This window comes from Homarus americanus, unplaced genomic scaffold (assembly GCF_018991925.1).
Source record: "Homarus americanus isolate GMGI-L3 unplaced genomic scaffold, GMGI_Hamer_2.0 scaffold40995, whole genome shotgun sequence".
Taxonomy (NCBI): Eukaryota; Metazoa; Arthropoda; class Malacostraca; order Decapoda; family Nephropidae; genus Homarus; species Homarus americanus.
The window spans coordinates 376531-498426 of NW_024745778.1; the positions used below are offsets into that span (position 1 = coordinate 376531).

The window sequence follows — 121896 nt, forward strand, 5'->3', positions numbered from 1 at the left end:
TTACTGCATGGTCTACAAAAATGACAATAAAAAATGTCACAACCATTGACAAAATAGAAAGGGCAGGAAATCAACTCTTAACTTTATCTATTATTTTTAATGAATCTTTATTAATGTCATATCCTGCCATAGAGTCAGGTGGGCCATGCAGAACCTCCATACATCTCAGAGTAATTATCAACACTTCCTTCTTTATCTCATGAATCCCTTAGTCAGTCAACCTTTATTTTGTTTGCCCCTTGTACTTGACTCCAAATTATGTCATTAAAATAGACTCAAGATTCATTTGGGCCTTGAAAAGACTTGCAATCTTGATAATGTTTAAATATTCCCAAGACCTGGAAATGAAAATGTTTCAAACATCCCTGTAAGACCATGAAAAGTCTACAGTACCAGGTACTGTATATGATTAATATGATATGACATCTATCAAACAATTTGCATAAAATTCCCTGTAGTTTAGAAAATATAAAACAAAGGGTTGAATTATATGGCAGAGGAAAGATAAAGATATACTAACCCGGGACACTTGTCATAGCCTCACCATCCCCATGTCTCTGTTACCATCATACATCTTCAAGCTTGTTAATGATGCCCATTTTGTTAGGTGTTAATGTGTTGATACTACCCAATAAAACTACTGTACTTGTGAAATATTTGTCAAGAAAAAGAGCTGCTGCATTATTAATGTAAAAATATATTCCAATTACCAATAAAGTAAATTGTCAATTGATTATCTAGAATAAAGAGCATTCACCTGAATACTGTACAGTAAGTTTAGCTCATTATTCTATGTCCATGGATTCATACAGGTTAGCAAGTCTAAGCTTCAGTAATGGATTGTTCCGTAACATCTTACTAAAAATTTGTTGTTGCTGTTCAATAAAGTCTTCAATATGGCCATCTGTGGCAACAGTAAAATCTGGGATTTCATGGCTCTGTGCTACAAGAATAGGAATAAGAAATGATGACATTATCCAGCCATATACAGACTTATTGTGGAACTCTTTTGTAATATCTAACAGAGTGAAGGGCATGACTGTGCCTCCTCCTTCTATAACTGCTTTAAAGGAAGCATGGTACTGACCAAGGAATTCCTCTAGTTTACCAGTTCTCTCTGGTTCATCAATGCTTGAGAAAAGTAAATAACTTAAGTCAGTGCCAAGGGATGACTTGCGGCATATCTGCAGGTCCAACAGTACCACCTCCACTGGTTGGCTCTCCTCATTGTATCTGTGGCATAAAACAATACAGGTCATTAATACCTGTACTGTAAAATAAAAAGATTTTTCTGCTGCCTAAATACAAGGGATATACTGTATGCCTACTTAAGATACTAAAATTATAAGATCATGCATACCCTATATCTTTTCCTATGCAGTACAATAACCAATCTCATAAAATTCCTACCTCATACTGTACTATATTACTACAGATAAACAAAATTCTATAGAGTTAGAAGCATCACATGATGTACTTCCTCATTCTAGTTTTACACATAATTCTTGGTCTTTCTCTGTCCTATCTCCCTTATTTATGCATTCTTTCTGCCTCCAATATCGCTTTAGGCTTTATCTTCTCAAAATGTCATCCTCTCACTGCATTTTTAATTATCACTACCGTGTTCACTTATATTCCCCGTGTCTTACTTCCGTAGTTACCAACACCTAATGTACAGTATCTGTCCACACACCACTGTGTGAAACATTATGGGACTACGGGTGATAGATATGGGACATGCAGTAGTGTTCCTGTACTGTCTATGTATGTACAATACAGTCAAAGAAAAAAGACACATTACACTTACTGTGCCTAATGTTCTGAAACTCAAGACAAAGAAATTTTGGTAAAGTTCCCATTCAGATTCGAATCTCGAAGCTTCACTGTCTCTCTGCCCAAATTCTTCGTCATGGATTTCGGAATACTGTACTGTATAACACTAATGGGGTGCAACTTTTTTCTTTGACTCTACATAATGAACTAATGTGAACCTGCATAGCAATTTTACTGGATAAATATATACTGTATACAGTATCTATGTATGGATATTATTGCTATACTACTGTATATATAAACAAGTATTTACATACAGTATACAGTAAAGTACATATATATTTCTGCAAATAAAAATAAAAATGAGAATTGATCACAAAACTGTTCTGCACTACTGATTAGAATATATTGTAGGGGACACCTTACAAAATCTAAAGATCAAGCACTCTTTTCTGATCCATACATTGATTGGCATCAGCAGTTAGCCAACCATGGGCGAGATCACGGTCAAGCACTCTCTCCTGATCATTACGCTGATTGGCTATCGGACCAGCCGGGCACAATGCCATTAGACCAATCACAGACCACCACTCGGCTATATAAATTGCACGGCAGCAGCTAACTTTACATCATTCCTCTCTAGCCTCAGCAAGCAACACCTCTCTCCCAGCACCAGATTTAACTGCAGCTTCCAGCACTTCACTGTAATTCCATAAACTTTATTTTTGTACAATGAGAGTTTATCTTTTCCCATCTGCTAGTACTTGAGCATCACCATACCGTAGTGTGTATTTATAAAGAACTAAAGAGAAAAGTCAAACACACTACAATATCAACTTGCTAATACCTGTACTGGTAATTTTAAGTACAGTATAGTAATGTACTCTCAACACTAACCTGAACATCATGTTGTTTGTGAAACAGTCTCCATGGCATACTACATCAAACTGACTACTTGCAATCTGCTCTTCTACTACACCCATAGCCCGAGGAGCGACATCCTTGTACCACTTTGCTATTTTTTCGTACCCTATAGCCTTTGCCAGACCTGAGGCAACCGTCAAGGAACCTGTAATCAGGGCATCAAACTCTTTTCTTGTTCTTTCTGAATAATTAAACCATTCCCATGTAAGGAATTTAAATTTCTGGGTCAAATCCTGTTTTGGTGCTTTAGCTTGTAGCTGATGAGAAGCAGCATGCAATCTTCCCAACTCTTGCAGAACAAGAATTGCATGGTGGACATCCAAACCCTTAGTACGATCATACATTTTAAACCCCCTGGGTCTTAAATCTTCCAGAAATAGCTGATTTTGACCTTCTTCCCACCTTGAATGGTAACAAGAAGGTAGTAGTAGAGGCTTTTGTCCAGCAGCTGAGAGTTCTGCATTTATTTCTGACAGTAATTCAGTGTAAAATAGCCCTTCCTTGTTAAATACCAAATTGTCAAACTCAGAGGGTAATCCATTTTCTCTTTGTGGTTTCAGCTTTACAACGTAGGTCACTTCCTGGTTAACTGTAGCTTTACAATACTTGACTGTGACACTACTGATAAAACTGGTATAGTTATTACCCTTCTTGTTGATGTCTTCTGTTGTCCAAGATAACAACTGAGCTTCATCTCCTTTGTCCAGTCTCAAAGCTTCTTCCACAAAGGATTCCCTTATGACCTTATGAGAAGACATGACTAGACAACTTACTGATAATATGTCATCAGCTAAAAGGTTAGGCCATACGATCTGCCACTGAAACGAGAATATTGTACAGTAAATTACAAATGACAGTCAACTGAATAACCAAGTTGTGAAGAAGATACATTAAGTACAGTACAAAAACTTAGGATAAATGAGTAGGTTAGGTGTCCAACCCTTAGTACGTATTTTGAATTTCAACAAGAAACTTTCCGTGATCATTGATTTTTAGTGTTCTTACGGTAGGTAATCATTGTGAGATGGTGACCATACTACAACCACCATACTCAAACATATAACTACCAAACTGTGTAAAAAAAAATGTTAGTGGGGAAGGTTATAAAGTATGGGGATAAAAAAACAATTAACTCTTACCTAACATAGAAACTTTTTTTTATCTTACTCATTATTTCTGTCATTCTACCCACAGTTAGGGTAAGGGAGTACAGTACTGTATCCGATTTATAGCCTAAAATATCCACCACTGAATTATGAATACTGTACTGTAAAAATTCGAAAATTAATAATCCTGGCAATTTCCCTAAGTTCACAGTACTAAGGATTGGCTCCATTTCTATAAAAATTACCAAACTTACTGCACTTATCTTACAGCTATACTCTATATATTCTTAGCTTTAATGTGTATCCAAGTAGTGTACAATACATACATTACTGTACTTACATTTAAAACAAAAGTAAGATTGTCATCCAATTTTCAAGCAAAGAAAATTTTTAGAAACAAAGCATTCTCGTACTGTAACTTCTTTCAGCGGCAATCTGTTGTTAATTTAATAATCAACAGGAGGATGGTAACGCTGTGTACTGTACTGTACATGTATATTGTACTGTACTGAAGACTTGGTACTTTGTCTTAACATATTTAGTAATGTTCCTAATTTTTCCTTGCACAATTACAAGACCTAAATTCTGAAATAGTATTGAACATTAGAAATAATAATTTGAACTTACTTAAAAGCTTTTTAATTATGCACACAAATAACAAAGTTAGCTGTGGTATTGCATTATATTATTTATGAAGGATGTCATTTACTAAAGCAACCTAACCTGGGCTCCGTTGTAGGTCGTTCGACCTTGTGCCCAGGTGGGTTAATTCCCATAAAAAAAGATTAAGATTGTTTGGTTAGATTGATAGGGTTAGGTTAGTTTAATGTGTAGCAATCATCTTTTATAAATAATTTATTGACAGTCTCATGCAACTTCTGGCAAGATTGATGGACGCTGCTTCCTTTGAGTAGTGTTCATGGGAGAGTGGTTAATATGATTGCCTTTCATCACTGCATCCCAGGGAATGATACAAGAATGGTGAAACCCAATGGTACTCTACCAAACATCACAGGTTAACTCCAGGTAAATACTGTCGTTCCCTCCTGTACAAATAGCCTACCAGAGGGTAATGAAGAAACTCATCAGGAACAATGGGGGGAAATAACCAATGTTTTCCCTCCTGTGAAGAAAGTAATGGTCACAGATGATTTTTTAAGGGTTTAATTCTACTGGGATTAATTTAAACCTGTTTAGTGCTGAACCAGTCATCTGTCATTGACTGGTAAGATTGTGGGGTACGAGATGTTGGTTCACACTCAGGATGGGATGGCGAAAGGAAACTCATAATGTGCTCTCTGTATACATATTGTATTGGATGTACAGTGCAGCTTGGTGCTGGGAAGTGGCAGCATGGTTACAAGCGTGATGTAGAGAGAGCTGGTTGGTGAGGGTGTAGTGGATTTCTCCCCTACAAACGCCATTTGTCGCCGAGTAGCCAACCCCGCCAATTCCCCAGTGTATGCCTCGTGGTCTAGGTCAACCAGCGCCGCCATACATCACAGAGTGGGGGTCAACTACTAAGCCACGCCTACCCCCCGCTATTTAAGACCTGACCTCGTGGTGACCTGTCTCTTTCTACCTACAGCCGCAGCCAGCAACACCTCCTCCTCCTTCGCCTGCCTGGCGGTCCTCTCTCCCGCTGGCGAGCATGGCGACCCACAAGCTGTCCTTCTCTGAGCGTCCTCACCAACCAGCTCTCTCTACATCACGCTTGTAACCATGCTGCCTTCCCAGCACCAAGCTGCATTGTACATCCAATACAACATGTATATAGAAAGCACATCGTGAGTTTCCTTTCTCCATTCCATCCTGAGTGAACACCAACAATCCCATACCCCACAAGGGTGCTCAGAGGAGGACCAGCTTGTGGGTCGCCATGGTCGCCCGCCAGGCAGGAGGAGGAGGTGTTGGTTGGTGTAGGTAGAAAGAGAGGGGTCACCACGAGGTCAGGTCTTATATAGCGGAGGTAGGCGTGGCTTAATAGTTGACCCCCGTCATGTAAGGCGGCGCTGGTTGACCTAGACCACGAGACATACACTGGGGAATTCGCGCGGTCCGACTAATTACCCAAATGTAGCCGCAATGAAGTCAAATAATGGTCCTACATGAATAAATCGGACTGCCAATCACTTCTCGACTAGTATTTGGTGTCACAGTCACAAAAAATTGGAAAACTTACTTTAATCTGAGTTAATAGATCGCGTGCATGTACCGAGGGAGCGAGTAATTACCCAAATGTAGTCGCAATGAAGTCAAATGATGATCCTACAAGCGTAAATTGGGCTGTGAATCACTTCTCGATTATTATTTGGTGTCATAAAGTCACCAATTTTTTGTGACTTCGTGACACCAAATACCAGTCGAGAAGTGATTGGCAGTCCGATTTATTCATGTAGGACCATTATTTGACTTCATTACGGCTACATTTGGGTAATTAGTCGGACCGGGATCGGCTACTCAGCGACAAACAGGGGAGGAATCCACTACAAGATAAATCAAGGGGTAAAACGCCCACTTCTTGTTTTATATCTACGGCACGAAGGTCATGGCTCCATTAGAAAATTTAGAGTATTAGGCATAAAAATAAACTCTTCAGTGCCATTTCCCGTTGGATCACTGATAGACGATAATCCTGCCGGGAACATCCAGAACATCACCGAAGACCCCACATGCCTCTGTGCTGGAGACGTTTGTTTCCACTTACCACAGTTGACATGACATAACCTGCGGGTTGTTCTGTCTGATTTTTACATCACAACAATCTTATCTCACAATATATAACTAAACACACTCGCACAACTTACTGTGATGACCTACGATGCTACTCTTACCACATACTCCAGTCCTCGAGTGAGTGCCACTGTCTGCACACTGCCAGTCACCTCACCAATGCCCAAGCAGCCCAGTCAGTGTGACCAGCAAGTTCTTGCCTACGATGATAATCACGGTGAATTGGTGATAATATGATAAGACGGTATTCAGTTATTCATCCAGCACACAATGTGTATATCAGTAATACATTTGTTTCAAACAAATTGTTTGGCACTATCATAAGAACATAAGAATGGAGGAACTGCAGCGGGCCTATTGACCCATACTGGGCAGTCCCGTTTATACCCAACCCCTATTACTCATATATCCATCCAACCTATGTTTGAAGCTACCCAGCGTATTCCAGTTAATAATGATATTTGGTAACTTGTTCCATTCATCCACCACTCTGTTCCCAAACCAGTGATGACCTATTTCCCGCCTAAATCTAAATTTGTCTAATTTAAAACCATTGTTACGAGTTCACTCCTGATATATGAATTATTTACATAATATCCACATTGTCAAGGTACGAGTACATGCATACCTGTTAATATACAGTACATACTGATCTAATGTAAAAGTGTATGATGATGAAAATAAAATGAATGCATGAATATTTATGTTTATGTATACTGTATTATGTATACTGTATTATGTATACTGTATTATGTATACTGTTCTATGTAGCCCCGTACAACACAGCTGCTGGTTGTTGTTGTTAGTGGTCATATACGCGCCAAGAAGGAACCTCAGTGTATGTGGTGATAATATACTCATCCTTTTATTGACATTTAGTGTACATTTAATTGTTACATGATGATTCTTGAAGGTTTTGATCATAGTGTAAAGTCTGAGGTGCTGTTGAGTATCCCGACGGAGGAAGAGGGAGGGCGGGCAGATAGGTGTGGTGTGAGCTACAAGAACCTGTCCAAGAAGTACTCCTTATGGTGTAGTAAGGATGTCACTCGCCAGTACTGCATGATGTACACCGCCAGGCTGGAGAAGATGAGACCCAAGGTGGAGGCCAGGGCTAGCAACAAGTGGAGTAAGTTGTATAACCATTAATTTTGGTAGAGGTTTTTTTTATCTTATATTTCATAGTGTATATTACTACAGTAGCCGTATTGATGGATTGTTGTTAATGGTTAGGTTAGGGTAGGGAAGGTTCTGTATGGCTATGTTATGTTATGCTGGGTTAGGTGTGGTTAGGTTAGGTTAGTCAGAATCAGATACTACAGTGAGTTTTTCCCAGCTGAGAGGAGATGCCCCGCGGATTGGCTGTTGCAAACCTGTCCGATTTTGTCCTGAAGTAATGATGCATTTCTAAATGAGTTTATTCATAATCGTTGGGATGACCGTTTCTGACGAGAAAGATATTTAGCTAAATTATATACGGAACAGATACATACATTTATTATTTCAAACATGAGCGCGTAGGAAAATTTTCAGAAATCTTATACTGTACATGAATTAACTGTTAAACTCTGGTAGCAAATTCACACTTTTGGAGGATGCATTTAATATATATTTAGTTTTACCCACAATAAGGCATACTAAAACAAATTATGTATCAATAATACAGAGGCAAGGAATATGACTGCGGACAACTTCCAATAGATTATATAATGTAACAGCAGTTGGCAAGATTTTGGAAGTGTATCTATAAAATGTCAAGTCAACAGTGAAGATCATTTTGCCAGGTCGACATACAGTATATGTGTTCAAGATGGAAAAAATCACAACTTTGATAAAACTGTACAACAATTGCAAATCCTCATCATGTTATGTGATTTTGTTGACTTAAGAAAGAATTTATCTAATAAGGAAATATTTTGTAAAGTTCCTGATTATCTTATGATGTTTCAGAGTGCTGTATTAACATATGAATGTTTACAGTGACTGCTACATTATATGATTTGTCCAAGAGATGATGATCCAACCTATCCTAACTGAACTAAAATATATTACATCATTAATAGGCAAGGACAAAATTTATTATGTATTGAAGCAGTACTGCACTCTCGTTCTAAATTGTAATACAGTACTGTACTGGGTTCATTTATTATTGCTTGTAAAGTTTTGCATGAGATATTTAAGAGAAATGTATTTTCAGAAAATGTTTGTTTTAAGCGACTGCATGAGCTGAATGAATACTGTGGAAGATGCATTATTATTGGAACATTATTTAAGCGCCAGGAACTCAAACCATCTATACTCAAGGAAATTTCTGAGGAAGTGAGTATATTTTTAGTTATGCATGAGACAACTACATTTCAATTTCTGTTAATTTTAGAAATTTGCCCAGAAGCCAGGCACCTTTCATTATACTATACTGTACAGTGCTATTAACTGGTGGTTTCTATATCACATTACAGAACTATACATACACTGTACCTCCAAAATATCAGTGCAGGTTGATCTGTAAATTCATTTGGATATACCTTACCCTTATCCACATCATCCTCATAAATAAGGGTACCTTTGGGCTATAGTTACCTCCAGAATCTAGAGAAGCTTGGAGGTCTTCCACTAAACCTACAGCTTTATGCACAGTTATATCCTTAAAGGGGTATGGCTACTGAGTGGATATGTAGCTCATCACCCATCCTAAGGGTTATTGTAAATCTGTACTTAACTTTACAGTTGGAGAAGTAAAGGCAAGGCAATGCAGTGCTGGCCATGCTGCCTCCTTGTGTACCTTAGGCTTGGTAGCTTATTACGTGTGGTGTATCCATACCGTCCCTTATAGTCAGTCATGTCTATGGGACTCCCTTTACTCATTTGTAAAGGGTTTGTGAAATTGTCCAGTTTTAAATACATTATGCACTGCAAAAATAAGGGCAGGCCATTCATTACTGCAATTATATTCCCCTTAGCAAAGTAGGCTCTAGTTAGGAAACCTTACCTGCTTTGGTTCTTGATTAATCATCTGGAACTTATGTATGTAGAAAGTTATGAGCTAATTATGCAGGTTTAGTTGAAATAAAGTTTCCTAGTATTTAGAGGACAACTATTGTCCCAATTCTCCCTCATATATTGGGGCACTGTGATGGAGAGGGGAGGGGGCTTCATATATCCACCGGATTAAATGATAAATCTTGGGTGACATTCTAGTGTGTTGTTTGATGACACAAAAAAAATTTAGTTAGTAGCCCAATATTAAGGGAGCTACACTGCTGTAGGCTCCACCAGAAGAAGGAATTTCAGGAGTAATCCTAAATGTCACTCCCAGGAAAAGACATAGGTAGTTTTACCGATTTCTGGTACTGTAATTCTACTTTTGACTGTGATTTTAGAAAGTAGTAAACACTGTCGTAAATAATGAGGAATATTAATATTGTATATATATTTTTTTCCTGTAGCACCAACTGATGCCACAACCAGTTGCTGAAAAGTACGTAGGTGAAGGTGATGATATTATTCTTGAGGATGAAGTGCAGAGAATACAACTTGTGGGGGATATTGACATCTCAAATCTTGTAACAGGTAACATTTCCTTGTTGAAGCATTATGAGAGTTTGGAGAAATGATAGAGTAATGAATGAAGATGTAAGAACATAGGGTCATAAAAGTACTGATGGGTTGAGCGTGTAGGGGTATACTAAGATGGCATGTGAAAGATTGGTTCAAGAGATTTATGAGGATGTGGCTGATAGCAAGAGTAAGGCCAAGAAAAAAGTTGGCCAGACTAGATAGGTGAATTAGTGAGGTTAGGATATGTTATATTAAATAGTGTATGTGAAGAATGATTATGGGTCATGACTAGTAGACTTGTTTCAGATGTAACATTTCATTGGTAACATGAACAATCTTGACAACTTAGTTTGAATAGCAAATTTATGCAAATGGTTATGAATCAATAATTATGCTATAATTCACCTTTACTCTATATACAGGATGTGGATATTTCTACATTTTGTCTTAGCCTTTTTCTTTTGCTGTACACAATTACTGTACCTTTTTCCCCTCCAACTATTATTTCCTTCTTGATCTACTCCACACATAGCTGGGAGATGACTAAAGGTAATTGATAGGTGTATAAGCTATTGTTTTTTAACATACAGTAGATTAGTAAAGGTTTAATATTTGGCCTATGCTATTCAGGAACTTTACACATACATTTCAAGTGAATCTTGATATTGCAGATTTACCTCCAAATTTTATTTTGGTTTCCATTACTTTGTACACTATTGAGAAGTTTTATAGGATGTTAGTGATCAACAAAAATGACTAAATAAGTAATTGAGTAAAACGTATTAATATTTTATTTGTTTGTAGTGGATGCTGAGATTGGTACACTACTGATAATTCTTTAATTTGATGTTCTAGGTGTGGTTTGTTCTGTGCTAGGTAAGGAAGGAGATGGGGGCAAATTTATAGTTGAAGATCTATGCTTTGCTGGTCTGCCTGATCCAGTTCCTCGTGACGTTGTTAGTGAAGACAGGTAACAATTATGTCTTGTAGACTGGTTTTGTAATACTGTACTGTAGATCAACATAACCCAATTGCTTATACTGTACTGTATAGATAGAAAAATTTTGTTAGAAGAAAATATTCCACCAGAGTCATATCCAAGTTAATTATTTTTGTATAGACCTATTTCATGCTGCATCTCCTCTTACAGACAGACTATCATGTGTGTTTATGCTTCTCCAGGTATTCCAGTCATAACAGTTTTAGATGTTAATTTTGTTTTGTTTTGTGTTCTACCTTTAACCACATATGCAGACACTCCCCAGGTTATGGATGAGTTCTGGCAACCATTTTACTTATTGTACACACATATGTACCTCTTTTATAACAATATTTATTTGAATTTGAGATATTCTGCATAGATTAGTAAATGGGATATAGATTGACTTTTTGAATTAGCTTTGAAACACATTTCTTTCTGATGATTGAGCAGGTACGTAATGATGGTGTCTGGCTTGGAACTGAGCTCATCGGTTGATAGTCTTCTGACCTTAGAACTATTGGTGGACTACATTACTGGCCACTTGGGACATTCTGAAGAGCAGGCAGCTATAGCTCGGGTCTCCAGAGTTATCATTGCAGGTGTTGTAATTAATTATCTGTTAACTTTTTTCAGATCATGTGAAGACTGGGCACCTCAGCCTATTTCACCTGATGATTAAACACCCTAATTCTACCTGGATGGGTTAAGTTACATTAGCATTAGGGTATTTTATCAGGTGAAATGTGCTGGGGTGCCTATTCTTCATGTAGTCCCCTTTTTTATGTGAATTCTAACAAGGAAAGCAAATTAATCAGTAACATTTTGATATTACAATTTTCTTGGAAGTTACATCATGTTCAGTAGAATTAGAAATTAAATTTTTGAGGTAGGGATTTACTGAATGATTTAGAGTTAAGTAATATTGTCTTTAGACTAAGTTGAGACCTTGTTTGTTATGGCTGGAGTGATATGTAAACATTGCAGAGTCTGATTGGTCAGAACTTTCATTTGCTGTAATCATCATCATCATCATCATTGTTTTACAGCCATTTTTCATGCTTGTGTAGTCACATCTTAATTACTGTATAGGGGAAAGATTACATGAATTTGATGAAGGATATTCATTCCACTCCTGTGATCACAAAGGTATGCACATATGACACCCTGGATGTACCCAAGAATGTCTGCGGGTAGTTTTAAAGTTGCCGGCATTTTTGTGGCTGGGACAGTTAGCCATTCGTTCTAGAGACGGTAATTTCCTTTAACTGTATTGTATATTATATGTATGTGTGTGTGTAGACACACACACATATACAATACAGGTAAAAGAAATAAATTGTCCTAAGGGCAAACACATAAAGGGAATTATGCGATTCGCGGCCATTTTGAGAACCTAACCCCCACGAATTTGAAGGGCATGCTGTATATATTTTCGGTGATGTGGAGGCACCTAGCAATATGAATGTTTGATGACTATGTTGTTTAATTGGTTTATTTGCAATAGGCCTATGTGAAACATTAATAATTTTGGTGTTTCAGGTAACTCAGTAAGTAGTGCTAAAGGAGAGAAGGAGAAGCCAGAGAAGGTCAAAATGATGAAAGAACTTGATGACATCCTCGCTCAGATTGCAGTAAGATTGACCTTTTTCTCTTCTTGTAAGTCTTTAGAAACCTCCCTCGTCCTGTCTAACCTTTGGCCCTGTATCATTAACCATATCAAAGGACATATTTTATTATTTTTTCTTACATAATTTCTATAACACTCCATTACTAATTTTCTCTGCTGTTCTCTCATAGTTGATTTTATGACAGAAAAGAGATAATACTCTTGTGTGTAAGTTGTGGGTCTTACTTTAACTGTGTACTGTAATGCATTGGAAGGTGTTGTGCACATTAGCTCAGCCTTCAGTATATCTCTTGGAAGTTTTATTTTTATTATGGGTTGTATCAGTCTCCTCTGTGAAATAGATCATAAGTTTACTGCCAATGGACCGTGTTTGTTGTTGAGCTTCTGTTCAAGTTTTAGTTTCCTGAATTCATGGATTAAGAATATTCTGCTTATTCTGTGTAACATGGCACATACTTTTAGGTAACATTTAAAACCTACAACCGTTACTGTATGCAGCACAAGATGTAATGCTTCACTATAAATTACAAAGTATTTTAATATTTTATGGTATACAAAATGATACTTATGGTTTACAACTGATAATATCTGGTTTTCTGATGCAGTATTTTATGGTCTAATGAATGTTATAAGTGTAAGCAGGACAATAAGGACTATTAACAACTAAGAACCTTGTGTTCATTAGCCAAATCTGTGATAAGAGGGAAATAATTATAGTCAGTTGTTTCTCCTGGGCAGAGTGTGTGTCCTGTGGATGTAATGCCAGGAGAGTTTGACCCAGCCAACCATATAATGCCTCAGCAACCACTTCATTGTTGTATGCTTCCTAAGGTGAGACCTGGATTTTTTATTTTTTATTTTTTTCCTGTACAAGTTATATAGAATGATACAGTATACCATTCAGTGCTTAATTTGTAAAGTAAGAAGTGGTGGATCTCTAGTATTGCCAAGGACTGTAGGAGAACACTGGGAAGAAATAATATAATGTACATAGTACTAATGGTAGTATTTATTGAAGTTTTTAAATTTACAATTTGCTCAGTGCTGGAACACTATTCTGGTGTGGTCCAGCCCAAATTAAGTACTGATACTGTTACATTATTTAGCTTGTGATAAAACTGAGCTGACAATTTAGTGGATTTGGATTCAAAATCCTCTGAGGGGAGAGCCAAAATAACGAGAAAGTACAGTATAGTGAACATATTCTTCAGTTTTCGGTTTCATTACAGGAATAACTACATGTTAGTCAGGGAGATAGGAGCTTTACCTGTCATTTTGGAATATTGAAGTACAGTATTTCAAAATGTCTTTGAATAGTTTGGGCGTCATAATTAAATTTGATGTTGCATTCCCTTACAGCAACCAATTACTGTACCTATAATGATAAAAGATAAGTTTCTTAGTGCTGAATTAATAACACCTGAACTTGCTCTTTCTGGCTACACATGTACACATGGTGGACCACAGGTTAAGTCCATCTCTACATTAGAATATTCTCACATGTGTTTTCTCTGTAATTGTTCTCATCATTTGCAGGCTGCCATGTATTCCACAATGCAGAGTGTAACAAATCCATATGAATGTGAGATTGGAGGTCGGGCATTTATTGGACTGTCAGGACAGAATGTGAAGGACATCAGCCGGTGCTCAACATTGGAAGATCCTCTTAAAGTATTAGAGAAGCTCTGTGAATGGGGGCATCTTGCACCCACTGCTCCAGACACTCTCAGTACGTTGTATAGTAGTTTGCTCATACAGCATATAGATATATGTAAATACTATATTGGGGAACACCTGGGCAAAAGTAGGATAATAAGAGGAAATTAATTCTTCCAAGCCTTTTTCGTCTACATTTTTGCAGGGTGGCTGGAATCAAGAGCAAGCACAGACTGTCCCTTCATTTATTCTAATTGCTGTAATGCATTTATAAGCTGCATTCCTGAATATTTACTCTCACATCATGTTTTTCTCTCTTCAGCGGCCTATCCCTACTACAATGAAGAGCCATTTGTGATAGACATGTGTCCAGATGTATTGTTTACTGGAAATCAAGAATCTTTTGGTACACAAATTATAGAAGGTAAGTGAGAAGATTAATTCAGTGCTTCTCTTTGTCAGTAGACACTCCTGTCACTATAGAACTGTAAATACTGTCAGTACAAATGTCCCAGGGTATGGGAGGGGGTACTTCAGCACAGTACTAAAGCTAAAAGAAACCCCTACCACATAATGGGTTAAATGCATGAATCACACAAACCTTATCTCTCTCTCTCTCTCTCTCTCTCTCCTTTCAATTTGAGTTTTGTGTCGAATATGAAACTGTAAAATCATTAAATATTACTTTAATATAATACTCATTATGAAACTCCATTTTGAAAATTGCTTCACCTCAACTTGCAATATTTAACATGAAATCAGAAACAAGTAAAATTCTAATACTGTATTTTTGTATTTCTCCTTAGGTGCAGGTGACCATAAAATTAGTTTGGTGAGCGTCCCTCGGTTTAGCAGTACAGGAACTTGTGTTTTAGTGAATCTTCGAACTTTGCAGTGCCAACTTCTCTGTTTTTCTGCAGATTCCTCTGACCTTAATGAATCATGTAATCAAGAGGCAGAGAAATGAATTAGTCATTTAGATGATACCCAAAATATACCAGTTTGCTAGTATGTACTGTAGTTGATTTGGAAAATTAAAAGTGTGGGATGCATTACCAATTTGTTATTGTGAAGTACAGCAATTAACATTAAGGTGTTTATTTTTATTTTAACATGGAACTGTAAGCAGTGTTGCCAAGTACACCATAAGTCAGTGGTTCACAACTTTTTTTCCTCACAACCCGTCATAAGTATTTGACTCTATTTTGATGAGTTTACCTCGGATCTTTGGAGACAATGTCCAAGAACTAAATTAATAATAGAGTCCTTTGTGTTGGGAAGATGAGGCTCTATTAACTGCCAGACTCACTACTCGAAGTTACCTTAGAGCTCCTGTGTCTATACAAGTTACCGATGAGTTTATACTTGTATGTCACTTTAGGCAGAATAGTTGTGTTCCTTACAGCATGGTCAAACTTTCTTGATGCCATCACATTGGTCAGATAATTACCTTGATTTGCTTATTTTTTTTAGTGGATGGTGTATCGAAATAATGCTTTTGGAGTATACATATGGATGTTTGATAGTTTAGTCAGTCTTAAGGTGACTGAATTGGAATATTGGCTTCCATTTACATTAGAAAATGATTTTGTTCCAAAATGCCGTAATAAATATTCTTTTGTATTTTGTTTTGGTTTATTTAGTTTGTTTCGAATTTTATTTTTTGTTGTACCTGTAAAATAAAGCTTTTGCTGTGTCCTACTTAATTTGCTACTGTATTCATGAAAGACGAGTGGCTCGGTTGGTAGTGCCCTGGAAGGGATTATTCGAATATTAAGACTCCCAGTTACCAAGGTGGGGACTCGGGTTAAACAAGCAGGAATGGTTGGGTATTACAAGAGGTTCTTTACTGTGGCAAGTTAACCCTTCTTGCCTCAGGGTTGCCACTCCACAGAGGATGTTAGTCTTAAATTATTTATTATTATGGGAGAAAAAATGGATGGGATTCAAATAAAAGTTCCTGAAAAAGATTTGCAACATTTGTTACCATCTCTGGTCTAGGGGAATGACAATTATGATGCTGTAACATCTGTACACATTATAAACATTTATGTGTAATGTACTATCTTCAGTAACTATATAGACACTATAAATATGACTTGTAGTTGTACACATCTACAGTATAGAGAGGCTATTCAAGTATCATCTTGTTTTCACACATTATTAAAGTTGTATACAGATAGATACTGTTAATGTCTCCTGTACTGAACAATGACACTAACGGTTCCTACACAAACAGTTACACATTATTTATGTATTCAGTACACAACACATAGACACTATTAGCATCTTCTGTTTGGATTTAGGCATATTATTAATGTCTCCAGTACACATTAATAAACTATTAACATCTCTTCATACACAGACACTATTAACATCTACAGTACATACACAGGTATAAATAACATCTTTACACATATAGACACATTAACATCTGTACACATACTGTTTAGACACTATTAATAACTGTACACATGGATACTATTAACATCTGTGAACATATAGACACTATTAACATCTGTGAACATATAGACACTATTAACATCTGTGAACATATAGACACTATTAACATCTGTGCACATATAGACACTATTAACATCTGTGAACATATAGACACTATTAACATCTATAACACAGATACTATTAACATCTGTGAACATATAGACACTATTAACATCTATAACACAGATACTATTAACATCTGTGAACATATAGACACTATTAACATCTATAACACAGACACTATTAACATCTGTGAACATATAGACACTATTAACATCTGAACATATGAACATATAGACACTATTAACATCTATAACACAGATACTATTAACATCTGTGAACATATAGACACTATTAACATCTATAACACAGATACTATTAACATCTGTGAACATATAGACACTATTAACATCTATAACACAGACACTATTAACATCTGTGCACATATAGACACTATTAACATCTATAACACAGGTACACTATTAACATTAGTGCACATATAAAACACATTAGTAATGATTTCTGTACTCGCATAGATACACCAGACCAGTAACATTGTACCCACACAGCCTTCAAAAACAGTATAGTACCACCTTTGAACTGTTGAAATGATCTTTTTATTCGTCTTTTTATGGACACTAAATCACACAAACAAGTCAGGCGAGACGAGAGAGAGGCTGAACTGAAGTCAATGTATAAAAAGACTTTTGGTATACTACGTAGTAAGGATAGTTCACCCTCTGACCTTTTGTGACCTGACGCAATGAGAACTTCAGTAAAGGCATCAGGTCAAGTCGTTATACATTATGATTTTAGATGACTTAAGTTCATTCGACTTGATCTAACCTAAAATCAGCTAACTTAAGGTAACCTAATGCAACGGAGTTTTATCACGGACTAACAGGCATATGCAAACATGCCACTTCTTCTATTGCATATTTTAATGAATATAAAAAAGTAAGGTCATGATGTTATCACTTGTGGGCCCAATCTTTTTTTTTTTATTATTACTAATAACCGTATACAGTCATTTATTGTTTTTCCAGTTATTTATGGTGTTTCTCAGGGTTATGTTCCTGCTTGCATCCGGTTTCTTTTATATATTAATGACCTTACAATCACCACGATAATTTTTTTGCTCAGTAAAGGTATTAATCTTCACAACAGTTTCTATTATGTGTCAAAAATTCTAAAATTCGTACATAAGTTTTTCTCCAAGTAAAAGAAGAATCCATGGAGTTATAGTAGTGTCTGTCTTAATTCTGGACATTTTTATCGTCATCTTGGTGTTGTGGCCTAGGTGAACATAGATAAGTTTTCACATCTTCATTTTGGGGAAAAGTTAACATAAGAATGGTTAAGGATCCATCTTGGTGCCACAGCTTACCTAACCCAATTATGAAAACTTTCACATCTCCTCTGAGAGAAAATATTAACTTAAGGACATTTGTAAATCTAGAATTCTAAATCCTACTTATTATAGCCTCTACCAGCCTCCCGTTGACTGCCTAAATGTCACATCCACTCACTCTCCCACTTCCGATCTCTGAGCCAGTGCAGGCTGGGAAATACTAACCTTGTAACATATAATGTTTCAAAACTCAAACATTAACTATTTCTTACAAGCAAAACAGATTTCACTTACCTTTCCTCTTCAATAACACAGTCGATGCCTCTTTTTCACTACCGGGCGAACCATTAGGGCAGTGACACCTTATTTCACATCTCGTATCTCTGACATTTAACAAGTGACATGTAGTAAAATTATGCCAAGACAACATAGCACATGAAATCGTATCATCATCTGTGTTTTTTTCTTCAGTAAATCAGATAAATTGTGCGTTAACTGATATGATTATTTCGGCTTCTCTTGTACAGTAGATATATGTCATACAGCTAATCCATGGAGGTATTATTTTCAACGGTAACCACAATTTTTCCCAAATTCATTAATATAAGCAGATAAGTAAATATTTCGTGTATAATGAGAAGTGAAAGTGGATCCAGATGACTGCCAAACGCCAGATGACAGTGCCAAAGGCCAGGTGACACTGCCAGATGACTGCCACACGCTCGATGATAGTACCACACGTTAGATGACAATGCCACATACCAGATCTATGTATTTTGCTCCAATGCTTCCATGACATGCCAGGCGCATTTTGCTGGATACGAGATGTGGTGTGTGTCTGACCTACTGATCAAGAAAGCCCTTGTATTCATATTTACTTACTTAAAACTGACAGTATTCCTTCCTCCAACACATCTTCATTACTCGGGAGAACAATGGGGACATAACCGAGTCTATCGGAATTTAATTATACCTCATTACATAGATAAAGACCACTAAAAATCCAAAGAAGTGTGACCAAGAACTCATGACCTGCGCTAAGCCGTCATTGAAAACACATCTTATATGAGAGAAACATTATCAGTTGTTAAAAAAGGCAGTATTTGGACCGATTCAATGCAACCATAAACGACGAGGAAACAGTTTTATTGACTCATTGTATCTCTTGTCTGGTATCTGGATCATCTTATGATTAACCATCATAACGCTAACCTAACCCTATAGGTAGCGCTAGGGTGCATGATTATCAGGTGAGATAAACTTGGGGGTGATAATCTTCAGGTGATCTCAGTTTGATGTATGATGTACAGTAATGGCGTCTGGACAGCGTTGGTGCTGTAGGTGCTCGTCCTTCCAGCCGTGCTACACTAGTTATCTATGGCATGTACGGTACATGTATACTCTCTCACTTTATGTTGCATGATGCTATTTGGTGAATTATACTAGAAGAATTTAACTTTACACGATAAACACGCCAGGCCGCACAGGGTTACGGACTACAGTATATGGCTGCTACAAACAATAGCTCTCCCCGGAACTTCCAACCCGCCCAGATAACATCCATCCACTTTAGCGGGTGTTCGCTTCAACAATGATCCAGTTTCCTGTACTTGCTTCCTCCAGATTTTCTCTTTCCTTTGAGTGTTGAAGTTCTTAGTGTTCATCACTCAGTAAGAATTCGCTAAATTATGTTAAGTTTGCTGAGGACTCCTAAAGAATTTAGGTACTGACAACTTTCTTGTCAGAACTGTACAAAGACCCAACACTAAAACAAAAAGCGGATACAATTCCTTAACTTAATTCTTAAAACTCCTTGAGTTAGATACAGTGGTATTTTTTTGTCCTACGTAACAACTGTACACCACCACCATGAAAATTAAGGTACACAGTAATAATGTATTTAGTGTATTTTTACGTTCTTTCTATTTACAGTATTTCAATGGACTTCTCCCTCCTCTTCCTCACACATTTCCATCCAGTCTGCCGTGTGTAACTCTCTGAATACCCAACACACATCCGACACTGCAAGCATCTAATTTGTTTGTTAGTCTTGTGGGCAACATGAGCTCATCGCTCACACTGGTTGCGTCCTGCAGCTGTGTGTGTGTGTGATCCTAGCTAGCTTCTGTTTATAGTAGAATATTGGATCACTTCTGCACGACAAACACACAAATGCAGGTGTGCTTGGGTAATGTACATGTGGCATTATGTGGGCCACCATAATCGTGTATGTTTTGATTGTGGATGTGTATACGTGCGTGACTTTTAATGTGAAACGATATAACTTCTTTGAACTTGCAGTGCGATTACCCAAGTTAAACACCCAATATATATAATGATCGCAGGCATCACCGACACATTTTATTAGTAAAAGCTTAATCATACATAAAGAGTAAAATGACATCACTCACACTAAAATAACATCATATCTCATGCAATCATGACACGAAGGAGGCAATTGTCAACAGGCAGCACGTGAGCGGTGAGGCAGTAGTAGGGTCGTGCAGCTCCTCAGTTGTGTGTTGACCGCGGGCAGAAGTGGTTGCCAGACGCACCTCTCTACACCCACTTTCCAGTTGTTATAACGTGCTGAAAAATAAACCTGCCCCTTTATTTAAATCCATTCATGACAGTTATATTTTGGCTGTTATGAGACAAAAGGTGTTGTGTATGTATCAGAAAATTAAGTTTGTGTTGTGATTTTATAATAGATTAAGCAATAAACTAGTGATATTTGCCAAGAATCTCACAAGCGGAAGCGTAGGCCTAAGGTATATTCAGCCTAGGGAAGTTTGAGGAGCAGCTGAATATTTCACTAATCACTCGAGGATTTGTGTGTAAACATCCCCGTTGGATTAAGAGGACAGCACCAGCCATTGTTCGCTCTGCCGCCTTGAAGTCTCCCTCGTAAAAGTAAGTTGAAGTGTTTGTGATGGTGAAGGATGGTTGAGGTGGAAACCGCTTGTCATTACTACAGTATGTTGTCACAAGTGTGTTGTTTGTATTTATTTCGTTTGTGCAAAATCATTGACTTGAAATTTTGTAAAGGATTTAAGTGACAAAGGCGGTGCTACGATAACTTGACCTGAACTAACCTAACCTAATCTAAGTTAACCTAAACATTTTGTAGACCGCGCGGTATAATTGCACGTCATACAATAAGAAATTAATAAATTGGGAATTAGGCAAAAAACAAATTAGATAATATAACCAGAACATTTTTGTATTTTCATAGTCTTATAATAAATAGTAAAATTGGTAATGTGAAACAAAATGTGGTTGTAACTGGATGTGAGCCTGAAATTGGTACAATAACCTAACATTATTATCATTTTTCTTGGTGGTCCATTACGTTTCTGTTCAGTCACCGCTGGAATATATCTTGCCAACATTGTGCAATAAGTGTGCTGCTGTATTTACAAGAGTGTGTGTTGTGACAGTGAAGGCGACGCGCATGCCCAGGTCACTATGACGAGGCTGGGGCAGATTTTGCAACGCCAGAACTGGAGCAGATAGTGAGAAACAAAGACCTTTATCTCTGGCTCACGACTCACCCTTGAGGAACACCGTTTTTAACTGTTCTCATGGCACTCATTTGGGGAGGGGAAGGGGTCGTCTTATGTCGAGTGGGCAGTGTTTGTTTTAGCCTCTAACAGGTTTAGGTAGTGACCTTTTGGAGATATACCGGTACTTGAGTTACGAGTGTATGCTATCCATTGTTGATATAAGTTTTACGAACAATTGAGAAGTGTTGTAATCTTATGTAGTATAGTATTTTGTTATTATTGTAAAAAAATATATATATTTCTTAATTCACAACAAAGAGAACTTAGAGTACGATATTAACACGACTTTAAAGCAAATGAATTCTTGTTTGTATAAAGGTAAAAATTACACAAGGGAAGGATATATTGTCGTGGATATGAAGATTTTGCTGTCTTAGGGGTGTGTGGGTGGTATACGACAGTAGATTAAAAGAAATTCACTATGAGCGACTTAAGTTACCCAGAAATGTATTTATCCAATTTTTATAGGTGATAACTAGTGTATTTACTAACCAAGGATACACACTTGAATACCTCAATTACTAAAGCAAAATAATACATCATAACATCAACAGAAATGACTCGAGTAGAATTTAGTGTACTTGTAGGTTTGAGTACAGTCGTCAATGTCAGCTTCAGAACCTGTTTACACTTTATGAGGTCTAGGTAATCTAGGTTGAAGTCGTATCTGTTTGACTTCATTCGGAACAATTGGCTGTTGTGGGCGTGGCAACCATAGGTAAGCAGTTCACATGCCTGAGAGGCTCTGAAATGGGCGTGCATGTAGAGACAAAGGTTTGCAGAGCCTGGGCGTGGTAAGAGAAGGGAGAAAAACAGCGCTTCGTCAATTTATCTAATAATTCATAAGAACGTCACGATCATTGGGAAATTACAATTGGAAAATAATGTCGGTGTGATAATTCTACATTTAAATTGGATAATGAGGATCGCATGATGCTCGAAATATTTTGAGTCATTACGAGACGCTTGTGGTGTGGGGGATGTCAACACGTGTATCGTCAATGTCCTCAGCTGTACTAAATATGTAATACAGTTGTACCCTGGCGCAGATACCACTAGATATCCCAGCATTACTTGGAGTAACCCGGGGCTTCCCAGCTGTGATTACTGTGTTTCCCAGAGATAACAAGTCAAGGAAGTAGTTAATGTATCATTTGTATGTGACTGACACCTGCACCAGTAGGCCGTCCGATGTGTACTGTGCTACAAGAATCACCATCGGCCAGAACTTCCTTGCCTTGCCACGAGTTGTTAAAATTAACATTGAAATCGTTAGTGACGAATAATTCATACTAAATTTCTTATCTTATGACTAGAATGTACAAATAATTAACTTACCTCTGAGCCATATGTTTTATTTTGAAGCAGTGAGAGACTTCGTGATCAGATGCAAACAAAACTGACGCTAGTGTCAAAATGTGTGTCAACAAGAATATTTCATGAACAGTTAGTTTTGTTCACAGTAAAGCGTGCGTCATAAACATGAAAAAAAAACCTTGCCAATGGTGTGGTGTTTCCCAATAGTTAATCTAGCGTGGAGTGGAACGGGAGGCTTGCACCAGCCAGGGTGATTGGTGTAGAGCAGCCCAAGAATCAACATATCCCGAGTCATGGTGCTTCGTTCTGAACTTGTGGCATTAATATTTACCTCCCCCTTACTTCTGGGAGGAGGAGGAGGAGCCTTGTACTTACTCTTCCCTGATTCCTAATCCCCCACCTCCCCTTAGCCTCCCGGTGAACTTGCCCTGCTTCTCCCTCACCCCACAACACTGGGTAGCTTAGTTCCCTGTACTCTCTGCCCCGTACCATTCACGCCCTGCCTGGTTCACCCCCACTATACCTTCACCCATGCCCACACCTCCACAACTTCTAATCTCTTCATCCGTGTCTGTCTTCTTCCTCCCCACAGGTCTGCCACACCCCCACATTCCTCCACGTATAGGCGACCCCCCTCACCCCTTCTCCCACAACAGTCTATATTCCTCACCCCCCCTCCTTCCTCAAACACACCCTACCACCCCTCGGCCGCCTTCGTGCTGATCTGTGACCTGCCATTCGCCGTAGCCTATTATAATGTCAGAGCTCACTCATTGCTACCGGCAGGCAGTTTGTGGTGATGGCAGCCCTTGGTTCCTTGCCAAATACTCCCCCTAACTTAAAGATGTATACAGTGCTGATTTCCTTTACTGTAGTGTTTCTGTAATATTTTGCGAATGAAAGTACGTATATATTACAATTGCGTTTCCCCGTTAATGCGTAAAATGTTAAAGTTGAGTATTTGTTCTTAAAATATCTTTGGATGTTTGTACACTGACTTGTCTCGGGTGGATGTTTTTAATTAGGTCTCCCCGTTGAACATGGCAGCCGGACCTTGCTAGGCATTTCGCGAATGTTCAAGTTTAATGGACCATATCCCGCCTCCAGTGCTCGTTATTGTGGTTTATGTAAACTTAACGACGGCTTTTGAGTAGAGTTTGGTGAAGTGTTAAAGCGTGAACTTGTTATGAGGTTGTGTGTAGTGTTGTGGGGTGTACAGTGATAATTACTGCAAGTTCACGGACACACGCTTGACGCACACACGACTTTGAACGGAATAGATCTCACGAACTGAATATTTATACGCATAAAAGACAACCGCACGCAACACACACACGGTGTCTTGATACATAGCGTGGAAGTTATCTTATTTACCTAATGGGCACCCACTGGAGGGGGCCACGCCGAGGGAGGGAGGCCAGTGGCTTGTGTAGGATCCCTCCATTATTGTTAATAATTTTGTCAAGGGATATTTTGAAGCCCAGTACTGTTCTTGATTCCACGTATCATTTCAACAGTATTAATGGCAGACGTCAACTGGTCCTACGATTATTTTTTCCACTGCAAGAAACATTCGACTCATTCACTCATGTTTTTGTTTAATTGTTTGAGTAAAGAGATAGTAGTGAGTGAAATGTTTTGAGTAATTTTTTTGTTTAAGTTACTTTAGTTTTGGCTGCCCCTTTCATTGAAATATAATAATGATGATGATAATAATAATAATAATAATAATTATGATCATATTATTATTATTATTATTATTATTATTATTATTATTATTATTATTATTATTATTCACAAACATTAATAGCGAAAAGTTGTCATTCATTCAACACAAAAACAATAATTGGCAACCTACACCCTCCACTAGATGGCTTGTTAACGATAATAGAATTATTATGAACGGTTGTCGTCACCGTTATCGACTTGGACTGTTTAGTATTGGATGTCTTGTACCTGTTAATGGTATACAGTAATTAGTGATAAGGGTGTTGACCTTTTTATCAATAGGTCATGTTACTGACTGTGCATTGTAGTGTACGGTGTGTTTATTGACAGCGGGTGCCTCATTCCTGTCAATGTATGGGCTTTCATAATCATACCGCTGTGAAAATATCAGTTTGTTTTTAATGGGCGCCGTATACCTGTGAAATTATGGGTTTGTTGATAATGGGCGCCGTATACTTGTGAAATTATGGGTTTGTTGATAATGGGGGCCGTACTATGAACGTAAGTGAGATTTATGATTATCTTAGTATCGGGCTTCGTACTCCTGTGAATATTAACAATACTGGATCTGTCACCCAATAGCAAAATGAAGTAATTATAATCGAATATTTTAAACCTGTTAACGGAATGAACTAATTATTGACTGTCATCTTCCTCCTGTAAACAGTAATTAGAGAGGTCATGTTTGGGTATGTTTGTCCCTATTGTATATGCTAATGATATTCATGGCTAATTGGGTGTCTAATTATCTCCTTAGTATATGTTGATGGCTATTTCTTTATGTGGGATTTGATAATTATAAGTTTTGTCTTTCTGGATCGGTTCTCAGTTGTGTTTCTCTCTCTCTTTCTTTTAATTTTCTTTCTATTCTTCTTTTTCTCTCTTTATTTTCTTTCCCTTTCTCTCTCTCACCCATGTGTGTGTGTGTGTGGGGGGGGGGGATATTGCATACGGTGTGGGAAGTCGACAAGGATGTGAAGGGACGCCCCGCCCCACACACTGTAGGTGGAACGAGTCTTGTCACGGTGTGTAGGAGGGGGAGTCAACAGCATGTGAGAGAGAGAGAGAGAGAGAGAGAGAGAGATCATGTACACTCACCCACACAATTCCTGTCGCCTCTTCTTCTGAACCACGAACTCCCTGAGAGATTCAGACTCGTGAATCCGAAGCATTTATAGGACAGAATAATGCATCAGTCTACTGCTTCGGGTTCACGAGTCTGAATCTAGGGGTTCGTGGTTCAGGAGAGGCGATAGGACAGGTGGGTGACTGTACCTGATCATCTATAGGAGTGGAGGAGGAGGAGGAGGTGAAGAGAAAGGAGGAGGAGGAGGAAGAGAGAGGAGGAGGAAGAGAGAGGGAGGAGGAAAAGTATGATTGTCGTTTGTAGTGCAGGAGGGTGATGGTGGTGGCGATTGCGAGGGGGGGGAGGTGACCACAAGGACAAGGCGTGGGCATCGAGATGGTGGGCGTGGGTAACGAGATGGCGGGCGTGGGTAACGAGATGGCGGGCGTGGGTAACGAGATGGCGGGCGTGGGTAACGAGATGGCGGGCGTGGGTAACGGATGGCGGGCGTGGGTAACGAGATGGTGGGCGTGGGTAACGAAATGGGGGCGTGGGTAACGAGATGGCGGGCGTGGGTAACGAGATGGCGGGCGTGGGTAACGAAATGGCGGGCGTGGGTAACGAAATGGAGGGCGTGGCTAACAGACATGGAGGGCGTAGGTCGTCAACCTCCTGCAAGACAATACCAGGAGGAGGTCCTTTAGCTCCGTCTGTCGTCACGCCCCTGCCGCATCCTGCCTCACCAGGAGAACACATAGGCAGCAGGTCATGTGGACTCCATTCCTATGAAGCCCTAACCTAACCTGACCTAACCTAACCTAACCTAACCTAACCTAACCTTACCTGACCTGGCCTTACCTAACCTAACCTTACCTAACCTAACCTAAAGTGATGTAACTCAGTTCTTTTGATTGCATTTGGTTTTGTTTGATTAACTTTTGTTAGTTTTGGTAAAGTTAGGTTAAGTTAGTTTTGGTTAAATTTAGTTAGGTTTAATTGGCTTAAGTTTAGGTCAGGATAATTTAGGTTAAATGAAGTAACTCAACTTTAGTTAGGTTAGGTTAGGTTTTGTTATGTTAGGTTAGGTTAGGGTTTGGGTTATGTTAGGTTGGTTTAGGTTAGGTTAGGTTTTGTTATGTTATGTTAGGTTAGGTTGGGTTTAGGTTGAACTTTGGGGGGCTTACCAGGTGAGGTCAGGTGAGGTCAGGTCAGGTTTGGTTAGGATCTATTTGGACCGGGACCCATTTGACCAGTCACCCAGACATACACACACACACACACAGAGATCGAGGGGTGAGTTGGCCTGACACATCTGATTACTGAGAACTTGTAGAGGTTAAATAAATAGTAAAGGTTGGTGACCGTGGATAATGTCGAGTGTTACCTGTATCACCCCCACACACACTACACCACCAGAGGAACATTGACCTTGCCTAACCTCACCTGATAAGACCTCAAGTTCAACTTACCCTAACCTAACAGGCCCCAGACTTAACTTAACCTAACCTGGCCTCACCTAACTCTCTCTCTCTCTCTCTCTCTCTCTCTCTCTCTCTCTCTCTCTTATGCCATGAGTCAAAAGGTGAGATGGGAAGAAAAGGGGTAATTTCTCGTATCTCTGGTTTTCATTAGCTAACAGTTGTTATCTCTCTCTCCCCCCCTCCTCCTCCCCACCCCACCTTACAGTAGGTAAGGTATGGTTGAGTCTCAGTGTAATTTCGCCTCCAGGTTTTTTTTGGCTTAAATACGTCAGTTTGTTAAGAGATTTATTTTACATCATTAATTATGGTGGAAGAATTTTAATGTTTCTTGAAATTTAAGATTTTTTTTTTTGGGGGGGAGGGGGGATTAACTTACGATCATCTGATAATTCACCTTAGTGTCGTATTTTAAGTGAGTTGGTTAAATATTTTCTCTTGTCCTCAGTTAAGGGAAAGAAATATCGTACTTATCTCAAGAATTGTTATTATTTGTCTTATCTTAAATGAGTAAGTTAGTTAAATACGTCCATTTCTCTTCTTGTTATGAGTTAAGGGAAAAAATAATCGCATTAACTTTGAGAATTCTTGCTATATCGTATCTTAAGTGAATTAATTAGATATCGTACTTATCTGTGGGAATTATTAACTCAATCCTTTTAACTTAAATGTCAAACACCACGAGGGGACAAGTTACCTGCGCCACAGTGGCAGGTTTAGGTGTGATAATAATGACACAATATTACCACATTAGAAAAAAATAACGAGAAACGAACAAATCCACTTTTTTTTTCTTCTTCGGAATTTAATATTTGTCATAACCGACTTATATCATGTGAGAGTGTGACGTCAGTGTAGGCATAGGCTATACATCACCTCCGGGTTAAGTAATAATGGCCTTTAAATGCTAACTTATTTTCTATTGGTAATTCTATAACTGTTTCTAGTCATTATACAGGGTGATCTAAAAGTCCCTGTGCACCTGTAATAATTTATTATGAAAATAATGAAGGAAACTGCAGCGGGTCTGTTGGGTTATACTGGGCAGTCCCATTTACACCAAACCCCTATTGCTCATATATCCATCCAACCTATGTTTGAAGCTATCCAGCGTATTCGAGTTAATGATGATGTTTGGTAACTTGTTCCACTCATCCACTACTCTATTTCCAAACCAATGTTTACCTATTTCACGACTAAATCTAAATTTGTCTAATTTAAAACCGGGAGTTCGCTCCTGGTTGGATAGTTTGAGTACCTTTGTAATGTCCCCTTTGTTTAGCCCTGACTTCCATTTATACACCTCTATCATATCGCCCCGCACTCTACGTCTCTCGAGGGAGTGCAAATTTAGATGCTTTAACCTGTCTCTATACTCAAGGTTCCTAATGCCCGGGATTAGTCTTGTCATGTAGGTAGTTTACTTATTAACTCTGTTCTACTTTCACTTAATTAAAAAAAAAGAGTAAATGTTAAAAGTGGACAAGGACTTTTCGATCTCCTTGTAGATAGTCCTTGTAGACGGTAATAAAATGGCTGAAATAATCTAACCAAATAAGTAAACTGGGACAGAGGTGGGGGTAGGGAGGGGGGTTGGGGTAAGGGGGAGGGGGTTTCTAGAACGTAACTCCAGGAACGAGGACTTCGCCCCCCCCCCCACCTCAAACCTGAACCTCTTTGTCTTGTCAGCAGGTGGGAGGGGGGGGGGGGTTTATTAGGTCATTAAGGCGTCGTAAATTGTTAACCCTTTTGTTCGACGTTCCTGTCTGGCCGTGTGTCAGTCTGATAGTCTGATCAACCTGGTGCTGTGGTCTTTAGGGTGGGTGGATGGATGGAGGAGGAGGGAAGGAGAGTGGGAGGGTAGATGTGTGAGAGGTAGGGAAGGAAGGAAGGATTGCAGGGAGGGGGGACTTTCCTTATTGCAAAAGACAGGTGTGTGTGTGTGGGAGGGGGGGGGGATCTCTCATCTATAGTACAGGTGTGGGTGGGGAGAGGGGAGATATGTGGGTGAGAGAACGAGGAAGAAGGCGGGCATCACCTATCAGGGGGGGGGGATCTCTCATCTATAGTACAGGTGTGGGTGGGGAGAGGGGAGATATGTGGGTGAGAGAACGAGGAAGAAGGCGGTTATGCCTGTCCCAGCTCACTGGAGGTCACACCAACACCCTTATGATGACCTAACTGCAGTGGTAGTTTAGGATCGGGTCATGTTAGCGGCAGGCCCTTCTGAGTGGTTTACCTTTGTGGTGTTAGTTGGTGTTTACGAATCACAGAAGAATGAATACAGTGAACGGTGTCTGTAATCCTTCTTTAATTACTGTGGCTACTGTATCGCTGTAACTTAAATAACTGGCCTTTAGTGCGGTGACTGATTAAGTGGGTCTCAGTTCTGATGGGTCCCAGTCGTAATGGGTCCCAGTTCTGATGGGTCCCAGTCGTAATGGGTCCCAGTTCTGATGGGTCCCAGTCGTAATGGGTCCCAGTCATAATAGTTCCCAGTCGCAATGGGCCCCAGTTGTAATAGGCCCCAGTCGTAATGGGCCCCAGTCGTAATGGGCCCCAGTCCATGTAAGTAACTACACCGGTTCACATAGCGTCATCGTGTAGGTAACATAGACAGTGGCTCACAATACAAGTCGACTTAACCCAAGACAGCCATTTGAAGCTTATTACCCGTGTGTGTGTGTGTGACCCAGATGTTGTGTGACGTATGTGTGCCCTTTTTTTTTCCCCAGTTCAAACTTAGTTCACATGTTTTATCTGTCTCTTGAAAGTTGACTTAGAGTATTAACAAAGGAAAAAAGTTGTTGTTGTTTGAAGGGCAATGTTAGGATAAGAGGGGCAATGAAGCGTGCCAAGGTGGGGAGAAGACACGAGGCGCTGGAGAGAGAGGGAGAGGTGGAGGGGGGGTGAGAGGTGAAGGAAGGAAGGAAGATTGAGATGGGAGGAAGGGATGAAGGGATGAAGGAGGGAGAGGGAAGGAGGGAGAGGGATTGGGGAAGGAGGACACGTGAAAGGAGAAAGGAAAGGATGGAGGACACGACAAAGGGAAGGAGAGGAGGGAGGGATGGAAGGGGGGGGGGAGGTCACAAGCCTCCAGAAGGGTAAAGTTGATGACCTAAGCTGCGCCGTACCTCACCTGTCCCTTGCCCCTCACACCTGCTCTCTGCCCCTCACTCTTGCCCCTTGCCCCTTACATCTGCCCCTTGCCTCTCAACCTCAGCCCTCAGCCTCCCTACTGTGGGCACAACAGGTGTCTCTCTTGAACTTTAGGTGGATGAGAGAGAGAGAGAGAGAGAGAGAGAGAGAGAGAGAGAGAGAGAGAGAGAGAGATCGTTTTCATTTCTCTATATTATCTTATTATTTATTTGCCTTCTCCTTCATTCCCCCATCATCATATTATCCCTTCATTGCCCTTCTCATCATACTCCCCCCCCTTGCCCCTCCCCGTACCCTCCCCCATCCCCTAATCTCTCCTCCATCTCCCCCAATTCATTATGTTGTGTGTGTGTGTTTGTGTTTTTCTCTATGTATTTATCGTGTTCCTCGTGGCCTTGGTATTTATCACGTGTCCTTGTTTATCCCTGTTTATCACTGTTGGTCTGATTCCTTGTTTGGTTTTCTTTGTTTTCTTCATTTCGTCTTTTTTTTTTTAAGTTTGTTGTTTTTTTATTCTTCATCTGTTTATTTGGGTGTTTTTGTTGGTTAATAATAATAATAAATAATAATAATTAACGGTTTATTGAAAAAGTTCTGCAGTTCGAAGGCTGAAAATATACATTGGACATAAATGACTTATTACATACATTGGTGGTCTAACAAAAGCCTTCATTAGAGAAAGGTGAAGGAACATACAGTGAACATACAGATTAATGTAGGTGTTGAACAGCAAAAACGTAGTGTAGTAACTCCCTCACAGATGGTGTTATGAGGGGCTTAACGTGGTGTAGTAGTTCCCTCACAGGTGGTGTTATGAGGAGCTTGACGTGGTGTAGTAGTTCCCTCACAGGTGGTGTTATGAGGGGCATCACGTGGAGTACTAGTTCCCTCACAGATGGTGTTATGAGGGGCTTGACGTGGTGTAGTAGTTCCCTCACAGATGGTGTTATGAGGGGCATCACGTGGAGTACTAGTTCCCTCACAGGTGGTGTTATGAGGAGCTTGACGTGGTGTAGTAGTTCCCTCACAGGTGGTGTTATGAGGGGCATCACGTGGAGTACTAGTTCCCTCACAGATGGTGTTATGAGGGGCTTGACGTGGAGTACTAGTTCCCTACAGGTGGTGTTATGAGGGGCTTGACGTGGAGTACTAGTTCCCTCACAGGTGGTATGAGGGGCTTGACGTGGGTACTAGTTCCTCACAGATGGTGTTATGAGGGGCTTGACTTGGAGTACTAGTTCCCTCAGGTGGTATATAGGGGCTTGACGTGGAGTACTAGTTCCCTCACAGGTGGTGTTATGAGGGGCTTGACGTGGAGTACTAGTTCCCTCACAGGTGTGTTATGAGGGGCTTGACGTGGGTACTAGTTCCCTCAGGGTGGTGTATGAGGGGTTGACGTGGAGTACTAGTTCCTCACAGGTGGTGTTATGAGGGGCTTGACGTGGAGTACTAGTTCCTCACAGGTGGTGTTATGAGGGGCTTGACGTGGAGTACTAGTTCCCTCGCAGATGGTGTTATGAGGGGCCTGGTGTGTGTGTGTGTGTGTGTGTGTGTGTGTGTGTGTGTGTCTGTCTGGTACGTGTGTGTGTGTGTGTGTGTGTGTGTTTATGGAGGCAGTAACATTTTTATGTATCTCTAAGGTCAGTTCACCTTATGAAATGGTGTTGAAACGGACCTTAGAGGAGGGTGTGTGTTGAGGCGATACGTTATGTTACTGACAGGGATTTATAGAGATGAATGGTTGTCATCTTGGCGGGGCTAGTGTGGGAACCTGGCACTATGGTGATGATGGTGGTGATGGTGATGGTAGTGATGATGGTGATGGTAGTGGTGATGGTGGTAGTGATGATGGTGGTGGTGATGATGATGGTGGTGGTGGTGATGATGATGGTGATGATGATGATGGTGGTGGTGGTGATGATGGTGGTGGTGATGATGGTGGTAGTGAGTGATGATGGTGGTGATGGTGATGATGATGATGGTGGTGATGATGTGGTGATGGTGTGGTGATGTGGTGGTGGTGATGGTGGTGGTGGGTGGTGATGATGGTGGTGATGATGGTGGTGATGGTGATGGTGGTGGTGGTGGTGATGATGGTGGTGTGGTGGGTGGTGGTGGTGGTGGTGGTTGGTGATGAGTGGTGGGTGGTGATGATGTGGTGGGGTGGTGGTGGTGGGTGGTGGTGGTGGTGGTTGGTGGTGTGGTGATGATGAGTGGTGGTGGTGATTGATGATGGTGGTGATGATGATGGTGGTGTGGTGATGATGGTGGTGGTGGTTGGTGGGTGGTTGGGTGGTGATGGTGATGGTGGTGATGAAGTGATGGTGGTGGTGATGATGATGATGATGGTGGTGGTGATGATGGGTGGTGGTGGTGATGGTGGTGATTGGTTGATGATGATGATGGTTGGTGATGGTGATGATGGTGGTGATGAAGTGATGGTGATGATGATGATGGGGTGGTGATGATGATGGTGATGGTGATGATGTGGTGGTGATGATGATGGTGGTGATGATGGTGATGATGATGGTGGTGATGATGGGTGGTGATGATGATGGTGGTGATGATGGTGGTGGTGATGATGGTAGTGATGATGATCACTACTACTACTACTACTCTACAACTAAACACACTTCTTGTTGTATATAATACACACAAACACAAGATTTACACACAAACACTAGCTATACACACAAGCACTGGATATACACAAGCACTAGATGTACACATGTAGGGAGAGTTGTACACGTCTCACCTGGAAGTACTGTAGGTATATCAAGTGAGGAGATAGTGGGAGCAGAGGCAGGTACAGAAGAGAAGGCTAGTTACAGTGCTTTCGTGAAGTGTCGAAGGTTATGGGCAGAGGAGGAGGAGGAAGAGAGAGAGATATGAAGAGAGGAGGAGGAAGGAAGGAAGGGCTAGAAGAAGAAGAAGAAGAAGAAGAAGAAGATATCAACACCTCCTTTACCTGTATCAGTATCAAGGTGTGTGTGTGGGGGGGCAGGTGGTGGTCCATTTATTAAGGAGTTATGTCAGGTGACAGGTGACACAATGATGTTTTAGTAGTGTCTGTCTGTCTTTCTCTGTCTCTCTGTCACCGTGTCTCTTCTCCGTCCTTCTCTGTGTTTCGTTTCTCCTCTCTCTCCACACACCACCACCACACCACACACCACACACACACCACACCACACACACACACACACACACACCACCACACACACACACACACACACACACACACACACACACACACCACACACACACACACACACACACACACACACACACACACACACACACACACACACACATAAACCACACCCCTTCCCAGAACAAAGCTTTGGCAGACCAACGCTGAATACAAAACCCGTCCTGGATGGTGTGGGTTGTGTGGATGGTGTGGTGTGCATGGTGGATGGGTGTGTGTATTTGTGTCGATGAGGGAAGGTGGTGGGGTGGTTGAGGTCAGGGGATGAGATGGATGAGGGCAAGGGATAGGTTGATGAGGATAGTATGGATAATGTGGATGTGGATTGTGTGGATGAGTCGGATAATCTATCTATCTATCTATCTATCTATCACGTGAGGTCGGTGGCACTCAGGAAGGTCAGATTGAGAGGTGGGCAGGCTTCTCATTGTGTGTGTGTGTGTGCATGCAATCTCAGGCTCTCAGTTGACTCCTGCACCTTCTGTACCTGTTGCTGGAGGGAAGGGTGTTGGAGGTGAGAAAGGGGGTGTGGAGGTGAAAGGGGGGGTGTTGGAGGTGAGAGAAGGGGGTGTTGGAGGTGAGAAAGGGAGGTGTTGGAATGAGAGAAAGGAGGGGGTGTTGGAGGTGAGAAGTGTTGGAGGAGGTGAGAAAGGGGGTGTTGGAGGTGAGAAGTGTTGGAGGTGAAAGTGTTGGAGGTGAGAAAGGGGGGTTGGAGGTGAGAGAAAGGGGGGTGTTGGAGGTGAAGAAGGGTGTTGGAGGTGAGAAGAGGTGTTAGTGAGAGAAAGGGGGGTGTGTTGGAGGTGAAGAAGTGTTGGAGGTGAGAAGAAGTGTTGGAGGTAGAAAGAAGTGTTGGAGGTGAAAGAGTGTTGGAGGTGAGAGAAGGAGGGGTGTTGGAGGTGAGAGAAGTGTTGGAGGTAGAGAAGGGGGTGGAGGTGAGAGAAGGGGTGTTGGAGGGTGAGAAGGGGGGGTTTGGTTAGGTTAGGTTTCGTCATTCAGGGCTACTGTACAACATGGCAGTGGAACTAATCACTTGGACTTGTTGACGTACGTGTCCAGACCTCTCTTGGGAACGCTAAACCAAAGGGGGGTGGCAGGGAGGAGGGTAGGAAGGTATAGGGAGAGGGTGAGGAAAACTGATTAAGTAAGGTGTGTGTTAGGTGTGACGATGTTGTCTGAGAATGTGCTATGTGTGGGGTCTCTCTCTCTCTCTCTCTCTCTCTCTCTCTCTCTCTCTCTCTCTCCTATTTCAGTTTTAATTCTATCTTTCTTTTTCTTCTTCTTCTTCTTCTTTACTTCTCACGTACTCTCTCCTCTATATTGATAATTAAACACACACACACACACACACACACACACACACACACACACACACCTCTACTTTCAATGGTCGTTGTTTATCTTCGTGTGGTTACAATGTTACCGAGTTCTAGATTGGTGTGTGTGTGTGTGTGTGTGTGTGTGTGTGTGTGTGTGTGTCTGTGTGTGTGTGTCTGTGTGTGTGTCGTAAGCTTAGTGGAAAAAAAATTGTTCCATAAATAAAAGTGAAAAATCAAATTACCTTTGATTTGTTCTTTCAGTCAGTCATTCAGTCACTCCCCAGTCAGTCAGTCAGTCAGTCACTCCCTAGTCACTCCCTAGTCACTCTCAGTCACTCACCCACTCCTAAACACTTATACTTTTCTGCCACTCGTCTGTCCTCTTAAGTAACCTAAGGTAAACTGGTTTTTGGTTACTTGGAGAACCGGTTTCAGGTGTTACTTTACACGAGAGTAATAATGGCGGATCCAGGAACCGGTTCTTAGGGGGGGGGAGGGTGGTGTTGTGGGTAACCGTTCGTGGTCAAGTTGAACGGTTCTCCAGTGCAGTGGAGAGAGAGAGAGCTATGTGAATTAGTGAAATTTTGATGGTCCGTGTTCGTGAATTAGTAAATCACGTATTATCACGAACACGGAGGAAGCAATAAAAATAACGTACTGTACTTACCTGTTAAAATACGTTAAACCATTATGGACAGGAGACAGGTGGGTGGGTGGGTGGGTGGGCAGGTGGGCAGGTAGGTTGGTGGGTGATGTGGTCCGCTATATATGCAGTATATATGTGTGTGTGTGTGTGTGTGTGTGTGTGAGGAGTAGTGAAGGTTACTCTGGACTCTACTCGTGGGAGGATACTCGTGGTTTGTACTCCTCGCTCTACTCGTGAGGAAAATATTAAGAGTTCTGGGAGTGAGTAAAAAGACAGATATAGACAGATGGAGAAAAACACAGACAGACAGAGAGACAAAACATACAGACAGACAGACAGACAGAGAGACAGACAGACAGACATACATTAAACACAGCTATAATATTATCCATTTGTAAGAGGAGGAAAAAAAAGATGTGTTTTGGCAGCGGGGATTCTAAACAAGAGTTTGAATCAGTACTTAACTTTCACTTAAGTGGAGGTAGTGGTGGCCTCGGGGGAGTGTGGAGGGAGAATGAGAGGTTAAAGGAGGAAGGAAGAGAGGGAAGGAGAGGTTAAGGGAGGGATGAAGGAAAAGAATAGGGAAGGAGAGTAAGGTGAGAGTTTAAGGGGTGAGGGAAGGAAGGAAGGAGAGGAACGTGAGATGGAAGGTGATGGTGGGAAGGAGGAGGATTGAGGGAAGATAGAAGGAAGGAGAGGAATGGTGTTGATAGGTGAGGGAGGGAAGAGAGAGAGAGGTCAGGTGTTAGAGGAGGTAAGAGGCGGAAGTAGCATCAGGGAGGGAAGAGGCCGAGTAGCAGCTAGAGGAGGTGAGAGGCCAGTAGCAGCTAGAGGGAAGGAGAGGCCGGAAGTAGCTAGAGGGCGGTAGAGACCGGAAGTAGCAGCTAGAGGCGGAGTAGCAGCAGGGAGGTGGGGAGCCGGAGTAGCAGCTAGAGGGAAGGAGAAGAGGCCAGGAAGTAGCAGCTGGGGAGGTGAGAGGCCGGAAGTAGCAGCTAGAGGGAAGGAGGGCCAGAGTAGCAGCTAGAGGTAAGGAGCCGAAGTAGCAGTTAGAGGGGAAGAAGCAGAGTAGCAGCGAGAGGAGGTAGAGGCCGGAAGTAGCAGCTAGAGGGAGGGAAGGGCCGGAAGCAGCAGCTAGAGGAGGAGATGCCAGGTAGCAGTTGGGGGGTAAGAGACCGGAAGTAGTAGCTAGAGGGAGGAAGAGGCCGGAAGTAGCAGCTAGTGGGAGGGGAAGAGGCCGAAGTAGCAACTAGAGGAGAGTAACCCTGGCCTCTCCTCTCTCATCTTACGCTGGAGAATTGATGGACGTCTGTGGTCACTTGTCCTGTGTGTGTGTGTGTGTGTGCGCGTGCGCGTGTGTGTGTGTGTGTGTGTGTGTGTGTGTTGATAAATGTCCAAAACTACACAGACACACACACAAAATCAAAACTCATAGGTTATTTCACACGACTCTCATTATTTCCATTATTTCGGTAGCTGGTCTTTGTGTGTGTGTGTGTGTGTGTGTCATTGATTCTCTGTGTACATGTTTGTATATCTGGGTGTATGATTGTACCGTATGTATGTATATGTATATTTTTGTGTTATTTGTATATATTTTTCTCACCTGTGTCTGTGTGTGTGCGAGTGGGTATATGAAATTTTGTGTGTGTGTGTTATGTGCGTTAGTTTATGTCAGTACGTACAGGAAGTATTTTTAAAGCACAGGTACACATATTATCCGGTAATAAGAGTACCTTCACGGACGCTGACCAGGTGTGTGTGTGTGTGTGTGTGTGTGTGTGTGTGTTTGTGTGTGTGTGTGTGTATCTCTCATCTCTGTATTTTTAAAGTGATGATTTTCTGTATCTTTATTTATTTATGTCTTTTATTTCTTCTTGTCCATCCTGGGAAAACATAACAATACATCTTGTCCATCCTGGGGCACAACAATACATCTTGTCCATCCTGGGAGAAACAACAATACATCTTGTCCATCCTGGGAGAAACACAACAATACATCTTGTCCATCCTGGGAGAAACATAACAATACATCTTGTCCATCCTGGGAGAAACATAACAATACATCTTGTCCATCCTGGGAGGAACATAACAATACATCTTGTCCATCCTGGGGCATAACAATACATCTTGTCCATCCTGGGAGAAACATAACAATACATCTTGTCCATCCTGGGAGAAACATAACAATACATCTTGTCCATCCTGGGAGAAACATAACAATACATCTTGTCCATCTGGGAGAAACATAACAATACATCTTGTCCATCCTGAGAGGAACAGAGACGTACCACAACAAAAAAGGTGGTATATGATGGCCGGCCTTCAAGCCTTACCTTAGTTCTGGGAGTGCTTGAAGATAATAACAACATTTACCTCTCAATAGGACAAGGAACTCGCTACGTGCTACTGCTGCTGATGTTCTTGGGTCCACCTTCCAGGAGCTTCGTGCGTTAGATAGCGTTCGTTAATGGAGGGTAAAAGAAGCCTATTAGACACGGTAGATTCTTGGCGTGATTTGGCTCCTCTCATGTAGTAACCCAGAGGAAAATTTTACTTAAGAGCCTTTGAGAATCTTTGTATCGTAGCTTAAGTGAGACAGAATCGTACTTAAATCTCACTTAGGAGGAAAAAACTTAACTTACGAGCCTTTGAGAATCTTTGTATCGTAGCTTAAGTGAGACAGAATCGTACTTAAATCTCACTTAGGAGGAAAAAACTTAACTGGCCTTTGAGAATCTGACCCAAGTACCGTTGTTAATGATCTAAGAGTAGTTATGTAGTTAGTAGCGGTTATTACCTTACCACATGACAGCTAGTTCAGGGTAGTTACATCAGCTGGCTTGTGGTTAGGTGTTTGTTTGTTTGTTTGGATCGATGGTTGTGTGATGGTGTTTTTTTGTATGTGTTTGGAGAAAGTGTTTTTATATTATGGGTTATTTAGACAGACAGACAGACTGACAGAACAAAAACATTGGCACACAAGTAGAGGCAAACACATAGACAGGGAGACAGATATTAATACTGTCACACACACCAGGAAGAGTCATAGGACAGAAATAAGTGTTGAGGAGAAAGAGGAGGAGGAGGAAGTGTGAGTGTCCGGCGTGAGGGGTGAGGCGTGAGGGACGATGACGCAGCGCACCCAATGAGGAAGGAAGTATCGTTCGTCATCATCATCATCATCATCATTGTCATCATCATTGTCATCATCTCAGTTTTTATAACCTCCTGGTGATTTTGAAGGTGTGTGTGTGTGTGTGTGTGTGTGTGTGTGTGTGTGTGTGTGTACATCAGGTGACAGGCAGGTGTAGAGGCGACAGGTGTTATAACAAGACAGGTGATGATTAATGGGAAAAACTTAACAGAGACTTAACTTATTTCATAGATTTTTTTTCTCACCTGTTTCTCTTCTTCCATTCATCTAATTTTTGTTTACCTGATGCATTAATTAACGTCTTTGTCTCTGTATGGAGGTAAGACAACTCACCTGCCGCGGGAGTTGCTTGAACAGGTGTGTTGACGAGTCGTGATTATACTCTGTTGACTTGGGTGACGTCACTGTTGGTGTGTTTACATACGTGACGTCACCAGCTGGAGTAATTAAGAGGCGCGGGATGTGGATGAAGGACTTTACACCTTATTAGTCTATATAAACACGTAATAGGAGGTAATGTCTCTATCTGTCTCTCACACCCACGCACTGACCACCTATACCGTAATAAGAAGATAATTTCACTACTCAATATCATAAGTAGTTCTTTGTCGTGGTGTAAAACATTGATGGTGCCTGGTGTAGTGAGGGGCCCGTCAGTAGTTCCTGGTGGGGGAGGACTTTAATGATCTTCGTCAGCCTCTTAAACTTTCATGAGGTGGCACCGCCTTCAGCCACCACACCTTCTGTTATAGGTACAGGGTGGTACAAAAGTCGTTTTTACCTAAGGCATATTTTCACTAGAATTGTTCTCAGTAAAGGTGACTTATGCGTCACCTTGGACAGGAGTTACACACACAGGGAAGACGAGTGTGTTGTTGTGATTAGTTTGGCCAATCAGATACCGAGAAAGTTTATTATTATTATTATTATTATTATTATTATTATTATTATTATTATTATTATTATTATTATATAAGACATTGTTTACCTTGAGGTGTGAACGAAGATGTGTGGATTACATTATAAAGAACGTTGAAATCTCCGGGAGGTGTTGGCCCGTGTTCTTTCTGATTGTTTTCGATTTACATATGATTTTACTTCAGTTGTTTATATTCACTAGATAATATTTTTAAAACTTAGAATATTTATAAAGTAAATTATTTTGTTTTTTTTTATTATTGTTTTATTAGTTTGATCGATGTTAAGAGCGCATGTTTGTTGTTATATCCGACCAATATTCGTCTGTTATGTAATCCCCTTCAAGTTTCCCGCCATATTTGATCCTAGTGCCTTGAGGTCATTAGGTCAAGGGTCACATCACTTGATAAAGGCGCCTGCAGTAGGTATATTTGTGTCGAGATATGGTGTTTACGCCCGCCATGTATCATCGACTCAACCCATACCTAGGAAACTGAAGGGCGGCCGCCACACACACACACACACACACACGGCTGATGGTACAATGTTGGAAAAATACTAAGAATTATTATTTATTTTTCTCAGGTGATAACAGGGAGTAATAATGTTATTTTTGTTAACGAGGAATATAATCGACAATAATTCCCAGATGACAAGGAATTATACGATATTATTTCCAGATGATCGGTATGTAAGTTGATTCCTAAATAACTGAATATATATATATATATATATATATATATATATATATATAACATAATTCCTATAGATAGTAAATATATAATAATTCTTAGATGAAAGAGAATTTACCACCCACCAAAATTCCCCAAAATAGGGAATATTTTTTTTTAGTAATATATCACCGCCCATGTCGTCATTTTAGTAAGTAACACTAATGGCCACGCCCAGGTCCTCACGCGGGTTACTGGGCGGTGCTCGACTCAGAAAGACCTCACAGGTGTCCAGACTTAAAAAAATAAAAATCTTACGATGATTCTTCCTCGTTACGATAATAATCCTAAATGGTTGACTTTGGAAAAAAAATGAAAGAAAAAATGATTAAAAATAAAAAAAAAGTCATACTGGGAATCTACCTTACCTAGATACGTACACTTACCATGTGTGTGTGTTTTGTTATTCAATTTACGAATGTTTGAGAATCCGGTACATGAGGGGTGAACGAGGAGATGTTACCTGCCTCCCTCCCTCCCTCCATCACCTTAGGCGCCTTCACCACACACCGCTCACCGATTTCTATTGTGACAAACGCGTGACCTGCTCTTCCGGTGTGTGTGTGTGTGTGTGTGTGTGTGTGTGTGTGTGTGTGTGTGTGTGTGTGTGTGTGTGTGTGTGTGTGTGTCCTACATCATATGCGTGTTGTTTTGTACACCTTCTCCAGCCAGTAATTAATCATCAAATTGCCCTTACACGTGACTCATAACACGCTCCCACCTGTCCAACACCTGTCTTTAATTAATTATGAATCACCTGCATATAATATACTTTTGGCTAACTAATAATATTTTACTACGAGACAATATACTCTAGACTGTATTATGTAGAAAAATACTGTAAACTTTTATCGTGTGGCATTTAAGAAAGTATTTGGTATTTAACAGAATATGATAATTAAGAAGAGCTACACAAATAATAATGAACCATCTGATGCGTTGGAGAATTTATTTATCATCTGGCATTTACGAGAATTGTTGGCCATCTGGCATTTACGAGGTATTTAATGAAGAAATATAAGAGTAAATGTTGGTAGTTTCTTTTTGTTTTCATTATTATTATTATTATTATTATTATCATCATCTCTGGGTCTCTGTCTGTCTGTCAATCTGTCTTCCTTCTTTATATATGAATGTCTCTCTCTCTCTCTCTCTCTCTCTACGTAAATGATATGTAACGTCGACTTAATGATGACGTAAATGATATGTAACGTCGACTTAATGATGACGTAAATGATATGTAACGTCGACTTATGTTAGTGTGTCACAAGTGATTTTTTCTGGTTCGTCTGATTCCTTTCCCTAAACTTTCAACCAATCATTTTTTGAGAATTATTACATATATAACTTGGAAATATAACTGTATTTTATTCCAGTATGATTTTGTTTTTATAAATGAAACATAAATATCATGTAAAGTGACTCTGATTTGTAATTCCGGTATCGTGGCCGTGGAATATTGCCCAACATGTGTCGATCTGCAGCTGTTCCGGGTAAACATTGAGCCGCCATCTTTGTTTTTTTCCTAGTAAGGGCTAAGAACTAAACACTAGTCGATCAGCTGTTCCGTGTAAACATTGAGCCGCCATCTTTGTTTATTGTTGGCCCTGCTTATATAAACAAAACAAAGGTCAATCAGCTGTTCTAGATAAACATTGATTGCATGGAGACACGGGTAGGGATGTGTGGGGGGGGGGAGACGGGAGGGATGACGGAGAAGGTCAGGGAAGGGGATTAGGGAAAGGGAGGGAGGGAGGAGGCGAGAGAGGGGAGGAGGACTGGATAGGTACCAGGGCGTGTAAGCGAATTGGTGACAAAGGAATCGAATTCTCTCTCTCTCTCTACTTATATTTGTATCTGAAATTGTCTTTATGTTTGTATTTATAATAATTTGATCAGTACCTATACTTGTAACTGTACCTGTCTTTGTACCTGTCTCTGTACCTGTACCTGTCTCTGTACCTGTCTTTGTACCTGTACTTGTGTTTGTACCTGTATTTGTTTCTGTACCTTGGCCTCCGTCTTTATAGAATCACGATACACACTCACCAGGTAGGGACGTAGACAGGTGAGGTGGGTAGACAGGTGAGGAGGGTAAACAGTACAGGTGTTGGCGACGTACGTATTCAAATCTCAACATCGACCCATTGTGTTGAGTCGTGTTTTTGTCACCATGTTGAGGAGTGAACCACGACACAGGTGAGGCTTAGTGGCCCCTCTCACAGGTAATGTCCACAGTGTTACGACCCCCAATACTGGCCAGGTGAGGGAAGCATTTGTTTACCTGTCTTGCTATAAACAAATCGTGTGGTTAGGTTATTTTATTTTTAATTGATCGACTGACTGACTGACTGACTGACTGACTGACTTATACCTGAACGCACGGAGGAGTTCTTGAGCGCACTGTTAGTTGATGCGTTCTTTTATTATCGTTAATGAGGAATAACCCGCATGTGGTAAGAACTCTGTGAGCGTCAGGGGTGAGGGTGGTAAGGGTGAGGATGGTTGGTGAGGTGGTTGGGGTGAGGTGGTGAAGGTGAGAGGATGGTTGGGTGAGAGGGTGGTGAGAAGTGGTCAGGGGTGGGGTGGTGAAGGTGAGGGTGGTGAAGGTGGGGATGGTTAGGGTGGGGATGAGGGTAGTGAGGGGTGGTAGAATGAGGGGTGGCCCACAGGGGGTCAGAGGTCGACCTATGAGAGTGAAAGTGTTTGGGCACCACAGATCACGACTGACCTCTCTCTCTCTCTCTCTCTCTCTCTCTCTCTCTCTCTCTCCTTATCCTCAGATTTGAGAGAAAGAGAAGAGAGAAAGAGAGATTAGAGAGAAGAGATTAAGAGATTGTATCATATTTCATTGTGGTCTGAATATTTCCCCAGATAATTTTATACACCTAACTGGGAGAGAAATCTGTTTAAATCTACCGTATGCAAATCACGAAGTATTTTAGGGTTATATTTTATTCAACGACTATTAAATCTTATTCACTATGTAAGATAACTGTAAGCCAAGGTTATATAGTTTTTTAATAGGATGAACAGATCACCTGAAGATTTTACCTCTCTTAATTGATTTTACCTGATGTTTGAACACCTTATGACGTTATCTCTGAGGGATTAGGTTAGGTTCTTATGTTCTTATGTTAGAGTTAGGTTAGGATTAGGTTAGGTTAGGTTAGAGTTAGGATTGAGTTGTGTGTGTGTGTGTGTGTGTGTGTCAGTACCAGGTGTTGTATGTAGCCTGGGCGTGGGCGTGCGTTGGCGTGTACGGGCGTGGCGGGGTGTGGCGTGGCGTGGCGTTGACGTATAGCCTATGATAGCCACGTGGACGTTCGTGTTGTGATTGATGTTTGGTGATACAGGGCGTGAATGTAATCGTGGGCATGGGTGATACAGGCGTGGGCGTGAATGCTGTAATCGTGGGCATGGATGATACAGGCGTGGGCGTGAATGCTGTAATCGTGGGCATGGGTGATACAGGCGTGGGCGTGAATTCTGTTACCGTGGGCATGGATGATACAGATATGGGCGTGAATGCTGTAATCGTGGGCGTAGGTAATGCAGGCTTGCGCAGCGAGGGTGGGCGCTCTAGAGGGCGACCCGGACCAGTTGCTGGGTGGTGTGTGTGGAGAGTAATTGCTAGGAAGGATTAATGACGAGGAAGAAGAGGAGGAGGAGGAAGAAGAGGAGGAGGAGGTGGAGGTGGAGGAGGAGGAAGAGGTAGTGGTGAGGCAAGGTTTATCTGGTCAGCTGAACGGGTCGTCGTGTCGTAACGTGTCGATATACCCGGACCCCTCACACGTTCTTCTCTCATCTCTCCCTCCCCCTCTCCTCCCTCCCCCTCCTCCCTCCATCCCCCCTTTTTACGTTCACTTACCTCCTCGTCACGTTCTCTCCCCTCTCACCCTCCTCACGTTCACCTCACATTCTCTCCCCAACGCCTTCCTCACCTCTCACGTTCTGTTGCCCCTCCTCCACACACTGCTGAAGAACGATCACACTACAATCTCTTCACTACTCACGTTCTTTTCTGTCACGTTCTCCTCACTTCTCACGTTCTCTTTCGTCATGTTTTATCCTCTCTCCCTCTCTCTCTCTCTCTCTCTCTCTGTACTGCACTCGATTACCTTCACTCCCTCAACGGTAAATTAAGGCACCGGTACCCATATACAGCTGGGTCGACTCTGGGTGCCCCTCTAACAGGAAGTGAGTGTTGTATCCACCTTGTTCACCTTACCATTACTTCCTTCGTTGTATAATGCGGCTGTTCTACTGGTGATGACGTCATAGGATCACCTGAATATTACGCACCAGTATCGCTAACCTAACCTAACCTAACCTAACCTAACCTAAGCAAACCTAACCTAACCTAAGCAAACCTAACCTAACCTAAGCTAACCTCACATAGCTAGGGGGCCTAATCTTCAGGTGATCCACAATTCCCTATCATGCAACACGTATAGACATGTTGTGAGTGTCTTGACATCTGGCCACGCCCACCTCTCTTAGTTTCTTGAAGTCTGGCCACGCCCACCTCTTCCTCTACGGTTCACTGAGTTCTTGTTCCCTTGTTTGGTGCAGCAGGGAGGAGGAGGAGGAGGAGCTTAGCACAGGCGCCCCTCCTCCACGTGGGACCCCAACTCTCAATGCTTAGTCGGGATATTTTTCGCATCACCTGAAAATTATCCTCCGTGATTTATCTAACCTGATGATTAAACACTGTATTGTTACCTGAGGTGGGGGGGTTAGGATGGGTTAGGTTAGGTTAGCGTTAGTGTTAGGTTAGGTTAGGTTAGGTTAGGTTAGGTTAGGTTAGGTTAGGTTAGGTTACTCTGTTTGGTAATGTGAGAATACATTAAAATGGTTCACTTAAGCTCCGACACAAAGACAGACAGACAGGCAGACAGACAGACAGACAGACAGACAGACAGACAGACAGACAGACAAGACTCATGTTCGTACGTTCAGTTTTTCCTCCCCTGATCTAAGAACTCCCCACGCTGGTCCACTTAAGCTTCCACAACAAAGATGGTGGTCAAGATGGCGTCGGAAGAGTGCGGAGACTTTGGTTAAGTTGATGACGTGTCTGTTGCCTCCAGTTAGTGTGTGGGGGGGAATTGTCGAGTACAAGTCTTTGAAAATTTAGTTCTAAGTTATTTGTTTTCTTGCTGTCCTCACCCTGCCTCTCCCTGTCCTCACCCTGCCTCTCCCTGATACCCCTGTCATCTCCCTGTCCCCACCCTGCAACCCCTGTCCTCTCCCTGTCCTCACCCTGCTACCCCTGTCATCTCCCTGTCCCTCACCCTGCTACCCCTGTCATCTCCCCTGTCCTCACCCCCTGCTACCCCTGTCATCTCCCTGTCCTCACCCCTGAAACCCCACATCCCCTGTCCTCACCCCTGCAACCCCTGTCCTCCCCCCCCTGTCCCTCACCCTGACACTCCTGTGTCCTCACCTGCCACCCCCTGTCATCTCCCCTGTCCTCACCCTGCCACTCCCTGTCATCTCCCTGTCCTCACCCCCATACTCCCCTGTCATCTCCCCTGTCCCCGCCCTGCTACCCCCCTGTCATCTCCTGTCCCTCACCCCACCCCCTGTCATCTCCCTCCTTAAACACCCACATGCTAGCTTAAGATGGGGAGGAAGATGGGGGATAGAAGAGGAAGGTGTCTCTGATGCTCAAGCAATCAGGAGACTGCAACGACCTCCCTCCCTACCACATTACCTCCCTGTCTCCCCACCTGCCTCCCTCACCTGCCCCACACCTGCCCCCCCACCTGCTGCCCCCCACACCTGCCCCCACACCATCTGTCTCCCCCCCACCTGCCCTCCCCCCCCACCTGCCCTCCTCCCCACCTGCCCCCTCCCCCCACCTGCCCTCCCCCCCCACCTGCCCTCCCCCACCTGCCTCCCCCACCTGCCCCCCACACCCATCTGTCTTCTCCCCCCAACTGTCTCCCCCCCACCTGCCCTCCTCCCCTCACCTGCCCTCCCTCACCTGCCTCCCCACCTGCTCTCCCCTCACCTGCTCTCCCCTCACCTGCCCCCACACCATCTGGGTCTCCCTCACCTGCCCACACTATCTGCCCTCCCTCACCTGCCCTCCGCCCACACATGCCTTACCATGACTCACTGTGTCCCCTCCACCCCCTCTTATCCCCGCCCACACGCCCATGCATACATTTTTGCTCTTGACCATCTCTCCTCCTCCTCTCCCTCCTCTTCTCCTTCCTTCTCCTTCCCTCCCTCCACCCTCTCGCCTGCATACACCTATCCACACACCTTCCCGCCCACACACACACACACACACACCACGTCCGTTTGTAGCCTGGTGTAGCCGGTTGTGGTGTGGTGGTGTACATAAGAACATAAGAATTAGGAAACTGCAGCGGGCCTATTGGCCCACACTGTGCAGTCCCGTTTACACCCAACCCCTATTGCTCATATAAGCATCCAACCTATGTTTAAAGCTATTCAGCGTATTCGAGTTAATGATGATATTTGGTAACTTGTTCCATTCATCCACTACTCTGTTTTCAAACCAGTGTTTACCTATTTCACGCCTAAATCTAAATTTGTCTAATTTAAAACCACTGTTACGAGTGTGGTATGGTGTACTGTAGTGTGCTGTGGTGGTGTGGATGGACTGTGGTATGGTGTGGTGTGGTGATGATAGGTGGACTGTGGTGAGATGTGGCAGGACTCGGGCAGGAGATGTCCCAGGGTGGCAGGGAAGGCGGTGGAGGTGTAGTGTGGTGCCGCGCCCCGCCCACACCCTCCTCCAAGGTCACCAGGGTGTGGGACAAAGACGGCCGCACGCATCACCGCCCATCACGCCCTAACCGCATGGCCCTAAGGCTCCCCTGGTCACCCTTAGGGTCCTCACACCTCTCCTACCTGGCTTAGTGGTCCCCCAGGGTCTTATTTGTTACCATCTGTGGTCTCTCATGGTCCTCACAATGGTCTTTTAGGGCCACTTATGGTCTAGAGTGTTTTTATCTGCCCCAATAATGGTCTCACTACAACATTACACCAACATCATCACTACAATACCACTAACATCATCACTATACCTCTACAGTAACATCATCACTGCAACACTACAGTAACATCATCACTAGAACACTACAGTAACATCATCACTACAACACTACAGTAACATCATCACTACAACACTACAGTAACATCATCACTACAACACTGCATTAACATCATCACTACAACACTACAGTAACATCATCACTACAACACTGCATTAACATCATCACTAGAACACTACAGTAACATCATCACTACAGCACTGCAGTAACATCATCACTACAATATTACATTAACATCATCACTATAATACCACTAACATCATCACTATAACACTGTGACATCATCCTACACAGTCATCACTACGTAACCACCACTAACATACCACTAACATCATCACTATACCTCTACAGTAACATCATCACTGCAACACTACAGTAACATCATCACTAGAACACTACAGTAACATCATCACTACAACACTACAGTAACATCATCACTACAACACTACAGTAACATCATCACTACAACACTGCATTAACATCATCACTAGAACACTACAGTAACATCATCACTACAGCACTGCAGTAACATCATCACTACAATATTACATTAACATCATCACTATAATACCACTAACATCATCACTATAACACTAAAGTGACATCATCACTACAACAGAACACATCATTACTATAACACAATGATTTATGGACCAAAATTCCAACCTCAATTTGTTTCTGGACAGTCAATTCAAAGTTAAGGTCCCTGAGTAAACTGCTTACTTCTCACAATAACTGAAGATGGCCGCAATGCGCCGTGAACATAACTTTAACGGGAAGGAAGGCCTCATCGCCTTCTTTTCTCAGAAAGTTGTACAAACTGGAAACAAATCTGACGTTATTTTGCGCAGTGAACTGTTAAAAGAATAGAAAAAATATAGCATTGAGCAAGGCTTCGTCGAGGCATCTACCGTCAATATAGGTCGATACTTATCGCTGCAGGGGGTGAGGGCCACCGTCCGGCTCGGGGGATCACACGGTAAGGGCCAGAAGTATGGGTACCCGGGAATCACTTGCATAGGGGTCACCCGGTCCCCGTCCTCCGCTGGCAAAATGCAGGCTTCCAAAACTAAATTGATAAAAAGAACAAGAAAATGTGTTGAAGCCACTGAAGACTCCTGCGACCACTACTCCACACCCGACCAGGCCAGGGTGTGGTTGTTGAGGCGACAGCTACTACACCTTAAACACTGGGTCACTCTGCTCGTTAACTCAGGGTGTGGTTGTTGTGTTGGCTACACCTTCTACACCTTAAATAAATTCACGCCCAGGTGGCCTGCCATCCTCGTGTGTGTGTGTGTGTGTGTGCGCGCCAAAGCTTTAATAGATGTTATTATAACGATGCTTTAAGACGCTTGAGGCTTTTATTTGTTTGTTTTATTACGATTGAAGGCTGTTGTTGCTATTATTTTGTCTCGTCGAATTCTAGTTATTGTTGCTGTTATTAAGGGCTGTTATCTTTATTACGACCTGTCAGAAAGTAACATCACTGCTATCATTTATTTTTAAACCTATTTCTTTCACAGCTATTATTATTATTATTATTATTATTATTATTATTATTATTATTATTATTTTATTGTCTTCCTGTCGTTAATTTCTGTCTATTTTGAATCTTTTGTATTTGGTTTTTTTTTTTGCTTCTTTTTTTAGTTGTCGACCACTGCTATTATTTATTTTCCATGACTTGGGGTTTTCACTGTTGCTGTACCAGGTTTTATTTTAACTTTATTTCACAGTGATATTCTTGTTATCGTTGGTGTCTTTGTTTTGTTTTTGTTCGTGTGATGAGATGTGTTTTTTACTTGTGATTTGAATTTTTTTTTTTTACGTTGGTCGATTTTTTTTTTCATTCGTAATATCTCGTCAGTTCTTGTTGCTTGGGGCTGTGTCGTGACCAGGTCGTTAGCGTCTTGTTGTTGTTTTGTGTGTGTGTGTGTGTGTGTGTGTAGGTGGGTGGGTGTGACGCAGGTGGTGTGTGTGTGTGGGAGGACGACGCAGTACCTTCGTCAGGCAGGTGGTGTGTGTGTGTGTGTGTCAGGGGGTGAGAACTTGAAGGAGGCAACAGTACCCAGGGACCTCCCATCTGATGAGGTGTCTGGAGAGAGAGAGAGAGAGAGAGAGAGAGAGAGAGAGAGAGATTCTTTCACACCCTTCCTCTTTTTTTACCTGTGCAGTATTTCTTTCTTTCTTTCTTTCTCTTTCTGTATCTCTCACATAGATTGCCATACAGACACACAGGCATACAAACATACTAACAAACAGATACACACATACACAAACAGAAATACACACATACACACACACACACAGTTTCAGGACCATAAGACACACTTGGCCTTAATCTAGGCAGTATACATACAGAATACCTACAGGTGTGGTGAAGCCATGCAGGTAGGTGATATGACCCAGGTTTAATGGCCCTAACCTAACCTAAACTAAACTAGTGGGTGCCAGTACTAACTATATATAGGTAGGTTGTGAATAGATAAATTAGGTCAGGTTATGTTTAGCGAGGTTGGAATCATGTTAGGTTAGATACTATGTGTGTGTGTGTGTGTGTGTGTGTGTGTGTGTGTGTGTGTGTGTGTGTGTGTGTGTTCTCAATTGCCACACACCTTTCGCCCCAAGACCACAACAGGATGCTGCTGCCCAGTGACGAAATAGTGTTGTGACTCTCTCTCTCTCTCTCTCTCTCCTCCTCTCTCAACTGTTCTAAGAGGACATGGGTAGTGGACATGGGACACTATGAGGTACAGGAAAGACGTCCTGGGAATTTGACATGGGAGGTGAAATGGGACAGACAGAACATGGGGGGGTGGGGACACGCGAGGACATGGGGGTGAGGAGACACACACGAGGATATGGGGTGAGGGACACGCGAGGATATGGGGTGAGAGGGGACGCGCGAGGACATGGGGTGAGAGGGGACACGCGAGGACCTGTGGGGAATTGAGAGGGACGCGAGGACCTGTTGTTGTGACTGTGTGTTGATCTGGGTGAGGGGGAGGGAGGGAAGAGGATTGAGGGGCAGGGGAAGGGATGAAGAAGGATTGAGGAGAGGATTAAGGGAGGAGGGGGAGATCTAAGGAGGCAAAGAAGGAGGAAGGGCCCCTGACAGCTGGGGGGTGAAAGAACCGAAGGAGAGGATGACAGCTAGGGGGGGGGGGTGATGAAAGCCAGGGGGGACTATAGATGATATTACACCAACTCGTAGTAAACACCCTAGTACAGCGTCTCAGTATATCCTATTTTTTATTACGAGGGCTGCAATAGAACACTAACCATACTACAAAAAAAAACACAGGGTAAAAAAAATAAAACTTAACATATGACTGGCGAACGTTCGTCAGGCGCGGTGGATGGGATCGTATGAGATACCTTTTCACTGCTCGTAATGGCGTCATAGTGTTTCTGGGGCCAACACCTCCCGTGACCAGGAAGTAGAAGACAGTGTTAGGTAATGCGATGGTGACACCCAGACAGTGTAGGTATAGAGGACCTACCTGACGAAGCCCTACACACCAGGAAGGAAGGGAACGGGAGGAGGAGAAAGAGGACCATGTGGATTCTCAAAACTTCGTATATTCATCATTTTCTCGTAACTGGTGGTAAAAAAATTAATCTAGTTAAGGTACAGGCACAGTGTAAATACCTTGCCCTTATTCATCGTTATCTGAGTAAGAGTGTCTGCAATTAGTGGCATGAAGTGAGTCAATTAGATACGTCCGTTTAAGAATATATCTCTCTAACGTAACTTAAAAAAAAAGGAGGCAATTATATTCGTCCTCACTCTTATATTTACGAGAATTCCAAGTCGGTCTTGTTGATAATTGAATGAGAATAACTTATAATAAAATTACCGTAGTTCCCCCTCCTGGCCACGAGTGTTGCCATCGAGGGGGCCTGGAATTACGCCGCGTAAAATGGATGCGTATTCTCCAAGGTTCGTAAGTTATACCCAGGCCCGTCTGAATGTACGCCAAACTAGCTCACTTAAAGATAGAATCAGTCTATGAGTGTTTAAGAATCTGTACCAAGCTAGTAATGTTGATTCGTATGGTTAAAAATCCATACCCAACTAATTAACAATCCGTACCCAGCTAGTTAAGAATCCGTACCCAGCGAATTAAGAATCCGTACCCCACCCAGCTAGTTAAGAATCCGTACCCAGCGAATTAAATCCGTACCCAACTAGTTAAGAATCCGTACCCCAGCTAGTTAAGAATCCGTACCCAGCGAATTAAGAATCCGTACCCAACTAGTTAAGAATCCGTACCCCAGCTAGTTAAGAATCCGTACCCCAGCGAGTTAAGAATCCGTACCCCAGCTAGTTAAGAATCCATACCCAACTAATTAACAATCCGTACCCAGCTAGTTAAGAACTACCCCAGCTAGTTAAGAATCCATACCCAGCTAGTTAAGAATCCCCAGCGAATTAAGAATCCGTACCCAGCTAGTTAAGAACTATACCCAGTTAGTTAAGAATCCGTACCCAGCTAGTTAAGAATCCGTACCCAGCTAGTTACGAACCCGGAGTCACAGATGCTTGACAGTGTGTGTGTGTGTGTGTGTGTGTGTGTGTGTGTGTTTTGTTTTTTTACTGAGAAAATGTATTGGAATGGAACGATGTGTTGATACAGTGCGTGTAGTGACCATAAGGCATTGAAGGTCAAGGGTCACCTGCTTGTGAAGACGAGACGTAGGTGGAGGACATCCTTTAGAGAGAGAGAGAGAGAGAGAGAGAGAGAGAGAGAGAGAGAGAGAGAGCATGAATCCAAGGTTAAGTGTATAAACTTTCTTATACAGAATTCGATTTTGTATTTATAATATAATGGAGCGCACTTCCTGTTGTACTGAGGCTGTCCCATGGTCACCTTGAGCACTGCCACCCACCCACCCACTACTCAGATACCCACCTACCCAGCTAGCTACTACCCACATACAAAGCCACAGTCATTCACCCAATTATCCACCTTAACTATTATTGCCACCCACCCACCCACCCACCCATCCACCATCCATCACCTACTTCCTCATAATATGTACTGGATGCTGCTGCCTGGCGTGTGGGTCACCTTGAATACTGCCACCCCACTCACCCACCCACTCACCCACCCACACACACACCATCTGCCGCCCACATCATACCCCCCCCCTCCTCCTCCAGGTAATCTCACGCGACCTTCAGATTGTATTGACGGTCACGCTGTTTTGATAGTCACTTGTTTATTGTTTAATTGTGATTCATTTTTGTTATTGTTCTTCTTTTTGTTCATGCTGTTATTGATCTTGTTATTGTTATTCTTTTTGTTCATGCTGTTATTGATCTTGTTATTGTTATTCTTGTTTATGGTGTTGTTATGGTTCTTGTTTTTCTTGTTATTATCATCATCATCATCATCATCATCATCATCATCATCATCATCATCATCTTCCTGTCCCCTCCCCTCATAAAGATCTTGTCTCGTTAACTTTAGTCTACGTGACCTTGAACCACTCGTGACGCCATCGGTGACGTCACTTAGTACACCGAGAATACAAGAGAAAAAATATATATATATACTTTCTGTAAATTAATGCTACTTTGACCATATAAACTTTTTAATGCTTCTAAAATTATTAATCCTTGTAATATTCTCCCCAGGAAGTTGTTTTTATTTAGGTAAGTTAATTGAAATAGTAATTGTTTACATTTTCGGCCACTGTGATTGGTCGAAATATCCCAGGACTATAGATGCTTTTATGATGTCATCTGTAAGTTTAGGAAATTATGTGACTTAAGATGAGAAATAATTACTGAGAAGTGTATTTAATTGTATTTGTTTGTTTTTAGTATTTTTTGTTTCATTTGCGTGTGTGTGTGTGTGTGTGTGTGTGTGTGTGTGTGTGTGTGTGTGTGTGTGTGTGTGTGAAGAAGCCATTGGAAGTAAGTATTTAACTCTTTATGTCTTCTGTCTGTGGGGGCTATTGTATGACGTCACGGGGTAGGATGTTTTACAGAAGTGGGTCACCTGAATAGAGTTCTTTAGTCTACCTGTATATTAACTTGTACCTGTACTTGTATACCTGCACTTGTACCTGTGTCTGTACCTCTGTCTACATGAGCTTGTACCTGTGTATGTACCTGTGTATGTACCTGTCCCTGGGCTTCTTATACCTTAATTAACAAAAGGGAAAGTCGTGTAAATATCACCTGGGAGTCACCTGTTGTGTGTTGCTCGCCCTTTACCTGTTGGTGGGTGACAAGAAATTGAACCTCTCCTTCTTGTCCTCCTACTGTTTACCAGCTGACCCCTTCCTTCACCCTCCTCCGGCACCCCTCAACCCCCCCCTCCTGCACCCATCGCCCCCCCTCCTGCACCCCTCAACCCCCTTCTCCTGCCCTCAGCACCCCCCTCTTGCCATAACCCCCCTCCTGCACCCCTCAACCCCCCCTCCTGCATCCCTCAACCCCCCCCTCCATGCACCCCTCAACCCCCTCTGCCACTCTCACCCCCTCACACCCCTCCCTCGCCCCCTGCACACCCTCCCACTAACCTCCCTTCTTTACCCCCCTTCACTCACCCTTCCCTCCCCCTGCCTTCCTCTCCCTCACCCCTTCCCTCCCTCTCCCTCCTTCACTTCTACCCTTCGATTGTATTTGTAGTGCCTTCCACCTACAGTAGTTCACGCCTGCCACCCCCTGACCCTTCTCTACTGCCTCCTGACCTTTCTGTGGCATCCCTGACCTTTCTCTACTATCCCTTGACCTTTCTGTGGCACTCCCTGACCATTCTCTACTACCTCCTGACCTTTCTGTGGCATCCCTGACCCTTCTCTACTTCCCTTGACCTTTCTGTGGCACTCCCTGACCATTCTCTACTACCCCCTGACCTCTCTACCGTTACCACGCCCACCTCACCTCCTCTGGTAACCCTTTGGTCTGTTCTTTTCCCCCATCCTAGTTTCCCCCCTCCCGCCCACCTCCCCCCTCGCCCCACCCCCTCCCCCCCCTCCCGCCCACCCTTCCTCCCCTTACACCTGACAGCCTTCCCCTGAGTACACGCTTTTGTTAATTATCTACCACCCCTCACCCCATCCCCTGCCCCCACCCCCTCCACTCCCACCCCTTCACTGCACCCCTCACCCCCACCCCTCCTCCACCCCTTCACTGCACCCCTCACCCCATCCCCTCTCATCTCCACCACCTTGGATTTCCCCCATCACCCTCACCCCTCCACTAAAAGCACTCCCTCATCTCATTCCTCCTTACTCCTCCAGTTCCTCTTCTCCAACACCCTCCTTCCCTTGTCATCCTTGATCCCCCTTATCCCTCACTTGCCCTTTACCCTTTTCCCTTACTCTTTCCCAGCCCTAAGACACACCTCTCATCTCAGTCACCTCTCCACTCGCCTCTCTACCCCTTTTCCCTTATCTAACATCCCTTGCTTTAGTCATCCTGCCCCTTACCCCTTAATCACCTTATCCCTCGATTCCCTGACCTTAATCCTTACCTTAACACTTCAACTCTTTATCCTAACCCATTTACCACGGACAACGGGTTCATGGCATTTCCGTCGACAGATCCGGATTGCTGTTCACGACCCTGGCCTCGTCTTCGTGCCCAACCCTCAAGTAGGATGTTCGGATACTCTGCCTTTACTAACGACACATATTATGATAACAGGAGTATTACAAGGTGTGCTGGAAGGTTAGGTTAGGTTAGGTTCTTGGAAGGATTATGAAGAGAGGTGTTTTGGTGTGTTGTGAGGCGGGTGCTCTTGAAATGCTTTTTATTCCCTGTTATGAGATTTTTATATTGATAAAATGCGAGATGTTTTGATACACACACACACACACACACACACACACACACACACACAGCAGGGGCAGATTCAAGGGGGTCCAGAGGTTCCGGACCACCCCCACCCCCCCACCTCTTCATCAGAAAATTCCAATACTTCTTCTTTAATACAGTATTGTACTCAGGCGTTTTTATATAGTGAAAAGTAATTACTATTGATTTAAGAATATCTCTTAATATCAAGTGCACATGGCTTCAAAATACCCCAGACATTTGCCAGATTTCAAAATATTTTCGGTGGTGGAGGGAGGAGGGGGGGGGCCAGTGCCCACCAAACCCCAAGCTGGGTGGGCTCTGCTATGTCCCACCACCCACAAAGTTCTTCCTTGACCCCCTCTCCTCCCCTTTTTTATATTCCTGGATCCGCCCTGCAAAAGAAAGAGAGAGAGAGAGAGAGTAGCATCTGAATTAACCTCACGTGCTCACAGCCACCAGGAAGGAGGAATAGCTCGAGTCACTGATAATGTATTAATAAACTATATCACCTAACCTAACCTAACCTAACCTAACCTAACCTAACCTAACCCAACCTAACCTAACCTAACCTAACCTACATCCAACCACACCTTCACCACAGGGACGCCACTTTTAACATTTTAATTGGTTGACGGGAAATGATTTTACAGAGACCAATCGTGAATGAGAAGTTAAGACTCCCCCATGTAGAGAGAGACTTATATCAGCCCCATAGAGAGAGAGAGACTTATATCAGTCCTCAGGTAGAGAGAGAGACTTATATCAGTCCTCAGGTAGAGAGAGAGAGACTTATATCAGCCCCTCAGGTAGAGAGAGACTTATATCAGCCCCCATGTAGAGAGAGAGAGACTTATATCAGTCCCTCAGGTAGAGAGAGACTTATATCAGTCCCTCAGGTGAGAGAGAGAGACTTATATCAGCCCCCATGAGAGAGAGACTTATATCAGCCCCCATGTAGAGAGAGAGAGACTTATATCAGTCCTCAGGTAGAGAGAGAGACTTATATCAGTCCTCAGGTAGAGAGAGAGAGACTTATATCAGCCCCTCAGGTAGAGAGAGAGACTTATATCAGTCCTCAGGTAGAGAGAGACTTATATCAGCCCCTCAGAGAGAGAGACTTATATCAGCCCTTAGGTAAGAGAGAAGAGACTTATAACAGCCCTCAGGTAAGAGAGAGACTATATCAGCCCCTTAGGAGAAATATCAGCCTCAGATAGAGAGAGAGACTTATATCAGCCCCTCAGGTAGAGAGAGAGACTTATATCAGCCCTCAGGTAGAGAGAGAGACTTATATCAGCCCTCAGGTAGAGAGAGAGAGACTTATATCAGCCCCTCAGGTAGAGAGAGAGACTTATATCAGCCCTCAGGTAGAGAGAGAGACTTATATCAGCCCCTCAGGCAGAGAGAGAGACTTATATCAGCCCTCCAGGTAGAGAGAGAGAGACTTATATCAGCCCTCAGGTAGAGAGAGAGAGACTTATATCAGCCCCTCAGGTAGAGAGAGAGAGACTATATCAGCCCTCAGGTAGAGAGAGAGACTTATATCAGCCCCTCAGGTAGAGAGAGAGACTTATCAGCCCTCAGGTAGAGAGAGAGACTACATCAGCCCCTCAGGTAGAGAGAGAGACTTATATCAGCCCTCAGGTAGAGAGAGAGAGACTTATATCAGCCCTCAGGTAGAGAGAGAGAGACTTTATATCAGCCCCTCAGGTAGAGAGAGAGACTTATATCAGCCCCTCAGGTAGAGAAGAGACTATATCAGTCCTCAGGAGAGAGAGACTTATATCAGCCCTCAGGCAGAGAGAGAACCTATCAGCCCCCAGGAGAGAGAGAGAGACTTATAACAGCCCCCAGGTAGAGAGAGAGACTATATCAGCCCCCATGTAGAGAGAGAGACTTATATCAGCCCCCAGGTAGAGAGAGAGACTTATATCAGCCCCCTCAGGTAGAGAGAGACTTATATTAGTCCCTCCAGGGTAGAGAGAGAGACTTATATCAGTCCTTCAGGTAGAGAGAGACTTGTATCAGCCCCTCAGGTAGAGAGAGAGAGACTTATCAGCCCCTCAGGTAGAGAGACTTATATATCCGATTCCCTCTCCAGGTAGAGAGAGACTTATATCAGCCCCTCAGGTAGAGAGAGAGAGACTTATATCAGTCCTTCAGGTAGAGAGAGAACTTGTATCAGCCCCTCAGGTAGAGAGAGAGACTTATAGCCCCTCAGGTAGAGACTTATATCAGTCCCTCCAGGTAGAGAAGAGACTTGTATCAGTCCCTCAGGTAGAGACTTGTATCAGCCCCTCAGGTAGAGAGAGACTTATATCCCGGCCCTCCCGGGTAGAGGGCTTATATCGGCCCCTCAGGTAGAGAGAGAGACTTATATATCCAGTCCCTCAGGTTGAGAGAGACTTATATCAGCCCCTCAAGTAGAGAGAGAGACTTATATCAGCCCCTCAGGTAGAGAACATATCAGCCCCACTCAGGTAGAGACTTATATCAGCCCTCAGGTAGAGAAAGAGACTTATATCAGCCCCTCAGATAGAGAGACTTATATCCAGCCCCTCCAGGTAGCAGAGAGAGACTTATATCAGCCCCTCCAGGTGCAGAGAGAGAGACTTATATCAGTCCTTCAGGTAGAGAAGAGAGAGACTTATATCAGCCCCTCAGATGAGAGAGGGGCTTATATCAGCCCCTCAGGTAGAGAGAGAGAGAGAGGGCTTATATCTCAGCCCCTCAGGTAGAGAGGGCTTATATCAGCCCCATGTAGAGAGAGGGGAGCTTGTATCAGCCCCTCAGGTAGGGAGAGAGACCCCATATGTCAGCCCCTCCAGGTAGAGAGAGACTTATATCAGCCCCCATGTAGAGAGGGGCGTATCCAGCCCCGCACCAGGTAGGGAGAGACTTATATCAGCCCTCAGGTAGAAAGGGTCAGCCCCTCAGGTAAGAGAGAGAGACTTATATCAGCCCCTCAGGTAGAGAAAGAGACTTATATCGCCCCTCAGGTAGAAAGAGAGAGACTTATATCAGCCCTCAGGTAGAGAGAGAGACTTATATCAGCCCCTCAGGTAAGAGAGACTTATATCAGCCCCTCAGGTAGAGAGAGAGACTATTCAGTCTCAGTAAGAGAGACTTATATCGCCTCAGGCAGAGACTTATATCAGCCCTCAGGTAGAGAGAGACTATATCAGCCCTCAGGTAGAGAGAGACTTATCAGTCCTCGGAAGAGAGACTTATATCAGCCCCTCAGGTAGAGAGAGAGAGATTATATCAGCCCTCAGGTAGAGAGAGAGACTTATATCAGCCCCCATGAGAGAGAGAGACTTATATCAGCCCTCAGGTGGAGAGAGACTTATATCAGCCCCTCAGGTAGAGAGAGAGACTTATATCAGCCTCAGGTAAAGAGAGAGAGAGACTTATCAGCCCCTCAGGTAGAGAGAGAGACTTATATCAGCCCTCAGGAGAGAGAGACTTATATCAGCCCCTCAGGTAGAGAGAGAGACTTGTATCAGCCCCTCAGGTAGAGAGAGAGACTTGTATCAGCCCCTCAGGTAGAGAGAGAGACTTATATCAGCCCCCAGAGAGAGAGAGACTTATATCAGCCCCTCAGGTAGAGAGAGAGACTTATATCAGCCCCTCAGGTAGAGAGAGAGAGAGACTTATATCAGCCCCTCAGGTAGAGAAAGAGACTTATATCAGCCCTCAGATAGAGAGAGAGAGATTATATCAGCCCCTCAGGTGAAGAGAGAGAGACTATATCAGCCCTCAGGTAAGAGAGACATATCAGCCCCTCAGGAGAGAGACTATATCAGCCCCTCAGGTAAGAGAGAGAGAGAGACTTATATCAGCCCCTCAGGTAGAGAGAGAGAGACTTATATCAGCCCTCAGGTAGAGAGAGAGAGAGAGACTTATATCAGCCCCTCAGGTATATAAATAGAGAGAGAAAAAACGAGGAGATAAATGGTGGAGATAATGAAAACGAAGGAGAGACGTACAGACGTAAATAGAGGTAAGGAAATGCCTGACGTGACCCGATCAGTGTGTGTGTGTGTGTCGTGGTGTTCCTGAGGCTGACAGTACAGGAATAAACGGTGGTGGCAAGGAAGGGGGGTGTGGTAGTGGTGGTGGGATGGTGGTTATGGGATGGTGGTTGTGATGATGGTTGCAATGATGTTAGTAGTTGGTAATCTTTGTAGTTGTGGTTGAAAAGATGTTTAGTAGTAGTAGTAATAGTAGTGCTGGTGATAGTAACAGTAGAAATATGGCAGCGGAAAGGACACCCGTAAATCTCAAACGCCAATTTCCACCCAAATGCTCGGTATTTTAAGTGAATTTTTTTTCCCTCATTACTGAAGACTACAGCTAAAATGGCGTCGGTATTGCGCGGAGACTCTACTGTAACGTGGGATTGGCTGAGAATTCTGACCGTATTTGGGAAGCGACTGGGATTAAGTGTTGTAGGAATTGCAGTAATCAGTTCATCCAGTCACTCATCTATGTATTCATCCGTCTGTCTATCCACTTGTCTGTTCATCCAGTTACCCATCTATCCACACACCCGTTCATCCATCCATCTATCCACACACTCTCTTAAATGTCTAACTAGGAGGTACAGATGAAAGGGCTTCAATCCATCCTCGTCGGGTCACATAAGGTCAAAGGTCACGGGCCATTAATAGCTCCTATTTTTTTTAGTTAGTCTGAGGAGTAGAGGATGCACCTCCTCCCTCCTCCTCCTCCCTCCCACTTCCCTTACACTCACCCTTACACCTCCTTCCCTCCTCCAGGTCGCAGGTGCCATTGAAAATTTATTATTGGCTGTGTGTGTGTGTGTGTGTGTGTGTGTGTGTGTGTGTGTGTGTGTGTGTGTGTGTGTGTGTGTGTGTGTGTGTGTGTGTGTGTGTGTGTGTGTGTGTGTGTGTGTGTGTGTTAAAGTGAATTTTTTTTGTTTAAATTGTTTTTTAGTTTGATTGATCACCTGAAGATTAAACACTCTAGCGCTAACCACATCAAATCTTTAGTTAGGTTAGGGTCAGGTCAGGTGTTGTTAGATTAGGTTCGCTTTGTGTGAAGCTAGGTTAGGTTAGCGTTAATTTAATGTGACCATCGATTAAGTTAAAAACATCCGGTGATCTTATAATGACCTAGCTAGAGAATAACCGCAACATCAGAAGGTCAGGTCAGAAGGTCAGGTCAGAAGGGTCACAGTGAGATACAGACCATTGTTGTCTTATCTCTTAATTTTTATTCAATTTAGTGGGTTTTTTTTTTACGAAATATAAACCCAATGATATTTTATTTTCTTTAATATTAATGTTATTTTATTTTTCTTATTACACACACACACTCTCTCTCTCTCTGCATATTTCATTTGTTTTCTGGTTTATTGCTCCATTTCTTTCTCTCCTCCCTCCTTTACTCCTCCCAATCCTCCCCATCCTCCCCCATCCTCCCCCATCCTCCCCATCCCTCCTCCTCCCTATCCTTCCCATATCATTACTTCATCCTAACATCCTCCAGGTCATGGCGTCCGACCACCGCCCATAGCCTCGGTAACTAAAACCTGATAAACGCATAATCCTCTTTAAAATCCTAATTAAATCCTCCTATCTCTAACCTCTCATAATATCTCAGTTAGCGCTGGGAGATTATCTCTATCCGGTTTTGGAATTATTTTTCGGATTTTGAGAATTTTTTATTGGGATTTGGTATACGGATTTTTTCTTCGCTTTGCTTCACCCCCTAGGGTTTGGGCTCAGGTATTATTGTTACCTGTATAGAGGCGATCCACCGTCAGACCCATCGACCAAACTGGCTGACTGGCTGGCTGGCTGGCTGGCTGGCTGGCTTGCTGGCTGTCTGTCTGTCTGGTGTGGAGGTGAATGAACGAACGACACGGCTGACCGGACAAAATGCCGCCAGACAAATTATAAGATAAAATTCCTGGACAAAAATCCACTTGGACATAATGTGGAGGGTCTGTTTAGTGGAAAATTTTAAGGGGTTAAGGTCGCGTTAAGGCAATTTCAGGGGTTAATTTGGAGGAGAGTTAACTTCCAGGGGAAAGAATAGCGTCAAAAATCCCCTGAAACTGCAAATATTATCGTAAGGAAAATTAAGAGAAAAACACACTTTAAGAAAGGCGGCCATTGATGTTATGAAATTTTTATGAAGAGGTAAATTTACGACCAGAAACGAGAGACGAGGAAGGAAAATATTGGAACTGTTTTGGTTTGATAATGAGTTTTTCTTAGTAATGAATCGACGTTTTAAAAGTATTATATAATGCTCTTAAAGGCTTAAATAGATAAGTATTAAAAGTAGTTTGTGATATAGTTATAGGAGTTATCTTAAAAGTGCATAGATATAACGTGAATTTGGTTTTACTTATGAATTAGAAGGAATTATTGATAAAAAAACGAACACGTAGAATTTTCCAGTCACACACACACACACACACACACACACACACACACACACACATACACACACACACACACACACACACACACACACACACACACACACACACACACACACACACTTTTGCCGCTTTAACAACACAGTACATGACATCTTGATCTGCCCAGTGTTGGTTCAGTCTTACCTTGTTTCTAAAGTCAGAGAAGGTAAATAATAATAATATTAATAGTTCAAGATCTAGTGATTTGAACTGTGAGAGAGAGAGAGAGAGAGATCCATGCTACAAACGCAGATCATTCAACACTCAGTGAAAGTTGAAAGCCGTGAATAATGTTTGAATGTAGAGTTGATGTGTAATGTAATCCTGGTGTTACGAGACACGCACGCGCGCCCACACACACACACACACCCTGGAAATGCCATCCCTCAGTGACCTCCACCACCAAGCACTGGAAAGGTTTGGCCGTGGACTACTGCACCACCATCGCCACCTCCTGCAGCCCCCCACCCTACTCGCTCAGTCCGCCACTACAACCAAATTCAGCCCATAAGAGCCCGCACCGATAGATATAAGAACAGCACCATCCCATCTATTGTTAAAATAATAAACAACTCCTGATTTATGTACTGTACAGCCCTGTAAATGTATTCAATGCATATTATATCATTATGTCTAAATCAAATGTAAGTCTGTATATTTTCAACCACCGGCTGCAACTCTATTAATAAACCGTTTATTATTATTATTATTACACACACCCACCACAAACTGCCTCATTGTGTGGTATTATCCAGGATCCAAATTTACAAAAGCTCTTATGTTAAATATTTCTCGTAAGTGAAAATGTTGACTTAAGAAAAAATACCCAAATATACATCAGAATTACACTGAGTCTCTACCTTAACTAACCTCAGTGTTAATTCTGTCTCTTAACTGGTGTTAAGTTAACCTATCTAATTAAGGTAGTCTCAGTTAATTAAGTCAAGCAATTAGATACATTCTCACATCTCCAGTTATGAATAGAATGAGTGTGTGACCTAATTATGTCTCGCACACACAATGAAGACAGACACGTCACAAAAAACCTCTTAATAAAACCTCTTAATAAATCCTCTTAATAAAACCTCTTAATAAAACCTCTTAATAACACCTCTTAATAAAACCTCTTAATAAAAACCTCTTCATCAAAACCTCTTAATAAAACCTCTTTATAAAACCTCTTAATAAATCCTCTTAATAAAACCTCGTAATAAAACCTTTTCCTAAAAACCTCTTAATAAAAACCTCTTAATAAAAACCTCGTAATAAAACCTCTCAATGCAATGTTTTTGACAACGTGAGAGAATTGCGTTAAAAGATGGCGTCACAATTACACCCCAGACTCGACCGTAATGTAGATGATGAATTTCTCTACTCAAGGATAAGAAATACTACATCCATCTACGATAATTCTGGGATCCTAATTCTCAAAAAAAAAACTTAGGATAATTTTTTTTTCTCGTAAGTTTGGAAGTTAGTAATGCATTTAGGTGGTTCAGTGAGTTAAAGAGAGACAGATGGAGGTTAAAGATGGCGTCGAAATTACCCTGAGACTTGACTGTTACTACATAGAGAAACGAGTAACAGTCTTGATGTTACGCGTGTGACGGTGACGTAGTAGGAGGATAAAAGAGATAATAGAATCAAGGTGTGACGGTGTGACGTAACGGAGCGACAAGTGAGTTACGGCAGAGGGTACACAGCTTCCCACTCACGGGAGAGTTGTGGATGGCGTCACACCCTGCGTCACACCTGGCGTCACACTCATAACCATCTCGCCAGAATTGCGTATCTGGTCAATAAATCGCTGCGTATAGTCGGGTTTACGCCACTTACGACAGACTCAGGTAAAAGCGTCATATTTTGCGCGCGCGTGTGTGTGTGCGTGTCTCGTCGTCAGGAAAGTGCCAACAGGGTGTCAAGGCATAGTTTCCAAAGTGTCAATGTATGTCTGTCGGTGTCAAGGTAATTAGGAGGTGTCAGCGTGAGAGATGTGACACGGGTTCAAGGAAGGGGCTGTCATCAACCTGTTGTGTCATTGATAGATTTCGTCAAGCTGTGAGTAGCTGTGACGTCATGGTTATACTAGAGCAGTGACGTCACGGTAATACTAGAGCAGTGACGTCACGGTAATACTAGAGCAGTGATGTCACGGTAATACTAGAGCAGTGACGTGATGATTCTTCTTATGAGGTCCAACCCCTGACTTAATATTCCCATAAGTTGGAATCTGGATAATCTTTTCTTCCCAAAAATCGGAATCTTACAAAATGTCTGATTATCACCTTAGACATTTTAGCTGAGAATTACGTCGCAATCTTATGTTAAATCGTAGTTTTTTACTTTATTACCTGAAGATTAGACAAACGTAACTTAACTTGTGGGTTAGGGTTAGATTAGGTTTTATCCCTGTGTGAAATAAACTAAGGTTAGATTAGGTTAGGTTAGGTTAGGTTAGGGTTAGGTTAGATTAGGTTAGGTTTAACCCTCAGTGTCAAACTGCTAGGGATTTAGGGTTAAGTTAGATTAGGTTTTATCCTCAGGTGAAATAAACTGGGTTAGATTAGGTTAAGTTAGGTTAGGTTTAATCCTCAGGTGAAATAAACTGGGTTAGATTAGGTTAAGTTAGGTTAGGTTTAATCCTCAGGTGAAATAACAGCAGTTCTTAATCTTCCAGTGATCCATTTTTTAGGGTCGACTCATTTTCCGACAGCTTTAACCTTATCTCGGGCGACTTTCACCTGTTAACGTGCCATTGCCAAAACAATCTCAGGTAATTGAAGATATGTAACCCTTTAATGATCTAAATAAACCATCTTGATAAATGCTAATTGTCATATTACCTGGGTGGCTGTTAGCGATGGTTAGTGTGTTGCAGGGGTGTGGGGGGGGGGGTAGTCTCTCTCTCTCTCTCTCTCTCCACGTGAACAATAACACAACTGAACCTCATATTGAAACGACTGGTAGGGCACTGGGCAGATCAAGATGTCGTGCATAAAATCTACTAAACAAAGAGTATTGCCCCCCCCCTCCCCACAGGTGAGCGAGTGAGGCTTCAGTCCACAGTAACAGGTCTGACAGTCTCCGCCAGCATACAGGATTAGTGAGTCCTAACCGGTGGCCTCGTGGCGCAATGGTAGCGCGTCTGACTCCAGATCAGAAGGCTGGGTGTTCGAGTCACTCCGGGGTCAAGGAACCTTTTTTACATTAGCTTGGCCTGTGTAGGTTTATTGAGTCGACTGTGTACATGGTGGTGTACATGGTGGTGTATACATGGTGGTGTATACATGGTGGTGTACATGGTGGTGTATACATGGTGGTGTTATGGAGCCTGGCCTGGTTGTGTGAGGCTGAATCATGTAGCCTTTTGAATCAACTTGAGTGTGGGATGGTGGTAGTGTGTGTGTGTGTGTTGTGTGTGTGTGTGTGTGTGTGTGTTGTGTGTGTGTGTGTGTTGTGTGTGTGTTCTGTGTGTGTGTGTGTGTGTGTGTGTGTGTGTGTGTGTGTGTGTGTGTTGTGTGTGTGTGTGTGTGTGTGTGTGTGTTGTGTGTGTGTTCTGTTGTGTGTGTGTGTGTGTGTGTGTTATATATATATGTGTGTGTGTGTGTGTTATATATGTGTATGTATGTGTGTGTTGGTGTGTGTGTGTGTGTATATATAAGGTGTGGGTAGGGTAAAACACTCATATATTTGTAGTGTTTGAATCACATGAAGATTTGTCACCACAGTTTATTTCACCTTGAGATTAAACACCAGAACGGCAACCCCAACCCAACCCAACCCAACCCAATCCCACCCCAACCCAACCCAACCCAACCCAACCCAACCCCACCCCACCCCACCCCAACCCAACCCAACCTCCCAACCCAAGCCCAACCCAATAACCCAACCCAACCCAACCCAACCCAACCCCACCCCACCCCACCCACCCCAACCCAACCCAACCCCCCCCCAACCCCAACCCAACCAACCCAACCCAACCCAACCCCACCAAACTCTTTCTTTAGTCCTCATATGGGATTGGATTCTGTTTGGCGTTCTTTTGTTTACTGTGTTTATGACGTATGATAATGATGACGTCAGATAGATCCGTGACGTGGCATTTGATCCTCTTAGACCCATGTTGATTTTTTTTCCACTCTTATTTACTATATTTACAAAGGTGTTATTTACCAAGACACCTGTTGGTAATGAGCCCAGGTGATGTTGTGGTGATGCTGTGGGTGATGTTGTGGTGATGCTATAATGATGTTGTGTCTGATTAAGGCATCTAGATCATGTTTACTTCCATCCCCTACCTCACCCCACCACCCCCACTTACCCTGTCAACCCCTCACCACCCTAGCCCACCCACCCCCCTACCACCTGACCAACACACTACAAGTCCACCATTTCTACTACCCTTCCTCCTCCTCCTCCTCCTACTGCCCTCCTCCTCCTCCCACTGCCCCTCCTCCTCCTACTGTACTTCCTCCTCCTCCTGCTGCGCCTCTTCCTCCTCCTCGTTCCCTACATCTCTCTCTCTCTCTCTCTCTCTCTCTCTCTCTCTCTCTCCTCATCCCACGAGATCAGATACCAAAGCAACATAACAGTCCTCCTCCTCCTCCCCCCTGTTAATAAGAGGTCCTTCGCTCAAACCTCACGTGTTGCAAATGTCTTCCTGTGGGAGGGGGGGGGTAGAGAGGAGGGGAAGGAGGGAGGGTAGGTAAGGAAGGAGGAAGGTAGAGAGGGAAGTGGAGAGGTTGGAGGGACGGGAGGGAAGGTAGATAGAGAAGGAGGAGGTAGGGTGAGGGAGGTAGGGAGGTGAGGGAGCGCCAACACTTCTTTAGGTAGGTAACGGAGGAGGTTCCATCCCAGGGTACAATTGTGGTGGAGGGAGGGAGGAAGGGGTGGGGGGGGGGGAGGAATGAGGGAGGAAGGTAGGGAAAGAGGTAGGAAGGAGGGAGGAGGTAGGTAAGGGGGAGGGAGGCAGGAAGGGAGGCTAGCGGCGATCACTACACCTCGTCTGCATACTGAAGCGTCCAGGAGACCAGTGGCTGATCCAGCACCATGCCGCACCTCACACCATGTCCCACCTCACACCATGTCCCACCTCACACCATGCCGCACCTCACACCATGCCGCACCTCACACCATGTCATACCTTACACCATACACCATGCCGCACCTCACACCATGTCGTACCTCACACCATGTCGCACCTCACACCATGTCGCACCTCACACCATGTCGTAGTTACCTGACAAACACACCTGATATTTTTTGCACATATTAAAGACAGGTAACTACAAACCCATTATAATCTGTTAAGTAATTTGATGAGGAAAAAATTGATTATAATTTATTCTAAGGTAAAAATAGTAGACAACACAGGTGCTTACATGGCGTCATAAATATCTACATTCGAGTTAAGGTAAAATTAGGTTAGTTTAGGTTAGGTTTGGTTAGGTTAGGTTAGGTTAGGTTAGGTTAGGTTAGGTTAGGATAGTTAGTTAGGTTAGGGTTTGCTAGGTTAGGTTAGTTAGGTTAGGTTAGAAGTTAGGTTAGGTTAGTTTAGGTTAGGTTTGGTTAGGTTAGGTTAGGTTAGGTTAGGTTAGGTTAGGTTAGGATAGGATAGCATCTGAGTGTCTAATGTTCAGGTGATATAAAACTACAATTTGTAAACTTTCCATAACTTTTCTCTCTCCTCCGGTTATAACTTTCACTTGTTATTGTTCACTGGTATTACTTGTTCTTCTGTTCTTCACTGATACTTTCGCTTTTTTCCCGACAGCCACCTGGTAGCAGTTATTCGTGTGGCTGTCTGATAGTTGGCGGTGTATGGCTGTTTGTGTGGATGTCTGGCTGATAGCTAAGGGGTGTTTGGATGTATGTCTGGCTGTCTGGTAGCTGGGGGTGTATGTCTGGCTGTCTGGCTGTCTGATAGCTGAGGGGTGTGTGGCTGTCTGTCTGGCTGTCTGATAGCTGAGGGGTGTGGCTGGTTCGTCTGGCTGTCTGATAGCTGAGGGTGTGTGGGTTGTCTGTCTGGCTGTCTGATAGCTGAGGGTGTGTGGCTGGCTGATAGCTAAGGGGTGTTTGGATGTATGTCTGGCTGTCTGGTAGCTGGGGGTGTATGTCTGGCTGTCTGGCTGTCTGATAGCTGAGGGGTGTGTGGCTGTCTGTCTGGCTGTCTGATAGCTGAGGGGTGTATGGATGTCTGTCTGGCTGTCTGGTAGCTGGGGGTATATGTCTGGCTGTCTGGTAGCTGAGGGGTGTATGGATGTCTGTCTGGCTGTCTGGTAGCTGGGGGTGTATGTCTGGCTGTCTGGTAGCTGAGGGGTGTGTGGCTGTCTGATAGCTGAGGTGTGTGTGGCTGTCTGATAGCTGAGGGGTGTGTGGCTGTCTGGTACACAAACACCACACAAGACCAATGTCCAGGCAGTAGGTAGTAGGCAGCTACCAAACAGGGAGGTACTACCGCCTGGGAAGATATTGGAAGCATAATGTGTTGTCTAATGGTAGACCCTGCTGCCATATGTGACCAAGTCCCAGGTTGATGATCTGACTTTCTGCCTCATTTACACACAATTGCAGGGTCTCAATTGTTTCTCTTACTATTGACAACACAACATAATATACATATAGCATTTCTCACTATTAATTATTGTTTTTCTTTTCTTTATTATCATTTTTACAGTGTTGTTATTATTATTATTTTATTTTACTTTTTATTATAAATTTTATTTACTATGAATTACTATTATTATTAAATTTTCGCCCCCCAGGCCCCGATGTGGGTCAGTGACCTGTGCCCGGGTGGGCTAATCCCCATAAAAAAAAGTGGGTGTTGAAGGTGGTGGGTGGCTAGTAAGTGGGTGTTGAAGGTGGTGGGTGGCTATTAAGTGGGTGTTGAAGGTGGTGGGTGGCTATTAAGTGGGTGTTGAAGGTGGTGGGTGGCTAGTAAGTGGGTGTTGAAGGTGGTGGGTGGCTAGTAAGTGGGTGTTGAAGGTAGTGGGTGGCTAGTAAGTGGGTGTTGAAGGTGGTGGGTGGCCCGCAGGGTGAGTGACTGAATCCACACGTGTCTATCCACTATATCCTATCATCCATCTTACCTATCCATCACTCAGGTACCCATTTAAAGACTTATTCACCCCCATTCATCCATTTACTCATCCAAGCACTTATTCAGCTTCATCCACTTACTCATTCATCCATTCTATTTTCTCAAGTCAGTTTACGCATCTTTTTCTGTTGAGAGAGAGATCCCTGCTTTGGTACTACTCAGCAACTAACTTCTAACCTAACCTAACCTGTAGACTGGTTCTGGAAATAGCGTGTATTTTTCTCACAGGTCTGGGTGGGTGTGTGTGTGTGTGTGTGTGTGTGTGTGTGTGTGTGTGTGTGTGTGTGTGTGTGTGTGTGTGTGTGTGTGTGGGTGAGTTACGAGAACCAGCTGCCTCGGTCACTCATTATCTCACTACTGTGTGCTGTTACTTTTTTACTTTAATGTACCTTTGTTTGGGTACTGTGTAGGAGGAGGGGGGGGGGGAAGGGCAAGGTGACGTAACACTCTCCAGGGAACTTAATGTAACGTAAAGCAGATTTAAGTAACGGTGGTAACGCTTTTCTTTTGTTTATTGATGTTGTTGCTATTGTTTGTTTTTGTTTGTTGTTGTTGCTATTGTTTGTTGTTGTTTGTTGTTGTTGTTGTTGTTGTTGTTGTTGTTATTGTTGTTGTTATTGTTTGTTGTTGTTGTTGTTGTTGTTGTTATTGTTGTTGTTGTTGTTATTGTTTGCTGTTGTTTGTTGTTGTTGTTATTGTTTGTCTTTGTTTACTGTTGTTATAGAGTCTAGGAGTTGTTTCGTCGCCATGTTGGTTGTGTTTTATTAGTATTTTCGAAATTTGATGTTGACGATGATGTTGACGATGATGTTGACGATGATAGTAACGAAGGTGATAAGAATCTCTCTCTCTCTTTCTCTCTCTCTCTCTCTCTCTCTCTCTCTCTCTCTCTCTCTCTCTCTCCCTCTCCTTGTTACCGTTCATCGCTCTTTTCCCTTATTTCCAGGTCGCATCTTCACTCACTCGTCCTTCAGCTCTCCTACTTTCCTTTGTTCTTCTTCTTTTCTTTTCTCCTTCTCTTTTCTTCTTCTCCTCCTCCTCTTTCCTCCTCCTCCTCCTCTTTTCTCCTCCTCCTCTTTTCTCCTCCTCCTCCTCCACCAGGACAGGTACAGGTGTAAGGGTTCACCTGAGCCACTAATGACCGACCTTAAAACACATAACACGTAACTGACCACAGGTGGACCGGTGTTCTATGTGGACCACGAGGCTTCCATGTGGACCACGAGGCTTCCATGTAGACCACAAGGCTTTCATGTGGACCACAAGGCTTCCATGTGGACCGGGGTTCTATTTAGGGGTTTCTTTAATCGGGGTTAAGTGGGCTCTGACGCCTCCGTACACAGAAATGAATGTCCGTCCGCCCGCAAAGAGCCATCCTGCATGACCGTACCTAAGAGCCATCCTGCATGACCGTACCTAAGAGCCATCCTGCATGACCGTACCTAAGAGCCATCCTGCATGACCGTACCTAAGAGCCATCCTGCATGACCGTACCTAAGAGCCATCTTGCATGACCGTACCTAGAAGGCAGTTTGTATATTATAAGCAAAACCGGTTCCCTTTGTGTCGTATTACGGTAAAATTCACCTCACACCCCGCCCCGCCACCACCCCGCCCCACCATCACCCCACCCCACCACCACCCCGCCCCACCACCACCCCACCAATATCATATATTTACGTGGTGACGACCCCCTCACCCCCTCCTCACACCTACCTCACCCCCTCCTCTCTGTTACGTGGGCGAGTTATGTTACGATTGTTCTTTTTGAGAGAGAGAGAGAGAGAGAGAGACAGACGCAAATACATCCTTTGTTTAGAGGTTACAGTATTTTCAAGTCACATAGCGTACTAGAATACAGTTATAAGAGAGAGAGAGAGAGAGAGAGAGAGAGAGAGAGAGAGAGTATATAACAACTCTATTATTTATTTACACAACTGTACATTATATACTATTAATACCTCTATATAGCGAACTAACTGTATTACCTCTATATAAGAACATAAGAATGGAGGAAACTGCAGCGGGCCTATTGGGTCATACTGGGCAGTCCCGTTTATACCCAACCCCTATTGCTCATATAAGCATCCAACCTATGTTTGAAGCTATTAAGCGTATTCGAGTTAATGATGATATTTGGGTAACTTGTTCCATTCATCCACTACTCTGTTTCCAGACCAGTGTTTACCTATTTCGCACCTAAATCTAAATTTGTCTAATTTAAAACCATTGTTACGAGCTCGCTCCTGGTTGGATAGTTTGAGTACCTTTGTAAATTGTAGTATCCCCTTTGTTTAGCCCTGACTTCCACTTATACACCTCTATCAGGTCGCCCCTCGCTCTACGTCTCTCGAGGGAGTGCAAATTAAGATGCCTTAACCTGTCTCTGTACTCAAGGTTCCTAATGCCCGGGATTAGTCTTGTCATTCTCCTCTGAATTCTTTCCGATGATTCTATATCCATTCTGTAATATGACCAGAATTGAACTGCGTAATCCAAGTGAGGTCTCACAAGCGCAAGATACAGTTTTAGGATGACCTCGCTAGTCTTGTAACTAACACTCCTTTGTATGAACCCAAGTACTTTATTAGCCTTGTTACGAGCAAAAACACAGTTTACTTGGCTTAAGGTTCCTACTTATCATTACTCCTCAATCTCTTGTAGTCGGATTTCTCTATGGCATCGTTGTTCATCTGGTATCTGGTTTCCCTGTTTACATCTCCTATACTGAGTACTTTACATTTGTCGACGTTGAATTTCATCTGCCATTTTTCAGACCATTCGAAAAATTTGTTTAGATCTTCCTGTAGTTTTGCAGAGTCCTCGTCAGATTTAATTACACGTCCTATTTTAGTGTCATCAGCAAATTTACTTATGTTGCTGTCTATGCCGATATCTATGTCGTTTATGTATATAATAAATAATAATGGTCCAAGTACTGAGCCTTGGGAAACTCCACTAGTGACGTTGTTCCAATGGGATTTTGTGCCATTAATGCTCACTCGCTGTTTCCTGTCCTGTAACCACGCCCTAATCCATTTTAGAATATCACCTTTAATGCCATGACCCTCTACTTTCGTGGGGGACTCTGTCGAAGGCTTTGCTAAAGTCGAGATATACCACATCATAATTGTGCCCCTCGTCCACCGATTCGAAAACTGATGAAAAGAATGTTAATAGATTAGACAAGAACGCCCGCTTGTGAAGCCATGCTGGACTTCTTGTAATACCTCTAAATAGCGGAATTACTGTAATAATTATGTAGCGGACTTACTGTAATAGCTATGTAGCGGACTGACTGTATTACCTCTACATAGCGAACTTTTTGTAATACCTCTATATAGCGGACTTTTTGTAATACCTCTATATAGCGGATTTACTGTAATACCTCTATATAGCGGATTTACTGTAATATCTCTATATAGCGGAATTACTGTAATACCGCTATATAGCGGACTTACTGTAACATCAGGCCACATGAACGAGGTGTGAGGGAACAGTCTGACCAGAGGGTTTGTTGAAATAGTTGTTTTTTACGGTACAAGTGCGGCGGTACAGGTGTAACGGTTCAGGTGTGCTGGTACAGGTGATAATAATAAAATAATAATAATAATTAACGGTTTATTGAAAGAGCTTGGCAGCCAGAAGGTTGAAAATATACAGTTACATATTTGGAGAATGGGTTTCGAATTACAAATATACAAGTAACATAAGTGATACAAATAAGATATATAATAACTAGATGGGGAAAAGCTCAAACGACAGTGCATTTCAACATAGTGACAGTGCAAGAAGTAGTATTTACTGGGAGTGAATACACTGGTTTATTACAAGTTATTGATAATTTTTACAATGGTTGGGACTGGGCTGTTCTTATAGCGACCAGTTCGTGCACGTATGGGCTGGATGCGGTTGTGGTGTCGAACAGCAATTCTCGGGCTAGGGATCTCAGGTGGTAGTAGGAGCCGGTGTCGAGGATGGTGTAGAAGCTTCTTAACAAATTTGCAGATGAGGTCGTGGTGATGGTCAGTGAGAGTCGAAAGGGTCAGTGTGTTGAGCGCTTCTTGATATGTGGAGTACGAAGGGGAGAGAATAATCTTGCATGCCCTCTTTTGCACCTTTTCGAGGTGTTTACGTTGTGTGGCATTTAAGGAGGAAGACCAGGTAGGGAAGGCATAGGTGAGCTTGGGAAGTATGAATGTTGTGTAAACACTGAGGAGCTCGGGTGCAGGAACTCCGAGGGACTTGAGTCGGCGGAGGAGGTGGAGACTGAAACTGGAGGATTTGACAACTTCACTGACATGTGGTTTCCAATTTAGTTTGTTGTCTATGGTGACGCCGAGGAGCTTCGTGGAATCTACAACCTGGAGTGTGTTCGGACCTAAAGTAATGGAAGGAGGTGGGACAATGTCGGAGGAGAGATTGATGTGCATAACCATGGTCTTGGTATGGTTGATGGTGACATGGTTGTTGGTGGCCCAGTTTTGGAGACTGTTCAATAAATCCTGAAGGTGTGATGGTACAGGTGTGCTGGTACAGGTGAGACGGTACAGGTGTGATGGTACAGGTGTGACGGTACAGGTGTGACGTTACAAGTGTGATGATACAGGTGTGATATTACAGGTGTGACGGTACAGGTGTGATAGTCCAGGTGTAACGGTACAGGTGTGATAGTACAGGTGTGACGGTACAGGTGTGTGATAGTACAGGTGTGACGGTACAGGTGTGATAGTACAGGTGTGACGGTACAGGTGTGATGATACAGGTGTGACGGTACAGGTGTGATAGTACAGGTGTGATGGTTCAGGTGTGACTGTACAGGTGTGATGATACAGGTGTGACGGTACAGTTACGGAAATGTGTTACCCTGTGTCTGCAAACGGCTCTGTCACAGTAGTATTTATGAATGAATTGGTATTGGTTGTGTAACGAGGGACGTGATTGGTGGATCGGTTTGCTCTAGGTTAGGTTAGGTCAGGTCAAGTCAGGTGTTGTTCAGGCATCTTCGTCAGAGCTCGCGGGGGGAAAGTTAACGTAGGAGAGTTGGTGAATCTGGATCAAGGACTGTGACTCAACCTGGCTTAACTTTACAGTGCTGGGTGCTAGGTGCTGTGCGCTAGATGCTGGGCGTCTCTGAATGCATTGATTTGAATCCCAAGGCCTGTGTGTGTGTGTGTGTGTGTTTTATGACCTACACGCACGTCGACACCTTAAACAAGACAGGAAATGACGTCACCAGTACTGTTATTATGGGATTACCGCGCACGACACTCACCCACGTCTTCCCACCCACACCCCCGCCCACGTCTCCCCACCCACACCCCCGTCCACGTCTTCCCACCCACACCCCCGTCCACGTCTCCCACACCCCCGTCCACGTCCCACCCACCCCCACTACCCTGTCCTCCGCCCACACCTCTACCCATGCCTCCTCTTCCCACCCACCCCCCGCCTACGTCTTCCACCCACCCCCCCCACGTCTTCCCACCACACCCCTACCCTTGGCACTCATCCTTTCACCACCCCACTCCTCCCTCACACCCGTACCTCCTTCCCCCACCACTCACCCATGCCCCCCTCCACCTCCTCCCCTCCCCCCACCTAAACTAAACAACTTATTGACCCACCTAAGCTACTATACAAACATGGCGGGTCAATATGGCATCCAAATCACACCGAGACTCTAGAGGATGAAAGATAATTGGGTCATTAGATAGTAGGTAGTTAAGGTAGAGTGTCAGAGTAGTTAAGGAGATATTTTGGCTGTGTCGTAACGTAAGTGAACGAGAATCCGTCTTTTGTGTCGTAACTTAAGTGTGAGTAAATTAGAGAGTGTTTTCACATATGTAGTCACTGGGGAAATTTAACGGATCACCTGAAGATTAGAAACCCAAATTTATTTCACCTGATGATAAAAACACCTTAAGTTACCTGGGGGGGTGTTAATTAGGTTAGGTTATATCATGTTAGGTTAGGTCTGGTTCGGTTATATCATGTTAGGTCAGCGTTATGTTAATCTGTTCCAATTTAACGTAGCGGTTCGTTGAGAATCCATTTTTCATGTCGTAAGTTAAATAAACTGGCTTAATGAATTCTGACACCTCTACCTGTCTCTGATAATCCACTTACCTGTCTTAATTTGAGCCCCAATTACTTTACGGTTGAACGTGTGACTGTGATACATAAGAACATAAGAAAATAAGGAGTCTGCAATAAGCCGGTTGGCCTGTGCATGGCAGCTCCTGTCGAGAGTTACTACCACTCTCTGTCATCCATGAATCTATCCAGCCTCCTTTTGAAACTTTCCAGAGTTCCAGCACTTACTACAAGGTTGCTAAGCTTGTTCCACTCGTCCACCACCCTATTTGTGAACCAGTTCCTTCCTATCTCCCTCCTAAACCTAAACTTATCTAACTTCAATCCGTTGCTCCGAGTCCTATCCTGCTCGAATATTATAAGAACTTTATCTATATCCCCTTTATTGATTCCTTTCACCCACTTGAATACTTCTATACGCCCTGGTAACTATCGCCGCCCACCTGTTTCCCCGTCCAACTTACAGTATTCACGCCCACGGTGGGTGTGAGGTGACCTGTGTATGGGCGTGACACTACTACTTATCTACACCTATACCATATTACCTGAAGAATACCTGGGGATGAGGGAGTAACTGTTGGTGATGACTATACTGAAGGGCGGTGGGTCTCTCTCTCTCTCTCTCTCTCTCTCTCTCTCTCTCTCTCTCTCTCTCTCTCTCTCTCTCTCTCTCCCTCATCATCATCATCATCATCATCATAGGAACACGCCCTTATCAACAGGTACTAATCACGTCTCGCCACTTGACTTCACCTGACACTCTTAATGGCGGCTCTAATGACTTGAACGACGCCTTGTGTGTTTTAATTGCTTCCTTGCCAGACGTCCGCCACGCCCGTCGAACCCACGCCTTCACCCCCACGCCACCACCCCACACCACCACCCCATGCTACCACCCCACGCTTCATCCTTCGTTTCATGTGTGTGTGTGTGTGTGTGTGATGGTGATAGATGTAGTGAAGATAGTAGTATAATCACCACACCACAATCCCCACAAATCAAATACTCATCCTTCAGACCACCTCAATTAAGGTCGGGTTTCCCCTTAACATTTCCTCTCATTAATAATCATATAACCTTGTTACTTGTGTCAGTCGTGATTGGTGGTTGTGGGTTAAAATTTTCACTTCAGGTCATTACACTGAGTTTGTTTTAGTGTCTGTGTGTATGTTTGAATGTTTCGCTGCCTTAACGAACGCCACAGCAGGCAGAAGATGGGCGATGATGTTCGTCTGGCGTGTTTAGAAAGACTCGAAATGCAAAGCTTTACAACGTTATTTTTCTCCTGTTTAACTCATTGTACTTGGATTATATCTGCCTCTAGGTGAAGTCTAATAAGTCGCCAGGTCCCGATGAGATGTTTGTCAGAGTATTAAAGGAATGTAAGGAAGAGCTTATTATGCCCTTAGCAAAGTTGTTTAACATGTCCTTAAAAACTGGTGGAGTACCAGAATCCTGGAGGATAGCGAATGTAATACCGATTTTCAAGAAGGGAGATAGATCACTATCCTCTAACTACCGTCCAATCAGCTTAACATCAATTGTAGGCAAATTACTGGAAGCAATAATTTCAAACGCAATTCGAAATCACCTGGAGAAGCACAAGTTGGTCAACGATTCCCAACATGGCTTCATCATCATCATCATCATCATCATCATCATCATTATTATTATTATTATCAATTTGTTGTATTATTTTTATACTAATTCTTCGAATATAATCTCAGTTTAAATCCTCTCTATTATTTGTAACATTTATTTCACTCTGTTACAACATTCACCTAAGCCTCTCTCTCTCTCTCTCTCTCTCTCTCTCTCTCTCTCTCTCTCTCTCTCTCTCTCTCTCTCTCCTCGTCTTTATTATATGTATCCACATTATGTATCTCTTATTTACATATTTATTCGTCTAATATAGCATTATCTTCCCCAGGGTAGCGCGCGCGCGTGTGTGTAAGACAGTGAGGATCCGAAGACCATCATCTGCTGTTGTTGTTGTGGTCGGGGTACGTTTCTAACATTAATCACATTAGAAACACACGCGTAAATATCTAACATCAGCTATTGTTGTGGTAGGAGTACGTTTCTAACATTAATCACATTAGAAACACACGTGTAAATATGTAACATCAGTTGTTGTTGTGGTTATTACTTATTCATGTTTTATACTGTATTTATGTATATGTGTATGTTAGAGACTTGTTAGGTGTAGAGAGAGAGAGAGAGAGAGAGAGAGAGAGAGAGAGAGAGAGAGAGGACGAACTAATTTCCCTATTACGTAACAAAGCGAACAGAGACATGATATAATCCGGAAGAATAAGCAACACTAAGAGATAAGGAGAACAAAGGCGAGATTTACGTTTATACTGACAGAGACCCAAAAGAGAAGAGGGAGAAGAGAAAGGGAAGAAGAAGAGAGAAGAGGAGGGGGAAAGGGAAAAAGAGATGAGGAATAAGAAATGGAAGAGGAGGAGGGTAGGAAGAAGAGAGGGAGGAAAGGAGGGAAGGAAGAAGGGGGAAAGGAAGAGGAGGGGAGGAAAAAGAAATGGAAGAGGAGTGGAGGAAGGAGGGGGGAGGAGAAGAGAGGGAGGAAAGGAGGGAATGAAGAAGGATAGAAGGGGGGAGAGGAGAGAAAAATAAAAAAGGAAGAAGATGAAAGAAGGCGAAGAAGAAGAAGGAGAGAAAATAGATTAAGAGAGACAAAGAAGAACAAAGAGAAGAAATAGAGAGGCGAAAGAGATGAATTAAAGAAGATAAGGGAATAAAGATAGGAATTAAGGAAGAAAGAAGAATAAATTAGGTGAAGGGAGACAGAAAGAAGCCCCGATAGTGAAGCTCTCCTGCCCCCTTCGTCTTCTTAAGGCTTCAAAGGTAAACTCTTGTATAATTCCCACACACCTCCACCTGGCTCTGTCCTCCATACCTCTTAGTTCCTCCCACACACCAGGACCAGAGAACACACCAGGACCAGAGAACACACCAGGACCAGAGAACACACCAGGACCAGAGAACACACCAGGACCAGAGAACACACCTGGACCAGAGAACACACCTGGACCAGAGAACACACCAGGACCAGAGAACACACCAGGACCAGAGAACACACCAGGACCAGAGAACACACCTGGACCAGAGAACACACCTGCCTGGACCAGAGAGACACCTGGACCAGAGAACACACCTGGACCAGAGAACACACCTGGACCAGAGAACACACCAGGACCAGAGAACACACCTGGACCAGGGGAACACACCAGGACCAGAGAACACACCTGGACAGAGAACACACCAGGACCAGAGAACACACCTGGACCAGAGAACACACCAGGACCAGAGAGACACACCAGGACCAGAGAACACACACCTGGGACCAGAGAGAACACACCAGGACCAGAGAACACACCAGGACAGAGAACACACCTGGACCAGAGAGACACACCAGACCAGAGAACACACCTGCACAGAGAACACACCTGGACCAGAGAACACACCTGGACCAGAGAACACACCAGGACCAGAGAACACACCAGGACCAGAGAACACACCTGCACCAGAGAACACACCTGGACCAGAGAACACACCTGCACCAGAGAACACACCTGGACCAGAAGGTACACACCTGGACAGAGAACACACCTGGACCAGAGAGACACACCAGGACCAGAGAACACACCTGGACCAGAGAACACACACCTGGACCAGAGAACACACCAGGACCAGAGAACACACCTGGACCAGAGAACACACAGGACCAGAGAACACACCTGAACACACAGCAGAGAACACACCTGGACCAGAGAACACACCTGGACCAGAGAGACCACACCAGAGGGAGGACCAGAGAACACACCTGGACCAGAGGACCAGAGAACACACACAGGACCAGAGAACACAGACCAGAGAACACACCACCAGAGAACACACCTGGACCAGAAGGGACCAGAGAACACACCAGGACAGAGAACACACCTGGACCAGAGAACACACAGAGACCAGGACCAGAGAACACACTCTGGACCAGAGAACACACCAGGACCAGAGAACACACCTGGACCAGAGAACACACCAGGACCAGAGAGAACACAGAGACCACCTGGACCAGACCAGAGTGAAGAACACACCTGGACACCAGGAACAGAACACACCTGGACCAGAGAACACACCGGACTAGAGAACACAGACCAGAACACACCTGGACCAGAGAACACACCAGGACCAGAGAACACACCAGGACCAGAGAACACACCTGGACCAGAGAACACACCTGGGACAAGAGAGAACACACCTGGACCAGAGAACACACACCTGGACCAGAGAACACACCAGGACTAGAGAGAACACACCTGGACCAGAGAACACACCTGGACCAGAGAACACACCACCAGGACCAGAGAGAGACACACGGGACCAGAGAACACACCAGAGGGACCAGAGAACACACTGGACCAGGCACACACCAGAGAACACACCTAGAGGACACACCTGGACCAGAGAACACACTGGACCGAGAACACACCAGGACAGAGAACACTGGGACCAGAAGGAACACACCAGGACCAGAACACACCTGGACCCAGAACACACCTGGACCAGAGAGAACACACTGGACAGAGAACACAGGACCAGAGAACACACCTGGACCAGAGAACACACCTAGGACCAGAGAACACACCAGACCAGAGAACACACCAGGACCAGAGAACACACCTGGACCAGAGAACACACCAGGACCAGAGAGAACACACCAGGACCAGAGAACACCTGGACCACACAGACACACCTGGACCAGAGAACACACCAGGACCAGAGAACACACCTGGACAGAGAGAACACACCTGGACCAGAGAACACACACCAGACCAGAACACACCTGGACTAGAGAGAACACACCAGGACCAGAGAACACACCTGGACCAGAGAGAACACACAGGACCAGAGAACACACCTGGACAGAGAACACCAGGACCAGAAGAACACACCAGGACCAGGACCAGAGAACACACCTGGACCAGAGAACACACCTGGACCAGAGAACACACCTGGACCAGAGAACACACCTGGACCAGAGAACACACCAGGACTAGAGAACACACCTGGACCAGAGAACACACACACCTGGACCAGAGAACACACCAGGACCAGAGAACACACCAGGACCAGAGAGAACACACCAGGACAAGAGGACCAGAGAACACACAGAGAACACACCTGGACCAGAGAACACAGACCGAGAGAACACACCAGGACCAGAGAACACACCTGGACCAGGAGAACACACCTGGACCAGAGAACACACCAGACCAGGGAGACACACCGGGACCAGAGAACACACCTGGGACCAGAGAACACACCTGGACCAGAGAACACACCAGGACCAGAGAACACACCAAGGAACGCACCTGGACCAGGAACACACCAGGAGAGACACACCAGGACCAGAGAACACACCAGGACCAGAGGAACACACCAGGACCAGAGAACACATCTGGACCAGAGAACACACCAGGACCAGAGAACACACCAGGACCAGAGAACACACCTGGACCAGAAAGAGAACACCAGGACCAGAGAACACACCAGGACCAGAGAACACACCAGGACCAGAGAACACACCTGGACCAGAGAACACACCAGGACCAGAGAACTCCACACCTGAGTAAACACCTGTGTCTGTCTGTCTAGATAACGGCGCCAGGTAAAAGCCTCCGGGGGTGAGTAAACACCTGTGCTTGTGGGGAGATAACTCATACCCCCCCTCCTCCCTCCCTCCCTCCCTCCCTCCCTCCCTCCCTCCACCCTCCCTCCATCCCTCTCCATCCCTCCATCCCTCCCTCCCCTCCTCACCCTCCCTCCTCCCTCCTCCCTCCTCCCTCCTCCCTCCCTCCCTCCCTCCCTCCCTCCCCCTCCCTCCCTCCCTCCCCCCTCCCTCCCCCTCCTCCTCCCCTCCCTCCCTCCCCCTCCCTCTCCTCTCCCTCCTCCCTCCCCTCCCTCTCTCTCCATCCTCCCTCCTCTCCATCCCTCCCTCCTCCCTCCCTCCCTCTCACCTCCCTCTCTGGCTTAGCATCAGGGAGGGAGAGCTCAATGTGTGTGTGTGGGAGGGGGCTGGAAGTGGAGGAAGAGGATGAGATGTTGGAGGGAGGAAGAGGCTGGGATTGAGGATAGGAGCAGGAGAGGAGGGAGGGAGGGATTTTGGAGAGGGAGGGAGGGAGGGGCTGTTTTTGAAAGTTACGATTAAGAATAACAATTAATGGGGATTTTTACCTGTCACCATCACCACCATTATCACCACCATTATTACTGTCACCTCCCACACCACCCCCTCATTATCATCGCCCTCAATACCCCCTCCCCCCCGCTATCACCATCACCACCCCATTCTCACCACCATCACTACCACCACCAGTCTTAACAGCCATCATCACTTTTCTTAATCACCTATTAAACCCAACAGCCATCTTCATTATCAGGCTCCTCTGCTGCCATCATTATCATCTTCACCTTCGTCATCATCATTTGGAGTGACGTCATCTTCTGCCTGTCATTATCAAGACTGTGTTGTGAACTGTAGATCAGCTGTTTGTGTTGTTAACGTCACTATAATTAACTTCTATAATCTTTTATTTGTTTTAGTATGAATTTCAGTGTTATTATTATTATTATTATTATTATTATTATTATTATTATTATTATTATTAATCTTTATATCACCATTATTTTCATTTTTATCTTCATTATTCCTATCATTACTTCCATTTCTTACATAATTACCACCATTGTAATCACTACCACTCCCTACATCATCATCATCATCATCATCATCATCATCATCATCATCTGAAGTGAGCCAGTTAAATACAGTCTCAGATCTTCAAGTAGTTTAGTAAAGCTTGTCTCTTTGAACCTGAAGGAGTGATGGTCTGAATTCTTCTTCTCCTTCACCTCCTCCTTCAGTGCACGGCGTCAAGAGCTTTTGGTGGTACCCAGAAATGGTAACTCGGTAACTCAATGTAGTCACGTCTTGTTACTTCTTCTTATTTTTCTTCTCTTCCTCTTCTCTTCTCCTTCTTCAGTAGAGGGGGAAGAGGAGGGGGATAAATGAGACACACAGATTAGCAAGGATCGGGGCTCCTTTGTAATCGCTTGGACTTGGGGCCCACTAATGACTGAGGTTCCTTAGGTCTGGACTTTGGACCCACGAAAATTAAACCCCGTGATTAATGTTGAAGTTGGATTCCATTCAAGGGGAGTGTGTGTGTGTGTGTGTGTGTGTGTGTGTGTGTGTGTGTGTGTGTGTGTGTGTGTGTGTGTGTGTGTGTGTGTGTGTGTGTGTGTGTGTGTGTGTGTGTGTGTGTGTGTGAGAGGTGAGTGGAAGTCTTAGTGGGGCAGAGTGTTGGCTTGTGACCCCTCTCCCCCTTCCCCTCCCCCTGTGCTGACTCTACCACTTTTTGAAACAGCTTAGGGTGGTTTGAGGGGGGAAAGGTAGGAGGAGGAGGAGGAGTTTATTTTTGACTCGCTTACTTGCAATGTTTACTTAATGTTTATACAAATATAGATATACATGGAATAAGACATCTCCATCTGCCCATTGCTCCTCCAGTTGTCTCTTGAAGCTTGTCTCTCTCCCTCTCCCCCCCACCTTTGTGTTATTGTTGTTCTTGTTTCTAATCTTCTTTGTAGACTTTGTTTATTTCGTCTCTCTCTCTCTCTCTCTCTCTCTCTCTCTCTCTCTCTCTCTCTCTCTCTCCCTCTCTCTCTCCCCCTCTCTCTCCCCCTCTCTCTCTCTCTCTCTATTTTCTACTTTTTTCTTCCCCTCCTTTCTCCCTTCATCTCTTGCTCTCCCATTCCTTCCTTTCTGCCTCCCCCTCCTCCTTCTCTCCCTCCTTCCTTTCTGCCTTCTCCTCCTCTCCCTCATTCCTTCTCCTCCTTCCCTCTCTGCCTCTCTCACACCTCGATCTAGGGCGGGAGGAAGCGAGTCAGGTCAAGTGTGTGAACGTTCTTGCACTCCTCACTGTCTGCTGAGTCAAGTTGTGAATGTTCCTATCTTTTAAGAGCCTAAATTCTTGTTTATATTCTCATAAATAACCTTTTGATACTACTACTACTACTACTACTACTACTACTACTACTACTTTATTTATATTATGGCCTCCAACCTTCTCTTATTACGATACCTTCTCCGCCATTGTATTACAGTTGAGTTAATTAAGCTGCTGGACACTGTGGCATTCGGTGACTGTTGTTGGTTTTGGGACCGATCATCTTGTTCCCCTGAGACACAGTGAGGCAGACCTGAGCAAAGAGAATGGCAGGCGACAACCTCAACCAGGCCACGACTTCAGTTTTGGGTTGTTGCTTCTGTTGTGGCATAGAAGCTCTTTGCACTAAGCCCCATCCTGCCAGGAGTGAAACTGCCTTGATCCATATTCTGAATTTTCTATGCATATTTTGTGTTCTTTTTGTTATCGTTTTCCTATGTGAAGTCTCGAGAGTCAGGTTACGGTGACATACGGTAAGGGATCAAATCCTGATGTCAAATAAGGCTTACTGTCTCCTCGTCCAGAATCCTCGTTACTTATGTTGGCAGTCTGGTGAAGGGATGGGTTTCACAGTGACGTCGCGGCGTGTCTCCTTCAACCCATTTGCTGTGAGGGTCCCTTACTTCGTCGTGACTCATGTAAAGGAAACTTCCCTTCATAGGACGTTTCCACACACACCAACTTTGGATAAGCCTCTATGACTTGACAAATTAAGCAAAGTTAAGTTAGGTTTTGGGAGATGAAAATAATTAAAGTTGAATTAAGTTAAGTTAGATCAAGTTTAAGTTAGTTTGGGGAGATAAAAAACAATATTTAGGTAAAATTCCCGGAGAGTATCTAGGTCGTAGAGGTGTAAATTAAGAGCAGTTGTCGTGGGAAGACTGATCATTGGGAGGCAGCCAGACGGAAAGTGGTCGTGAGGGAGAGAGGGTCGGATGAGAACACAAAGGTGAAGAGAATGAGAGGAAGGAGTGGATGATGAAAGGGAGGACAAGGAAGAGATGGAAGAGCTAGAGGAGGAAGGGAGATAAGGTAAAGACAAAGGAAAAGAATAAGATAAGGTAAGAATTATTGTGTAATTGTTGTCGATTGTGTTCGTGATGTGTGTGTGTGTCTCTCTCTCTCTCTCTCTCTCTCTCTCTCTCTCTCTCGTGTAAACTGAATCACCTTTAAGTCCACACCATCACAGACCTCACAGATGAACCACCAATCATAACCTTGGGTGACAAACAGAGACGTAATCATTGGCTAAGAAGAGGTAAACATGCGTCCAAACATATAACTTCCAGAAACCAGATTTTTAAGCCAATGAAAACATCGTTCAGTCACCGGAGGATATGATTGGATAATGTTATTGATGAACAGATTACGTGTTATTAGGCGGTGTTCTCGTGTGACTCTTGTTCTTCTCTTTCTCACAGTGACAGAGAGAGAACCTTATTCACTCTCTCACTTTCTCACTCTCTCACTTTCACCTTGATCTCAAAGAAGACTTTTACTTGTTACTTTTACTTATGTGGATTTTTATTATTTTTTGAGAATTATTTTTTTTACGCCCTTTCATTATTTGTTTTTATTAAGGATAATTTATTTATATTTTATTTTTTATTCATTTATTTATTTGTTGCATTTACGTTACAACAACAACAACAACAACAACAAGCAGGTAGAAGCCATAGCCCAGACGTGAGACTTTCTTCACTTTTTACCTGAGTGTTTTGTTGTCTAAATTAAGTGAGGAGACACACCTTTTACCGCTGCCTATATGTGTGGGGCATTGTTGGTGCTTCCTGTGTGTGTGTGTGAGGGGGGCTGAGTGTGTATGTGGGGGGGGCTAGCTGGTGTGTGTGTGTGGGGGGGCTGGAGTGTGTGTATGTGGGGAGGCTGTGTGTGTATGGGGGCTGAGTGTGTGTGTGTGGGGGGGCTGAGTGTGTATGTGGTGGGGGGGGGGCTGTGTGTGTATAAAACTAACTTACGTATATATATTCTCACAACAAACAGATCAAAAGAAGATAATAAATAATATATGAGTCACTGGAGAATTCAGACTGGAGGAGGACTTCCGTGTTCTTGAGGAAGGCGGAAGAGCGAGGTGGCGGAGGTATTGAAGGAAACATGTAATTTCCTCTGTTGCTCCGGAAGGCGCCATCTAGGGTCTTACCCATTATCAGATTTGTGTAAAGTCATCGCCAGGTTGATCCTTAATTTACTGTAAACGCTTCCCTTATTTATCAAATTTCTCTCTTGTTTTAGTCTGTTTTTGTTACTCCTTTATTTTTTCTTAATATTTGCGGTTCTTGGAGTGAGTGTCGTCGCCATTGTTGACAGTGAAATCGGATTTTTCCCGCTATCTAAATTATATGAGTAATGAAATAGGAGTTTTCCTGTTTGCGGAATTGAGATCAAATGTTAACTTATTTTCTTAATTATTTTCAACAAGATTGTGTTTTATGTCCCCACCAAGGAACTCGTGTTGTTTTCATCTTTGTAACAGCGTCATTGTAAGTGTTTTGTCGTGGTGGCCTTTGTTGTTGACGCGCGAGGTGTAAGGAACTTTGTGGGTGGTTTTAATGTTACGAGTACTCTTCACCTCTAAGGTCTTTAAGCGAGAATCACACCAATCCACCAACTCTCTGTTTTAAGGGACGTAAATTTGTTTCACTTTATTGTAAATTAAAAAACAACAGTAAAGGAACAGCGACCATTGTCTCTATAATTGCATGCATGAGATCTCTTCCAACTGTCTCAACCTAAGAGGATTATATTTGAGGAGGAGGACTGAAAATTAACGCCATACACTCCGCCATACACTCAGAAAAGTGTCTCGAGAGGGAGGGAGGGAGGGAGGGAATGAGAGAGCAGACCTCCCCCTCCCACTGCCAGTCATCCTTGGAAGATATTGGAAGCATAATGTGTTGTCTTATGGTAGACCCTGCTGCCATATGGCACCACGAAAATTGTGACCAAGTCCCAGGTTGCTGATCTGACTTTCTGCCTCATTTACACACAGTTGCTGGGTCTCAATTGTTTCTCTTACTTTGACAACACAACATACATACAGTGTATTGTTTCTCACTATTGACCTTTTTTAAATTTTTGTATTTCTTTATGATTATTTATTATTATTATTATTATTATTATTATTATTATTATTATTATTATCAGTGTTAATATTATTATTGTTATTATTTTATTTTTATTTTTTATTATAAATTTTATTTACTCAACTAATTATTATTATTATTGTTATTAGGATTACATTTTCTTCCTCCCCCCAGGCCCCAATGCGGGTGTGACCTGTCTTGGTGGGCTAATCATGAAAAAACACACACACACACACATACACACAAGACAGCCCAACACTAGCTCAAGAATAACACGGAACACCAACATGTGTTTATAATAGAATAAACCTGGGATATAAACGGGTGTTGGGTGCAGTATTATGAACAACATCTTATACACGTAAAGATTTAGAATATTTTCATTCACTTTATTCACGTTGATATTATACACCAATTAATGGCGGGCGTGAGGGATAGGGCAGGGGGAATGCGCTTTTTGTGGTGATGTTAAGGATAAAACCCGTGAAAATAATACCTTATCTAGATGTAGCCAACCCCAGGTACTTGAAGATAATTATGAATTTACGACAGTCTAAAGGAACTACGCTAGACTGCCGAACTGGAGGTAACCAAACCACTTGGATATCATTTAAGAAACCAGAACTTCTTTTCGGCGTGTGTGTGTGTGTGTGTGTGTGTGTGTGTGTGTGTGTGTGTGTGTGTGTGTGTGGTGCTAAGAGTAGCCATAAGGATGTGACCCAATACGGATGTTGCTTTTATAGATCACCTGAAGATGCCCTCCCCAGCTTATTTCACCTCAAGATTACGTTGAGGACAGCTTCCTGTACAGAGGTCGGAGGTCAGAGAGAGAGAGAGAGAGAGAGAGAGAGAGAGAGAGAGAGAGATGGGTGCCTTGAGGAGAGGTGCCACACAAACACACACACGTGCCTTAAGGTGAGGTGCCACAGACTCAGGTAGATGTAGGTTAAGAGGCCACAGGTGAGACATGTACACACGGCAGGTCTTTATCGGTTTCCTGACGAGGTGCACCCACGCCCTCTCTCCTCCCTCCCTCCCTCCCGTTTATTGCCTTCTCTCTTATGTGGGTTTCCGGTGTGTGTGTGTGTGTGACGTAGAGATTTTCATGTTTGTTCGCCTCACTGTCTGTCTGTGTGTAAGTGCATCTAATTACCGTATAATCACCCTGAAAGAAAAGTTTCTGTACATTGTGATGGAGTTTTAGATCGTGTGTTGAGGCGGATACTGAACGAGAGAACTATTGGTATCGCTTTTCGTAGTTTAATAGTAGTAGTAGTCGTAGTAATAGTAGTCGTAGTAGTAGTAATAGTAGTCGTAACAGTAATGGAGACCCGTATCTCAAAAAAAACCCAAATCGGTTCACGACTAGTTAAGACAGGTTCGCTACTGTAGGTCAATGACACCCACCCCTGTAAATAATGGTAATAGTGCCAGGAATTATGATCTGAGTTTGAGTGTGGATGGAAAAGTTGTTTTGTTTCGCTGTTATGGTGATGGTTTTAAGATATTACAACCCTGGTTTAATTTTTGGTTGTTTTTGGTTGTTTTTCTCTCTTTTCTTTTTCTTCTTGTTATTCTTTTTGTTGTTATTGGTGGTGGTGGTCTTGTTCTTCTTCTTAGCCTCCTCTCCTTTTGTTGTTATTGTTATTCTTCCTCTTCTTCTCCTCCTCTTCCTCGGCCACGTTTATCTTTCTTCTTCTTCCTCCTCCTCCTCCCCTCCTCCTCCTCGTAGTACCACATGAACACAGCACCACGGCCTCCTCCTCCTCCTCCTCCTGTTGATGATAATGAGAGGTACAGGTGCTAGAGAGTCGAGCCTTGTGTGTTAATGGTCAACCTAAATGGTCCTCGACACACCCACCCCCACCCCCCCTCCCTCTCTTGATAACATGTCCACCACTTGATAACTTCCCCACCTGTGTTATCTCATTATTTGGAAGCATGGATGGAGAGAAGAGAGAATTTCTAGCTAGTTATTACCGTGTCAGGTCTTGGTAGCAACTAGCATTTCCTTTTCCCCTCTTTTTCATCCATTTATTTATCAATCTTTCTCTGACAATCTATTTGTATCAGTTTTTTATTTTCTTTTTTCTTTTAATTTTTTCTTTATTTTTGCCTTTCTTCTTTTTTCATTTTCTTTCTTTCTTTCTTTCTTTCTTTCTCTTACATCATAGGTTCCTTCCCATATCATTAAATTCTCCATCCAGTATTTTTTTTCGCACTTAAGGTTATTTTCAAGGCAATAAGAGTATTTTCCTTTTATTTTTCCTGGATTTAGTAAGAGTCATTTTATGTGTGAGAAATGGCGTCTCATTCTGTAATAATAATAATAATGATAATAATAATAATAGCAATAAATAATAATAATAATAATACGATGAATAAAATAAAAAATATACCTGTATTTATTGGTCTCACTTAAAATTTCTTGACGCGAGAAAAAAGAAGTTTTAGGCTGGTTATGTAAAGTAAGCATTAATTTAACTAACTGTACTTAACTAACCCCTTTAGGCAACCTGATCATAACCTTACAAAAACCTAAATTTATTTGTGTTTGGGCAGTAGCGGACACCATTGTAAGCATCGACCAATCAGCGTGCGTCTTGCCCATAAAAGCGGTGGAAATTGCCCCTCAACTCTTACGGTCTCTCTCTCTCCGCATGGATAAGTCACCGATAATAATTAATTTGCTTTAATGTTATAATTATTAACTTCCTAAAGGGACATGATTTATCAGTCAACAGAATACGTAATTATATTCACTAGAAAAACAAAAGAAAAACGCAGCAACAACAAACGCATAAAAGTGAGCCAAGGTCGAGATCTTTTGATACCTCAGTTCAGTGATAGAAAAGACACCACTACCCGTCTTTATAAACCACATAATTTCCATCCCTATTGTACTATTTCCTAAGGGTTAAAAGTCCTCCGAGTGAGATGATGAGGATACGTATATGTTGTGTGTGTGTGGGCGTGCAGGTAGACATGACTTGGCAACACTGGCACGGGTCAGCTGAGATGGGGCAAGAAGGCGGGAAAATGTCAGCTGGTGTGGTGATTGTTTGTGCGGGAAGACCACAGACGCGGGAGGAGAGGAAGGTGGTCTTTATCCTGTAATTTATTGGTCTTCCTCTTACGGAAAGTCCATTGGTCTGGTTTTTATAATACAAGGGAGGTTAAGAGTTGTTTGGTTGTATTTATTTCATGTTTTTATTGCTTTGTTTGCAGTTATTATTATTATTACTGTATTATTATTATTATATTATTATTATTATTATCATTATTATTATTACTGACTCGAATGGAAACAAGCCAACACACGTAACTGTCTAAACATTTCGTCAGATTGATCTTATGACAAAAAAAATCAAACCTCCGTCCTATCCTGTTATGGTTCGTGTCCTTCTGTTCCATATTTATCAGTGCGAATGTCACTTCTTGGGGGTAGAATACAAACACAGAGGCAAAGAGGAGAGAAAAAAAAAATAATCTGTTGTTGAAATTTGTTAAGTGGCATATTTGTGCGGCGTGGGGTGAACTGTGCCGGATACTCTCTCTCTCTCTCTCTCTCTCTCTCTCTCTCTCTCTCTCTCTCTCTCTCTCTCTCTCTCTCAGGAGGAAAGGGATTTAGGGAATAGGATAAGGGGGGTGGAGTAGGTTTAAGGGTCAATTAAGGGTTTTTTAAGAGGGAATAAGGGGGAGTTGGGGTACACCGGATGTACTCTCGTCTTTGTCCAGTGTCTCTCTTCTCAGATGATGTTATTGAGAGCGTCAAGGTTAATCCTGTGTAGGGCTGAGTCACCTGAGAGAGAGAGAGAGAATAAAGAACAAGAGATAGATAGATAGAGTAAAGGACAATAAAGAAAGAGAGAGAGAGAGACTAACGCAATATAATATACATATGTGGACAAAAACAAGGGCAAGCAACATCCCACACACAATATATATAATGCACACGGGTACACACATACGTTCACACACACACACACTCTCTCTCTCTCTCTCTCTCTCTCTCTCTCTCTCTCTCTCTCCACAAACAGGAAACTATTCCTGATGTTCGTCAACCTTACGATATTCTTTTGTCGTATAAGATGCTTAGTGAGGGAGTGTGGGTGGTGAGGGAGTGTGGGTGGTGGTGTGGGAGTGTGGGTGGTGAGGGGAGTGTGGGTGGTGAGGGTGGTGAGGAGTGTGGGTGGTGAGGGTGTGGGTGAGGTGAGGGAGTGTGGGGTGGTGAGGGGTGTGAGAGGGGGGGTGAGGTGAGGGGGTGGTGAGGGAGTGTGGTGAGAGTGTGGGTGGTGAGGGAGTGTGTGGTGGTGAGGGGTGTGGGTGGCAAGGGTGTGGTGGTGAGGGAGTGTGGGGTGGTAGGGGTGTGGGTGGTGATGAAGGAGGAGAGGGAAGGGAGGTAGGTGAGGGGGAGAGGGAAGGAGGTAGGTAAGGGGGAGGGATGGGTTAATCACACCTTGAAACGAACGCCAACACGAGCAATCATCTGTACAACATCGCATCGCCTGGCTATCCTTTCTACCAAATAACCTTCACATCTTATACAATGAAAACTTAACGCCAGACGAAACATCTCCAACTCTTTGCCTGATGTGGCGTTCGGGCAATGATGTACCACCACTCTGCAACAACACTAAGGGAAACTATAAACGCCAGGCGATCGTTCTCCTGGTTTGAGTTTGCTGTTGTGGTGGTGTTTTATGACGAGAGGTTACCATTGTGTGTGTGTGTGTGTGTGTGTGTGTGTGTGTGTGTCGTTGTTGTTTTGATTTCGTGTCTCTCTCTCTCTCTCTCTCTCTCTCTCTCTCTCTCTCTCTCTCCTCCAACCCACATTCCACTATCTATTCATTTTTCATCCATTCTCCCCCCTCTCTCCTCCTCCCCCCTCCCTCTCCCCCCCTCTCACCACCACAGCTACAGGAGGTAAGGTTGAGTTATGTGTAGCCAGGTAGTAACCACCACTACTACCTACCACCACTACCTACCACCACTACCACCACCTACCATCACCTACCACCACTACCTACCACCACTACCCACCACCACTACCTACCACCACTACCTACCACCACTACCACCACCACCACTACCCACCTACCATCACCTACCACCACCACCTACCACCACTACCTACCACCACTACCTACCACCACTACACCACCACCACTACCTACCACCACTACCTACCACCACTACCTACCACCACCACTACCTACCACCACTACCCACCACCACTACCTACCACCACTACCTACCACCACTACCTACCACCACAACCCACCACCACTACCTACCACCATCACAACATTATCAACATTATTATTATTTTTATTTTTATTTTCTCTCTTCTTCTTTCGTGTAATCTTTAGTTGCATCTTTTGTTTTTTGTTGTTTTTTTGTTTCCTCTCTGTGGTTTGGGGTTTTGTGTCGGTGTTGTATAGTAACACTGTTGTTCTTGTTGATGTTTTAGTTGTAGTTATTGTTTTTTGTTATTATTGTTGTTTTTGTTGTTATTGCTGTTTTAGTTGTTGTTTTTGTTTGTTATTGATATTGTTGTTGCTATTGTAGTTGTAGTTATTGTTTTTGTTATTGTTGTATTGTTATTGCGTTCTCTTGTTATTCTTGTATTCTTCTTATTTCCTCTCTCAGTCTCCTCCTCCTCCTCCTTTATCTACATTATCTCCCGGTTTCTCTCATTATCTCTCACTCGGATAATTGTCTCATTAGATCAGCTAATTGTCTTATATGTTTTCTGTTAATTTGGAGATTTCTCTTAGTGATGGTAGGTGAGATAGTCTGTCTCTTTGTCTCTCTATCTTTGTCTGTCTGTGTCTCTGTCTGTCTGTCTGTCTGTCTGCCTGTCTGTCTTTATATCTCTGTTTCGCTCTGTCTCTCTCTCTCTCTCTCTCTCTCTCTCTCTCTCTCTCTCTCTCTCTCTCGTTTAAATGTTTGTATCATTGTACATCAACCTTCTTATATCGTCACCCCTGACGTGGGTGATGGCGTCCGTGGTGGCTGACGTCCGTGTTGGCTGACGTCCGTGTTGGCTGACATCCGTGTTAGTTAACGTCCGTGTTGACTGACGTACATGTTGGCTAACGTCCGTCTCGGCTTACGTCCATGTTGGCTGACGTCCATGTTGGCTGACGTCCGTTTTAGCGTCCGTATCTGTGTCCGTGTTGGCATCTGCTTTCTCTCCTAAGTCGTTTCCGGTCGTGTATGTCAACAAGACCTTAACCAGTGTGTGTTTTCAGACCAACAACACGTGTGCCTTGAGGCAGTGGCGCGGCCCCGGAGGTGTGTGGGGTCATGTTGGCTGCCCTGGGGGTGTGTGGGGTCATGTTGGCTGCCCTGGGGGTGTGTGGGGTCATGTTGGCTGCCCTGGGGGTGTGGGGGTCATGTTGGCTATCCTGGGGTGTGTGGGGTCATGTTGGCTGCCCTGGGGGTGTGTGGGGTCATGTTGGCTGCCCTCAGGGGTGTGTGGGGTCATGTTGGCTGCCCTGGGGGTGTGTGGGGTCATGTTGGCTGCCCTGGGGGGTGTGTGGGGTCATGTTGGCTATCCTGGGGGTGTGGGGTCATGTTGGCTGCCCTGGGGGTGTGTGGGGTCATGTTGGCTGCCCTGGGGGTGTGTGGGGTCATGTTGGCTGCCCTGGGGGTGTGTGGGGTCATGTTGGCTGCCCTGGGGTGTGTGGGGTCATGTTGGCTGCCCTGGGGTGTGTGGGGTCTGTTGGCTGCCCTGGGGGTGTGTGGGGTCATGTTGGCTGCCCTGGGGGGTGTGTGGGGTCATGTTGGCTGCCCTGGGGTGTGTGGGGTCATGTTGGCTGCCCTGGGGTGTGTGGGGTCATGTTGGCTGCCCTGGGGGTGTGTGGGGTCATGTTGGCTGCCCTGGGGGTGTGTGGGGTCATGTTGGCTGCCCTGGGGGGTGTCATGTTGGCTGCTGGGGTGTGTGGGGTCATGTTGGCTGCCCTGGGGGTGTGTGGGGTCATGTTGGCTGCCCTGGGCTGCCTGTGTGTGGGGTCATGTTGGCTGCCCTGGGGGTGTGTGGGGTCATGTTGGCTGCCCTGGGGTGTGTGTGGGTCATGTTGGCTGCCCTGGGGGTGTGTGGGGTCATGTTGGCTGCCCTGGGGGTGTGTGGGGTCATGTTGGCTGCCCTGGGGGTGTGTGGGGTCATGTTGGCTGCCCTGGGGGTGTGTGGGGTCATGTTGGCTGCCCTGGGGGTGTGTGGGGTCATGTTGGCTGCCCTGGGGTGTGTGGGGTCATGTTGGCTGCCCTGGGGGTGTGTGTGGGGTCATGTTGGCTGCCCTGGGGGTGTGTGGGGTCATGTTGGCTGCCCTGGGGGTGTGTGGGGTCATGTTGGCTGCCCTGGGGGTGTGTGGGGTCATGTTGGCTGCCCTGGGGGTGTGTGGGGTCATGTTGGCTGCCCTGGGGGTTAGGTTAGGTTATCGTTATGCTGGTTAATCTTACTTCGTGAGGATTGGGCGCTTATAACTCGATCATATCTCAGTTAACTTATACAGTAAACCCTCTCAATAACAGACTTCTCAATACCGGATATTCTCAATAACAGAATACTCCCATTAATAAACGAGGCTTGCAAGAATTAGTCTGGTATCCATTACTTTATTGAGAGGTAATATATTGTGAGGACAAACTGTATCCATTAATCTATTGAAAAGTCCGTTATTGAGAGGGGAAACTGTATCCATTAATCTATTGAAAAGTCCGTTATTGAGAGGGGAAACTGTATCCATTAATCTATTGAAAAGTCCGTTATTGAGAGGGGAAACTGTGTATACATATTTTTTATCTGTGAACCGGAAGTAGGAAGTATTGCGTAGAGGAGTTGCGTAGCAGTGAATTATGGCGTTATAATGATGGCGTATGTTGCGTTCTCTGCTTGGTGTTGTGGTTCGGTTGTGGCTGCGTAATTGATCACTTAGCATAGTGGCGTAGTTTAAAGTTGCTGGACGTTGATTGAAATCGTGGTTTATTTCCGTAGTTCAGAGTATCTTCATGTGGTAGCTTAGTGGCGCAGCTTTGAGTCGTGACTTAATGGTGCAGCTTTGAGTCATAACTTAATGGCGCAACTTTGAGTCATAACTTAATGGAGCAACTTTGAGTCATAACTTAATGGAGCAACTTTGAGTCATAACTTAATGGCGCAACTTTGAGTCATAACTTAATGGTGCAACTTTGAGTCATAACTTAATGGCGCAGCTTTGATTCATACCTTAATGGCGCAGCATGGAATTAACATATTGACGGGTAGGGCATAGCAGCATAGCGCGTTCATGGGGCATAGGTGCATAGTGTGATGTGTATAGCATTTGGTTCTGGTTGTTTATGGCCCATTGTGTGGCGGAGGTTAGCGTACAACGGCAGTTTTGAGAAGGAGGAGAAGAAGAAAGAGGGAATGAAGAAGAATAAGAAGGAATGAGTGAGTGAAGGAGGGAGAGGAGGAGGAGGGGGAGGGAGGGGTTTTAGCCAAGGACAGAATGACAAGAATTGAGAGTATACGAGTGGCCACACCTCCTCTTCCTTGACCTACTCATGACCCCGTGACGCACCTACCTACAGTCATCACCACCTACACTCATCACCTACCTACAGTCATCACCTACCTACAGTCATCACCACCTACACTAATCACCACTCACCACCACCTACCTTCACTACCACCCACATCTACACTCATCACTCATTCCATTATTTACACCTGAGATTAATTAGTACAGGTAAATATAAAGGTAAGCTCTGAGACAGGTAACATGACGCACGACTGTCTCATTACCTAGTTAGTTTTGTCTTGTAATGCAGTGAGTTAATGAGACGATGACGCAGTGTTTTGGTTGAGTAATGGGAGGTGTGTGTGTGTGTGTGTGTGTGTGTGTGTGTAGGGGGGGGGGCTAAGGAAGAGAGGTCAAAGGGATAACTGTATGGAACATGTAAATAACAACTTGGGTCCATTTATACTGCGGTCACGTCTGTTCTAGTCCATGTCTCTCCCCTTCATTGACCACCCACCCATTATTTGTTCTTGAAAATGAAGAGGGTGGGGGAAAGAGGGAGGGTGGGGAGGTATGGAGGGTGGGGGAGGTAGGGAGGGGCTCACAAGGTCAGTGGTGAGTGTTGCTGAGGACAGTCAGTCACGCCTAGGTGCTCCTCTCAGCCTAGCTTTGTATATAACCTCACCTCATCACCCAGCCGGAAATATCGTCTATGTTCCTCCTCTCACTTATTGTACATCTGTCCTTAGCAACCGTGGCGACTCAGACAAACAGATCGGTTGCTAAGGCGACTCAGACAAACAGATTGGTTACTAAGGTAGTTTTTGGTGCCATAACATTGCCTTTTTAAACATTTATGGCCACTTCAGTCTTGTTGATAAGGTAAAAACTCCGGTGTTTCAGGAATTTATTGACATAGTCCAGGTAGTTAATGACAATCCTGTTTATATAAGTAACTAATAAAACACAGTAGCGTGGTTTAAGTGATACTTGAAGGATGAGGCTGTGGTTTAAATATTTATCTATAGGTGGAGGTAATAAACCAGTTAAATTACTCGAGAACGAAGGAGGGAGACTTTACCGCTTATTACGTAGCTATGCGTTAATTATTACGTTATAGCGTTATAGTTTACGGTAGTAGTTACGTTAAGGTTCGTAGAGTCTTAATTTATTTTATGACGGTGATGTACGGTGTGTAAATATAACATAAACTCACGTCATTTGCATAAGAGTGAGGTGATCGGTCAGGTGTGTTAACTGGTAATGAGGACATGTTAATTTGTTATTCTGTTCTGTTATTATATTGTTGTAATTGTTATCACCTACCCTGTTATCATTAGAATATTTTTGTAGGCTGTTTTTGACTATTTAGGCAGTTCCACATTACTGAAAAATACGTAAAACACGAAAACAAAAATTAACGAAAAGCGCGCGAAAAAATACAAATAAACCAGAAGACACAAGAAAATAACTAAAACAAACGAGAAAATAATAGAACCAACAATAAGAATAATAAAAAAACAATAGAAAACAAAAGAAAAACAATGGAAAAGACATTTAATATATTGGGGACTGACTTTGCCACCAGAGGACCCCGTAGTCAACAGCTTTCCTTCCTCTAACAAACTCTCGCTTGACTAATTTCTTGTCTCGCTGAACTAAAAAGACATTTACTCTTTTTCCAAATTATAAATACCTTTTTTTTATTAACTTTGAATCATAACACAAAAGTTCTCGTCTTCCATTATTTTTATTATTTGTGATTTTGTGTTACGAGTCGTTAGATGAATCATTTGTCACACGGAAGCTGTCACGCCGCGCTGCCCGTGTCCACAGGTAATTACACCCCTGCACTGTCATTAATTACCGTGTATAGAGAGAGTGAGGAGAGAGGAAGCTGGCACCTGTGTGGTTATGTAGGTGCGTGAGCCAGTAGCTGTGATAAAGAGGTTGCGAGCTGTGACGTTATAGTGTGAGACCCAATCAATGCTCTTTTGAGTAGTGACGCCACAGGGAAAAAGCCAATCAAGAGTAACGTAAGTAGTGACGTCACAGTGAGAAAACCAATCAAGAGTAACGTAAGTAGTGACGTCACAGTGAGAAAACCAATCAGTGAGAGAGCCAAACACTAATGGCGGGGTTAATGACTCCACAATGAGAGAACCAATCAATAGTGACGTGGGTATTGACATCACAGAGAGAGAACCAATCAATAGTGACGTGGGTATTGACATCACAGAGAGAGAGAACCAATCAGTAGTGACGTCATGATGAGCTCTGACTGGCAAGATGGCAGGTCATATAACTTCTACGACCGTAAATATAACTACAACGAAATAGACATAAAAATACGTATTGTTGTTATTATATTTGATATTGTTTGTGTTAATGAGAGAGACAGATGCACAAGACATGAGCAACATATACAGCTGACACTACAACACGTCAGCTTGAACAAACATCTGTGTCAGGAGATACAAACACTCAGAGAGACAGAGAGACAGAGAGACCGTGGAACAGGAGATAACATCAGTGCTTATTATTATTCCCAAGCGGAAGTAAAAGTATCCAGGAGTTGCATCTTATCCATCCTGGGGAAAAAAAGGGGGAGAAGCCGCCGTGACACAGGGGGGGTGCTTATTGCCTCTGCTATTGTCTTCTGAAGTCTTTTAAATACACTGTGTTTTTATTTATTTATTTATTTATTTCACTAATCTGTGTTTTTCTTGTATAAATAGGATGTTTTCTAAAGGGTATTGTTTAGTAATTTATTCTTCTTGTTCTAGGAGTATATTGTTTATTTTTATTTAGTTAGTGTTTCATTATGGTTATTGAATACAGGGTAATGATGATGATGATGAGGCATATTAATTACAGCTCTAATATCACCACCAATAATAATAATAATAATAATAATAATGATGAAAATACTGCTACTACTACTACTAATAATAATAATAATAGTAATAATAATTTATCTATACATTTACTCATTTCATTATTTCATTTCACTTACGATCAAAGATAAAATATTTCAAAAAGTGACCAAATGTTTCCCTTCCAGACCTGACTAACAGTAACATCATCCACTACCAACCATTTTCTTCATTCTTATCTCATATACACCAAGATATATCTAGATAACCAGATAACACATTAACTGGGTCGATATCAATAGTAGTGGAGTATTTTCTTGGTTCTTGGTCAAAAGGTCAGAGGTCAGGGGTCATTCATATACACAACAGTAAGGATAGAGTAAATGAAATATGGCTGGTAATGTCCGTAGATTTATATCGTTTCGGAGATCGACTCATTTTATATTTTTTGGTATTTTCTTCTTTTGTAGATCCTGGTGGCCTTTCTACAGGTGTATATCCGGGTAATTTAAAGGTGAGTACCTGTGTTTTAGGGTTCTTGGTTTGGTCAGGTCAGGTCAGGTCAGGTCAACACGCCCTCCTACCCTAAGGTCCTGTACGAGGTAAACTACGTAAACACAGGTCATCCTCAGGCCATCTCCACGTACGTTGGTCTCGATGTAGGTCAGAGAGGACACATAACCTATGACCTGCTAAAGAGATGAGCAAAATTGACCTTTTAACTCACAATAGGTCATGACCCAGGCTGGCAGCAGCTCTTGTACCTCTCAGGAGATGACCTTTTTTGTGAACTTACGGTAAGACTTGTGTTATGGTGAGTGTCTGGTGTTAACAAGTCAGGATATGGTCTTTAATTGGTGGTATGAGTCTAAGTTCAGTTTTGACGCCATTTTGGATGACAATCTCTGTGCTGTAGTTTAAGGTAATGTTGACACTATCTACACCTTAGCCCCGCGGTATATCATCTGAACTTGTCCTACCTTAACAAATCTCACCCTATACTAAACTGACCTGACCTGACCTGACCAAACCTAACCTAACCTAACGTGACCTAACCTAACCCTATACACTATATGACATATACACTGACCTGTGACTTTCCTAGATCCCACCCTCTCACTACCAGAGGTCAGAGGTCACTATGGAATGGACTAGGTGGACGCGGGTCATTAGTTCTGTAATCTGCAGGTAGTGGGCGGCGTGGGGGGGGGGTGTTAAAGATGATGGGGTAACAACTGTCAACACCTCGAACAACTCACAGCGGCTAAATCTTCCTGGTCGAAGCTGTTGGCAGAGAGAAAGAGAGAGAGAGAGAGAGAGGTATCATCCCTAAACAACAGAAAGGATTTAGGTCGACGACAAATATTGACATTCTGGGAACCTTCCATCCCTCTTGCTCTTCTCTTCCTTCTCCTCCTACTCCTCTTCTTCTGCTTCTCCTCCTCTCCTTCCTCTTTCTTCTCCTCCTACTGTTCTTCCTCCTACTCTTCTTTTTCTTCTTCTCGTACACCCGCACATGTCCCTTTACACACACACACACACACACACACACACACTGTCTGACCAAATCATAGTCTTATTTGAGGTCAAGTCGTTTATAATGGCCTTGTTTCCCCCCCCCCCCTTCCCCATAAAGCCCCAATTTGCATGTACCACGCCTGCCCACGCGCCTTCTGCACGCATACACACCTGCACGCGACCACACACACACACACACACACACACACACACACACACACACACACACATCGGATTTACATCATATCACATGGACCAGTATTGCCACTCTTGGTAAACCACGCCCGCGCCCTTCTACGTCTGCCACGCCTACCCTCACGCCCACACCCACTCCCACCCTCACGCCCTTGATGTAGACAACCGTGCACACATGTAAACCACTTGTATCTGTACTGCTGAGAGAGAGAGAGAGAGAGAGAGAGAGAGACCACATCAGCAGGCTACCAAGAACAAACTGTTTTAATACTTGTAACATCGACATTGCGCCATGTGGGCGTTAAGAGGTCAATAGCCTCGTCGGGTGGGTGGGTGGATGAGGGTATGAGAGGGTGTGTGCTTAAGAGGGTGGTCGGTAACTCGTGGGTGGGTGAGGGTGTGAGTTTGTGCTTGGTGGATGAGAGGAAGGGTGAGTGGGTGGGTGGAGAGAGAGATAGAGAGACAGAGAGAGATAGAGAGAGGAGGGGGGGGTGTGTGTTAGTGTTTCAAGGTGACATACAGTACTATACTAGGCAAGGTTGGCCCACTGGTATTGGTGTCGGGTTATAAAGATTCATATCACGGGTTCGATGATGCAACTGTGTGAGTCTTTGAGTAAGGAACGTGTTAATGATGTGTGTGTAAGTGCATCAGTGTATGTATTACATGTATGTATGTATGTATGTATGTATGTATGTATGTATGTATGTATGGGTATAAGTGTGTGTGTATGTATGTATGTATGTATGTATGTATGTATGTATGTGTATAAGTGTGTGTGTGTGTATATATAATCGTGTGTGTGACTAAGTGCGTGTATGTATGTATGAGTGTGTATATGAATGAGTGTATGTATGTATGTGTGTGTGTGTGGTGGTGACGGTAATATATACAAATCTATCACGTTAACCTTATACACACAAAGGTCATAGTTCACCTTTATCATGGCTGGTCACGTTCACCTTCAACACTTACACGAGAGAGAGAGAGAGAGAGAGAGAGAGAGAGAGAGAGAGAGAGAGAGACACACTTACATCAGTCTATATTTATTCCATTTACTCACATCATATCTATTTATAGATTTATTTACATTTAATTACTTCATGGCAAAAAAAATACGAGTTGGCAAAAAAAACAAAACACGAGAGTTGGCACCATTGAGAAAACCTTTATTGCGTCTAAATAAGTTATGGTGCAATTAATTGTATGTATTGGGATAGATAGTTAATTTTTTGGTTATTTATATTTAACTAGAGGATAAGATTTGGTTTCCCTAAGCGCCTGCTGGTGTTTGGTGTTAACAAAGTATAATGTTTTTGTGATGTGCCAACACCAATGACGTCACGGATGATATTGTGTTGACGTCATTGATGTTATTCCGTGTTTGCTAATTTTTCCTCCCCTTCGCCTTCCACTACCCCCTCCCTATTTCTCTCCCCTCCCCCTCCACTTCCCTTCCTGATGAAACCGACTTGGGGGTGTTATCAATAGGCGGGGAGAGGGGGGGTGGAAGAGATAAGACACACGCTATCCAGTCATCACTAGCCGGTTGAAGGGTGGCGGACGAGTTAAAGATAAGGAGGGGGTTAATGGGAGGGTCTGCTTAATGGGGACGTACTCAAGTAATGGGGCCTTTTATAAATTGGGGGGACCTAGTTAATTGTGGTTTATTTAATGAGGAATCTATTAATGGAGACCTAGTTAATGGGTAGTTAAGGTGTGAATCTCCATAATGGGAGGAGACTTAAGGGGGAGACTCGAAAACCCAGATGACGGGGGGGAGGGGAAGGCGGTAGGGAGGGGGCCTAAGGAAGAGGAGGGGAGGACGCTAGGCAGGGGGAAGGGTGTCCCGTGGTTAACAAGGTCCACGGGCAGGTAAAAAAACTAATTCTTTATTTGACCAGACGAGAAAACGTATCAAGGAAGTGTATTATGTTCCGTTATTTTCCTCTCTCTCTCTCTCTCTCTCTCTGTATTGTTTCTTTTCTCTGTGTCTCTTTAATTTTGTTCTGATGTTTGCGATAGAGTCACTGGAGGCGGGGCAACAAGTGGTGTACTACGGGATCAAAAGGGTTAGAATGTAATGTTTATTCCTGATGTTTCGACTTTTACACCGTCATCCCTCTCCTCATAACAGGAGATCAGTTTCTCAGCTAACATCACGTTAAGACAATCATATCAATTAAGGAGGTACAATTATTATGCAACACGACTAGTGGGTGTGTGTTGCAGGAGTCCTTCAACACACACCTGTCATTTCCGATTAATGTGGAAATAATATTAAAGAGACTCAGACAACACACATATAATACAACACTACAGACACACAGACACTCAACACTTGAACCACCACCTTGACCTCTGACCTTGACCTCTGATAGACCACGATAGATGTGATAGATTTAGAGAGAGTGTAATGGCAGGACGGAGGTGACGAAATAGTTGAACAAGAACTCTGTGTTAGTTATTACAGTTGCTACGAATCTTAGGTCAAGGTAGATTATTGCCCTTCACTCTTGACCTCTGACCTTGAGCTTTCATTCTCAAACAAAACAAAACATCTCTACCTTCATTACCCCACAGGCCAAAGTTTCACCTCACTTAATCCACTTATTTTGTGAAAGACATATTACTCATATTTACAACTTGACCCATTGTGACTTTGACCTTTGACCTATGTACTCCAAATTTACAGTGAATCTTCTTTATCTAGTCCTTCAATCACCTGTTAAGTTAAACTATGATCGAACTTAATGTTTTCTGAATATCGTGTGAATGGTCCAAGGTGAATTCGTTCGTTTTTGGCTTTAGTAGTGATAGGTGCTCCTCAGCCTTCACCCCTAGTCTGGTTGCAACAAGATTTGGTGCTGTAGTTTCATTTCCGGCCTCTAGGTGACGCTGTTCTACCTAATAAATAGCTTCAAAGGGATAATTTTTTGCGATGTAATAATTTATTTATTTTATTTTTTTCTTATTCTCTCTACTTTCTCTCTCTCTATTTTTTTCTCTCTCTCTCACTTTCCAAACAGCACGAGATAACAGCCTTGAGGCACACCCAACACATCAGTATAATCACAGTGGTACCAATATATGTCATTGTGATGGGAGGAGGTGTAGGGGAGGCATCACTCTCCTGCAGGCGGTGACGACGAGGAGGAAGGGATCGTGGTAAAAGACCCAGGAGACTAGTGATCATTGGGAGGGGCGTGGGGGGCAGGAGGGGGAGGTGTCTGTTGGCTTCGTGGGTCTCTCTGTCCGTCTGGGTGTCTGTCTATCCGTCTGTCTGTCTCTATCGGTCTGTACGTCTGTCTGTGCACTTTAATCTTATTGACATTGATAATCTCTTTTATTTATACGTAGATTTTCATGTTCTTTTTACCTTGAGGCGGCACATCACCACTGGAAAAAAATACTACGAATCATTATCACCCCAAAGACGATTCAGAATCACTCGGTACCGACATCCAGTCCCTTATCTCCTATTCTGAACCACTTAACTACGTCTCAGAATTATTCGTAAAACAGTTTTGAATCAGCTAACGTGAGCGGACCATCTCGCCTCACTCACGACCTTCTTCAGATAAACGTGAGCACCGTCAGGAAGGTTACTTACCCGTGTAACTCCTTAATGATTCAACTTATTGGCTCAAGTGAGGGAGTGGATGAGGCGTGACCTGATCTTGAGTGTCGGTGGATGGATGGGTAGGTAAGGGGGAGGGGGTTCTATGACCTTAATATCACTGAATGAACTATGATCTTAGGTGGAATTTATATAGTGACGATTGTCAGGGGGAGAGGAGGGAGGGGGGTACTGTGGCCCCTCCCTCCTCCTCCTCCTCCTCCTCCTCCTCCTCCTCCTCTTCCTTCTCCATGGCTAGTGAGGAACCTGTTGATGAAACGTGTCTTGTCCTCTCTTGAAGACGTCCTCTGCTCTCCTGGCGATATTCTTATCATTTGTAGGTTAGTTTAGGTTAGGTCTTGGGCCTTGGTTGGCAACACTGCGGTCTCTGGATGTACTTATGACACTCCTACATGTAAGAGTGTATGAGCTGGGATGGTAACACTGTTTTCCCCGATAGTTTGTACATATGGCATCACTGTCTCCTTTACATCAGACTCCAGGTGTTATTTCCTCATATATGAACTAACAATTATAGCAGTAGTCTGGTGTCAACATAACGAGCGTCCACGAGGTCACCGCCACCCACAATGACAGAGGCTGGTGTCTGTATCTAACATCATTCAGTCATCGTAGTGAAGGGGTCAAGTATATAAACTCTTCCGGGTGATGGTAATAAAGAATATTTAAGGGAATATTTATTTTAATATTGAGAGTTACGTTCTTAAAATATCGTTACATCAGGCGTGGGGGGCGTGGGAGAGCTGTCTTTAGCCAGTTCGTTCACTCAATCCATACCCCCTTGAAGTAGTCATCTGGGGCTATGTTAAAAACGAAACTTTTGTCCCACCACTATTGAATTTCTCGAGTCTTTCTGCAGTACAACACGTCGAGGGACTATGTTAGTATTTACACCTGACGTATATCTTCACTATGACGTCATCTAGTACTGCTGTGGCTTTGAGGTCAAGGTCACGTGCCTGTAGGAGGCGCCAATGTAGTTCATTTATTATTTACGTGTATATTAAGAGTCCTCAGGCCTTCTTTGTGGTAATAATTATTTTGCTTTTATTTACTCTTCTGCATCTCACCTGTTGATTATATTGGTCAGTATTTACGTTTGTCTGTAGAATTGGCTTGGATACCTGTATTAAGCATGACTAACTATCTATTAATGTGGTGAACTAACTATCGCGGTGGTAAACTTTGGTTGTCTGTTGTTGTGAAAGCGAAAGTTCTATTGCAGGAAATTTCTCAAAGACTACAAGTCATGTTGAAGGAGATTCAGTTCTCTATATATTTTTTTTCTCTCCCAGTGTCGACAGCGTTCAGTGTTTCCCCGGTGTTAACGCTGGCGGTGGTCGTCCTGGGGGGAGGAAACGTGTTTGTTTATATCCGTCAGCTGATCATTGACGGGTGATGACGTCATTGAGGTTTGTTGACTCGGTGATATAGTTCGCCGAGGAAATAAAGAAATTGTGTTTGTTTTGTTCATTTATTATTATTATTATTATTATTATTATACACATTATTATTAATTAACTTGATTGTTCGTGATCATTTTGAAGAGGAGGGAGGAAGAGGAAGAGAGAGAGAGAGAGTGAGCAAGAATGAGGGAGAGGTTGATAGGGATGAGGGAGAGATGGAGCAAGAATGAGGGAGAGGGTTATAGAGTGAGGGGTAGAGAGAGTAAAAGAGAGATAGAGGTTTGGGGGAGAGTGGGAGTGAGAATGAGAGAGAGGGAGAGAGAAGGTGGAAGGGGGGGGGGCCTTGTGCCGTAGTGAGCAAGAAAGCTGTTGACCTCGCTGTACCCACTCCACTCTCTCTCTCTCTCTCTCTCTCTCTCTCTCTCTCTCTCTCTCTCATGCATTATTCAATAGTTCTCAACCTTGTTTGGGCTTTCAAAAATTTATAAATAATAATAATAATAGTAATAGTAATAATAATAATAATAATAATAATAGTAATAATAATAATAATAATAATAATAATAATAATAATAATAATAATAATAATATTGACAAGGGTACACCTCTAGCAACAGTTAGGGCGTTTAATTAAGACAGTTCACTTACCTGATCTGACACCTGTTATTATTATTATTATTATTATTATTATTATTATTATTATTATTATTATTATTATTATTATACTAGTAGCAGTAGTTAATAATATAATATAATGAACCAGGATAAAGTAGAAACAGAGAATGAATAAATAAAAATATAAAATTAAAATAAAGTTGAAGTAATAGAGATTAATAAAGGAGTTACACACACACACACACACACACACACACACACACACACACACACACACACACACACACCATGATTACCTTGGGCTCTCCATAACCTGATTTTGTTCATGACGACAGACAGACAAACAGATAGATAGATAGATAGATAGATACCAAGTACTAACGTGTGTGTGTTGTTTACTGTAACTCTATTATCATGTGTGAGTTATATTATTTATTGTAATTTGTATCAACGTGTTCACATCTACTCTCTGTCTGTCTGTCTGTCTGTCTGTGTGAGGAAGTGACGAAGGGAGGGAAGGGGAGGGGGGATGAGGGGGTTGAAGGGGAAGGGGTGAGTGCGGGACGGAAGGAGGAGGACGGGGAGGAGGCAGCAGAAGGATATTGATATTAAAACAGTTTATTTAGACAGAAATATACAGCTACAAAGTAAACAACAATAACAACAACAAATACAACAACAACAAACACATGAACTGAGAGTCAAATGAGAGTCTGAACCCTCTTAGTGGCTCCTGTTACATACTATACATTGATCTCGAGGGAAGAGAAGATGTTGGATGGAAGAGGGAGGGAGGAAGAGGAGGTGCTGGAGGGTGGGAAGGTACAAGAGGGAGGAAGGATTGAAGGGAGGTAATGTAGGGCGGAGGAATACAAGAAGTGATGGAGGGAGGAAGAATGGGAGGGGAGGGGACGGGGGAATGTAACAGAAGTATTACAAAGGTCACCTGTAAGGCTAGTGGGTGTGGTAGCGTATTTCAAAGGTGACAACAGGTGTCCCCGAGGCGGCAGAAGAATACTCCAGTCTCGATTCTCAAAGGTACGTGAGTTTTTACCTTAAGTGGTTAATAAATACACTTTTCTTATTGCAGTAGACTCGCATTGTAGTGTTGACCTTGTGTTGGCTGCCATCTTAGTGCCTTAAGTGAATCAATTTCAAGCGTTTAAATATTGTTATTTATGGGAAAATTTTATCGTATGGACACCTTTGAGAATCCATATTTCTGTCCTAAGTGGATTAGTTATGTGAGTTTTTATATGTCGTCACTTAAGAGGAGGTTTAAGAATACAAACCTAAGATAATTCATCTTTTTGTCTTAACTTAAGTGAATTATTTTAAGATTTTTTTTTTACGCCTCCAGTTAGGAAGGGAATTAAAATCTTACGAACTTTTGAGAATACGTACACAGGTAGAGACGGAGAAATGGGGAGATAGAAGGATTAGGAGAAGGGGGAGAAGGAAAGGTGTAATGTAGAGAAGAGGTGAATAACAGTTTAATGAGAAGGGAGCAAGGGGCAAGAAGGTAGGAGGAGGGAAGGAGAGAACGAAAAGAGGGAACGTGGAAGAAGAGAGGAAAGGTGATAACGAGAGAAGAGGAGGACAAGGAGAACGGGGTGAAGGAGAAAGAAGGAAGGTTGTAAGGAAGTAGGGCGATAACGACGGATGAAGAGGGGAGGGTAGAAGGAAAGAGGAGAGGAAGGGAAAAGGATGTTTGTTTGAGGGGAAGAAGATAAAAAAGAGTAGAGGGCGAGGAGAAAGAAGGGAAAGAGGTAAGAAGGAGAGCTGTATACGGAGGAAGGAGGGAGGGTAGAAGGAACTCCGGTAGGATGGAGGAGAGGGTAGGGCAGAGTGGTGTTGGTCAGGCAGCAGCAGCAGCAGTGAGGAGGGTCAAGGCCAGCCCAGGGCGGTGTTGCCTAAACTCTGTGTTGGCGTCTCCCTGGCGTCGAGTCCAAGGCTTAAGGACCACAGCTTCTTGAAGGGTGATAACCTTGATCAACCTGGCTCTAACTCACAACCTGTAGGTGAGTTTGTCTCCTCCAGCAGGTTAGATCGAGAAACTTGTGTGAGGGAGCTTGTGACGGATTCCACTAAAGACCTCCAACGGGGACAGTGTATTCTGGGTGTGTCTTCGTCAGGATGGTGTTGGTGTAGTGTGTTGGGTCAGTCATTGGTGTAATACGAGTTACTGGGGATAATCTTTCTTACATGGATTTTGTTAGGTTCGGTTGCTGTGTAGTCGGGGGTGTGGATACAGACGTTATACTGTACCGAAGCTGTAATGAGATACCTCCTTCAGGTACAGTACATAGACCTACCTAGCTCAAGGGTCGAAAGCATCCGTGTTCATACAACCTCAGATATTACCAGAAGTGGAGACGTGAGCTTGGATTCTCAAAGGTTCTTCTGCTAATCTTTACCGCACCTTGGAGACGTGACGACGCATGTAAGTGACTCAATTAACTTACGGCACAAAGACGGTGGAGAAATGATCGTATAATCGCTATTCTGAGACTTTATCGTAACTTATGACGTTTTCTCTTCTCTTCAGTTATGGGGATGATGACGTATATCTGAGACTCTAGAATAAGGCGTTTGTAGTGTTTGTTGTTGTGTCCACGGTGAGTTAGGCACGTCTCTCTCTCTCTCTCTCTCTCTCTCTCTCTCTCTCTCTCTCACACACATCATAAGGGTCTTGGCGCCTTTGTTTGCGTGTGGACTCAGCCTACAGAGGTGCGTGGCCTTAGAGAGAGGTGGGCAGTGGGCGCCGGGTGCCCTTATATGCCCAGGCGGTGGTGTGTGCCCGTCCTCTGCCCGGGCTCCAGGAAGGACGCTGGCTCAACCACCTGCCCAGGAGGTGCTCACGCTAAACTCGAGGGTCCCTCATCTCTCCAGGTGATTTGTATACTGGAGACAGGACCCTAGTAATGCCACACGAGAGAGAGAGAGAGAGAGAGAGAGAGAGAGAGTGTGTATGTGTGTGTGTGTGTGTGTGTGTGTGTGAGGCATGTGTGTGTTTTAAGTGAAATAATCTATGTTCGTAGGTGTGTGTGTGTGTGTGACTCACTGGTTCAGCGTTAGGGCGGAGGCTAGCAACGACTGACACACACACACACACACACACACACGAGAGAGTGCGTGTGTATGTAAAAGGAAAGGGGGGTCCTCTTGCTTGGGGGCGTGGCAGAACAATAAGAGGATGGAGAGAAAACCTTATTAGTGGTGCAATATATAGCGCCATAATGTAGTGGCGCCCGGCTGCTCCTCCCACCATAATCTCATCGGACAAAATATAATGAGACAAAACCCCATTGCAAGATTAAGCTTGTTAATGGATGGATGGATTAAAGCAACAGGAGAGAGAGAGAGAGAGAGAGAGAGAGAGAGAGAGAGAGAGAGAGAGAGGAACAATTAGACGAGAAAGTCATTCAGTATTTCGCAGGTAATGACGGGTGTTGTCCTTTGGTTGGTAACAGTGGGCGGGAGTCTACGTTCAAGATTCTTTTAGATAATAATAGTAATAGAAAATGAAATGACTGGCTAATAATAATACAAATATTAATAATAATAATAATTTAGATAAAATATATATACAACAAGTAACAATATACCCCAATTACGAAATATTGCTCCGTACGACAAATTCACTTTCACTGGTCATCTACTTTAGTTACCCCGGTTATATCTGAAGACTTGAACGTTTTCTTTGATTCGATATTTTTTTTTCCACATCCATCCATAGAATCTTATCAGAGTTCGCACGACAGAAACTTAACTAGAAAAGTGACAACGTATTTAATTAGCTCCCTTAGATTACGATACAATAATGGATTCTTAAAGGTACTTAGGTTAAATTTGCAACTTTAAATTGAGGTATGAAAACGCCTCTACATTCTCTAAATTTTCTTAAGTTGTTTTTATGTGAGGCAACTGAGACTAGATAGATATAGAGATATAGATTAGACAGATAAATAGATAAATGGACAGACAGAGAAGCAGACAGACAAAGGGACAAACAGATAGATAAAGAGAGATAGAGAGAGGGAATTAGACAGATAGACAGACACATGTAGAGAGAGAGAGAGAGAGAGAGAGAGAGAGAGAGAGAGAGAGAGAGAGAGAGAGAGAGAGAGAGAGAGAGAGAGATACTGTGTGTCTATTCAACAATAGTGATGACACCACCGTGGTCTCTCGTAACTGATAAACTCTCTCCCCCTTCCCCCCTTTCCCTCTCCCCCTTCATCCCTCCCTCTCTCCTCTCCCACCCTGAGCACTCGTAGCGATAAAATGTACTGTACTGGTGGTGCCCTAACCGTCCACACGTGTTCAGTTCTACCAATGTCCCAGTATAGTGACATGTGAGGTGGATATTGACACGCGTATGTCCTAGTGGTGGTGTTGTGTACAGGTGATGGTGCCCTAACCGCCTATACGTGTCCATCTACCCGTGTCTCAGTGGTTAACAGGTGGTGGTGTGCCCATACGTGTCCAATCCCACGCCGTGTCTCAGGGATAAAGGACACGTACGTACCATGAAAGCAGCCTCGTGAGTTAGCTTCCTCGTGTCTCATTCTGCCATATCCTCTTCCCCCGTGTCCGTCCAGTTCGTCATGTACACTTCAGGCGGTTAACAAATTTGAACGCACAGGTATATTTATATGTAAGTAATGTATATACGTTCGTGTGTGTGTGTGTGTGTATTAATTTCTGGGACTACTCTGCCCCTTACTGATCTGCAGTCAATACTGAAAGAAACTTGACCTGATGGGACTGTCCACTGTTATTTTGTTATTGGTATCCTAATGAGTGTGAAAATTATCCTGGTCGCTGTGAAAATTACCCTCATCGTTGAAAATTATCCTAATGACTGAAAATTATCGTGATTGCTGTAAAAATTTTCCTGATCGTTGAAAATTATCCTAATCACTGAAAATTATCGTGATAGCTGTGAAAATTATCCTGGTCGCTATGAAAATACCCCGTGTGAATTTTTTTCCCGCGCGTCACTACAACAGTCTCGGTAACTCTTAACATGAGTTGAATATTATAAGCCAATAAGTATTAGACATAAAAGGAGTTAACTTTTATTGTTTCACTTATCTGCGAAAATCACTGCCGGGTTTAGTTTTTAAGTTTAAAGGGCGTCAACTTTAGAGAGAGATAATGAGATAGGTGGTGAGATAGGTAGTTAGAGAGATAGGTGGAAAGTTAGATAGATAGGCAATAAAATCGTCATATAAGTTTACATTGGTTCATCGTATACTGTACATAGACAAGACACATATACAAACACAGGTAAACAGTGAGTCGACGCAACCAGGAACCAACTAAGAAAATTGATGATGAAATCCTATATTGGAATTAGCCTATTGTATAGTTTTATTATTTGTTTTTATATCTATATGGTAGTTATTTTATTGTACTTTGATCAAAATATATACTTGTGCACTTATGTATTTCTGAATAATCCGTTTCATTCCGTTACCGCGAGGGCCGTGACGTCATGGGGTATGGCTTCCCGATCAGCGACACCTCTTGTTATGGTCACCAGCTGAAAACCACACTTGTTCCTCTTCCGCTGGGAAACTGGAGGAAACCTGTTTATTATTTGTATATATATATATATATATATATATATATATATATATATACAGTATATATATATATATATATATATATATATATATATATATATATATATATATATATATATATATATATATATATATATATATGTATATTATCCCTGTAATCGTTTTAAGAAGGGGAGAGATTATTGTAATCATTTTGTATCTGGGCGAGTCAGTTATCAGAGTCAGGCAGCAGGTCCAGATTAGCGTTGTATTAGCACGGTTGTCATCATATACTTGTCTGACTCACTCTTGTTCGAGGTAAAGTCCCTTAAGATTACAGTAACGACCCCCTGACGGAGACACGATGATCCTCTCCATACTGACCAGATATTTTGTCAATAATATTGATTATGTGTTAAAGGAATATCCTTCCTTCCTTCCTTGGGCTTTAGTAAGCTCCTTTATAATATTTATACTGTATATACTTGTCACACTTGCCAGATGCTTCTGGTGTCATTGTACAGGGGTACCTAGTGACAGCACTAGGATCCCGCTTCCTCTATCAAGGAATAAACAATTGAAATTGATTTGAATTGATTACAGTAAGGCCCCCCTCTCCCCCCCTCCCGGCAACTTTTTGGAAGCGTGACGGATTTCAGGGACATCTTGAGGTCATATGAACTGGACATTAGGACATATTCTAAGGTTGGAGATGCAATATTTCGTTCATGAGTGTGATTGTAAGTGAGGTCCGCCACTTTTGTCAGGGCGGGAGATACGGCCGCATTGCAAGGTACCATTAGCCCAGATGAATTAACGAGGTCAGATGTAGTGGCCATGTGGGTTGGGAGTGACCAGACATTTTGACCCTTACAGAAGGTTGGCTTACTAACTTGACTCATAGTGACAGTGACAGGGGTAAGAGAGGCAGCCCAGGTCTTCAAATGAGGCGATTCTCCAGTGAGGTAATTAACAGACCTGAATCAGGTCAGACTCCACTTGTTCCACTCTGACCCTCAATCTCTCTTACATACAAACACTGAGACAATATTTACGTATAAAATAGGGTCAATGGCCGACGCATGATGAACCCAGAAAAAAACTATACGCATTTGCCTTTACTGCGTATACCAAGTAGCTACGACCTTGCATGATTATACTGGACACTATACACGCCATTTTAATCGTACGCATCTATGGCAGTCCTGGCTTTAACCTGCCTCAGACATATAAACTATGCAGTTATAATTTAATTAACTGATAATATATAAATTGTTTGTTCAGGCATCCGAATAATTAATAATTGTCAATTGTAGCGCCGTGATGTTAACTATTACTGAAGTGAACAGCAAGTGTGTCCTAGAGAATAATCACGCTGTATTGTTACATGCACCGGGTGATACTGGAACACTCGATAGGAAAGGTCAGATTCTGCAGCTGTTGTTGACCTTTTCTGTGGTGTAATAAGTTCAATGAAAGGTCATTCTGGAACTTCTTAACCATACTTTGACGCTTCTATATAAGTGGTTGGAACTTGACCTTACTTGATATAAAAGATCAGTTTTTACAGCTATCTCAAATGATACAAAACAATTGACCTTACAATCGACCTTCCATTCAAGGTCAGTATACAACTTGACCCGTACCTACCGTAATCTCCTCATCGTTTCTTCATATTATACACGTTATAAGGTCATAGTTCAAATATTTTTTCTCCTGACCTTTTTCACCTTTGACCTCTCCTCTGAGGTCGCTTATTGTCACGTGGTCATTGTAGTGGTGTGACTCATTATTATTATTAAGATATATAAAATGTCAGTGTTTTTATTTTTGTTTTAGTTCCGGAGAAAATATGACCCTGTTTTAGGTGATTGGAAGTATTGTGTAGTGAAGGTTGTTGGTGGTAGAGGTTGTTGTTGTTGTCGGTGGTGGTGTTATTATTATTATTATTATTATTATTATTATTATTATTATTATTATTATTATTATTATTATTATTATTAATAGACTGTTTAAATCATGCTAACTCGTAACAATGGTTTTAAATTAGACAAATTTAGATTTAGGCGCGAGATAGGTAAACATTGGTTTGGAAATAGAGTAATGGACGAGTGGAACAAGTTACCAAACATCATCATTAACTCGAATACGCTGGATAGCTTCAAACATAGGTTGGATGGATATATGAGCGATAGGGGTTGGGTGTAAACGGGATTGCCCAGTATGGGCCAATAGACCCGCTGCAGTTTCCTCTATTCTTATGTTCTTAATATTTTGGTCATTATTTCAGAAACTGGTGGGAGGAACTCTGTTGACCTTTCTTGATCTTCAACTGTGACCTGCAGTGACCCAGCGAACCAAGTTAATATCAGTGGTGACCTCCAGTGACACGAGGCGAAGTGAAGTGACCCGAGTTAACCTTCCTGTGACCTCTCGGGACCCTCCAGAAGAGCATCATGGAGCGAAATATTCCTCACGTGCTGGATGTGTTCACCTGCTCCCCCAGGGCCAGGCGCCGCGTCCATACCACTGATCTGGACCAGGTGAGAGAGAGAGAGAGAGAGAGAGAGAGAGAGAGAGAGAGAGAGAGAGAGAGAGAGAGAGAGAGAGAGAGGTTGTGGTAGTAATGATTATGGCTAGCCACTATCCCTAAAAATATGATCCGCAAATCAATTAACACCTGGTCTCCAATTACTGTTGGGTAGACAGAGGCACGTGGTGTAAAGAAAGTTGCCCAAAGTTTCACCCTGCGTATATACACATACCAAATACATGCATACAAACTCACACACATACACATAAATCAGTAAGTACAATCAAGCTAAGAATATATCAAATTAGGTAAATCTCAGTATACTCTGACCAGTGACCATTACTGTAGAAAATAGTCAGACCTACGAACTCATTATCCTCGTCACTGTCACGATCAGCACTGAAAATTGTACGTTACTTTTAAAAGTTAGATCAATACTGATATTTTATTTGTGTCTACTGAGTTCGTAGTTGTTGTTGTTGTATTGATGTCGGCCTGGCATTGTCTGCTAAAATAGAATACCAGTTTGTTTTTCAGCTTTTTGTATTCTAGTAAATGTTTATATTCCGCCTAAATTTATATCATGACTTCTTGTTGTTTATTAATGATTATTATGTTATTGTAAATAGATAAAATACAGACTCGGTAGTTACTTTTTTCTGATATAATCGTGTCACAGATAGTGTCACCTCTGGCGTGGGAAACATCTAACAAAGTGTAAACATTGAACTCTGACTCTCTTTTGTTTTGGCGCGCTTCAGATAGTCGTCAGCGGTGAGTTCAGAGATGGCCTGGTATTTTATATGGTTTACGTAACTATGACCTTAAAACCCGTGATATTATTGTGTGTGTGCACGTGAAGAAGACATTTACAGTTTGTATATAATAATAAAAAAATCAATATCATATCAACCTTTAAACCTCTCAAAATGCTCTCAAGGTCTTAATAAATTACATAACGAGAAACTATAACAACTAACACTCAATAAGTCGTCAGGTCTGTTTACTTTTATCTTAGTTATCCACAAGCAGGAAGAATATGGAATAGTGTACAGTATTATGACTTCAATATAATCTTAACGCAGGAGATGATGTTCAGTACAGTAACCTTAGTGTTCATTGTTATCTCATGAGACAAGTAATGGACACATCTTGACGTGTACGCGGATCTCTGGGATGTTATCTCTTATCTCGTCTGTTATCTGGTGTTTTTTTTTTAATTTTCAGTTGAGTTATCTTATTATCTTTCATGCATTGTTTTTAGACATTCCCAGTGACCTATTTGTATGTGTGTGTGGGGGGGGAGGTTTTTACCTTTTCTTTCACATACATACATACGTACGTACATACATGATAGATTAACCCTGTGAGTACGATGTCTTAATCCCTTGAGTACGATGTCTTAACCCCTTGAATAAGTTATCTTAACCCTTTGAGTACGATGTCTTAACCCCTTGAGTACGATGTCTTAACCCCTTGAGTACGATGTCTTAACCCCTTGAGTATGATGTCTTAACCCTTTGAGTACGATGTCTTAACCCCTTGAGTACGATGTCTTAACCCCTTGAGTACGATGTCTTAACCCTTTGAGTACGATGTCTTAACCCCTCCGCCTCAACAGGTCGCCGTACAGATGAAGGACGCGGAGTTGACACAGAAGAACCCTGGCAATGATTCCGCGGTGTCGGTGGGCTCCAGCGACGATGACGACGAGGCGAACATTTCCAAGTACTTCGACTACCTGAACGACGATGACCCGGGTAGTGGCAGCGCCTCCAGGAGGAAGAAGAAGAAGAAGAGTCAAGGGAAGGAGAACCAACAGGGAAGTGATAATCAAGGGAAGGAGAATCAGGATAAGGATAATAAAGCGAAGGAGAAACAAGAGAACGAGAAGTCTTCCTCAGAGAGAACCAGTCGTAAAGAGAACTACGAGAAGGACATGCGACACATCGAGCGTCACCTCTCCATGAAGAAGACGATTCGTAAGAAGATGATGCGTGACCTCCAGCAGGCGTTTGTGGAGGACCCCGGCGAATTCCAGCAAGACCCCAACATCATGGCCCCAGAGAAAAAGAACAACATCGACATCCGCAACCTCACCTTCTCCAAGAGCCGCCTCTCAAAATCAGAACATAACTTCCTGGACATGCTTAAAGACGAGACAGCCAAGGAGAAGGAGAAGAAGGAACGTAAGGGTATATTAGGCTATAGAGATTTTATGAAGAATAACAAAAATAAGGAATCCCAAGATGTACTCAAGGATGATGACTCAGGCAATGGCTCCCCGTCACGTGAGGCACCGAAGAATGCCGTGAGTAAGGAGGACTTGATAGATACGAAGGACACGCCCAAAGAAGAGAAGAAAATAGGATTCTGGAAGAAACTAACAGGGAAGGGAAAAAGCAAGCGATAAGGGGCCGAGTTTTTTTTTCCCCATTATGCCCCTCCTTAAAATAATTGACTGTGATAACCTTCCTGTGCCTATTGCACCAGCAGCCATCCTTTAACTCTTCCCTGTTACGTCCTCTGTTATAGGGTCCACCCAGTCATAGTTTGTTTATAACGTCATCTGTTAGTGTTCTGCCTCAATAATGTTCTTCATCTTCCTCTTCCTGACTTTGCCCCTCCACCTCTTGCTCCTCTCCCCCATCTTTATCTTAAAATTAACCATTTCCTTGTTCTCTCAATATCTTTAGCTTATATCACCTTTCTTTCCACCATTATCTCCTCCTCCTCCACCTTTACTATCCACCATTATCTCCTCCTCCTCCACCTTTACTATCCACCATTATCTCCTCCTCCTCCACCTTTACTATCCACCATTATCTCCTCCTCCTTCACCTTTACTATCCACCATTATCTCCTCCTTCACTATCCACCATTATCTCCCCTCCACTGGTATGTCTCTACAGTCTTCCATCTTGCAGACCTCAGCTAGTGTTTACGAATCGCTTAGATGCAAAACAAACCTCACGTGTAAGTCTGTATAAATATTGATCATGTTCCTGTATATACCCTAGAGTTAGGGATTCTTTTTCTTATTATTATTTCTTTTGTTAGAGGTAATGGGTGTCCGTCATGTTCACATTTTGATAATTTAAGCTTTGGAGAATATCTCTATGTGTCAGTCTTAGTTTTGAGCTGAAATCGATAAATGTGATTCTAAAGTGATAGTTTTAAGGCTGAGGTTGATAGACATTTTTATCTCACGTATATTTTTTTTTTTTAATGATTTCTTAGTTGTTGTTTGGTAAATAATGAATAAATATATATATATATGTATTTTAGTTCCATTGAAGAAGCCTGTATGATGCTGTTTTAGAACATCCATTCAACATTTATGATCAGGTCATAAGAGTTATTATGGGTGTTTCATGTGACTTGGTATTGTGTGCTTATTGTTCCTCATTTGTTTTGGGATGTTGTAAGTTAGGAATCTTGTTATTCATATATTTATTTAATTTTCGAGGATGATATCATATTAGGGTAAAGATTGGACCAATGCTTTATTATTATTATTATTTTAAGATGGAGATAATATATGTGCGATAAAATATAGTTACTAAGATCCTGAGATGTGTTTAGTTATGAGGAATTTTAATTACACAATACACGTTATGTTGATGATTTAGTGCCAATAGTAACTAGCTCTTCAATACTGGGACTCTACAACCCACAATGTGTTATAGAAATAATGTGTAAATATTATTGTATCGAATATATATATGTGTGTGTGTGTGTGTGTGTGTGTGTGTGTGTGTGTGTGTGTGTGTGTAAGTAGCATTACTCTTAAGATTTGGTAATGCAGGGAGTTTGTTAGGTAAGTGAAGGACCCATAACCTTGACTTGGGTTTACTTATAACTGCTTCACTTGATAACTATAGTAGTGGCAACAGTGTTTATCTGTATCACACACACATTTTCTTGTGATGCTTCGTTAGGATTCATTCATTACAAATATGTGGCATTCTATGATACTCTTCTTCTCTGTGTTTTGTCTTCAGCAGCAGTTCAGTCAAAAAAACCATAAAAAAAAATGTTTACTGTATTAGTTTTCCAGATTTTTATTAATACCCATTTTTTCAATTTTGTTTTTCACCATGTTGGTTTCATTTCCTTGTGTGTCATGATTGTTACAATGGCTATCTCTGTCTGTACTATAATAATCTTTCTTTCTGTCAACACACACATAATATCACACGTCCCAGTCTTTATTTAGTCTCAGTTACACCGATCCTTCAGCCAGTATTCAGAGGGACACATAATAAAAAACTTGACTGTGTGTGTGTAAATATTCACGTTAAATGAATTCATATCTCAAAACATCCTTCAATCTTCAGACTCAATAATCATACCTATTGTCAGTCTCGTCCAAAGGCTCTTAGGAGGATCTGTATGTTTGTAAAGTCTCGATAAATTCTTTCCAATCCTCACAAGAGACAGGTCCTGATCACAGAGGCACATGCTGGCCCTTGAGAACTCTGAGAATATATTCAGGTTTAAACATACACGTTATCTGACCATCATTTAAGACATTTGTTTTGTGTTGTTTAATTTTTGCTTTTCTCAATACAAGAACAGGTATTGTATATTAGTCTTGGGTAAATGGTGTGTTTTAGTTTCATTAGACAAGTTTGAGGGAAGGAGTGTATATCCTGTGTGATCTTAGTCTTTTATATACTCTATAGACGGAGGTATATAACTTTGTATTCCATTATGGCTGAATTATAACGAGTTTGTATCATGAGCTTATGTGAAAAAAACTTTATAGGTCACATCTTTAAATTCTGTAGAAAGTTATCTATATCATCACCATCGGATCTTAAAGACACATTTTTAGGTCAATTTATCACTGAGACTTGACACCTCCCGCCATGGCTGTGTTAGTGGGGTCTAGGAGCTGCCTTGAGAGCGCAAAATTAGGCGTTTGCAGTTTACCCCCAGTCCGCGGCGGCCAGTCGGCCGCGGCGAGTTTCCCGCGGCCAGTTGGGCTGCGGCCAGATGGCGGCGGCCAGTTGTCCCATTCCCGTGTTAGTGACCCACAACAAGACACCTGACATTTTTCTGATCATTGTCTTTACATTATTTTATTTCTCTACATTGTCTTGTTCGTCTTGTATGTACTTGTGAACATTATACACTGATCATTACCTATACCTTAATGTATATCTTGAGTAAAAGAAATTAATGGTTTATAGATGTCATTAAGGATTATGTTAAAAATTCAACACGCTAGAAGATAATGTAAAACTGCACTGATTGTAAGCTTTCACTCCTTCAGGTTTTTTTTTAGGGATTGTACTGTGTGTGTGTGTGTGTGTGTGTGTGATGTTTAGCTTTTCCAAATGTATAATTTTACTATTGTATTTAAAAAATAAAAAGATAATGAAATTTATGCATATATACACATATGTACAGTATACTTCTTGTGTCTTTAGTACGTGTACCTAATTGATATTAAACTGATTTAAGTCAACAAACTGTTACGTGTTTGTAGGGCAAGATGGCTCATCGATATACATTGTACCTGTACCTCCTCTTTACACACATCTACTGTATTATTCACTCACCTGGAATTTTTACTCATACGCGCACACACACATGCACAAATATACATAACACACAAACAAAAACATACATAACACACACAGATATACATATATACAAACACACACATACACTACTCTTATTTCTTTGCTGTCAGTCGGAATTGAGTATGACGATCATCCATCTATGAAACAAAAAAAATGAGTTGTTAAGGATGTCACCTTCGTTGGTGAATTCTGAGGTGACTCAAGAGGTCGATACGGGACCGGCAGAGTCGTCCACAGATGTTACACGTGTGGAGGACTACATCTAGTGCAGCAGCATCTTTCCGGCGCTGGCGCTTGTCTGCAATTGGGCTAATTCGAAAGTATTGACACCCCGTGTGGTGCTCCTCCAAGCGTTATGATGTAGAGTGATCGTCTCCCAGGTAGGTAGTAGGTAGCTATCAAACAGGGAGGTACTACCGCCTGGGAAGATAATGGAAGCATAATGTGTCGTCTAATGGTGGACCCTGCTGCCATATGGGATCACAAAAATTGTGACTCAAGTCCCAGGTTGCTGAGTTGACCGACTTCCTGCCTCATTTACACACAATTGCAGGGTCTCAATTGTTTCTCTTTCTTTGACAACACAACATATATATCGTTTTTCACTTTTCCATTTCTGTATTCATTTTTTTCTTGCTTGTTCAGTATAGTATTTTAGTTTGCAAGGAATTTTCGTCCCAGTTACACCTTGGAGAAGCTGACAGCTCCTATAACAGGAATTTAATTTACATTTGTACAGTACATTTTATTCATTCACATAGTTTAATGGGTACTATCATTAATATATCTTCATTAATGAGCTTATTCACGTAAATTTTTGTAATTGTACAATTTAAGACAAGGAATTCTGGTATAATGCATACATTTCTAGAATTTGACATTTTTTGTAATCCGTACTACACATGTACAGTATACAGTATATTTGAAACCTAAACTTAATATGTAAATTAATTGTTGCTTTACTAAATTTTCATCTATATATCAGAGGGATACAGGTTAACTAATATGTCTACTGGACCGTTATATATTACTGGTATGAACAATTCCTCAGAAACTGCTTTGTAACACACCAGCCTCGGCGGTATAGATCACACTACACCGGTATTAACAATTGCGGGGTACAGTACAGTACAGTACAACTATAAAAGAAAAATTACAGGCATAGTTTTGAAATTATGGATGGCTGTAGTAAAGTAAACATTAAATTGATAACTCAATATTCTATCACTGTTTGTCTTGTGATCTGCGTCACCTTTTTTCTGGTCAATACAGTAATAATATCAACAGAAAACCAACACATTTTTACTTGAGCAATAAAATAAAACTAAAGAAAATTTAGTTTGGGCAAAAGATCCGTAGGTGGAATACAGTGATAAATTCTTCAATTTATTTAATCCTTTTTCCCGAGAGGTAGACAACACTCCTTCCTTAAGTCTGTTTCTCTGGGTGATTTCTTTGAGGTAACACCATCTTTTCTCCTCCTATTCACGACATATTTTCATCAGCCAGTTCTAATGACAATTCTTGATGTGGCTACACTCACCTGTGTTTATTATCTGTACAGTAGTTCTCGATACTTCTAGTATGTTTCTGTTCTTTTCGTTCAGAGAGAGAGAGAAAAAGACTAATTGTTACTCTTGGGTGTTCCAAGCAGCTCGTCCTGGCTGCTAAATCTAATTTTCCGTCTCCATTGATTCCCTTTACCTAGACCCCTATTAGGGGCTGGGTTGTCACTCTCTGTTTGGGGATTAACGTCTGGTTTACCCTGAAGGTCAATATATGGACGTTGAGTATTCCACGAGGTTTGTTGCTCAGAATGTCCATAATTATACCTGTGAGTCGGATACGGGTGGTAGCCACCGTCACGATCCCAGGAGCTCCTAGCTGAAGGGCCAGGACCATATATTGCACCATGAAAGTTTGCCGACTCTCTAGTATTCCTGTAGTCATGATGAGGGTAATATGATATGTTTGAATTTGAATTGCTGTTTCCTTTTGAATCTTTCATGTGTACCACAGTAGTCTTTTTGAACTTAAAGTGAAGCTTACTCTGTGTGTTTTTACCAGGAGCAGGATCACTACCAGAAAAGTAAGTACTGGATGAATCAGACTTACGTTGGCCCATACCTAAGTTAGACATAGAGGCCCACCCAGCCGAAAAAGCATGTGCATCACCTGCCAAGGACTGTTCAAGTGTAGATGCTTCTGCCGTGTGTGAGGTGCTAAAATGGGATTCTTTCTCGCGTGGCGGCATCGTAGAGGCAGAGTTGGATGTTGAATACTTATCTGAAGGAGTCGCAGTCTTTTGGCAGCAGCCTTGTGTTGACCTCTGAGAGCATGCAGTTGTTCCTGATGATGATGATGATGAGTGTTCTGAGGAGAAAGTGGGCCTTGTTGCGCTTGAAGCTGACTGCATGTAAGTAGCACTCTTCACTCCAGGGGCAGAAGTGGTGGGGTTGTTAATGGTTGTTGTAGAAGGTTGTGGGACACTCGAGTTTCCCCCAGGAGCGGGAGCTTCGCCGCCTGATGTGGCTGAATCTTCTATTACCTTATTACCGCAATTAAATAGAGTAAGGAGGTGCAGTGGTAATATTGGCCGCACTTCCATCTGAAATACAATCCCAATTGAAGATCTTGCAGGAAACTCTTATATAAATAATACACATGAACTGGAGACAACACCGGAACGCACCACATAGAGGTTAATTGTCATCTCTCACTGAGGGTTTCTATCCTTGGCTGCGTTGTTACTGTAACTGTGCTTTGTGGTGTATCATACACGCTCACTTAAAGGTGTCACACGCTCACTTAAAGGTGCCACACGTTCACTTAATGGTGTCAACACTCACTGAAAGGTGTCACACGCTCACTTAAGGGTGTCACACGCTCACTTAATGGTGTCACACGCTCACTTATAGGTGTCACACTCACTTAAAGGTGTCATCCGCTCACTTAATGGTATCACACACTCACTTAAAGGTGTTGCACTCACTTAAGGGGGCCCCGGCTCACTTAAGGGAGTCATACACACACACACACACACACACACACATACACTCATGTTACAAAGAGTTTCAAGACTTAATCCGTGTCAGATAACATAAACCACCTGGCTAAATGTGACGGCGGTTTTTATAATGAAAAATCAAGTAAGGACTAAACACACACAATAGCTACCCATCTCAGGAGGTGCTGGAAGGATGCAACATAAACATACCTCGAATTGTGGTGT

At 42.9% G+C, this 121896-nt stretch overlaps 3 protein-coding genes and 1 non-coding gene across 10 annotated transcripts in view; 3 read left to right on the forward strand and 1 right to left on the reverse strand.

The window, feature by feature from the left end:
* The window catches only part of LOC121878786, a 7387-nt gene extending 665 nt beyond the window's left edge, over nt 1-6722 (reverse strand). The window contains exons 1-3 of one of the 2 annotated variants that reach the window (XM_042385201.1): nt 6638-6722; nt 2671-3515; nt 1-1233 (exon numbers count right to left, since the gene is read on the reverse strand). The exon at nt 1-1233 is cut by the window's left edge and continues 665 nt beyond it. In XM_042385201.1, the coding sequence (XP_042241135.1) occupies nt 786-1233; nt 2671-3455 (1233 nt within the window). In that variant the 5' untranslated portion in view covers nt 3456-3515; nt 6638-6722 and the 3' untranslated portion in view covers nt 1-785. Of the gene's footprint in view, nt 1234-2670; nt 3516-6610 lie in introns of both variants that reach the window. The other variant, XM_042385200.1, reaches the window with a different exon arrangement.
* A 604-nt stretch (nt 6723-7326) lies between these two features.
* LOC121878793 (DNA polymerase delta subunit 2-like) lies at nt 7327-16329 on the forward strand. The gene is made up of 10 exons (XM_042385214.1): nt 7327-7665; nt 8734-8855; nt 9983-10106; nt 10950-11064; nt 11527-11675; nt 12616-12707; nt 13442-13534; nt 14240-14432; nt 14682-14783; nt 15166-16329. Exons 1-10 carry the CDS (start codon nt 7434-7436, stop codon nt 15324-15326), a joined length of 1383 nt encoding a protein of 460 aa, XP_042241148.1. The 5' UTR covers nt 7327-7433; the 3' UTR covers nt 15327-16329.
* Nucleotides 16330-20719: 4390 nt separating this feature from the next.
* LOC121878788 (myb-like protein X) lies at nt 20720-118492 on the forward strand. 6 transcript variants are annotated; one of them, XM_042385207.1, is made up of 5 exons: nt 20720-21125; nt 77001-77073; nt 98064-98107; nt 112828-113080; nt 114692-118492. In XM_042385207.1, exons 4-5 carry the CDS (start codon nt 112994-112996, stop codon nt 115481-115483), a joined length of 879 nt encoding a protein of 292 aa, XP_042241141.1. In that variant the 5' UTR covers nt 20720-21125; nt 77001-77073; nt 98064-98107; nt 112828-112993; the 3' UTR covers nt 115484-118492. The 6 variants fall into 6 exon arrangements, with proteins under 6 accessions (XP_042241141.1, XP_042241142.1, XP_042241139.1 ...); XM_042385208.1 differs by lacking the exon at nt 77001-77073; XM_042385205.1 differs by lacking the exons at nt 20720-21125; nt 77001-77073; nt 98064-98107 and adding an exon at nt 109241-109624.
* Trnaw-cca lies at nt 64992-65063 on the forward strand. Its single transcript has one exon. It is a non-coding gene; the product is annotated as a tRNA-Trp (tRNA).
* Nucleotides 118493-121896: the final 3404 nt, after the last annotated feature.

Excerpts from the sequence above, each read along its gene's own strand:
- LOC121878788 (XM_042385207.1), top strand. The coding sequence starts at position 112,994 with ATGGAGCGAAATATTCCTCACGTGCTGGATGTGTTCACCTGCTCCCCC. Across the intron at positions 113,081-114,691 it reads ATACCACTGATCTGGACCAG|GTCGCCGTACAGATGAAGGA; the intron begins GTGAGAGAGAGA and ends CCGCCTCAACAG.
- LOC121878793 (XM_042385214.1), top strand. The coding sequence starts at position 7,434 with ATGATGATTCTTGAAGGTTTTGATCATAGTGTAAAGTCTGAGGTGCTG. Across the intron at positions 7,666-8,733 it reads CAGGGCTAGCAACAAGTGGA|AAAATGTTTGTTTTAAGCGA; the intron begins GTAAGTTGTATA and ends ATGTATTTTCAG. Across the intron at positions 8,856-9,982 it reads TCAAGGAAATTTCTGAGGAA|CACCAACTGATGCCACAACC; the intron begins GTGAGTATATTT and ends TTTTTCCTGTAG.